The 144,179-nt window shown below is 39.1% G+C and overlaps 3 protein-coding genes across 3 annotated transcripts; 2 read left to right on the plus strand and 1 right to left on the minus strand.

Annotated features, from left to right (window-relative positions):
- Nucleotides 1-3,741: 3,741 nt before the first annotated feature.
- On the plus strand, nt 3,742-67,837 carry LOC139735001 (mitogen-activated protein kinase kinase kinase kinase 4-like; the record flags this gene model as incomplete). The annotated part of the gene is made up of 25 exons (XM_071645776.1): nt 3,742-3,795; nt 13,458-13,538; nt 15,658-15,768; nt 30,776-30,866; nt 34,037-34,222; nt 35,122-35,200; nt 37,280-37,446; nt 38,043-38,124; nt 38,964-39,190; nt 40,849-40,932; nt 46,351-46,442; nt 54,319-54,461; nt 55,061-55,116; nt 55,786-55,880; nt 56,307-56,486; nt 56,972-57,124; nt 58,339-58,588; nt 59,518-59,661; nt 60,624-60,706; nt 61,490-61,666; nt 62,324-62,473; nt 63,282-63,360; nt 64,443-64,523; nt 65,104-65,243; nt 65,746-67,837. Coding segments are annotated over 25 exons (3,063 nt in total), but the record flags the coding sequence as incomplete, so codon positions are not given.
- A 5,465-nt stretch (nt 67,838-73,302) lies between these two features.
- On the plus strand, nt 73,303-80,460 carry LOC139734964 (mannose-P-dolichol utilization defect 1 protein-like). The gene is made up of 5 exons (XM_071645741.1): nt 73,303-73,452; nt 74,589-74,654; nt 76,471-76,603; nt 77,587-77,791; nt 80,212-80,460. Exons 1-5 carry the CDS (start codon nt 73,338-73,340, stop codon nt 80,458-80,460), a joined length of 768 nt encoding a protein of 255 aa, XP_071501842.1. The 5' UTR covers nt 73,303-73,337.
- Nucleotides 80,461-111,253: 30,793 nt separating this feature from the next.
- On the minus strand, nt 111,254-127,187 carry LOC139734980 (uncharacterized). The gene is made up of 2 exons (XM_071645757.1): nt 127,030-127,187; nt 111,254-114,311 (listed from the first exon to the last, which is right to left on the minus strand). The coding sequence occupies exon 2, from the start codon at nt 114,212-114,214 to the stop codon at nt 111,254-111,256; it is 2,961 nt and encodes a 986-aa protein (XP_071501858.1). The 5' UTR covers nt 114,215-114,311; nt 127,030-127,187.
- Between the last annotated feature and the right edge of the window lie 16,992 nt (nt 127,188-144,179).

The raw sequence follows: 144,179 nt of genomic DNA on the forward strand, positions 1-144,179 counted from the left end.
TAAATTATTCTAATTGGCTAGGGCCCCACCCCACAGTCATTGACATTTGATGTAGTCTTAACTCCAGTCATTTTCATCGCTCATTTCGGCAGGATATGCACAAGTCAAAGCTATAGACCAGTGTACTGGTGTATCCAAATGTCATGTCACTATAGTTCATTGAAGTTATTTATCCACAATGAAGCAACCCCAAAGCTTATCTAAGGCTTGCCCAACATGACGACAATAGGCGTGTCTTCACCAGCCCAAAGTTTCAAAATAGCGCGCTATCTTGCGGTTACCAAACTAGTCCGATGTCAAAATAGCGCGCTATCTGTGTAGTGAAGACGCAGATAGCGCGCTATTTGATCGGGAAAATTTCCCCCAAAATCTTGGTCTAGTTCGTCAACTAGAGCGCTAATTCGTGAAATAGAGCGCTATCTTGGGTGCGTCTCCACCAGCCCGAAATTTTTTTGATCCCTCCACGCTTCTGGTTAGCCAGCTGGCAATGGAAAGCGCATGTACAAGCAGCTAGTGATTGTGTATAGTACATTACACGCACGGTGTATTCAAGGATCACATGTGTGTACTATAGGCCTACTGTTGTTGTCATCTTTAAAACCAGGGAGGTGATTTCTCTCACCTCCCTATTAAAACTCAGTGCCGTGCATGCTAGCTGGTTTTTTTTTTAAACTTCTTCTTCTGGTCCACTCTACCTTAGCTGAAGATTCTTGCAGATTGTGTGCATTTTGGATTTGTTTAAACATTGCATTTAATTTCATGTAAGATGCCTCACTGGACAGAAGAAAGAGTAGCGTTATTAATATCCCTTTGGAGAGAATTTGCTGTACTGCTCACCTCCCTGGTTGTAGAATCGTACATACGGTGATATAGGAGATTTTGAGCGGGGAAATCCACTTTCGAACCGCGAGCCAGGCAGAGTAATATTGCAAAGTGCGCATGCGTCAATTTTCGGACTAATTTCCCGAAGCAGGCTGTTCGAGCTGATGAGGACGGACATTCGCTGTATCGGGCTATTTTCTAAGACCGCAAAATGTCCCGCTAGTTTGAACTTCGGGCTGATGAAGACACGCCTAATGGAGATAAGCACAGTGAGTCCCAGATGTGTTATTGGGATAATAAGAAACAGGTGAGGTGAAGAACTGATTGTGCGTTATATGTGGACTTGGGCTGATGGCATGTACGAAGTAGGAAGAAAAATGCCCTTTCATTGCTCCGCTGCAACACATTGTCTGCAATGTCTGATTGGATGGATAATAATGTAACAATTCAATTTCGTACAGTGACTGTTTCAAATACTGTAAAACAAGGAATTTTTGCATGCGCTTTAATTTCGCGAATTTCGCGAGCGCCAAGATTCGCGAAATTAAGATGCACGCGAAAGTCCTTGTTTACACTATATGCAATGAACGTCAGTGGCACTTCGCGAAAATTTCATGCCACGAAAAAGGCTGTCGGCTCCAATTTGCGAAAAATTCATGCCGCGAATATATCATGTTTTACAGTAGTATTTGAAGATGCAACAGTGATGCTTTACATCAGCTTTCACAGAAAAAGAAAAGTTGAAAGGGACATAGTGTCATGTGTGTATGCATGGCATTGTGTGTGTACATAATCACTTATATCGCGTACCAGTTTGTGTCATAATCTTTTGTATGCTTTTATATGTGTGTATGTGTGTGTGTGTGTGTGTGTATGTGTGTAGGGATATACATGTGTAAATGTGAAGGGTGGGGGGATTCTAAAATCGGGATTCTGTTCTGTAAGAGGGTTTGCATTCAGAGACTACTAGCTATCTACATTGTAGCCAGATATGTCTTATAAGCCAAATTACCCTCATGTAGAAGGTTAATAGTCTTGGGCATGCAGTAATACTCACTGGTGATTTCGAGTGCTGCAAGTCAGAAGACGCAGCACATGTAATCAGATTGTAAGCCTTCAATTCTGCCTGTTTGCATATTTGATATACGAGTCAGCAGGAAAATGAACATAGTGTGATTAGAACTGCCTGTACCATTCTCTTTCTCGAGATAAGAATCTATTTGTTCTTCTGGCATTGAAAATAATCATCTATATAACCTCACACTGTCTCTCTCCTTTTATGTTTATTATACACACAGTAGCCCTGCATATAGAGCTATCACTAAATGAGGGTATTATATGTGTTTGTATAGCAATATCCTTGTTTGCATTGCTCTACAATTTCTGATATGACTCTCTAACTGACTAGTTTTTATAGTCTTGTGTACAAACAGCAGCAGTGATGAAATAATAGTAGCACGAGGTACTCTATATGACTTATGGAAGGTGCTGGGAGCCTCATATAGTATTTTCTATATGAGGGTTCCTCTTGCCTTCTCAAAATTTGCTGGTATATTTTGATATTTTGTTTGGCCTTATACAAGGATGAATTGACATTTTCCCAAGGTGAGAATTTGGAATATGAAATTGAAATGAAAATGATGTAATGACAAATAGAACAAAGAAGGGGTAAAAGGTTGCAAAGAGTTAATGAAAAGGAACTTGTCAGGGCATTCATAAAAAATGTGAATGATTATCATTCAGCAATAGTCATCAGTGTAATGACAAGATTCGTTATCTGGCATCCATAAAATGTTTGGCAATAAATCATCTAATGACTTACATTATAAAAATGACTCTTTGATTAGTCATCCTATCCTGCTGTTGATTTTCATTAATCTTGATTCTTTTGCCCAGCCCTTTTTAATACATTTTTTTTTTTAAATTGAGGACACCCTTCCTAATGTGTGTTTATGATGAGGTCAGCTAGTAGTTTAACATATCACATTTGACTGCTGATGCTCCAAGTTTATAGAACTCGAGTAATCATCACCCATGAAAGTATATTTTTGTCCTCATATTGTTAGAATTTCATTATGAAATTTGTCTCATGTATTGATGAAACAAATTTTGTATCTCATGCAATATTCCTATACTGTTCCATTCCATGCTGTTTAAACTCACCTGAGGAATCTTATTTGTTGAACGTATCAACCACACTGAACTAAATGCATGTATGAAAACTGTGGTCAGTTTCTTGAAGAAATGTCCCCTGTATGGTGTTACTTGCTACACCTGCAGTTGCATCTGAAGCTCTCGTTTTGTGTGTGTGTGTGTTCAGAGTCAGTTCAGTGTTTGTTGAGTGTTAGTGGAGTGTAAACTGAGTGTTAGGTGAGTTTGAGTTGAGTGTTAGGTGACTGTGAGTTGAGTGTTTGGTAAGTGTTATTGAGTGTGAATTAAGTGTTAGGTGAGTGTGAGTTGAGTGTTAACTGAGTGTTAGTCGAGTGTTAGTTGAGTATGAATTTAGTGTTAGTGGAATGTTAGCTATGACAGCAGTGAGAGGATGAGCAGTGCAGTGCTCAAAATCTCTGCGGAAACTGGAAAACGACTTGCCATTTGATGGCTCCACAAGTTTAAAGAGATCACTTGATATTCACCTGAAATGCCACTCTCTTAAATACACTTCCATGTAAATGTACTTCCAAAACATACTACTTGGAAGATGTGTGTCCACTAACAGTTTTTGTAGATACAAAATATTGCTGTTATTATGTATTAATCGAACCCCTATTTTTAGGATTTTTTTTTTTTTTGTCTGCAAAAGAAAAAAAAAATGTGCCTAATCACAATTATTATGTGTGGGTAGATGCTACTAGAATATACATTGTATGTCGATGGTGTCATGTGTAATGAAATTGTTGTTTGTTTTGTCTTGTTTCTACTCTACAGGAAGAGGAAGAAGAAATCAAACTAGAAATCAACGTGCTCAAAAAGGTAATAATCCATTTTTCTACCAGTCATCCATGAGTCAATAGGTTAATTTTCTTAGGGGGTCCTATAGTGATTCATACCATACTTGTGCACACGTTCACATAGTGTCAGTGTCATTACGAGGGACACAAGGGAATGCGAATGAGGCGTCATGCACCAAAATGCCATTCATGTAATGTCATCATATCATACCCATTAATTATGACACTGTGATTGCAGTTGATTGTTCATGCCATGAGATGGCAGCTCAGAGATTTTCAAGAGGGCGTGGTCTGTGGTTAGTCTTCGTTCAAGGGACGATGTTGCATGATTATGGTTGGGATAGTCATTGCCTGAAGAAGGTTTGTATGAAAAATGTAAATATTGAATCATCTGTGTCATAAAAGATTCTTGCTATAGTATAATTTCAAAGATTATCAATGATAGCAGTGAGATGTAAGGTTAGTAATGTACCTGTAAAAGAAATATAAATATTACGTCGTTCATTTTGGAAGGGAAGGTAGTGCATGCACAATAACAGTTAAACTTAGGGCTTCTTGAATGGGTGTTTTATCTTACTGGGTTTGATGGGTTTTTTTTTTCTAGTCTCTGAATTAGCTCTAAACTTGCATTTAGTGTGGAGTGTTTGTGCGGAGGAGATGCCAGCTCCTCATATGCCACTGAGGTGACACTGTGACCCAGAAATACAATGTACTCCAAAGCATCTTTCTCATCATGCATTCTGTAGAGAGGAAAGGAGTGTGACATTCATTACATTGTACTACTGTGGTTTGCCTATGCGGGGCAATGCCAAGACAATTGGGAGGTGAATGTACTTTTCTCATGTGGTATCTTGAGAATTTCTTGCAATGTTCTCCTCCGGAAGAGCTGGCGGGGAATCCTGCCAAGTTCTTTCTGTATCAAGGTTAAATGAGTTGGTGGAGGTGTGCCCAGCCAGGATTACCTTGGGGTCTACCTTGGGGTTGGGTATCATAAGTGTAGCAGTATGATGGTAGGAACCATTGCTACAACCAAATGGTTTTAGGAGAGGCATAAACAGATACAAATGTATAATGTATATGACCATCCTCCAATGTGCAAGTAGGGCAATATTTGCTTCTTCCACTTGTATCAAAATGAGTGATGATTTGAACATCTCAACAAAGTTGTACTTGGTGTGCTTTCATAGACCTTTTTTTTCTCCATCAATTTAATTTTCCACCAGCTGCACCCTGACTTTGGGGTCATATAAGATGTCATGGACAGTGAACTTCCTCATAAGTTTGGAATAAGATTTTGCTATAGTATAAATGGAAAAGTAGTCAGATTTCAGTAATGTTATCATTGTGAAGCTGTAGGCCAATTTTCGTGTACTTGTATTTACATTTATGCTGTCCTTGTACGTATGTAGGCACTCGTTCAGTGGATGTCGTTTTTATGTACACATTAAAAGAATTACGTGGTGATGATGCCACAAAACAAATGATTGCAGTAATTTTTATTACATGCTTGTCGCAAGTCGTATTCTAATATCACATGAAAAGAAGAATTCGTGTGCTACAGAGACATTAAGTCGCTTAAAAGCCATGTATTAACTCGACGAGATTCTGAAATTCCCACAGATTCTGTATAGAGCTAGCTTGATGGAGTAATGTAGCCGATGGGTTAAACCCTGTCTGGAACACAATTATACTTCGGTATCAGAAGCTGGCATAAACTTGAAAGGAGAGTTTGTGATTGGCAACTACATACAAAATGTACTTGCTTGAAGAAAAACAAATAATGATAGATATTATACAATGTAAAATGTATCATGAAAAGGTCCTCATGCAAACTTGTGTCTTATATCGTGAAGAAATTTAGGTATGTCATATATTATGAGATCATCAAGTGCATTCAAATTGATATCTATCCTCATTTCTATCATTATATCTCTCCATCTGCCTATCTTTTTTTTTGTATGTATGTATTACTTATAAAAATTTAGTATTAGTATTCAGCAAAATAGTGACAGACTGCAGAGTATATTTCCTTACCATGATTATTTTGTCCGTTATTTTGCGTCATCGCCATACATTATGCCCGCAGATTTCCCGATCATTTTTTTGTCGTTTTGGCTTCCCTCCACCCCACGTTCGAGGAGGCAGGGTTGGTGGGGATGCTCCCTTCGTAAGTTTGCGGAGCAGGTTATCGCGATTAGATCAGAAATGGTGCTTCCTGTCTTCTAATTTCCTGCTTTTGTCAGAGACATGTGTTTTCGCCCGAGATTACCTCCTGAAGAGAAGGAGGTAATCTTGTGGCTGGAAAGCAAATTTTGTTTTTAGGGGGTTCATTATTCCCCTCCCCTCCCCCCCCCCCCCCCCTCAAAAAAGAAAGAAAGAAGAGGGATGAAAACTCCCACAGGAAAAATTGGTGCGGTCTTGGAAAGTTTAGACTTTGCTCCCCACATTCAAGGTCTCGGTCTTTTATAGAGATGAGTTGATGTGAAAGGGAAAACATCCTAGCCAGCCAATTGGCTGCCCTTTGTTGAGGATGGCTAGTAACATTGACATCTATTTCCAAGTTCCAGTACACTGGCTGAGTCATTTAGTTGTTTGCACAATAAGTTCACTATGTGAAGCATCAACTAACCATAGAGGCAAATTAGGAATGTTGATTGCAAAAATAACAAAGGCAAAAAAAAAAAAAATCTGGTAGAAAATACTAACTGAACCCTGTTGAACTGGTAATAAGAAGTTACGGATGCATAGTTACGAGGAACTCGTCTCTAATAGCTTCTTATTAGTTACGTTCAGACGGGAGCCCTTAACCTCGAAGTTAGGAAACTTCGAGGTTAGAGCTTGTAGTTAGGGACCGTGAAGACGCACTCGTAGTTAGCAAACCTCGAGGTTTGCTCGATGTTTCGAGCCACGAGAAATCTTATGGTTAGCGCTCTAACCACGAGCCGCGGGGGGTCCCCACTCGTAGTTAAGCACCGTGTGGACACAAAAAACAACGAACTCGAAGTTAAGAGTGACCTCGCTGTAAACTCCAGCCCCCACAGTTTCCATCTGCTTCTGGGTCAACCTCCCAAACGTACACCACAAATACACTATATATACACGTGAAAAGCCTATGACGCACGACACAACAACATCATCTTTTCTTCCCATGCGCTTGATCTCTGAAACTGAACACGTCGAACTCGCTACTGTATTCTATATTCTTCTCCGACGCAAAAAAAAAAAAAAAATGTTTTCGACGAATATCTTCATAAAGGCATAAAGTCATCAGTGCAGTGCTATCCCTGCATACCATGACAGAGAAAAAGAGTACCTGTAAGAGAGTCCGACAGGGTTGGACTAAAGAATAAATAGACGCCTTGTTAGCAGTGTGGGCTGAAAATTCCGGTTTTGTGGTTTTAACATCGAGTGGGACCCACTCGTAGTTACGGGGGGGGGGGGGGGGGGGGGGGGGGGGGGGCAGAAGCTTAACCTCGATGTTTCGTAACCTCGAGGTTAAGATTCGTCGTGTGGACACGAGGTTAGGGCCTGCCGTCTGAACGTAACTATTGAAACCCCTAAATAGCCTCCTTGATTATAGGCCCTATTATATTACTACCCCTTGTTGATTTTGAGCAGAAAGTATCCAAAAATAGGGATTTTCAAGAGTTTCTCTGAAGGAGGAAACATATTTACCTGGCTTAATAGGATGGGGGGGGGGAGGGGATGATATCAATTTTAGCCTAAAATCAACTGTTATTTTTAGGAGCTTTGCACATTCATGAGGGGATTTCCTATCCACTTGAAATGGATCAGACTGGGGGAAGTAGTCTTGTCTCAAGGCTGTGAAATTCTCATAATATATCATACACAGAGGGCAAGGCCAATGCCAGGAAAATGATTTTTTTTTTTGTCTTCCTTTGCTTTATTTTTTTAGCTGGATTTATTTGGGCATTCACCCTGGGAAATGAAATGATGTGGTCCAAAAATCAACAGTTATTTCTGGGAGCTTTCTACGATACGCACAAAACACAGACATTTACACCGGAACTTCCTGTCAACTTCCAATGTGACGGGCAATGGAAGAGAAGCACAGCCTTGTTACGAAGGCTGTGGTATTTATGCCAATTTTGAGATACAGAGCGCAATTTTATTTAATGGGATTATGGAATGATAGGTCTGGTACTGATGCTTACTTTGCTTGTAAAGACTTCTTGCTGTAACATGGGTCTATTCCCCCACTCATATTTTTGCAGGGGACAGAACTGCAGTATTTCTGGCTGTATTGAATACGTGCAGTCTTAAGGAGCAGCTCTGTGTAGTCTCGCTAGGGTTTGATAAAATGAAAGTCTCCCAGTCAACTGGAGAGAGCTGATCAAATACATTAGTAGTCATCCACATGTACCAATATCTTGCTCACCTATAGATGTCTGACACTGTTTACCTCTATCAGATGGTTGTGGGAGCGCGTGGCAAACGATGGCAGTGTCTCCAGCTACCAAGGAAGCAACACTGAACAGTATGCAAAATGTCATTTCAGCGTGGTCAATTTGTAGCCCACGTGAAATGACTACTGTAGAGCAAGATATTTTTGTGGCACGAAATTTCGCGAATTGGAGCTGATGACTTTTCTCACAGCGAATTACCTCTTTGCACCATTCAATGCATATAATGTAGGACAAGAACCTTCATGTGCATTCTAATTTTGCTCATCTTGGCTCTCCTAAAATTTGCAAAATTAAAATGCATGTGAACATTCCTTGTTTTACAGTAATAGAAGTAGGAGTTTCGACATCTTCAGAGTTACAATAACTATGGAATACTATTATTCTTCAGGGAAGAATGATAATGTGACCCATTGGATCATGTGGATGACATGTCTCATTCATTGTCTGTAGAGGAGAGAACATCACTGCCAATCATAATGATGCCAAACAGTAGTCTTGCTTCCAGATGTCACTCATCTGAATCATTGTAGTGACGTCAAACAACTCTCCCCCCCCCCCCCCCCCCCCCCCCGAAGAAAAGAACAATCACCAGTTTGCAGGCATGCAGTGACATTGCTGATCAGTATTTAGGATTGATCACTCGCCTGCGTAGAGATCTATCGAAGAGATGTGTCTCTGTGATGCTCAGATATGATTGTTTAGTTTTGAATAGAGTATTGTAGGGATAGAGTGCCACAATTTGCCAAGAAAGGGGGGGGGCAGTAAGGGAGAAGAAGGGGAAGGGATAATGGATTTAGGAAGGAATCAAGGAGAAGGGGAGATGGAGTGAAAGTGAAAGGGAAGAACGAGGGAAGATGAAGGAGAGGATAAGGGAGGGGTGGGAAAAGGATATGGGTAGATGAAGGAAAGAAGGGAAAGAGGAAGGGGATGTGGTAGAACAGGTGGTATGTAGGTGAAGTGCAGATGAAGGGAAGGAGGGGAAGGAAATAGGAAGAGGATGTGGTAGAAGTGGTGGTAATGTAGAAGAGGAGATAGGGAAAGAAGGGGGAAGAGGAAGGGGATATGGTAGAGGAGGTGGTATGTAGGAGAAGGGTAGATGAAGGGAAGAAAGGGGAAGAAGAGCAGAAGGGGAGGTGGTAGGGAAAGGCAAATAGGAATGAATCAAGGAGAAGGGAAGATGGAGTGTGAGCAGAGGAGAAGAACAAGGGAAGGGTGATGGGGAGAGGAGAATGGGAATTGACTTATAGACAAAAGTTAATGGTCAATAAAGGTTTAAGGGGAAGAAGGTGGAAGTGGAGATGGAGGAGAGCTGCTAGTGGAAGGAAGATGGGAAGGGATCAAGGGAGATGGAGTGAAAGCTCCGGGGAAGATGAAGGAGAGAGCAGTAAGGGAAGGGAGGGTTAAGGGAAGGGAGGGTAGGAAGAGGAGAAGGCTTTGAAGGTAGAGGAAGAAGGGGGAAGGGAGGGGCAGGGGTGAACAATGGGACACCATGGAGGTATCTCCATGGCAACACCAAGGAAAGAGGCCAAGGAATAGGAGAGGAGGAGATTGGATGCAGGATTGGGAAGCAAAGTTTGTTTGTTTTATTTTATTTATTTATACACAGGTGAAAATGCTTGCACTCAGCCTTTTGGCTGCTTTTCAGCAGGTCTGTATGATGGGAAAAAAAAACCCCACAGTGATTCAATCAACAAAAGGTAATACATAAATGATATGGCATTTAAAGGGTGAGATGTAATGGGCATGGGAAAGAGAGAGGAGAAAAGTTTGGAAAGGGGTATGAAAGAAGGAAAAGAGGGAGGGGCTTTCTTACAGCACATTAATATTGTGGTCACTGCATAAGAATTAGTCACAGTGGTCAATTACTCTGACCACACAGAATCATATCTATAATTTACTCTTCAGAACACCTGTACCTGAGGATTGAATCTGTCCATATAAAGAAAAGTCACTCCCAACAAGAATGTTCTGTCAATATATTACTCAGCTTAATATCCTCTCTCTTGAACTAACCCTTGTAGAGAACAACGGCTTTCTTAATTAAAATGGAAGCAGCTTAGCTCATGAAAATGCCACCAAGACTAAAGATGAGAAAAGAGTGGGATCGGGCATGGATTAGTAAATGTACCCACTTACACCAAACTACCCCGAGGACACATTTTCTTGGCGTCTGATAGAGACACTTTGTTCTTTTAGATTTTAACCTTTCTGTTAAGTTCTATCAAGGGACATTGACAACATCTAGACAAATGAATTACATTCAGCTAGTCTCCTCACAGCAGACATTGTATTGTTTCCCATTAACTTGTCCAGGGACTACATATATGATGTCGCTGAACAGTATTATCAGACAAAGCGGATGAAAGTGCTGCAGAGATTAACATTGCAGACTGCCCATACTTGTGCTTATATTTCTGTCCACGAAAGCCCGTTCACACTACCAGTGAAAAATTGTGATGTTAAGATGTTGCATTTAGGTGAAGGTTGCTAGTCACCAGAACTTGCTGAGTGCAGCTTGAAACATTGCAAGAAAACAATTATTGCAGACTAGTGAACAATTTTTCTCAATTTGCATGCAACTTGTACAATATTCTGCAGTGAAAACACTAAATGCAGAAAACTTGTTATCTGTTAACATCTTATTAAAGAATAAATCACAAATTCAATAGATAGATAATGTTTTCATCTTGAGCATATTTCAGTGAAGATGATTCAAAATGCACCTTTTTATGGGCTTCGTGCTAGCATTTTGATATGTTTATGTTTACGACAGACAAAGAAATTTCATGAAGAGCGGATGAAAGTGCTGCAGAGATTAACATTGCAGACTGCCCATACTTGTGCTTATATTTCTGTCCACGAAGGCCCGTTCACACTACCAGTGAAAAATTGTGATATTAAGATATTGCATTTAGGTGAAGGTTGCTAGTCACCAGAACTTGCTGAGTGCAGCTTGAAACATTGCAAGAAAACAATTGCAGACTAGTGAACAATTTTTCTCAATTTGCATGCCACTTGTACAATATTCTGCAGTGAAAACACTAAATGCAGAAAACTTGTTATCTATTAACATCTTATTAAAGAATAAATCACAAATTCAATAAATAGATAATGTTTTCATCTTGAGCATATTTCAGTGAAGATGATTCAAAATGCACCTTTTTATGGGTTTCGTGCTAGCGTTTTGATATGTTTATGTTTACGATAGACAAAGAAATTTCATGAATGCAACTGTGCATTAAACTAAATGTGTTTTAAAAACCATGATGGGGGGGGGGGGGGGGGAGGAATGGAGCATGGACACAGCCCAGAAACATGGACCAACCATGCCAGAAACAACCATTGAAACCTGCTGTTTCAAGATACAACTTTTGACTGACACAGATAGCCTTGTGTAGCCTTGAATTGTTCTGGACTGCTTGTAGAATGTGTTGCCTTGAAATCGTGACTCACCGCCAGGTATAGACGTCATTCCAGATGGGTCCTCTGCAACCAATAAAGACGCAACTTACAGGAGGGACTTAGTAGAAATGTCAGCCGAGTAATTACGGAAAGAAGAGCACCGTCTGTTTCTAATCCCACCATCAAACCATGGGAACACTGATACTTTGCATCCATCGAGACAATACTGTATCAATTTACATCTTTAATTTCTTGCCTTTAATGGAGGGGGTTGATAGGGGTAAGAGGAAAGAGGGGCTATGAGGGCAAGATGATGAGGTGTATACTGACAACATCCAGTATTATTAAGGACAAGTTCACCTTCATAGACATGTGGATTGAATGAATGCAGCAATATCAATAGAACGGTACCAATAGAACACATCAGGAAGAGTTTCAGGAAAATCGGGCAATCCGTTTAAAAGTTATGAATTTTTGAAGTTTCTACTCAGCCACGGCTGGATGAGAAGACTACTATAGCTTGTGATGTCATATGTGTACAACGATATAAAGAAAGTATAAAGAAAATTTATCATATTTTCACTTTTCTCGCATAACAAAAGAATACTTGACTTCTCTCTTTCAGAAGGCAAGGAGAATGATATTACCCTTAACATATGTCAGTAACAAGTCCAAAAAATGTGCACTTTATTCACAAAGTAAAATTTTGTGAAATTCTCTCTTTATTTTCCTTATATCGTATACACTGTAGTAGTCTTCTCATCCAGCAGTGATTGCACAGATACTTAAAAATTCATAACTTTTGAGCGGATTGTCGGATTTTCCTCAAACTTTCACTGATATGTTCTACTAATATTGTTGCATTCACTCAATTCACATGTCTATGAAGTTGAACTTGTTCTTTAAAACTCTGGTTAGGCCATGGGGGGGGGGGGGGTAGAGGGAGGAGAGAGAAAAAGGGTGTCATTGATGATATTCTGTGCTGTGGCACTTCTAGTGCCAGCAAGCATTATAGAGGGAAAGGAAGGGGGGGGGGGTGGGGGAAGATTTGCAACATTCCATGGCACTGCCCACTGCATTTGCAGCAGGAATATTCTGAATTGATTCCAATTTGCCGACCCGACCGACGTATGCATAATGCCTCTGTCAACGCCTGGCGGCTAAATTTAGTCTCCAAATTGGCAACAGGTGGAAGGCGTGAATGTCGTTCCAAATGCTGCACTACTTTTGACTCACAGTTCCACATGCATATGATATCTGATTGTGTACACATGCAGGTCATTGCACGAAAACTAATGGCTATCAAAAGCTCAAGAGGACTTGCATGTAGTCTGGAGATAATTGATGCCCAGTGACAGATGCAAAAAATGAAAATAAAAAAAAGAAAGAATGTGTGATTCAACTTAGCCGTGTCATGACCTCTTGATCTCTTAATGTTACTAAAGTGGAGGTATGCTGCTAATTCATTGAGGTTGATGTTTGTTCTGAAGGTGAGAGATAACACTGAGCAAAGCAATTAAAGAGAAAGGTCAGGTTGCTGTATTTGTCATGTGGCTGAGCTGATCCTGCCAAAATATGATTTTGAACCATGATACCTTTGCTTCTGGATGAACTTTGGTACCTTGACACCAATTTGTGAGGTGTTAATAATGAGAAAGCTAGTGTGGCCAGGTATTTTTGTGCACCTTGTCATGATTTATAAATTCCCTTTCCACGCTGTTACCGAGGTACATACCTTATCTCTCTTTCACTGTATTTTATGACAGGATTTTCTGCCAGTATGTGTTGCATGCATAAGAAAATGTCCAATAATTAATTATCATGGCATTTTTATTTTTATTTTCCTTTTCCACAGTATTCCCATCACAGAAACATAGCCACATACTATGGAGCCTTCATCAAGAAAGGTGTCAAAGGTCATGATGATCAACTATGGGTAAGTTGTCGATTTTTCATGGGAGGGGGGTGAGGAAGATACTTTAGAGGATCTGTTATTCAGAGGCAGAGGCATAGGTTTGTGCACAATGCATGAGCAGTTAAAGATGTCTGCTAAATTCTCTTATGTGACGATAAATGCACAAAAGCAAATCTGAGACGTGCACCTCGGTGCGTTTACTTTTCAGTCGACGCAAGTCGCGTTGGCTGTTGAGACACGTTTCCAAAAAGGATTGGCAAACAGAGTCGCCTGATTGTGAAGGACAAAGGAGAATATGGAATATAATGCTAGGCATCATTTGATGTTTAATGTTCTTGCTGGCTCTTAACATATCCGCAGCAGTATCCTTGAACCATGTGCACTGTAGTTAAATTTGTTTAGCATTGTAAAGTTAATATTCAAGAATGGAGAAGCATACCTACATTTTGCTAACATAATATTACTTGAAAAAAGAAAATCAGGTGATCAATCATCAGCCAATCAGCAAATTGATGAAAAATTGCTTGTAAAAGCATTGTTTTCCGTTAATATAGCAACGTGCTGTTTTCTAGCAGGTGTAGAAATACTCAGTGGTAGTGGAATATTACACCTCATCTAGTACTTGGGTATTACGTAGACTTAATCTGTAACACTATGGTAGGGTATGTAGCCTTATATGACCTTGTTTTGTGTTTTGTGAATGAAACAATAGTCACCTCTTCAGAGAAAATGAAGATGCACCCTGTCACTCTGTTCGGAAGATAGCCCTATGAGGAGGATGGAGTTTGTGTAACCGAGCAACATCATCATCCGCTGGGAGTTATGAGAGATTGAGTGCCCGAGTTAATGTCAAAGAGGAGTTTGTTAGGGGTGAATGACATGTCGGTCATCAAATGAAATCAACATGGGGCGTACTCCCAGATGGTATGACTCCCTCTTTTATACAGACAGATAGACAGACAGACAGACATACACACACACACACACACACAAACATTAACAACAGCAATTAAAAGGGGGCGGAGGGATTCACATTTGCTCGTCGGTTGAGAGATGGTCCATTAGCTGAGAGGGGTCATAAAATGGGAAGTGGTTGCCAGGAGCACAGGGGAGATGGTTCATTGACCGCACCCCCTGATGGTCAGTTGACCATTGGGATTATGAGGATATTTGGCCAACACCTGGCGAGGATCATCTGCAATTTGACCTTCTATTGTTCTGTATTTAGTAGCTTCTTTCTTTTATTTTGTTTCTCTATGTATCTTTGTTTGTATTTCTTTACATGTGTATTTCCTTGAGTCATTTTATTTCTGTGTTTGTCCGTCTATTTCTTTTGTACCCAGTGTTTGTTTGTTTACTTTTGTATTTTGTCTATTTTTGCGCCATTACTTAAACCTCTGAAAAGACATGCTTGATATTCTCTCATCATAGGGACCAGTGGAAATTGTGCATGGTGTATGTCATTGTAAAGAAGCCATCAGTATTTTAGTATCAATGAAAATACAAACAGTTAACAAATTATGCAATAATCTGTGATGATGTACTAATTAATAGAAAGGATTTCAAGGAGATCAAAGACAATAAGTGAAATAATAAAACATAGATTAGATGATATTCAACTTGAATATGTTAAGATGCATGTACCATGTCGTCAATCCTTAGATTACCTTGCCAGCCTTGTTTGTTTACAATGTTAATGACAGTATATGATAAGTTAATGACATGTGGGTTAATGGCTGGCCTATAGGGAAAACAGTCCAGATAGTCTGTGTATTCAGACTGATGTACAATGTTGTAATGCTTCAACTGAAAAGGATAGGTTTGAGATGGATGCCTGTGTGAATTTCTGTGCTGCTGTCTGTGCTGCCCTCAATCTATGGATAACTTTATACCATCCTGCCAGGCAGCTGACGGACATGGGGTGTCACATGACAGAATTTTGTAAGCGAGGTTAAAAAGCGAGCTGAAGAGAAACTTGATGGTAGGGGAGAGAGAAGAATGCCTCACATCTTTATCTCATTTATTCCATGTTTGTTTTATCATTTCTTTCCCACCCCTCCCTTCCCTTGTGTCTCAACCTTTCTATGATGTCCCCTGCACCCAATCCTCCTCCCCCCCCCCCCCCCACACCCCTTTTCAGCTGGTGATGGAGTTCTGCGGGGCGGGATCCGTCACGGACCTCGTCAAAGCGACCAAAGGAAACGCTCTCAAGGAGGAATGGATCGCGTACATCTGCAGAGAAATTCTCAGGGTAAGCATCCATTGCTCATCACTTTACCCGCATCCCTCTCCACCATCCTATGACAGTCTGCATTCTGGATATGTTAGCCTAGCATCCAGGCTGCAGTTGCTGTTATTTTTCCTCTTCTTTCTGGCTACCCGACATATTGAAACAAAAATTATGTCAGTCTTGAAGCAAGGTTAACATATATCTGATGCCTCCCAATTAGCACCAAGGATAAAATATTTTACCTTAGACCGAATAAAATTTATGTACTGGCTGTGTTTGCACCAAAAATAAAGTAAGCGACTGTCTGGACCGTAGTCTAGCCTGGAGTATATTATGATTAAAACCAAAAAATGTGATGGTTTCGATCTGTACAATGTTGGTAGAAGCTTGTACACAGGTGCAGACAAGATCAGTCAGTTTGTGAAAAGTGCAAAAACTGGAAATGAAAGTTGAATGAAATGGCACTACATTTAGGCTTAATCTGGGTAGAAATAAAATTCATAGATATTTGTAGGTCTATGCACACTGTAGATTGAGCACTCTGATGACTGTGTGTCAGAACTGCTTACATTTATTGATGTATGTACCCTACCTGCTCTGGCAGACGGTGGGAATGTTGCTGTAGTGTTTATAACAGTATCGAGAGTTCTCATACTGTTTCTGGGAAGTGTATACACACAACTTTGGTCAAAGGAGAATTATTAAGTACGCTGAGCAGTCTCCATAAACAAAGGACACGCATTCCTCTTTGTTACTCTGCATGGATTACTGTATACACCATATATTCAGCGAGTCTAATTTTGCGCGAATCGGGACTTTCCGACATTTTCGCGAGTGGTTAAATTTGCGATTGTGGAGCACAATTTAACACTGAACAAAGAAATGTATGTGTGCATGTCACAATCATGCCGGGATCAGAGTTGATATTTTAGCACATTCTTAAATTTGCGAATAGCACCCGATTCACGATATTTGCACACAATAAAAACGTTGCGAAATATTCGGTGTGTACAGTAATGTGAAGACACCACTTTCACACTCTGTTGCTGTGTAATTGTACACTGTGGCCAGTGACACATTCATAGTGTGAACACCAGACTCTGTGCATTTAATGTCTGCTCGGAAATATTTTCACAGTAAGATAATGTGCGCACAGACTAACTTGGGCTATTTTGTATTCATACTGCAGAGCACGGCCGCATTGCGGGGTAGGATAGAAAAATGAGAAAAGAAATCAACACCCGACTGTAGATGGTGGTAGAAAGATTGATTATAGCCAGTGGGTGATATTCGGTAGTGCAGCTTGAATTCGTGCCGGCAGTCCTGAGCTGACGGAATGCCAACCTCGTTTTAGTCAGAACTTGAGGGAGAGATTCGGCTTGAAGTCGTGATATAAAAACGCCGCCAGAGTTCTCTCTGACTCGAGGAATCGATGTGTAAAGAAAAAAAAGAAATGCTAATGTGGTACATGCCGAGAAAGTAGAAGAATGTAGGGCATGGGGATGTATGATATGATGTAGAAGGTGCATGGGATGAAAATTCATCAAGCATCAACTGGGTATTTGAATTTTTTTGAGATCGAGAGAGATCAATCTGGTTTTATACCTGCTGGCAACATTAGGCTCATATCACCAACAAGAGACAGATGATTAGCCCCTGAGTCATGGCGGAGTGCCGCGGGCTCAGTCGGCCGCCCGGGAGCTCGTTAACATGGCACAGGTGTGCGAAAGCCCGTACCTGTCATGATGCTGCAGTTACCTTTGTAGGGGCGCGCGGGCTAATTCAAACAGCACGCTGCCGAGACGGCATGGCAGGCAGCGATAAAAATGCCGAATCTGACCCCGAGGTACAGACGATACACAACACCTGTCTCACCTGTGGGGGTTTACGATGGGGGTAGGGTTAAAGGGGCCAGGATTATGGAGGTTGGGGGGTGACTGATAACTATTTTTGGATGTAGCCCTATCTGTAGACATGAGTTGCTGTGATTAGTATCCCTCCAAGGGCTTAGTGGCATGCTGTCACTACGGCAAGAGAGATATGTAACTCACTGGTTTTCTGGCTTAGGGGAATGATTTCTCCATCTTGATTCTGTTGGTTGTTTCTGTTACATATTGATGCGCCCCGTGGTCCTTATGTAGAATTGTGTCCTGCTCCTCCTCGTGGAGGGATATTTCTTTTGTCCCCTTTTCCATATTTCCTATGAAATTTGAAAATGATAATTAGTAATTTCTTTACATTAGTTTTGTTAGAACAAGTTGTGAGTGTACTTGGGCTAATTGTGTAGAAAGTATGTCAGAGTTTATTTTGTAATTCTGTTACCTACAAGGTAGTGTCGATATAATACTTACAATTATGTAAAATCAGTAATTTTGCCTGTGTATCCTCTGTCTTGTTGAATGAATTGTGGTTGCTATTATTGCACATTCTATAATGAGGAAAGTAGCCAGGTATTGCGTAGCATTTGCTTAAACAGCTTGATGGTTAAAAAAAAAAAAAGAATGTGCGGGAGAAAAAATACTGCATTCATGTCACTCATCGTTGCAGGTATTACAAAAGCAGGTTCTGTATCACTTGGTATATATGGAGACACTGCATGTCTTTTGAATCCAAGGAGAAAACTTCATTAATCTTTGTGAATGTAGTTATGAAATTAAAGTAACTTTGCCGGTGATATTCCAAATGTCAGTATAGCAGCAAGGAGCTTACTCCTTGATAGCAGCTACTTTACATTGGTATTTGAAATACAAATTGTACATGTAGCTGTATATTTTAGTGCTCAGCAGGAAAGCATACATTTGGCGTTTATATGAAGTATGCTGCAAGATACGAACAAACACATGTCACATCTTGCCGGCAGCATAGCTGCGAGCACCTTGTGGTCTTGTAGTAACAGTAGGTGGGGAGGACTCGATCAAGGAAATCAATACTTGGGGTGGGGCGAGAGAGTGAGAGTGAGACGAGATGGGTCTGCCTAATTTGATGGACATGTCACCAGAATCAGATTAGTCAAGCCTTAAAGTGGGAGCACTTGGCGTATGGATGTGGGATTAAGGGGCACATGCTCGTAGAAGAGCTCAAATTGAAGTTCGAGCGGAGTAATTTTAGTCCACGGCAGAACCCACTGAGGCGAAAGAATGGTTATGGTTAGCACGTGCTTAAAGGCGTTCCCTGCGGAATGGTTTATGGGCAGACGCGGGGTTGGAGGCATTCCCAATTAGATAAGAGATCGTTGATTTGATCAATGAGTTCAACTTCACAGGGTATTTGATGGCAGGATATTGAGGGAAAGAGTATGTTTTAAGACGAGTTCATGCATCTGACATTCCTAGTTTGTGCAGGATTATTTCCAGAACGGCACGGAATGAAAGCCAAGTGCATTTTCTGATGACGAAATGAAAACCACAAGAACATTTATAATGGGGAACCCACAGCCTGCTTTCTGTATGGCTGCTTTGTTCTGTGAGCCATGCGAGGAAGCATCTGCATTTGTATGGAGCAGAATCTGCCTCAGCCTCGGTGCATCTTTAAGGTGAGCAGGCTTCATCTCCAGGAGAGAAGTTGGGGAACTTGATCCCCGACAAGTTATTGGCGTGGTTTCGCCTCTCTTGACATAGGAAGCATCGATAGGAAATGAATCTCCGGACGGACTTGAGAGAACGCTTCGCGAGAAGGAAGAGGGACTTGCCAAGAAAGAAAGAAAAGAGAAAGATGGGGGGGGGGGGGGGGGGTAGGGTAGGGGAGGAGGGGGGGGAGAGAAGAAAATTGAAAGGAAGAATGGAACTCTCTGTGTTCAGGAACAGGAAAACGTTGCATATTTGGCACAAGAGTGCTTTTTGAGCGACACCCTCAAGATGGTATGTTTCCAGTTACAGCCAACAGGTTGAAGGTATTGTTCCATCAAGATTGAATACAGAATGTGGATACTGAAGACAATGCAATGAACAAATTGTCTCTTGCTGTATGCATTTTGTACAAGTCACGTTAAAGGATAGCAATCCATCCCTTTAAATGTAAAACATAGTTTTCTTATGCCTGCAGAAACTGGCAATTTTTGCTCTAAAATGGACATGTATGCATAAGAAATGTGTGCAGTTGTGCCATGGTACCTCAAATTCAGTTGGGTAATGATGAAGATGCAAAATATTAGCCAAAAAAGGTACACCCTACAGTAATGCACAATCATAGCATATCTGATTGTGGTTGCTATAATGTTTTATAAATCTATTACAAATTGGGCCATGGCAGTGTCTGTCAAACTTCAGCTTTGTGAATGAATCGCAAGCTGCTTGTTCGGAAATACAACTGCTAGGGCAAGATTGATCATCGTGTAACATTCTACCAACTCTCTGTTATTGGGAGGGGGGGGGGAGCGCTTCAGGTATTAAAGTCAAACAATCTGGTCTAAATTATTTTTAAGTATTGATTTTGATATATTCCAAAACAACTCATCATCATGGTAAGTTACGTCATCCAGACAAGTTTCTTGGTAGACCCTTTCGATACATTGCAAGCAAATTCCAAATGTTGGAAGATGAGTAGTGAGCCCTTCTGAAAACTACGTTTTACCTTTAAAAGGAAGTACTAGTATTATCAAATAAAAGAGATGATGTCATGCGGTAAATGAGTTGCCAACTTGATTGAATGGAAGATGCAAGAGAAAAGTACATGTAACAACCATGTTGCCCATGGGCACACAACTACATCGTATGTGATTTTTGGCTCGGAGACAGTTATTTCACATGACATGCCATGCTCATTTGTTATTCGACACATCGTGAAGACTAAAATCAGGTTTTTGTCAAGCATTCTTGATGAACCTAAACGCCTCTTTTTTGGGAGAGAGTGTGGGAAAATAATTTCATTGATAATATATCTTGATCATAGTACATGTATAATATGATTTTATTTAACTAACTAAATTTAGAGATGTATTCAATGTTGTGCCATTTCTTTCTCTCACCAAAATGAGGAGTTCTTGACAAATGATGGCATTATCATTTGATTAATCATGATAATAGATGATTGAAGGAAATGGTCATAGCTTAGTGTAGATTTTGATAGAAAGATAAATTGATTTGATTTTTTTTTTTTTTTTTTTTGGGGGGGGGGGCATGGTAATATGAGAACAATTTTTTTTAATATACATCTGTCATAGTAGCATGTCAGGAATGAGAAAACACAATGTTGCACAAAGGAAACATGCTGGAACTGATTAAAGATATATGCAATAACCCCATGCATGCGGGTTAAATTCTTTGATTTTGTATTTCTATGTGTGTGTTGATCTGTGAGTTTGGTTTTATGCGCTTACACTAAATAATTACTTTGTATGGCAGGGGAACAATCTTCAATTCTCTTAATATTGCTGGAGTTTAGTCTATGGCATTAGGAGAATTAATTTGAGGTTAGTATTAACCTGAGAAATAGAATGAAAATGAGAAGGCAGCAGGTTTTGTCATAGTTAGCCATAGTGCAAATGAACCAGGATGTTGGTGGTACGAGACATACTGTTGGCAGATGCTGTATACTGCACTGCTGTATACCAGGTTCATTTATTATGTATGGGGTATTAAATTTATTTAACAGGGTACATTAAAGGCACTGTTTAATCATGTTCCCAGTTTTCAGGTCTCGGCTGCGTGGTACGTAGTGTTGTCTGGTATTGCTCAGAGTATTACTGTAAAACGAGGAATTTTCGCGTGCACTTTAATTTCACGAATTTCGCGAGCACCAAGATTCGCGAAATTAAATTGCACGCGAAAGTTCTTGTTTACACTATATGCATTGAACGCCAGTGGCACTTCGCGAAATTTTCATGCCACGAAAAAGGCTGTCAGCTCCAATTCGCGAAAATTTCATGCCGCGAATATATCATGTTTTACAGTAAGCTGTAAAAACACTGCTGTTTAAAATAAATACTAAATTCTTGTTTTTTTTTAAGTTAAAAAAAAATGTGAGTGATCGGATTTGCCATATTCGGTATTTCCCACAAACAGTAGTATTAAAATAATTCATTCTGTAAATATATTTCTTTTTCTTTTTTAGCACATTGATATTTGTTCATAGATACCTCTTTATATAATACTGACAGTACAATTCTTCAATACATAAGTGCATTAGAGTGTGTGTGTTTTATTCATGCAATTGAGCATTATTATACAGTTTAGTTTGCAAAGTTTGATAACTTCTGAAATTTAGCCTCCACAGTATTAAATGGTGTCTTTAATTCTAGCTTATTAGAGGCATGCTATGCGGCTCAAACCGTGCATGATACAACACTGAACCTGTAATTCACTAGGAGTGTGTAAAAGCATAGACTTTGTCCATGGAATGCAAATGCCAGATGCTCTCCTACCTCCAACCCCGTTGGCTCCCCAACCCCGTTTTAGAATAATGCAAGATTATGGATAATATAATTATGAGTTGTTCAATCCAGTCAGTATCATGATGGTATACAAATTTTCCTCGTTGTGCAGGTTGTAATAGTAATCACTATAAGGAACACACTATCCATGGTCTGACTTCTCTTTCTCAAGGAATCTTCAAGGAATAGTTTTTATCTGTGTGTGAAATAATAAAGAAATGTATATCCTCGCTCTTTTTTTCTCTTCATCTGATATGTTTTATATATGTAGATTTATGTATAAAGGTCTGTTGGAAAGTTTGTTCATTTCTCTGTTTTAAAGGGGCATTCTGGACGATTTTCATAATTTCACATCCTCTAGTAAATAAATCAACAGCTCCAGGTATAGATTTGTGGAATTTATTGTGGTCATTGAGTAGAGAAATCAATACTCTGATGATGACATCGGAGCCTCACATATTTCAGAAATGCAACAATGTAATCCATTACAATACCACATGCTTAACAAGTTCACTTGTGTAGAATTTATGCATGCCTTCTTCTTTTGTTCTGCTTCCTTGAACCCCTACTCATGCATTCTTGTAGTGAGGCTGCCATGTCATCAGCTTTGTTCATTGTGATTTGTTATAGATTTTGAAAACACGCCTATTCCTCATCCCAATCAATACAAATTCTGAAACTCACTACCCAGTATAACCACTTTATAGTTGTTCATATGTAAAAGTCTGAAAATCACCCGGAGGTCTCCTTTAATTGTGGATACAGAGCTCTATCTCCCTGTGATTACAGTCATTGCTGCCACCTCTAGGTACACACATGACCAAAAATATTGCAATTACCATCATCATTTATCATCCTCATCATCATTGCCTTTATAGTTATCATGGCTGAGAATGGCTGAGATATCCAAAACAAGGTAAAACATAGTGGTCCTAAAAAAGGGGGTCCCATTTTTGTTTTAAGAGGACCTCTTTGTTTTTGGATATCTCAGCCATTTCAAAACCATTTCTCATCAAATAAACTTTAAATTCCTGTTAGAATTATTATGCTCTTTTATATTTCATAAGAGGTTTCTCATCTCACAAAAAAGTTGGAAACCTGAAGGCCCATCTCAACCAAAACTATACCATTCCTTTAAGGTATATTATATAGTAATTTTATACACCTATTAGTATTGATATAGTACCTTCCAAGATTCTCAAATCAAAGAAAAGAAATACATTGATTTTTCTGTTTCATGATTAGCTGCTTGGATAGTCTTTCAACATCCTATGTATGAGTGATTATGTCTGATGGAGGAACATAACCATGCATGAATATCACTACAGTATATGAACAGAAAGTTGTCGAGACAGACGATTTGTGTGTGTGTGTGTGTGTGTGTGTGTGTGCCAGTGTACGTACATCATTGAAGGGAAACTACATGCTGTATAGAGATATCAGATTACAGCCTCTATGTCTGAGATTTCATTGTGCGCTAATTAAGCATTCTTGGAACTGCTGACAATTATGTTTTCCTCGTACATTGTAGGGGTTTTTCCCCCTCCCTCAAGAATTGAAACTAAGCTTTTTAAAATGTAAACTAGGATATTGTTTTTGAAGTTTTATGTAGTGTGCTTAATTATGCAATTTTCCAATCTTTCAAGGCAAAATAATAAATCTCCATATATTTTAGGCTTCATTGCAAAATTTTTATATGGTAGGATGTTTTGTGATACAACAGACCAACACATAATGCATCAAATGTGATAACTCGAACACTTTTTAAATCACTGCTCCCATTGGTTGCCTACACAGTATGTTCACTGTGTGTCAGTATGCTCTTTGAACTAGAGAGGTGCTCCTATTGCCTTTAAAGGAATGAAGATGGAGGGAGTTTCTGAGAATTCTTGAGCTTTGAGATGGTGATCATATGTCATAAGGACATAAATATTAATTTCTTTATCATTTGGATATTTGAGACCTTAATGCAGGCTGCATGTGACCAGAAATTTTCCCACCCCTTGGATCATCGTCTTGGAACGGGCCTTGGTTTCGCAGCTCGGCTCCCCATTATACACTCACATTGCCTTCATACCAGGCATATTTGGTTGTGGTCGATTTCTAGTCCCTTGATACTAGTCTCGCCTCCCAGACTTCTTGGCGCCCAGAGACTTGTTTCACTTCGTGTCTCGAGACGTGAAACATTTGTCAAAACTGGTCATGGACTGCACTAATCAATTTTCATTGCCCCATGGCCATTGAGTCTTTTAATTTAGTACTTTAATTGATACTTAATTCCAGAAATATATTTGAAACTGGGAGTACTTTTAAGGTAATTTTGAATGTACATTGCATTCCAAATTTGTCTTTGCTGTCAACCAACTCTCGCAAGCACTCTTACTACACCAGCATACAGCTGTAAACCACAAAAGTCTGCTGTAAATTAGGATATATGTGCGTCAAAGTTTTGACTGGATGTCAACCGTAATGGTGTCTGCTACAGATCTGATTTCATAATTATTGTAATCCATAAGCCCTATAAGGAAGAGAATTTAATTTTTTGTTAGTTTGGTTTGCTGTGTTTTGTTTTGGTTTGTTTTTAGATCATGTACTCTGCAAATTACAGCTATATTGTAATTTGTGTGAATCATACAAATTTTTGTCATTCTGACAAAATATCAAGCATTTGATTGCAAAATGAAGTGGCCTTTAAGTATATTTTGTCTACTCAAAACCCTTCTTGATCGAGCAAAGTTTTAAAGGCTCTCAGATATGTGTGATCAATGAGCGTGTTTCTACTGAGAGCACCTCACATCCCTGGCATCGCCACAAATTTTGTCCAACGCAGCACCTCGTATTTTACGACCAGTCGAGCTGTTTCTACTGAGCGATAAAATACGAGGTGATGCAAAGGTGACGTGCAAATGCGGCGATTCCGGAAGTCAGGTATTTTTTTTTTTTTTAAGTTACAGATTTGGGTCACGCGCGCACTGCCTGTTAATACGATCCGAACCGGGCCTGCTTTGCTACAACTGCTTCGGCTATTTTTTGATAAGCCATTTCTCTTCGTCTTCCCATCCAATATACCCCGAACTAACATACTGGTATCCTGCCACTGACTGATGAGAAATCTTTGGAGATCGAGGGTCCAGTTGAGATTTTCTCAAGGCTGCGACATACTAATGTGGTACTCTCGCGATTCGAGACAATATAAAATGAAATAACGCGGTGTAAAATCAAGTAAGTGATGAGGGCTTAGTAATGCAATAAGTGAGGCTGTTAATCACGCGAACAATAGATGATGAATGCCACAATTCACATGTAACGTAACATATAGGGCCTATAACACATACATAAGCGAATTGGTACAAACAAAGCATGATGCGAACACGGTCGCTGTGTGTACACACGTATTTTGTACACATGTGTCGAAGGAGTGTGTGCGATGAACCGATTGAAAAGCGTGGGGAGAAATTTTAGACGTCCGATAACACCACGAATTTCGCTACCCGGTGTGTTTCTACTGAGAATCGTCCGTCGCGTCACCACGCATCGACCACCTCAATAGATGGACGACGGAGCACCTCGCATCAGCCGGCATCGGCCACTACCCGATCTGTTTCTACTGAGGAAAAATTTGAGGTGTCACCACGCATCGGCCGGTATCGGCCGGCATCGGCCGGTATCACCACACATCGGCTGGCATCACCTCGAATTTTCGTCGCTCAGTAGAAACACGCTCAATGAAGACACATACAATATACCACTTGTCATACTTAAAAAAGAAATAAAATAAAAAATTATGCCTCCGACGATACTCGTGGCGGAGGCATTAAAAAAAATGTCCTCAATTTATGGATTGTCTTGAGTTATTTATTGCTACAGCAGATTCGGTTTCTGTAGCTAGAATTTACCTTGACGGAGTTTCGCTTGAATTTTCAATATATTTGCAAAGCTATGAGCGCCCGTACAGCTGTACATAGTAATATAATGCTTGTGATGCTTCATTTTTGTAAGTCGTGGTGGATGTTGTCTTTATGTCACGTACCACATTGTGTAACTTTCGAGAAGAAGTTTCACATAATCAAAATATGAATGAATAGAGGATTATATCTTCTGATTATCACACAGTGTACAATTAAAGGCATTATTTACCATTTACAGATGAAACAAAAACCCAGTTTTAGTGCTTTAAAATAGTTCTTAAAATGTGAGTTAGGGATAGGAACAACCAATATGAAAATGTTAATCAGTATAATTGATGTTAAGTATTGTTAGATATACAAAATGTGAACGATAGTAACTAATAAAATTATTTCTGGATTAATCCATCTACAGTTATGGTTTATAGAGAAAAATAGTGATACCTTCTTATATTTTAGGCTTTATTGCAAAATTGTTATATGGTAGGATGTTTTGTGGTACAATAGACCTACATTGTACACGTACAGTGTATGCATCAATTGTGATATCTTGAACATTTTTTAAATCACTGCACCCAAAGGTACACGGTACCTTTAAGGTATTACTTTCACAGTCATGTATGTGATGTCTGCACAAAGTCTGTGACATTTGAGAAGAAATTTTATTTAAGTGATGAACATGTTTGCAATTTATTGTTTGATCATACAGTCGTTGCATCCTTTCTGCAGCCATAGCACTTGCAGGTAATTCCGCGTTTATAGATCAATGCAGCAGTTTGTTGTGCTTTGCATAATGCAACACGAGTGGCTGAATTGCAAAGACTAAGGCTATGTCTTTGTGTGTTGGAAGCTCAACCAGGAGACTGGCATTGGTTATGCAAAATTAGGACAAGCATGTTCGGGTCAGATTTATCAACATGTCTATTAATTCAGCCAATGAAACCATGACAGGGTTTAGTACACCTTGTGACCCATTTTTGCCAGGTCTTAGAAAAATGTTGTATAGTCTTTGTTTCAAATACACGATTGATCTATTGCACTTGTAGAACATACAATTAATATGAATAGACGGTACAATGTATAAACATGACTATCTAATGCAAGAGGAATGGGTGCATTCAGCTTTGTTTTTGCTGATGAAGGTCTGGTAGAGGAGACTACAAATTGTCTTTGTTCTGGTTATTTTTAGGTGCCGAGTACACTTGTATGGTACAGACGAGAATCAAGATGACATGCCGCTAGTACATTGTAAACCTCAGCCAGTGTACAGATTGTATGCTAGTCACACAGTAAATGTGACATGAGAAACACTGTCAATTAATGCTGTCGGATATGATAATTTACAGACATGTTTCAACACATTAATCATATCTGTGGAAATTTCACCTCTGGCATTTCAACACATATAGGGCCTTTCAATGCAGATATGGTGTTTCAGTGCTTGCAGATTTGTGGATATATTCATGGCTATTTCCTTAGGACCTACAATGTGTAGTAGTAGGCTATTCAGCGAACTTGTTCGCATCACATACAAGCACTGGTACTTATTGATACAAGGGAAATCCAGTCTATGTTCATTACCTGTCATTGTGTTAGGCAAGCCTTGGGCAAGATACACATTTATGTTGAGTATGAAAGTGGTAGGCCTAATTATCTTGCGTATTAACAGGGGTGGAGCTGATGCTTACATTATAGACCGATTCAAGCGACTGTTCATGGAAGTGCGCCCTCTTAAGGCGACGCCATAACTGGGGGCCAAACAGGCTGGGTCGGCAAGCGCCCTGCGTGCGTTGCAAGGGTGCCAGCGGCAGCCAGTGCTTTTACCACCCGGCGCCAGCCGGCCAGCTAGCTATCTCTGGCGCTGGCAGCGATCGACGCATCTGGCTTTGTGACAACAAGAGTCTACTTTTTTTTTTCGCTAGCTAATTTAAAAAAAAAATAAATAAACAACTTATACCGACTATGAGCGAATGGGTAGATGACATACGGCTGTAGCCAAAACTTGAATTTCAAGGTAAATATCGGCACGATCCGTGAATGTTTGTAGACTATTTCTTTGGCGATGACTTGGGTACTCGCGTGTAAGCCCCGTAGATTCACATTTGTGGAAGAGAATAAAAACCGCTGGGGAGAATTATTGCTAGGCGCAGGCAGACGTCTTGCTAATAAGCCTAGGCTGTTGACAAGTTAACTGATATATGATTAAATACAAATAATGAATAAGAATCTTGAGCTAGATATGGCGCAATAAATTGCAAGCTATCAGTTAACTTAACCTAATTTTAGGGCAGGCTAGGCTTTACTCGGGAGTGTCGGGCCAGCAGGGTACAATCTGTCTAACGTTAATTAGATCTTGTCTAGAAATCTAGGCAAGAGTCCAGACTAGATCTAGACCTATTGACTTCTAGAACCCGTCCCTACACGACGGTTGTCGATAACTTCAGCCAAACGGAATATAAATCTAGGCGTTTCTGATCTATATAGGCCGTATATGCCTAAACTTACGAAACGACTACGTCGCCTGATGTCTACAACCAAAACTTCTACTGTTTTAGGTCTAAGTAACCTTGCATAACATCACGCTAACGCCTAATATCATAATCTACAAAAGTGATTTTTAAATCATACTTTCTTAGTATGATTATGAAACGAGTGTTTGCCACCGTCCATGATTTCATTTATAAGTATCACTTTATCAAAAGTCAAATTCAGAGTTCCAGGCCAAAATTGAATAGGCCTATGGTTAATTCAGTGCTGAACATTGAAGAAGTGCAAACAATATAAGAATTTAACGCATCTTGAAACATTTATTTAGCTGTAGTGTAGGCTGTAAAATGTTTGTCATAATAATACAGTCTAGCCAGGAAGTGTATTCTAACTTTGGCAAGTAGGACACGAAGGATTTGTAAAAAAAAAAAAAAAAAATCAGTGAATTATCAAATTCTTTGATCTTTGATCTAAACTTGTCTTCTAAGATGAACAACATATTTTACGAATATGCAGTGATAACCTAATTAAATAGAGAATCTAGTAGACATAGTTTGTTTCGAAATCTGTGCATTTTTATACCGTTGTATTTCACTTAATTGTCTTTAATTTTGCCTTGATTTATTATGCGTCAGCGGTGTCTGAATTTCACACACTGCCGTGCAGTTTCCATTTCCATTTTTCTGTTATTTGTGTACCCTATTAACTGCACGGTGTGTTTTCCTGATCCTTCCTTTGAAGCTTTCAAAGTAGATCAATATGTCTGAATCACTCAATTTGTCCAAAAGAAGGGCATTAAAAGCCGCTGAATGACTTTTCCACACAGTGAGTAAACAATCACAATTATAATATTAGCGCGGCGCCGGCGGTCGCCGGCCGCGGCGCAGCGGCCAGGCCCGGCTAACTATGCGCGATGGGTACGCTAGGCTGCTAGCTGCAAGTGCAACTCGCTGGGTAGCTAGCTCGCGGAAGCCCCCGTTGGCCCCCAGTTATGGCGACCGTTATAGCGCCGCTAGCGGCGGTAGGTGAATAGGTCATCGAAATTGAATCGGTCTATACTCAATTGATTGCACGTTACAGTGTGTGTACTGGTATATGTGTTTGTGGGTGGGGAGGGGGGGGGAAGTATGCACTTCATAGAAGTAGTGTAATCAAATATGAGTTCGTAAGTGAGTTTAATTATACATAAAGGTACCTAAGTATCTCATTTTTCTTTCATGTGTCTGTTGACGGAGTGATATTTCTGAGCCTCCAAAAGAGAAATTTGTAGTCATGAAATATGATATATATGTTTGCCATAAAGTCATGTCGGAGACACCACATCATGGTATTGGGGCGCGTTGACTCCCCCTTTTTTATGTTGCTTAAAGCTAGAACATAGTTCTCAGAAGCACTCAAAAGAGTATCTGTTACCACTTGGAATTTGCTTGCAATACATGGAAAGGGTCTACCAAGAAGCTTACCTGGCTGCCAAGATGATGAGTTGTTTTGGAGTATTTGAGATCCAAACTGCAGAGTGATTTTGATTGCAGTACACGACTATTATACTAGAATAGCCCTCCTGTTCAGCATTGTTAGAAGTTTGTTGGCCCGATTTGTCAATTATCAATAATTGTGAAAAATTACATAGCAACCACAATCGGGTAAGTTCTGAGATCATGGACTTTGTGTGAACCTTTTTCTTTAAAATATTACACATTTTTGTCATTAATTACCCTACTAAAAATCGTGTTATTCCAGCACTCTTTCACACATTTATGAATATGTGTGCATAATGGAGCTAGAATTGATAGTTCTGCAGGTATACGAGAACTATGTTTTGGCTTTAAAGGGATGGTATAGTATTGGTTGAGATGAGGAGTCAGCTTTTAACCTTTTGCGAGATACTTAGAAATCACGTTATGATATGTTAAAGAGCATGCAATTCTAAGAGGAATTCAAAGTTTACTTGGAATAAAATCGGTTTTGAATTGGCCGCGATATCCAAAAACAAAAACACTGATCGTAATAAAAAGATGGTTCCCACCTTTTATTAGGATCACTTTGTTTTGGATATTTCAGCCATTTCAAAACCAACTTTCATGAATAAACTTTGAATTCTGCATAGAATTACAATATGCTCATTCATATCTCATAACAAGTTTCTCATCATCTCAGGAAAAAATATCATCAAAAGAAGTTGGAAAACCTGAAGCCCCATCTCAACTGAAACTGTACCATCCCTTTAATCATTGTTTGTGGATTTCTTTCTGTCCCTCTTCCTTTGCAGGGTTTGAGTCATCTCCATGCCAACCATGTCATCCACAGAGACATCAAAGGTCAAAACGTCCTTCTCACAGAAGATGCAGAGGTCAAATTAGGTGAGTTGTTCGTTTGTTTTCTTCTGTTTTCTTTGCTCTTGTTTTTCTTTTTGGTAAGCCAGGGTCAAGGAGGGATATTGGGGACTTTTCGATTTCATTTCCCGGACATGGACGGCGAGATAATGATGTCATTTATAGGACCTGCGCATGCTCCAAGTTCTCTAGCATGTCCACCGCCAGAATCGAGAACGTGTCTTCCAGGGATTTCGTCATCGCTTGGCGCACCAATAGCCAACCCCCCCCTGGAGGGGACGGGGCCATGACGTCGTAACAGTACATCGTGTACGGCGTGCACTGAAAATCCAAATGGGTGATAACACCACCGACATAGCAAGTTGACTGCAGTCAGTTGGAACCGCTCTAGTACAAGAAGGGCGTCCGCGTCCACACAATTGAAAAGTTCCTATTTTGTCCAGTGACATCATCCACGAGGAGCTGCACATGTAAGAAATCCTCACACTTCCGAGCTTCGGCTGATCGCTCACGGTGGACTAAAAGTTTATGTTGGCATGAATCCGAAGCCTGGAGGAGTTTCTAGTCAGTATAGATAGTTGACTATAGCATCAGTTCAGTTTGGTTTATTTTACTCTTCCATTTGTGCACCTTGAGTGCTGATTGGCACAGAAATTCCTACAGCATTAAACAAGCTGTCCAAAGTTCCTGGTACAGAAAGAGTTAAAGACATCAGATTCAGGGTTCTATATTTATAACTTCTCTCTTTTCTAACTGCTTGCCCGGTCGGGCAATCAGATTTTCAGATTGTTGGAGGACACTTGCCTGAACATGAATTTTACTTGCCCAAAGAGAAAGTCCTAAAATATAAGAAAATGATTTCGAAAATCACTTGTAAGTCAAGGTAGGGCTGCACACTGAGCTATTTTTCTACTGGTCTGACCTGTCTGTTGGACCTGTAGGTACCCAGTTTTTCAATTTTTACTAGTCCAATCCCGAAATATTTACTGGTCCGACAGTGATTTTTACAGGTCAGGGACCATCAGACCAGTGCCAGTGTGCAGTGTTGGTCAAGGGTTTGATAAAAGACTATCATTTGAATAAACAGCACACATTGATTCACATGCTTAAACACATTGGAGTAACAAAATTGGTTCGTTGGAGACTTGATGTTGCATGGCAGTGGGGCTTTTTCATGTAAGTTTCGGAAAGTTGCTGAAATGGAATTGAAGTGCATGGCATCACTCAACAGTCATCATCTTTGGGCTTATATATTATTGACTTTGTGGGCTTGAAGGGGGGGGGGGAGTAAAAAAAAAGGTGGCTTAAAAACTTTTTGCTTGCCCAGTTCGGGCAAGCATTTTTTTCATTGTTCCAAAATACTTGTCTGACTGTAATTTTTTTTTTTCACTTGCCGTGGGCAATTGGGCAAGTGCTGTAGCTTCCTGCCAGATTACAACATGCACTCCTTTAAAAGGAGATGAATAATTTCAGACATGGATTCATTCATTTTATGTCCTGTCTTCTTCGGGCACCACACAGTTAAAGTGAATGGTGCCAGGAATTATGGATTATTTGTGGGATATCATCCACCAGAATAAACGTGCAAGTGTTGAGAAACCTGTTTTGATTTAGTCATGAGAACTGGAGATATCTCATTCAAATCTTCCGGTGTTGTATCAGAACATGACGATCGGGGAGGGGCTCTGCCGTGTCGTCTGCTTTAACCCATTGAGGACGGGCTGATTTTGCTACAACTCGCATTTCCCATAGACCCCTGCCCGAGTATACTCGGGACTCGTCTTCAACGGGGTAAACCAGCCCAACTTGGTTCTGTGATCGTATCACATGACTCTGTGGGGATTTTTAAATGCGTGTGTGTGTGTGTGTATTTTTTTTCTTCTTGAGATATTGAGTTTGACTCTTCGGAAGGCTGCATTGCTCGTGGGACTGGAGGGACTCAACGAGCGATGCATTGATATTCCGAGCCAGCCGTGGCTGTCGTCTTGGCTGGGTCTGCCATGCATCAAAGATTTGCATAATGAATTGCTAGTGCCGAGTGGCAGACTTTGATGGGGTTTTTTTTCTTTTCTTTTAAGGAAAAAAAAAAGAAGAAGGTTGAAGTAGGGGCGGAGAAGCCAAATTATGCTACTTTATTGCTCATGATGCATGCTTGATATATTTCAGTAACAACTAAGAAAGAATATTTTATCTCCTCTTTGGGCAAAGGTGTAAAGGGGGAGTTGGGTATCTCTGGTAAAGCTTTTTTTATTTTGTTTTTTTGAAGGAGGAAATTCACACAGACTATTATTTTCAAGTGACTGATGATTTTGATGACATAATGGGAAAGCTGTCTGTGAGGGGAGGATTTTCTGAAAAATTTCTGAACATACATATATTACTCACTTTTTTTTTCAGGTGATTTTTATAGTATTGTTTTTCTAGCATATCATGTGGTATGTAATTGCAAGGTCACATACCATTGTGCATTCCTGAACACGTACACATATGAATCTACATTGTACTCAAAGGTGCCCTTTTGCTGTACTCTCTGTTTTGTCATGAAGTGGCATACATAAGAAAGTGAGAGCATTCTAAAGTTCAACTCAAGCACAGTACACTGATATGAAACATATATATCTATCTATCTCGCAATCTATGTATCCATCCATCTGTCTATCTGTCTATCTATCTATCTATTTATTTGTCTATCTATCTGTCTGTCAGTCTACCTATCTATCTGTCTATCTATCTACCTATCTATCTATCTATCTAGATCTATCTATCCATCTATCTACCTATCTATGTATCTGCTGGTACCCATCTATCTATCTATCTATCTATCTATCTATCTATCTATCTATCTATCTACACTTATCTGTGTGTGGGTAAAAGTTCAAGTCAGGCATTGTACATTAACATGAAAGATTTATCTGTCTATGTGTTAATCTATTTATCAATCACTCTGTCTGGCTGGCTGTCAATGCAATCTCTATCTCTTAATCCATTGAGGACGAACTGATTTTGCTATAACACGCATTCCCCATAGACACTTGCCCGAGGATACTCAGGACTCGTCCTCAACGGGTTAAAATATGAATGATGTGATCATACACAGGGATACAAAGACATCAGAAGCACTATCTCAAGGGTACACCAATACATTGTCTCTTGTCTCATCATATCTCATTATTTTCTCATCATTTTTCTTATCGCAGTGGACTTTGGGGTCAGTGCTCAGCTGGACAAGACCATCGGCAGGAGAAACACCTTCATCGGGACGCCCTATTGGATGGCGCCGGAGGTCATCGCCTGCGACGAGAATCCCGATGCCACGTACGACAACAAGAGTGACTTGTGGTCGCTGGGTATCACCGCCCTGGAGATGGCGGAGGGACAGCCTCGTAAGATGGACTTTCGAACTTTTATGAACCATAACTGGCTGTCGGGCAAAAGCTCGGTAGTCTAGTGGATATGATACCTGTATAGTGATCAGGACGTTGTGGGTTCAAATTCCACCCGAGTGTGTATGCCCATGATTTTTTATCATGGCTACTACTCAAACTATGAATAGCCTTATCGCTGTTTTTATGTCAATGAAGGGCAATATGTCAATTAGTTGCAGTGAATTTCTACTTGTTTTTTTTTAATCTGGCTACACATGTCAAAATGATTATGATGATATTCCCGTGCCATGTAAAATATTTTATCCATGAAGGCCTTTTCTTGGGGGCCTATTTCTAAAATGAGTTTGGCAGTCTCTTTGCGTAAGTTGTGCAATTGTTGCATATTGCTCTAGGAAATGGGACCCAGAACCAAAAGAGATCCATATTAATATTTTGAATAATGTGCAGTTGCTTCCTTTATTCATTCATGTTAGAGCTTGTAATGTATCGGTGCATGCCACACCCCAAGTCATATTTTAGTGTTTTAGTGTTGAAGTTCAGAGGAGTTTTATCAACAGCACATCCATTGCGATTGGCAATGTGGGCAGAAATTATGTTTTTTTACCAGAATCACACTGCCCAGATCTCTCTGTATATGTGTTCTGTGTCCTGTAGTCATGTACTATATTCATCCTCCAACTCTGTGTATGTTACCACCGAGGCACTTTCAGACCCCCAAAACTTAAGATCGTCGTTTGAAGGTTAGTTACTGTCAGTAATTGATAGCAATTAATTTTAAATCTGCTACTGAATTAGCCTGTTGCCCACCAACTGTAGTAAGCCCTGTACAAAATCTATGGACATTTCTAAATCTCTTGTAAAATGTGTCTTTTTGTTTCTGACTTTTTCATTTACAGCTCTGTGTGACATGCACCCAATGAGGGCGCTATTTCTGATTCCCAGAAATCCGAAACCAAAGCTCAAGTCAAAGAAATGGTAAGTTGCTCGCCTTTGCAGTGACATGACAAAAGCAGTCGGCAAAGGTAGTTCATTGAGTTTGTGTGAATTTGCAGCTCTGCAGCACCTACAGAGAGTGTGAAATGACAACCCTACGAATACACACTTGTGGAACTATGTAATAAAAAGCATACATTTATCCCTATATGTGGGACTATGCAATAAAACATGGATATGCCCCTATATGTGGGACTAATGAACAAAACGTGCATTTATCTCAATATTTAGGACTCGATAAAATGTACATATATCTCCATATGTTTCAGCATGAGTTAACAACCATTAGTCCCTTCGAGTGTTTAGCTGTGCCATTTTTTCAAGAAAACGAAATTATCACCAAATAGCAGGGCCCTCTGGTAGAGCAGTGGCAACACTGAAGAGGCTACCCTGGGTAAATAAGACATTATTATTATTATTATTATCCAAAAGTGGCTCTCTCCTACGAGGCATTCCAATAACCGCAGAGTGAGACCAATTCCTTCGTTTTATTATTTCTGTTTGCTGTCCTCGCTAGGCGACTTGAAACTCATGATCCTAATAGCATTAATCATTGAATACCGCATCATACACAGTTTGATCCATCAAGGCCAAAAGGAATTACAACCACTTGGGGACTTTTTGTCGTTGAAAATACAAAGTTCAACGAGCCGGCCACTTTTGAATCCATGGTGACAGCGAGAAATAGCTATTTGAGAGTGTAGTCCACCTAGAGATGGTGTTTTGATTGTGAATCATATAGCCAAGGGTGGTGAGAACAAGTTTCGCTGTTGTTAGCCAAAGTAATGCTTCTCTCTTCTTCGTCTTCTTTGTTGACACTTAAAGATACAGGTTTCACATTGAGATGTTGAGATTTTCAAAGTTGTTGAACTTTGCTTACTGTGTAGCCTGACATGTTGAGAAATATAGGTGAAGAGACACTCAACAGAGTTTTGAAAACTAGTACTGTCAGTATCAGGATTTTTGTGAACAAATATCACCATGGGAGTGATTTTTTTCTGAATTGGTTTATTTGAATACTACCATCATTGCTTAAAAAAAAAAAGTAGGGAAAATCCTTTCATTGAGGGAAAATCCTTCCAATGAAGGAAAATTCTGTCATTCGCCATTTTTTCGCTTGTCTTCAGGTGTTTACTGATCAATTTCAGCTGCAGCTTTTCAGAGCTTCATTTTAGATGACATGAGAAACACTGCTGGCAGCATTTTGAAAAATGCAACCGAGATTTTAATTTCTTTCAGACTAGAATGTATTGCCAAACAATTCCTTTTAAAATGTCACATGGGTTTGTGAGCTCAAACAGGTAAGCAAAGCAAGGAATGTCGTTTGCTGTTTCTCCATGTACTCTGTAATCCTAATTGCTGCATTTGATGCCATACAAGACATACCCGATGTGACAAACATGCTCTTGTAATAAACAAATAAACAAACCAGCCAGCAAGTATATTTATAAGTAATAAAGTAAGGAAATATTGAGTCACAACAGGTTTGCAAATTGTGGTAGTTATCATGATTTCATATTCCATATGCAGTTTGTGTAGTCTGTCTGCGTTTTTAGTCATTTGATATTTGCTATCTACAGTATACCGTATAACTGCCATATATTTTGAGGGGTTTTATTTGCGCAAATTTTGCGAGTCAGATTCTATTTTTAGAATTTAACAACATGCAAAACATATCAACTCTGATCCCGACTTGAATGTGATGTCTACGTTTACATGTACTGGTATGCTGTACACATTACGTGAACAAGGTAAGTGATAGTAGTTTAGAAGGTGCACCTACTGTGTGAGTGGATGTATACTTTCTGGTATCTCTGTCCATTGCTGTACCCCGTGATTGCAAATTTAACCACTCGCCAAATTTTCAGGAAGGTTTAATTCATGAAGAATTAGACTTGCGGATGTATGGTGTATACAGGTTATGTAGTGATCATCATCACTAATTAGAAATATTCTATCAATCTAGAAAAAAGAAGTCAACATTTAAAAACTATAACAACTTTATCTGCACTCAAAATGTATTATCGTCACTTATTCACATGATGGTTTTTCCTCGCGCAGGAGTAAGAAATTCCAAGACTTTGTGGACAAGTGTCTAGTGAAAAACTACCAGCAGAGGCCGGACACCAACCACCTCCTGAAGCACTCCTTCATCAAGGACCTGCCCAATGAGAGACAGGTCCGCATCCAGCTCAAGGACCATATAGACAGGACCAGGAAGAAGAGAGGTGAGACTTGGGAGACATCTTGTGGTTGCCATGGAAACGAGAGATTGTTTACCATCCAGAGATGACAAGTCGATGAGGAGGGGTTGGAAAAGTGGAGCGTCATCTTATTTCCTTTTTTTTTCCTTTCCCCTCAGCCTTCTGATACAATGTCACTGGCTGTATTTGAAATCACAAGTTTGAGATTGTGAATTTCAAGTCCGAAAGGACTATGCAAAAACTTCTCCCCCTCTTTGTTTGTGTTAGTTTTGCTATTCTTACATGGCAATGCATCAATGACAGTGATTATGATTTTGAATACTTAACTAGATTTAGACACACTCATGCCTTTGAATGGAGGGTCTGAGTGCAGATGAATGAATAGCACAGTAAGTGTGAGTTGTTTGATCACTTGTTTTTCCAGAAACATGTGCTCCTGTTCCTGACATTAGCCGAAGGCTTGAACAATGGCAAAAATACAGCAGTAAGCCGCAATTGAGCTGTGAAACTCTCACTCTGTTCTTTACTTCAGCAAAGGGCAGTAGCGAAAACAAGCAGTAGTCATGAGTTTGTAGTAATGACTGACCTGAGAAACTCTTGTTCCTTTCTTTGTGTTGCAGTGGAGGACCTGAGCACAGACTTCGAGTACAGCAGTAACGAGAGCGAGGAGGAGCGAGAGATCGAGGAAGAAGGAGAACCAAGGTGAGGGCAGCAGATACCCATCTCCAAAAATGTTCGAAGAGGTGGAAGGAGATGGTGGGGGGGGGGGGGGGGGGGGAGGAGGAAGCGTTGTGGTCACATGTTCTGAGAGAACTTGTGCAAGTGTTAAAATTGCAGAGATGTCAACTGTTACTTTTTATGCAGTATATTTTCTCAAAAAATATGCCTTTTCTCTCATCAGTATACTACAGTGCTGTTTAATAGGTTTGTACCCCTGAAACTGGTTTTCTTTTGCTTCCAGTTTCGACCAAATTTGGGGAGTCAAGGATGCGGGTGAGCCTGAGGGAGAAAGTTGGCAGTCTTTGGTTCTCGTAGGACCTCCGAGAGTCCAAGAAACATTCAAGAGGGGGTTGAAAGTGGGGCAGAAGTGTACTTTAAGCCCTGATATATTTCATTTTTGCCCCACCCAATAATAAGTGTTTGACAGGTATCAACTTTGCACAGCAAATTTAACTGCAGTATGCTGTATGCACTCAACTAAACCCTCTTATGAGATGAGCTATGGCTAGAAGGTATGCCTCTACTCTAAAAGTCTCTTTCCTGCAGTGTGAATTTTAAGCCACCAGCATGATGAGACCCAGTCTTTATGGCAGCTGATCTTTTGTTTATTCATAGCAGCTTTGACCCTTGAAATACAAGAAAATCAGTGAGGGTGAAGATTCTGGACTAGTTTACATTATTGTACTCTTTTAATTTGTTTATGTGAATGGGTCAAAGTTATTTGCATCATCTACTGCTCTATGTGTGCGTGCCTTTCACATAAAGCTGTTCATCATGAGTAAAACATTCCTTTTCCATTTTTTTCTGTCGCTTGTGTCCAGCTCCATCCTGCCGGGTCCCAGCGAGTCGACGCTCCGCAGAAAGTTCCTCCGACTGCAGCAGCAGGACCAGCAGGAGGAAGGGGGTCGGCGGCGGTTGGAGGACGGCCCCACCAAGTACAAGCCCCCCAACGCTCTCTGCCCCATCCCCAGCCAGGCCCCCCAGCCTCAGGCACCCTCCAGCAGGGACCAGCAGGCCAAGGCGCAAGCCCGGCTGAGCCAAGCCGTCGGTAAGAAAGGGCAGACCCTCCGCTCCAGTAGAGGGGCGAATCTTATTACCCTCTGGTATACTTTTAACCCCTTCCTCCTCTTTTTTGTCTTTACAATCACACTTTTCCTTCCACTTTTTGTCCTTGAGACTTACAAAACTTCTAAAATCATGTAAAGAGTCATATCAAAACAAATGGTGAATGAAATACCATATTCATGGAGAACTGTGGTTAAAATTACACTTCATATTTTTATGAAACATTGTAGACATCCCAACATAATGGGGTTGGGTATTGAGACATAATTCTCAGGGTGTTGTATTCCATGTGAATTTATCCTGTGGTGTAGGTCATACTTCAACAGCCCCCACATATAATACTATCTAGAAAATAGAAATAAGTCAAAATATGGCAATTTCCGTCCATTCCAATATCCTCACATTATCTGTTCAGTTCCCTTGCCCAACTTGTCTGTTGGAACTTTTGTCCATATTTTTTGTTCGTTAACATTTCATATGCCCAGCTGCTTGCCCTATGATTTTGCTTGTTTGTTTTGTCCTGTATATCCAGATGATATCAGTATGTTTATAGCGACTTTTGGGAGTGGTTTAACACTGGTAGCATTGGTATTTATGAAAAACTATCCTAATCGAAATGAACAAAGTAGTTGCTTATTTGTGCAATTGTGCCCCATGAAGTTAATTACTTGATTTCCTGTGCATGTGGTTTTTGTTGTTGTCATAATGTCTAAATGGTTTGCATGATGGTAAAACTAGTGGGTACTGCATTAACCAGTGGTTACTGGAGCCTAATTCAACTCTATGGTAGCTTTGAAAATCAAATACCAAAATCACTGGTGACACTAAAAGATAGTGACTGCCTAGCTTCATGAATTAAAGGTTCTTCATTGGACACTATGGTGTGTATGCTACACCAACTATTAATTTCTCCAAAGACTTCACCATAGAGTAAGTGTAGTGCCACTACTGAATTGAAGTTAGATTTTTAACATTTGAACTCCCAATAGATAGTCAACAAACTCCAACTGTGTTGGAGGGAGGTATAAACTCGGAGAAATAACCAATAAATCTGCTAGATCCACATTTAGGCCAGCACTTTGGCAGCTGTACACCGAGTTTGACAAGTAACCAGGAGAAACTTTGCACAAGTCACATGATTTCAGTTTATTTTGCTCAAAGCTGGTGCTTTGTCACACAGTCAGACCTGTTTAAGCAGCCATCAGTCTATTATAAAGTGTAGTGCAGGTATGAAGTGATGGTGTTGAATTCGCCACCAACCTGTCAATAGTGGCCACCTGTTTATAAAGGCCATCTTTCACGATTTTTTTTTTTCTGGATTGGTAGCTGTTATAAGCAGGTTTGACTGTATTTAGCTAGAAAATGCTTGATAAGTTGCAGTCCGCATGATAGGCTTCATACAATTAGACACCATGGAAGAATGCTCACTTCTTGTTCTTTGTTGTATAGTTTCCTGTGCATGACTTGCCCAATGTTTGTGACACTTTTGTTCCCTTCCCCCCTTTCCTACTCCCACCCTCTTGTTCGCTGCCCTCCTTTACCCCGCCTTTCAACTTTTCTTTCCCCCCCCCCTCCCTTACTCCTCCATGCCCCGCCCATTACCCACACCCCCCTTTGTCTTGCCTACCACCCACTCCACAGAGGGTTTTACCCCTCCCTGCTCCCCGAAAGTGGGAGTCCGGGGGAAGGTGTCTAAGCCTCAGCCCGTTCAGTTGAGCGACGTGGGTAAGTTGATAGGGTCGTGTGCTACCAAACCATGTGGGTCTCACATTGTATGTCCTTTGCATGCACTGACACTCACCCAACAAACAAAGTTTCATTGATCTCCTGCCCCCCCCCCCCCCCCCATTTTTTCCCCCTAAAAATTGATGAATTGAATCACAAGGTACAGGCAAAACCAGCCTCTCAACATTTTAAATCTCCTACTGTGGTAAAAGCAGTTTCAAAAGAAGATTTACAAGGAAATAGAGAGACATTTGGTTGATGTCCCAATAAATCTTTGGATAACAAAATAACGAATAACGAAATAGAAATTAGGGCTGCAACGTTATCCACTCTATGTATTTTCATTGTTAATTTGTTCGATTATAATGAAATTTCGATATAACGAAAGAAAACTGCCAGTCCCGAGGACTTCATTAAAGCCGGAGTCCACATTAGTAATATCTTTTTCTTAAAAGGTAGAGTTTGCTAGATATTGTCATGAGTTGAGATTGAATGAAAAGTTGATCCTTTTTGTCTTGTGCCTGTGCATCCTTCTTGCAAGAAAGAAAATTGATACAAGAAGTGTATTCTTTGCAGAGGCAAGGTTGGACATTTCTTCTACAAACCCCATCATAACACAACCATCACATGTACATCAATTATATGTATTTAAACATTATCCATGTACAGCCCTGATTCCCATAAACTCCCTCTTAACCTGAAACTTGTAACTGATATTAACTTACAGATGGATATTACTAAATACTGATGTTAATGTATCATTTACCAATCTAAATATATATAGCACATGGCAACTTCTTGCATTCTTTTAATAAATTTTTGCAATCAGTTTGATATTGGCAGTGATCATTTTGAAATATCACTGTAACACACAACTCCATTGTGATTTTAATTTAATCATTGAAAGTTTCAGATTCTATGCCCTTTTGGTATGACTTAACCTAACTTCATTGTATTTATCAATTCATCTAATTGTTAATAGGTGCAATAAACACAACATTGAGAGCTTGACTTTATGAAACAAAACAAAACAAAACAAAAAGTGAAGAAAAAATGCTCTTGATTCATATATCATATCACTGTGTGCAGAATCATTCGTTGCCTAGAAAAATACTCCTCATCCATGTACATTCTAGAGAAAGTTCATGAACTGCAAAACGATTTTAAAAATGTATATTTACCGACAACATTGCTTGCTGTGGAACAGACATTATGTGTCTTGACCCATCCCTCCCAGCTTTTTCCACAGTCTGTAATTCTCTTTCCTGCACAATGCTCCCCATATCTCGGACACACTTACTACTTGTGGGCTGAATGTTGGGGTCAGGGTTCACGACTCGGCTGTGTCACAGTTTTAACAGGGCTGCCCATCTTATAAACCAAATATAATGATGTGTAAGATAAAGGGACATGTGCACAGGTACATGTAGCATTGTGCTTACAGAAATCTTACATTGCAGTCAAACCTTTTGTCATCAGCTTTGCTGTACATACACACACTTGATTGTGACTCCTTTAAGATGAACACATTGTTGAGTGAAAACCTTTCCCACACACAGCTGTTCATTACATCATTGTGTGCGTTGGATCTCCAAACGTGGTTCTGTCACATATGTGGTTTCTTTTGTGCTGACTTCACCGGTAGCACCTAGGGGAAAAAGGAAGAAAAAAAAAACTGTTCCATTTTCATTCAGCAACTGTTTGCATAGAGTCATTCTTATTTGCACTTTTTTCCCCTCACTTACATGGGGTTGGCCCTTTTTTATTAGATTCAGTCCTGAAAGTATCGTGATGGGTCACCAATTTTCACAACTTTGCCCCGAAAGGTGTCGGAGGCATTATTAGATTCATTAGCCTCACTAGGTGCAGATCATATTGACCATAGTCAAGTCAAACTGCATTTACATTATTTTCTGTAGGTTGACTTTCGATAAATTCCATGCACCAGTACGGCCTTGATATGAATACAGGTACCATGGTGTTATTCCCCGTCCTCCATACTAGTAAACCTGAATCCATCCACCCACCCCATCCCCTACCCCATTCTCCCCTCTCACCCCCCCCCCCCCCCCACCACCCCCCCCCCTTGAATGGCAAGGAGGACGTAAACCTCATGATTCTTACCTTTAATACTGAACAAATGCCCTCTTGACTTCCTACAGGTATTTCATTTTGTATCAATTCATAATCACCCTTTTTGGTTTTTGTTTTGTCTTGCTGTATTGCAACACCAGTTCAGCATGCCTATACTCACAATATGTATCTTTGTTGTACACATCGCTTCAGTCCTTCTGGTTGTCATTAAATTTCCATTAATCACAGTGTGTATATATGTATACGTATAATGTATACACATGTATATGTATATGTATATGTATATGTATATGTATATGTATATGTACATATATGTATGTGTATGTATATGTATATGTATATGTATAATTTATGTATATTTGTGTGTATATATATGTGTCTATAAATACAACTTGGCTTATGTACTGTACTTGTTGTATATGAATATGAATATGTGTACATATATTATGTATACGTTTATGTTTTGTTAGCTGTAGGAGCAATCAAGAGCTATGACCCCTTTGTAGGATTTTAAATGTTTAGATTGTAACTCAAGAAGGGCCCCACAAGAACCTCAATAGTACAAAGTTTGCATGTCTTTCAATGAACCTACTGTATGTCATCACAAACCGAATTGAAATAGGTTTTATTTTCTCTCTTCCTGTCGTTTGAAATGACATGCAACCCACAAAGTGCTTGACAGATCATACATGTATCTTATGTGTATCAGCATAGCTGGCCTAGATGCAGACAGGATTTTAAGACTACACGGTGTTTTTACTTGTACTGTATCAATGAACAAAAAAAAAAAAAAAATGTTCGTCTTAAACATCCCATGGGTGTGGTTCCTCTTTTGATGTTCTATTAAAGGAAGTATGTGATGAATGATCATTGAAAAAAAAGTGATCATGTCAACATAATGATGATAGATGAAAGAATTTTTAATAGATACTGAAACTGCAACCAGGTAATGGAATAAGTGAATAAATCTATATACCATGTACTTGTGAGAGTAATAGGTAGCAATGGAAGATACACCCACACACACAAAGATACACATACACATATGCTACATGCATACATCCACTTTTAAAGGCATAATTGACCATTTGCAGATGAAACAAAAACCCTGCATTAGTGCTCTAAAATAGTTCTAAAATGTGAGTTAGTGATAGAAACAACCACTGTAAATATTTGAATCGGTAAAATGGATGTTAAGTACAACTGTATCGTTAAATATACAAAATGTGAATAATAGTTATGATAAAAATGCTTCCAGACTAAACCGTCTACAGTTTCGGTTTATTGAGAAAAATACTGATATCTCCTTATATTTTAGGCTTTATTGCAAAAATTTTACGTGGTAGGCTGTTTTGTCATACAACACAACAGACTAACACATATGCATCAAAAGTGATATCTTGAATTTTTTTTTTTTTAATCACTGCTCCCAAAGGTAAACTGGACCTTCAAAGTGCACTGCACACATATAAACTTCCATGTGTGCATGCAGAAAATCAAGCAACATGCATGGGCTTGGTGGGATGGGGGGGGGGGGGGTATAGTATTTTGGAAGATAGAATTCATGAAAGTTATGACAAAAGTAGTACATGTTACTTCTCCAAGTGAATTTATGAGCATATAATTTCAAAAATTCATTTTAAACTTCATTCCTCTGATATAAACAATTACCGAGAAAGGGGGCACTAAGTGGTTTTATAATTTATGTCCAAATCCTAGCTGTCTGACCCCCCAAACAAAGCCACTACGGCATGTCAAAGGAAAGTCAATCCCATTTGTTATAATGATTTGGCTGCCATACATTTTTAGCTCTCCTGAACATTAGACATTTTTAGATACAATGTTTTTGTTACCGCAACAGTGATTTTTGATATATTGCTTTGATATATTTTTGATATATTGCTTTGTGCCCTGTGTACTAAAATGTTTTTACAAAATGAGACAACTATACATTTATCACTCATCAGTATCTCATAGAACTATATACCATCCATACCTTTAACTGCTGGTGGTATAATAAGCACATTGATGTACATGCTTATTCAATGACTGTCATGCGACTACCACAACTTCTAACCACTGACCATGATATTGATGTACCGTGGGCATGCATGTCTTGCTCTGACACCCGAGGTGTCTTGTTGCTGTGGGAAGCACCGTGTACCTATTAAAACACAATTTGTTTGGTTTTCACCTCCCCCCTTACTTAACAAAACCTGTTGTAACACTTGGATACCAAATATGGCACAGCACCATTATTGTGATAAGCTATAGTTATGTCAAGAGAACCATTCACAGAGATATAGAAAGATGATTAACTGTCAGAGGTTAATTTCTTGAAGACTGGCCCGGCTCGGATATACGTTGTATTAAAGGCATAATTTACCATTGTCAGATGAAACAAAAACCCAGCATTAGTGCTTTAAAATAGTTCCGAAATGTGAGTTTAGGATAGAAACAACCACTGTAAAAATTTGAATCCTTATAATCAATGTTAAGTATTGTTAAATACACAAAATGTGAACAATAGTTATAATAGTAATGTTGCCAGACTAAACTGTCTACAGTTATGGTTTAATGAGAAAAGTACTGATATCTCCTTATATTTTAGGCTTTATTGCCAAATTTTATATGGTAGGGTGTTTTGTGATACAACAGACCTACACATATGCATCAAATATGATATCTTTAAAATTTTTTTGAATCACTGTTCCCAAAGGTAAACAGGACCTTTAAAGAATCCCCTTCACAAATTGCGTACAGCTTTATCACTGATCCCTGTGTAAGTACACACACAGCCAAAGGATCTCGAGTTGAGTCGGCCGTTACCGATGAACATGCATTGTGATGCACATATTCACTGACGGGCACATATTTGGTATTCGAATGTACCGCGGTGAGCAGCGATTGAAGATAGATTAAATCTGGCCACCTATGTCTCCCCATATCGCTGTGGGGTTTCTAACCTGTTGAGGATTGGCTAATTTTGCTACAACACACATTTTCCATAGACATCTGCCCGAGCATGCTCAGGACTCATCCTCAACGGGTTAATAGTATGTTATGCAGACAAGTTTGACAATTCTTTGGTGATGAAACCTTGTCCAATACTTGCTTGCAATAAGTGAGGCAAAATCCAAATAAGGTAGCAATACATTATTTGATGGAAATGATTCTTTTGGAAGTCAAGTGTAGCCTCTTCATCCAAACAGGGAATGAAAGTGAACTGTTAAAACAACACAACTATTCATTTTGTACATGATGAAAGTAAACTCTCTAATAACAGACTGGTGTATTGTTCCTTTCTCTGCTCTGACCCAACAGCTCAGAAGCCACAGGTTGCACAGTACGGCGAGGGGAAGAAACCGTCGTCCACCAGGCCGTCCAGCTTCCAGGGACCGGCCAGAAATCCCATGGTAAGTCTGGCAGCGAGCCAGGGCAAAATTGATGCCAATTCTCTGTGGTTTCTGCGTCTGATTCAGTGTTTGTGTTGTCTTAATGAAGTAGTAAGCCGATACACTTGTATGTACTCGTACAGTACGTCTGCTATATACTCACAGAGTGTTGCCAAAAGGTGATGAATGTGGAAAAAAGGAAAATAGAATTGTCCATGTTCTTTTCAGTTTAGGAGGGTAGGAAAGGGGGGGTGTGGATCAGAGATTTGCTAGCTGATAGAATCAGTGATTATTCTGATTCTTTTAACCTTGATTTTATTATAATTCAATATGAACCTGAGTTGCATTGAAACATGAAGAATCGGCTGAAGAAATAAACCTTACTGGGGTTTGTTTATGAAGTCATAATCCTGTTGTAGAAATTTCTGTTAAGTAAACTTTAGACTAGATTTGAATTCAGCTCTTTATAAAACATGGTCAGAGTAGTGCATACTTTTTATGTGGCATTTGTTTATAGAGTGAACTATTCTTTTCTTTTCTTTTTTTTTCTGTTTATTCCTGTGACAATATTAAGAATTTGTATCAGAATGTTTTATGTTGTAAATTTTGCATTTGCTTTATAGTTAAATCTGAAATGTTCTTTTTGTTAGTGTTTTCTTTCTGTACGGTATAATTTTTGTTCCTTTTTTGTCATCTGTCTTTCACTATCAGTACTTTGCTACTTTGTTACTTTTTTTAAAGTGGATGTTACCGATTCATATTTTAGACTTTGTCTTATTGTTGACACCTTTAACTTTACCCAAACAAATGATATCACTTACCTTGACTATCAAACTGTCCCCATGGAAACGGCAGGTTAGCACACGTCAGCGACAGAAGGAGGTAAATCCGGCAGACTACAAATTTAGACATTGTGCACATTGGGACTACGAGTCCAGGCATTTTGATTCTTACTTGATATATATATATATATATATATCAGATTGTTTTTCTGCATCCATCCATGATGTAAACTACTCTTGCCACATTCTTTCCACAAATGGGCACCCATGTATCGAACAACTAATGTTTTCTGAAAGTCATTATGCACTCATAGTGCCGCCCAGTCAAATGGACACATGATCAATGTCATTCATACATGAACACTCCATGAGCAGTTTTCATTCACCATTTGTGACAGTGGCATTTAACTAGACTCGGGTATGCTTTGGCTCTAAATGATGGTGTAGATGTTAAACATTGTATCCCGTCTTTCATAGGGCGTTAGATGGTCCTGCAACCCAACTCATTACAGAGAAATGGAAAGTGAATAAAAAGAGTGAAGTTTCCGTTAGATTCTCACCAGTGATAGATTAGTGATTCATCAATAATGACTCTCATACATTGTAGAGTCATACTAGTCGTAACTAGAAGAAAGATTCAGCAATTATTCTTCAGTTTTAATAGCCCTTAATATTTCTGTGGGCTCCTTCGACTCTGAAATCTTTTTGAGATGAGAAGCACTTTGATGTCAGATATTCTATAAATTAATGTGCAGAAATCCAGCTGTGGAAATATACTTTCATGCCACTGTTTCTTGTGACCAAATTTTGCTTGCGACCATTTTGACATTCTTCCAAACACACTGGAAAGCCAAATCCCATCTTCCAACTCATCTTGTTCTAACCAGGAATACAATGATCATGTATGTAATATATATTATGAGAAATGGGCGATGAAATTACTACGGTACTCATATTTTGTTGGAAGCAGTTTCCGTTTGAAAGCCAATTGCCAAGTCTTTAGTTGATTCAGTGATTGAAGGTATTCTCATTCATTCTGCTAAACTCTCAGAGGGAAAAGGGGGAGGGGTTGAATATCAGGTGAAAGGTCACAGAAATTAAACTAAAACCTGTCAATTTTCCAGGTAAAACTTTAGCTGAAGAAGTCAAATGGGAAAGTAGGTGGTATGATAGATACAAATCAATTTTTTTTTTCTATGTGCTGAGAGGACAAATGGTCAATTCCCAAGGGCAGTATTCAAAATCAGTGAACTGCCTCTAAATGTTAATGTTGTAATTGCATGAGCAGGCCATAGCATCCCAGTCAACTGTGTACGGCAGTCAAATTGGTCTAGTTGTACTATATGGCATACGAGGACGAAAGCAAGGCTTTGTTTCTTGTACATAGTACACTCGTCATCTTCCTGCATGATATGTTCATCGTAGAAGTAGACATCATCTTGTTTCTTGAGTCTGCAGATGTCCAGAAGTCCCTACCAACGTTTGTTTATGATTTTTAAAAAAAAGAGAAAAAAAATCAAAGTCCAATTTAATCGTTCATCCGCCAGTGAGAAGTACTTCATTGCATGGCAACTCCAACCGCAAAATGGCTGCCACAATAATGGAAATGCAGTGCACTTTCTTAAATACATATGGCAAATTCATTAAGTAAATAGAAACGGATTCGTATGTCAAATTAAATTTCCAAGCAGTGTGTCATGTCATATGAGATTAGAATCTGATTTGTTTTGATTGGTGTCCAGTTCTCTGGACAGTGGCAATTTGAGAGACTAGAGAAAAAAAAACAACAACTGAATCCCATTTCATAATAATATTCAGTGGTTAAAAAAAAATACGACAATAATTGCCACTGCAACATGGTAATGGAGAATCAGTTGTGATCATTTTTGCTGTTGCCATGGTAATGGCCGTTACAACAAGTTGCAATATTCACAAATGTTTGTGTGATACTATATATATATTATACAATCTGCCCTGGACCACGACTGTACTGCAGGCAACCCAAAGTTGTGTTCACATTGTAGATTTATGTACATACATGTACAGTAGACAGTATGGATGGGGAAATTGTCTGTGTTTGTTATAGTTGATGTATTAATTGTTCGTATTTAGTATCCACAAGTTCTAATTTTCTCCTAAGATATGGCGAGATCATGACTGTTGCTTTGTCTATATGCGATTGCACCATATCTAGTGATCAGTACATTGCAGTTTGTTAGGCATTTCATGAATATTCAAACTCAATTTTAAAATTGTAGATGATAAAAAAATCCATTTGAATAAATTTTCAGTTTCAGGGGCAATTTCGTCATCAGAAAGTGTCAGTCCACAATGATTTTTTAGCTAGATTCTTTGCATGTGGTAGAAAGAGGGAAAAGTGAGCAAGGAGAAGGAGGAAAAAAAAACTTCACACCTCTTTCCAGAACAAATTACAATCTTTGATGATTATTTTAGAGACTAAGTGTTTATATCATAGTTGGAAAAACTTTAAAAATGACTGCCATGTATTGCTGGCATGCATACAAGATTTTTTTCATGCATTTGTTTTTGTGATAATGTACATGTGAACTCGCCATATCTGGAACGTCTAGTAGATTTAGCAATAATCTGTACATTATTGATATTATCAATCTTCTTTATATTTCTGATGTTTATTCCATGTGAATCTCTGTTCCATGTCGCTGCCCGGCTGTGACTGCTCACCCTTGTAGGAGGTAGAAAGAAAAATATGAAAATGATGATTGAAGAGTTTTTTGCTGGAATGTATCATCTTCATCTATTCTATCCTCTGTTTTTTTTTCTTCAGTATTCTGTTTTGTTTGTTTGTTTGTTTCTGTTTCATATGGTACGAGTGCTGTGTTTTTCATTCCATATTATCGTTTTGTGTGAAAGCTCTGTCTGAAGCACCTTATCCAGCTTTGCTTTACATGTTACATCTTCTTTTTTAGTTTCTCCGTCTTCTATTCTTTCTCTTGTATATTTCTTATTCAAACAATTTCTTCCACATTTACATACAAATCATACAAGGCAATTATTGTGTCCACCTTCAAACATTCACGACAATTAACACATGCGTCACCTGTGGACGTGTGTGTCAATTTCACATGCAAACATTGCATTTAGAGGGCCGTCACATTGTTTGGAATAAGACGCAAAAGTGGCTGTTCTCACATCGCTTTGGTTTGAAAAGTCACGAAGTTGTCATGGCAACCAGTGACCTTGAGTATTAACCCAGTTAACAGTAATTCATGCTCCATGCATACTCCAGTACATCACAATCATTACCATAGTTGTGTTTCCAATGACCGCTGCACCTCTTTTATTTTGAAAAGTTTGTTGACCTTTCCAGTAGTTAGGCTACTAGTAACCCATAGCATATGAAAAAAATGGTAGACCTTGTTGAAAGTCTATGGAGGTAGCTTAATCTAGTAAGGAACAGGGTTGTAGAGATGCCACTTCCAAGTTAGTACTGACAATCAATCTGCACAGAGATAAGCTAACAGATTGGATGGAGCTTCATAGGGTGTGGCAGGGTGTGGTAGGGTGTGGCATGGTGGGGAAGTGGCTGTTAGAGTACCCAAGTACCCATTGGAAGATTGCTACCAAACTTGTGTCAAACCATACATTGCAATCATTTACTACCATGCACTCAATGAAGAGATGGGGGTACCTTTGGAGTTGGGACAGGGCGGGGTGGGGTGGGGCAGGGCAGGGCGGGGCGGGGCGGGGCAGGGCAGGGCGGGGCAGTGCGGAGAAATACCTGAAAACTAGTTGAAGAATTACTTAATTTGTGTGAAACCATATTTTCCAATCATTACCGGCCATCACACATCCACGGAGAGGCGGGATGGACCTTCACAGGGTTGGACATGGTGTGGCAATGCAAAGAGGTTCCTAATCACTTGTTATTACTAGGAGTTTATACCACTGAATCCCGTAGAACCAACCATAGCAATCGTACACCATTGGAGGGATGGAGTGGGGTTTCACTGGGCAAGACAGGGCAGGGTGGGGTAGGGCGTGGTAGTGAGAAGAATTTGTGTAAAACCATACATTGCAATCACACGCCCTTGGAGAGATGGAGTGGAGCTTCAGTGGGCGGGGCAGGGTGGGGCAGGGTGAGGCAGGGTGGAGAAGTATTAATAGTAATACCTCTTAAATGCCATTTCCAATGATGCTACTTAGTGTGTAGGAATATCATGTGTGAAGCCTTATATGTGTGTTTCATTTCTGAACATTCATCTGCCACCTACGCAGTTGTACATTTGAGAAACACCCTTCTTATGCCTTAACCATCTTCACCAACAAATCCCAAGTATATATATGATGTGATAATATTTAAGATATGTCACAAATACCCCTCAGCATTATGAGAAAGCACACAGTAGAATGTTCAAGCATACAAGTATGTAAAATAGAAATATAACGTAGTATTAAAAGCATCACTGTGTTGACCCTACCTTCTATGTGGCCCACCAATTATTTTTCTTTCCATTCCCGTGACAACCAGCATACAGTTCAACATGATACACATTGCCTTTGGTCTCATTATGCCTTCAATTTCATGATGCCTTTAATTTCACAATTAGTTTGTCAGCCATGCACACACACTCCTCAAACACTTTAGTCGAAACAAATCTTTCCATACCCACTCGGTATTAGTTTAGATTTTTTTATTCACGTACACCATTTACTATACATGGGGCTATTAAGTAATCACTGGCTGAGGTAAAGATTGCACACAGATCTTCCCTCTGCTGCTAGTTACATCCTTTTTTATTGTTCTCCCTTCTTGCTTATGATCTATTTTATGAGGGCAAATAAGTGATATCCTTTTTTTGTCCCTGCAAATAATGTTTCTAATTTTGTCACTCTCTCTCTCATTTTTTTAAACCAATTATTGCCCAATGTGTGTTCAAATTTATCAGTCAAATATGTCATTGCTCCACAGCTTTCATTTGAGCTAATAAAGTATGAGGTTTATTTTTGTCTTAATTTGAATATTACTGCCTGTGTTAAAAGTCTAGGTTTTGTTTTCGATATATTTTTGGTCTGTACAATTACAAAAAGGGTGCAGAATAAGATTTATGAAATATTCGAGAGAAAAAAAAATTCCATAGTACAATATTTTGGTGAAGAAATCCGAATTGCTGTGGATTTGCATCTACTGTTAGTTGATTTTGTGTGACAGAATTAAACTCATCAATATTATTTTATACATATATATCTCCAAAGTAGCAGTGAATCAGCGTTTGAGACCATGCAATCTCATGATTCCCATGGCAAAGTAATCTTTGCATTCAGCTCCTAATTTTTGTGATGAGTTTTTGACCCCCTAATGCCCAGAAGACAGTTTTATTGATTAGGTTTGAGTAGCTGTAGACCACATTGATGCAGGAACATTTTGTTACGGGGCCATTTTTGTATGCCTTGGGGCACATTTTAGTCACCATAAAACACCAATAAAAAAGGTCTATTATGTATATGCATGGGCAAGAGTTTACTTTTGGGGGAAAATGGTGGTGTTTGACACATTTCATTTTCTATAATTTAATTTTTAGAAGATAAGAGGTATACATGTATATGCATGGGCAAAAGTTTACTTTGGGAAAACATAGTAGAGTTTGAAACACTTTAATATTTGTTTCTATTTCCTGTAATATTGGTGCTGGAGTGTTTCTGATTTACTTGAAGTGCCCTACTTTGGTTTTTCAGTGTCTTGACTAAACTTGCTACAAACTATAAGAGGTTTTTTTTTGCATTGATTTATCTGATTCTTCTCTGAGTGCATTTTGACCATTGCATCTTATGGTTGTGGGTTTTGCTTTTTCTCTGTAAGTGTCTCCCTGTTCTCTTCCTGCTTCGAAATTTAAATGCCGGTATCACAAATCATTTTATTCCACCAATACTGAGGAAGAAAAAATAAAACAGACAGCCCCGAGTCCTAAATATATGCATCTAATGCTCTGATATTCTGTTTCCGATTATTGAAATCATACCATCATTTTTTTTTTAAATCCATATTCTTGCCTGTGTTTAATGCTCTTTGTTGTCTCTATAGTTCTGTGAAATGAATAAACAAATTTCAAGTACGGTACTCTTGAAAGTAAGAGATTGCTAAGCTAACTAATTATATGGTACTCCCGTACGAAACCAGTTTTTGTGACTTGGGAATTAATGTATTTTGATCTATCAGAAGGAAAAATATACTAGGTCACAAATTACATTCACATCATGCTAGTAATTTTTTCAGCAGCAAAGATAATAAGACTTACACATTAAAGCCCATGTCACCATCTTCCGTCTGTTGTGTACGCAAAGTGCGACAACCAATATGAAGTGTAGTCGCATTTATTTCCTGGTCTTCCCAGCCTGATCAAGAAAGCACATGCTACCACCATTCTGAAGAGAGCGAGATCACTCTTACCACCGCCCACGCAACCATTCTACCCTTCATTTTATACATCAGTAGATAATTCTTCGTACTTTCACACTCATGAGCTTTCGATTCTCACAAAAAAAAGGGCTATCACTCCACAAACTGTCACTTCACAAATTCCTGACACATTGACGTAGAATGTACATTACATAAGTCTCTCTGGTTGTAGCTCACGTCTTTTCCATTAATTCATGCAGAGTGCTTTATGTCACCTTTGGCGAACTTTTTGAGTACTTGATTAAAAATAAGGGGAGGGTGGGAAATGATCACAGAAGAATTTGGATTCTTCTCAGTATTACAAACTTTTCTTGGTTTACCATGATTTTAATTCCTTTTGAATAAACAAAACACTTTTAGTGCTTGCATTGTTTATTAACATTATCAAAATGTCAGTCTTCCCCACTAGATAGAAGAATAAAGGAGAAAGGCTCAGATTGTATCAAACTCTCCAGAAGATCTTTCACGTTGAAGTTTTCCAGAGAACAGATTTGTTAATTGAGTGTGCAAATTTGAAATTGAACAGATTGTCAACTATAAGTGAACTTGAGAGACAAATGGCGGAGATTATTTGGCCCATCTTTACAGAAGTCCTTTTCTTTTCGTGTTGTTTTCTTTTTTTATAATGCATAAGTGATGCGAAAGTAAAGAGTCAAACTTTCCCCGTCCCCTTTTTCAGGACCTAGTTGCACTTGCTGCCCAGCTGAGCGCCATCGCTGGCGAAAAGGTGGACGAGGACGACGATGACGATGAGGAGGAAGAGGTGGCCGGAGTGGGCGGAGGCGACGGAACGATTCCCGCATCAGATGCTCCCAAACCTCTGTGAGATGATTCCTCCTTTGATTGATTGGTTGTCATGGCAATAGGCCAGGGTGTGGTCAATCCCCACAGTTATTCTTCCTATGCATTAAAAAAAAAGATGTTGAGACATCTTGTTTACACTTTGTGATTCATTCAGATATTTTGTTATTTTGCTCTGGTAGGAGAAGAGGAAAATTAGAAAAAAATGGAAATAAGAAAAAAAAAAAGATGATATGCCTTTATGTAGTCAATCTATATTAAACATGGAATTCGCACAGGATGTAGTGGAATTGAACCGACTGGAAAGCTAATTTTCTGGTGGTTCTCTGTTTGAAATGTGCTCAGAAAACTGATCCAGGATGACCAAAAGGCCAACCCGATCCTTGCCTGCATGCACAAGATACACATACTTGAATTAAGCAGCAGCGACTTGTCTTGAGTGACTGTCCAATAACCCATCAACCGGACTACTAGCATTTCAAACCATCTGACACAGAATTAAATGATGTGGTTAGTCTCTAGTATATGTGGTCATATTTGATGTAAACTTTTGTTTGTCTCTGATGTTTCATTCGTTGTTTGTTCATTTGTTGTTGTTTTTTGTTCCTTTTGATATGCAGACCAGGAACACCGTCTTACAATGCGGACACGTTAGAGACATTTGTTATCAAAGAAGGTGAGTTAGCTGAAATGAAATGTAATGAAAATGAAGACAGCAAAAGTTATTAGAGTCATGATACTGATGATGATAATAATAATGATGATACTGTACGAGCTGAAATTTTTGCGGTGGTTTTATTTTCGTGAACCGCCTTTGAAGTGCGAAAATAACAACACACGAAAATAATAGCGGTGAATAAGTAAGTTCAGTTAGACCCTCGCAACCGCGAAATTAACAACACGTGAAAATGTCCTCCAAGTAGCAATTCGCGGAAATGTCGGTACGCGAAAATTTCAGCTCGTACAGTAGTGATAACAATAACAACAATAACAATAATAGTATTGACAAATGTGATAACATCAAATGTGATGATACCAATAATGATAGTGATAGTAATTATGCTTAAAGTAATGTCGATAGTATTGGTGATAAATGATATAATGTAGTTATAATAGTGTTTACTATCTTCATATGATGCACAATACCTTTAGCAACATGTCAAAGTACTGTCTCGGAGTAAGAGAATAGAGAAGCTGGTACAAGTATGGCATTGCAGTATGTTCATCTATAAGCCCTAGTGCACCTGTGTATGCCTGAACATCTCATAACTCTGTAGTCTGATCATACATTGTAGTTTAGGCAAGTTGAGATTAGCACGTTTTTGAATTTGTCTTTGGGTTTCAGACCCTAATGCTAGCAACGACAGCGTGGAAAGCACAGAGAGTACGACAAGTTTCGTTCCAGGGAAGAACGCCAAGCCAGGCCCCAGCAGAACGCAGGTAAAGTCCGACCTGCCATGTACACAGTTCAGTCTGAAGAGGGCGCCCTTTTCTCTAGGATTTGGAGCTGTCACCTACTTACTCCATGCGAATGCTCATTGATGTTCTTTCTTCGATTTATGTACTAGTCTGCATCCATACGCAAATGATGTAAAACTGTAATGAATTATGTCACGGCTGTTTCTTTTGGAATCTTCTTTTAAATCTGCTCTTTGCTCTTTTTTCTCTCATCTTCTTTCAAAAGAAGAAATGTCATTCAAGACTACATGATAATGTAATCAGTACTTGTCTTGAAGAATGAGTGTACAATGTATATTAAATCAACATATTTGTCCGGAGAGAATAGTGAGGCAGTAGACTCTCAAAATCCATGAAACTTTACACCCTTTTCAATCACATATTTTTTTTTCCCCCTTTCTTTTCCAGCTTGACATGGCACCAAGCAGACAGGTGCGGGGTGTGGTCCAGCCCTCGGGGCGCAGTACGCCCCCTCAGCAGCGGCCCCGATCCGGCCACGGCTCGCCCCGGGACTCACCCCACGCCCAGAGGAAAGACGACGGCCTTTCCCAAGCCAACAACAGAGGGAGCCCCATCGTCAGCAGACGGGTAAGACGATGACCTTTCACCTTTGAAGTGAAAGTTTACACCAAGTTCGAATTGGCTCGTAAATAAAGAAGAATAAAGTCATACACACAGAATGGTTAAGGCTTAATCAAATTTGGACCTAAGATAGGAAAGTTATAGAATTTTGTTATTTGACATGTTATCATGAAACTGTACTAGTACAGGTAGCAGGCAACAACCACATAACTGATTTTTTGAAAATGGTTACATTTGCTGAAACATGGATCAAAAGCATTATTTATTCAATGTGATGCTCATCTGTGAACCAACCAGTGGGAGAGTTTTGAGTTGACATGGTCTTCACCTCAGCTAATTGGCATGGCTGGCTACAAGCAGTATCACCAGTCAATGAAAACAAGGGACACTCTGAAACCCATGACGTAACCATGGTCCTCCCCTTCCTTACCCCCTCCCCCCTCCTTATCCTCTCCATCTTCTTCCTCCTCTTTCACGTGTCCTGCCTATAGATTCCCAAGGAGCCGGTCAGGCCGGGTAGCCTGGAGATCAACACGGGGCCAGGAAGCAGCGACGTTCTCCCAGACCTGCTTCCCCAGCAGCAGAGTCCCATTGGGGCCTCCTCCAGGAGTCAGGGCCCGCAGGACAAAGCGTCGTCCAATGAGGTAGGGCCAGTGAATTCCCCTCTACTCTCGCCAACATCATAAATCCCAGAGGTGTCATAATATTCTAGGTGTACAGGAAGTGTAGGAGTAATGGCGCGTTAACACCGAGCACGGTACGGGCAACAGTCTGGGGTTTTTGCTGTGGTGCGCCAAAAAGAACCATTTCTGGTTCTGTTTAAAAAAAAAAAAAATCTGTAATTCGGTACAAAATCACCCTAAATGTTATTCTTATATCAGAATCAAAAGCAACAAAATCAACAGTAGATGATTAATTTTGTAACAAAATCACTAGCGGGGAAGTGATGTTGTAACAGAACCAGACATGGTTCCTTTTGGCAAAAAGCTGGCCCGTTGCCCGTACCGTTCTTGGTGTAAAACTCAAGTTTGTGTGATTTATGTGTTAATGTTGTCATGATGCTAATCAGATCTAAAATATGCTCTGGCATGTGTAATAATAGTTTGAGACAAAAGTATCACTCCTCTTGAACTGGCACTGGTAATGTGGACACACTGAAAATGGAATTAGTATTCTTAACAGAGCTGGTCTCTGGTGACAGAGATATTATGAGTAGATAATTAATGTCACAGGCTTTCAAAACCCAGGACGATCATACAGCATTTAACTTAAGTCATCGGTTTGTGCGCGCTTTGAACAAATATCCCACATGTATCTGTCAATAATTGCTGTTTCCATAAAAGCAGCTGGAAAACAGTCAGTCAGCTGCCAATTATTTCAGTTGTCACAATGTAAGTGATATTTCTCTAGGTGATCCATTTGCTGTTTTTCTCTGTCAGTATTACAAAAATGGCAGGCTTGATCCGCATTGTTGATATCTTCTTTGTAAAGACCAAGAGAGAATTTTTAAAAAGAGGTGAGGCATTGGGTGTTTGTTCCAACCTCATTATGTTACTGCCATTAACTTTTAGAAGTGCCACTTTAGCATTTTAAGCTGCAGGTGAAGGGTTCAAGACCCAGACTTTTTTTTTTTCTCTTTCATTTGATGTTCTTTATCACTTGGTGTTGAACCACTGCTCAAGCATGTGATAGTGTGCATGGATAGTAGCCGTGAAAGGAAAGTCTATATAAACTTTATTCTCTTATGAAAACAAATTTTCTGATTATTCTAACCTGCAGTAATCCTAAACCTCCTCATGAAATGGGTGTCATACGTTACTTAAATTGTGTCATGCTTCCCTCTGTCTCGTCTTAGCAGTACCGGCAGGCAATCATGGCATCCAACGGCAGCGGCGGCTCAAAGACGCCGATGCACAAGCAGCCGTCCTTCTCCGCGTTCGGCTTCGGGGCGAGCCCCACGAACGCGAGCACGTCGCAACACCCCCGCCGCGGGTCGAACATCTCGGTCAACGTGAAGCCGACGACGCCCGAGAGTCTCAACGACATGCCGGAGATCCGGAAATACAGGAAGAAGTTCAACTCAGAGATCCTGTGTGCTTCGCTCTGGGGTGAGGGCGCTCTCTTGGAAAGAGAAAAATAAAAAAATCATATATCCCACTGTTTTAATAAAGTCATTTCTTATTTTCTTTAGCAGTTTAATGTTCATGTAGCTGTATCTGGATGGCCTTCATGTACAATCAGTATTAAATGAGTTTGTGGTACATTCAAAGTGGTATCAAGAGCTGCAGTAATTGGTCCGATGTATTATTAAAGAGATATATTCAGACAATTTTTATCACTCAAATTGAGCTAAATCATTGTCCTTTCTTTCGAACAGAAAGCCATATGTCTTACAGTTTTATAAGAATCAGGTTTGTTTGCAAGTTCGTCCATGTAGAGTGAGATACAGTCTATTACTAGAGGAGAAACTAGGATTTACTCATATTGACAGTGAGATTGTAGAGGCCTGTTTAGAAAAAAAACTTACACTGTACATCACAAGGGCAATAGAAGTTGAGGTATCTTTATCATATGACACTGTACATTAGATTTCTTGTCAAACAGGCTTTCTCACATTAATAATTCAGCTCTTTTATTTTTCCTTTGGGTAATATCTACTTGAGGCATTGACACATAGGTTCTTGAGTGTGTTTTTAAGAGATATTGAGACGTTGTTAACTGATCTTTTATTGGCATTTATGTGGTCAAACGTGACAGGATAATGGTACTGTTAAACTAGAGATAGTCACAGCATGAAACTGTCACAAGTTGGAGCCGATGTCCTCTTTCGCGGCATAAAACCTCCGCAATCACCGCTGGCATTCGATGCATTGTGTAGACAAACATTTTTGCTTGCACTTTACTTTCATGAATCTTGGCTCCTCGTGAAATTTGTGAAAGTTTCACGCACGCAAAAATTTCTGGCTTTTCAGTAATGTCCTGTCATGATAAATGACATTTATCATCTATGCCTCATCTCCTCTGCTGCCCTCTACAGGTGTGAACTTGTTAATAGGAACCGACAGTGGCCTGATGTTATTAGACCGGTCGGGAGAGGGGAAGGTTTATCCCCTCATCTCAAGAAAACGCTTCCAGCAGATGGATGTCCTGGAGAGCCAAAACATTCTTGTCTGTATAGCGGGTAAGTGTGTGAAATAAACAAACATAGAGAGATATGTAAACAAATAATCAAACAACATTGATGCAGGTTATAGAGGAATTAAAGAAAGCTAACATTGTTACATAATGTTCATTAGTGACAATATTTTGAGTGGGTTTATTTATTTGTTTTATTTTATCAATTTAATCATGGGATAAGATGCCCTCAATCAGCCATGTAAGGCTGTTTTTCAGAGAGGTAATGAATACAACGCTACATCAGCAACAAGAACTGAACTCAAACAAAACATGGCATAACAATAAACAAATTAATCACATCTAATCAACAACAGAAGCAGGCATAGCATACTGTATATGCCATATATTTCGCGTGTCTAAATTTTCGCGAATCGGGAATTCTTGACGATTTCGCGAGTGGAGAAATTTGCAATCGTGGAGTCCTGTACTGAATGGAGAAATGTACAGGCATATGTCACATCAACATCGGGATCAGAGTCAATATTTTCGCGTGTCTTTTATTTCGTGAATAGCACCTGACTCGCGAAATTCGCGAAAATAAAAACCTCGCAAAATATTTGGCGTATACAGTTAATATAATACATTATGAGACATATAACAGGAACTAGGGTAAAAAAAAAAGACACAAAATATACACAAAAATTCACTGCACACAAAATGCAACAAAAGATGGTGAAAGACACATTGACTTCCTTTTGAAGTTTCTATGGGAAAGTTTATGCAAAATAGCAGAATTACTTACACTGTAGTTGTTGAGAGGTTGTTGCCTCCCTTAAAATAATCATGCTCTCATTTGAAAGCATCAAACAAAGTATGGCAATTTTATGAGAAAAAAAAAAAGAAGAAAGTATGTGTTGGTAGTTTAAGCATTCATGCCAACATTGTTCATATGTATCCACAATGCAATTCTTTCAGTTTTTTTTTTTATCGCCCTGACTTTTGATTTGTATTTTACTGTTTGTGCAGGCAAGAAGAACAAACTAAGAACGTACTTCCTATCATGGTTGAAGCAAAAGATCGTCCGAGGAGAGGGGGAGGCCCAGGCCAACGTAAGTCTCTCATTAAAGCTGCCATTTATTGGCACTTTCATGTCAAAAATTACTTCTGGGAAAATAATTCCCTCAGTGTATATGTATGCATGTATTGAAACATTGGGTACTGAATCACGTTCATTTCATTATTTCTTTGTAATAATACAATGTATATGCACAGTGCCTCCTGCCTAGAGAATTGTTGTTCACTGCAAATGTCACAAGGGTGTATAATGATGGATTCATATTTACTGATTCTGCAAACTCGTACATGGCTGCCAACAAATAACATAAACATCTGAAGTGCAGATAAGTGGCAATTACTAGTACATAGTGGCCATTGGTATGCAGCTATTATTCAATTAAGTACTAGTGCTTGCAAATAAAGATAAAATAAGTTGTATATGCATAGACATGGTTTTGAAATGCTTGAGATACATCATCAAATTATTGCTGTTGAAAAGCACACACTGTTACTGAGGTTTTGTTATGGTCATAACATATTTGGGGAATATTGAATGTTATTTTATTAAACTATCCATGTCAGCAATCTTTGTTGTGTTTTGGGTTTGATCTGTTTTGATTTGTTTTCTTTTGTTTTGTTTTTGATTTTTGTATCTGGACAATCTAAACTTCTGTACACAAACTTTGATTCTTTGTTTTCTAGCTATGATTTGATTATTGTTATCACTATAATTATTGTTATCAATAGTTATGCTATTATTGTTGGTATTATTATTACTATCATCATCATCATCATCATCATCATCATCACCATCTCCTTTCATTTCTGTCTCCTAGCAACAGACCATGGACAAGAGAAAGAGTGGATTCCTGTCAGTGGGCGACCTGGAAGGCTGCATCCACTACAAGATCATCAAATACGAGAAGATCAAGTTCCTCGTCATCGCCCTCAAGGACAGCATTGAGATCTACGCCTGGGCCCCCAAGCCCTACCACAAGTTCATGGCATTCAAGGTGCGTGTCAGTGCCATCTTAGCTTTGTGTCTTCAAAAAGTAGAACTTGTATACTTCACACTGAACTTTTGTTATGCGTTGTTGTGTCACTGTAAATTTGGATCAATAACTTTAGGGGGAAAGGGTTGCAAAAGCTGAATTATTAGCCAAAAAAGGTGATTCTTATGATATTACTATATACAGACTAATGAAGAAAGATGTGAATTGATGACATTATCACCTCTGTCATTAATTATGACCATTATCAGTATCTGATAAAATCATGTTAATCTTGACAATTCTGTATTTTTTTTTTTGTTCATGTTCAATTCTGATGATGCATCTATTATTCTATTTCGTTTGATTTTACTGTAGTTATTCAAGTCAACCTGTAACATGATATGGAATTGTACTTTAAGGCATGAACCCCTGTAACATTTTTTTGGGAACCGCCAGAAATGTGAATGATTTGGTGAAATAATCATTCAAAAAGAGATGTCGGGAGACGTGAATAAAGTTGGTATGGAAAAGAAACTATTTTCCTGTGGGATTGATATCTAAAGTCATTTCTATAGGTCATGTCTTTCAATCACTTGTGCAAATGATATTCCCACATACCCAATAAAAGTTGTGATCAAGAGTGTGTCATTGGTCATTTGTTTTCTTGTCCACTTGCAGTCTTTCCCCAACTTGGTTCATCGACCTCTGATCGTTGACCTGACTGTGGAGGACAACCAGAGGCTAAAGGTCATCTATGGTTCGGTCAATGGATTCCATGCCATCGACCTCGACTCAGCGTCTGTTCAGGATATCTACACACCTCCTCAGGTACTATAAAGCAGGAATTTCTCATAAAGCATGCTGTCTGGAAAGGAGAATTCCATTATAGCATTTTTTGTGAAGTTCATAGCATAGAAACACAAAACATTACTTGCGGGACGAAGGAAATGTCAATTGATCTCTTATTGAAAATAACACAAAATTGAAGTGTGTATGAAACCAGTTTACTAGTACACTGTATATCAAAGATATGATTGGCATGGTAAATTGCACTACTATCGTTTTCAAAAGTAGATAGTGGCTGTTTTGACATCTTCTTGGTAATTGTAATGTTAAACAATCTGCCCTTCTGTCAGAAAGAATTGCTTGGTGAATTGTGGATTACACATGATATGTCTATGATTATAGAAGGCTTATGTTCCACCCCTCTCTGCCCCCATAAAAAAAGAAAACAATATCATTGTTTTGCAGTTGTACACAGTGCTTTATCAGTGCCATGAGACACCATGCTACATACAGTCATTGTTCAGTTTTCATAATCCTGAAAATCAAATTTAAATCACACATGCTATTTTTTTTTTTTTGTGGGGGGTGGGGGGGAGGGGGGGGGGGCAAGGGAAATGTCACATTTAATCATTTGAAAATTTTAGGGGATGATTGTGTACACTTGCCTCAGAAAATAATGAGATCGATGGGCACAGATGACTATCAAACCCAATCCAAACCTACAGACGTCAATGCAAAGTTACCCTTAAATTAACTAAATTGCATCTCTATGACACTGATTGATAATGCGCTATGCAGCGATAATGAATGCTTACTTTGAGTGTGTGTGAATCTTTTTTCATTCGATAAGGAGCTGGGTACCATTACACCGTACTGCATCGTCATCCTCCCAAACTCTCAGGGCAAATACCTCCTGCTCTGCTTCAACAGTGAGTATCCCTTATTAAGAGATTTCTAAAAAACACCTGTGCTCTGTAAAAGTGGAAATTTTTGTGTGAGTTATTTTTCACACGCTTGACCATAAGATGAATTTCACTCGTTTATACATGTACTTTCGCGAAATCAAGATATGAAATATTGTTACATAGAACAAGCAAAAAGATTGCATGTTTTTATTTTTTCGCTACAATGTAGTTTCATGTCCTGCAAAATGTGCAAAAATTTCCACCTTTTCAGTATGTAACCACTGCCTAGACGTCTGTTTTTCAAAACATTGATTAAACTCATCAGTTTGATATCATGGAGTCCCTGTAAGAGACTGTTGAGGGCAAGGAAAAGGAATCAATGTACTGGAGTAACTTGAAATGAACCAGAATGCAGACTGTGGAGATAACAATGTTGAGGTGGAATGGTTTCTGTAAAACCAAACATTTTTGTGTGCATGAAACTTTTGCAAATTTCGTGAAGAGCCAAGATTCGCAGAAGTAAAATGAATGCAAAAGCTTGGTTTACACAATGCCCTAAATGCCAGGAGCGATTCACAAAAGTTTTCTGCAGCAAAAAAAGTGTCATGCTGCGAGTGTTTCTGGTTTTGCAGTAAGATACAGCAAAATGGAGAGTGGCGTAAGAGGGTTCATTCAGATACCAGTGGAAGAGCTTTCCCCTAGTTTGCCCTCAACTTCACTTGTCAGTCATACTTACATGCTCCACAATCCATACTCATGTCAAATAGATGGGCATTGTTGTCTAAGCTTAAAAAAGTGAGAAATTATGTGGATGCGTCGTGAAATGTGTCTACTGTGGCAAGGGTGCCTGGGACCCATTGCATAAAAGTTACTATTATGGTAACTTTGCCATCCAATGGTAACTTCCATGGAATTCTTGATTTTGATTGGCTGTTGAGTATTGTTGCCATGGTAGTTACCATTGGATGGCAAAGTTACCGTAATAGTAACTTTTATGCAATGGGCCCCAGGTCTTTTTACAGCAGGATTAGTTTGTGCTGTCGATCCTCGTGAATTTGCTTTGATAACACATCAATGGGTTTCCCTCCATCTCCTCTTCTTCCCAGACGAAGGTGTCTTCGTGGATACCAAGGGGGTCCCCTTCAAGGATGTCATCCTCCAATGGGGAGAGCTGCCTGCCTCCGTCGGTAAGACCATTAGATGCTCCTTCTGTATCCTGTGACCTCATTCAAATCTCGCGCCTTGCGTGAACTGGTCATTATTCTGCTGGATATGAGATACACTGAAAGAAGGGATTGTTGATAAGCCTTGTCCGCATTATGACTATCCAACATAACAATGTTGGAATATCAGAGCATGGGTATTTGTTCGCAGTTCATCATGTCACTCCTCAGAAAGATAAAAATTCAAACTTGTTAATGATGGAAGGGGAAACAATACAATAGATTTCCAGTGAATTTATTCAGACCCTGATAAAATTGTAACCGTCATTCTCGGTACAAAAGGAGAGCATATTCTCAAGTGAAATGGGGTTAGTTTTGCATTTCTCTTTTCGAGACTCTGAGGTGTATTATCTTATAATATCCTACACAATGTTGGAGACATTATTTGTCAACCATGCAAAATTCCGCAACCTTTGCAAAAAGGATATGTACCTTGTAACCTTTAGATTGCTCATGTGTGTCGCCATCATGCTAAATGAATCTCCGTATGCGTGCTGGTTCTTGGTTCATCCATCCCTCTGTCCATCTTTCTCTGTCCACACAGCCTACATCAGCACCGGTCAGATCATGGGCTGGGGAAACAAGGCCATTGAGATCCGGTCAGCGGAGACGGGTCACCTGGATGGGGTCTTCATGCACAAACGCAGCCAGCAGCTTCGCTTCCTTTGCGAGCGAAATGACAAGGTGAGCTTCATCGTCCCTCATAAGATTTTCTACATTTTATCGGAACATATTAGGACAGGAAGAGGAACAGAAAGTCAGGATAGCTGTGAAGTGAGCAAAGACTCCCAGACCGCAAGATTTTTTGCCAATCTCAAAGTAGATTTCTCTGTGTGAAGCTGTTCTTCTGAATTTTAACGTGAAGCTGTTCTTCTGAATTTTAACATAAACTTGCTTGTATGTAAAATGTCACAGCAATTGTAATGTCAACAGTAGCAATTCAGAGAAAGAAGCTATTGTTTGACATCAAGGTACATTTGTAAATGGGGCTTTTTTCAAGGAATGATTTTCATCAAGCTGTGATTTTCATCGTCATCATCTTGATATCTGCACCATGTTCAACCATAATCCATGTTCCAGAGCACTTTGAAGTATAGCTGATTAAGGCTGCCTTGACCTACAAAAGGTTAAGTGATTGGCTGTTGAGCAAACTGTTATTTTTTCCCACTCTCTCCTGATTTCATAGGTGTTCTTTGCATCAATTCGGCCGTCCAACTCACAAGTCTACTTCTTAACGCTACGAGCAGGCCTCGGCAACTGGTAGTCAACAGCGGGAAGAAGGCTGTCCATTGGTCCTGCGAGCCCAGGACTGAAGTTTCACCTCCAGATGAATGGAAGCTCCCGCACTAGCTAGGCATCTCCACAGCAAGTGGAATGTACCATTCAGCCATGTAGGTGACATAGTGAGGCTTTCACACATTAAGCAAGAGCAGTGGAACTGTCCTCCATTTGGTGAATGCAGATACGGTGAATCAACTTCAAATGTTTAAAAGTCATCAGTTCTGCTCCACCCATAAGGTAATGGAATGTTCCGTTGCTATGCATATGTTGTGCATTAAGCAGCGGAGCTGTCCACTGAAATGAGGGGAGATGTAGCATAGAGGGACTGTTTTTTTTCCCCCTGTAACTGTCTTGCCCTGCAATGTCAAGAATTTGCTTGGCTATTAAAGGAGATTGCTCCCAAACCATCAGAGAACATCTCTGATTTTAAGTGAAGACGTGAAATATTCACACTTCTCTCTCTTTTAACATTTTGTAACTGATCCTCAATGTTTTAACAATAAGGAGTATGCTTAAAGGAATTGTTCAGCTGTGGAAAATGTCTGATCTTGCTGGACATCTAAAGGTGATGCTAACCAAGCAAGTCATCCATTAAGTATCAGTATCTTGTTTGGGTACTCCTCCTGTGTATCATACCTCACCCACTTCTGATGTGTACTACTATGCCCACAACTGTATGTGCATGTTATATGTCTGAAAGTTCCACTTTCTAGATAATGTGAAAGTGTATGCTCCATTAACTACTGTCGTGTATATCATGTTCATACGAGAAATGATATTTTGTAAGCTTTGAAGTGGTTCCCAGTGAGTACATAATATCAGTGTCGGGGAAAAGCTAGCTTGAATTCTTTCATGGAAAGAAGTCAGAAGTTCGGTATAGATGAGATCCCGAAGCAGTTTGAGCAATACAGGGTGTTGAAATGAGTGTACAAAAACTTTGTATGGACTGTAAAAGTGGAAGTGTTTTGAGAGACTGCGTTTTTGCACTCCGCCTAAAGAGCCACAATTCTCATGTTTCTAATTTTACTGACTGTTCTACACATTAGTGTAAATTCTGATTGTCCACATGTTAAATTTGGATATGCATGTGCATACGAATATTCTCATGTATCTTCAATGCATAGTCGTTTGCTCTGGTATGGCCATGGATGGAACATGTAAAACTTTCCACACTGCAAAATATTCAAAGCTTTCCGTAATTTGTGTGTGCCTCCATGTTCATGGGGTATGCTGCATATGCACATGTGATATGTGGAGCAAATTCTTATAGCCCGTGACGAGTCAAAACATTGAAGAGAGTAACTAGATATGTAATAATATAGTATTTTGCATTGTGTTTGAAGTAAAATTTACAGAGAGTTGTAATTGTGGATGTGGTGAGATGGTACCAGCATTTAATAATCCCGATTGCGAGATATTTGCCCTCTTGCAAGTCATTGTTTTTATGTTTGTAGAGAATGCGTGCGACAGGATATTTTACGAGAAATGGTGCTGATAAAATTCATGCGAGATGAAAATGTGATATGTTTGTGATTGCATGCACTGCAATTTTTTGGCCTTAATTTGATGCAGTTGCTGTATTAAGCGATGTAGACACTTTTTTTTTCTTTCTGTCTTTTTTTCTTTTTTCTTTGAAAGCCAGATATGTGTTGCTAGACTTCTTAAACATCACCTGGAACTTCTACCTGTCAGTATGTTCTACTGTCTGTCAGTATGTCCATCTCTCATCTTTCATCACGATGCCCCCCTGAAATTTTCTGCCCATGCTGTAATTATGACATTGCACTGTTGAGAGACATATGAAAATGTTATTCCAAACTCTGCAAGCATTGCACGAAGACGTTGGTAGCTGTTGGTCCTTTGTTGAGGGTAACTACCTTATCTACAGTGTAAATACGTCACCACTGGCTGTCAATGATGAGCACAAGTGTGCATCTCACCTGCTTCATTTCCTCCCTATCCTCTGCCTCCAACTCTTCCACCTCATCCTCATCCTCATCCTCCTTCTCTTACCCCCCCCCCCCCTTCCCCTTCACCCCCTTCCTCCATTTCATCCTCTCTCTGTACAAGTTGTAGTTCCAGTTTATGGGTAGTCAATGACACTAGTCCAGTGGAGGAGAAAACCTGGGCCCCATGTCATAAAAGATGTTAGGATATAGCAGGTCTTGCTAGAATATCAACTTCCCCTAGCAAGAGCCAATCGGGAAGTAGGATTCTTGTCATTACCACGACAATTACATGAAATGGGCGCTCATCTATCTAACCTGCATCTAGCATGGGACTGGAATGATGTTGACCTGTGGGTGTGTCCACTCCCCGGTATCAAAAGCTGCCAAGCTGGTGCAGATGGGTGTGGTTAGAATGGATGTTGATAGCTCGAGTGATGATGGTCAGTGATGGTGAGTGTTATCTAGGAGAACTCCAGTTAGGAGGTTTGTCACAAAAGTACAGCCCTGAGTGTTTGTGCGTGCATACCCAGCCTGGTCACAGGCATCGTGTTATTGTATATGAAATATTGTTAAAGAAAGATTTAACCCGTTCTGAACGGGAGCCTGGTGGCCTGCGTATTAAGTTTATGGGCATTTCAGAATTCAGTATGAAATGGGTTAAGAAGTTGTATGAATTTCTTGTGATTGAGCATTTCATCCCACGAAGAAACTAGTGCTTATTCGAATCAGTGAAATGAAACAAATTGGTGTGAAAGTGGGCATGCAACCAGTACGGAGGCTGTGACTACTAGAATGATAATGAATTACCGGCCATCAAGTCACATGGTCACTCTAAATCAGCAACCTAGGTCACATGACTTCAAAGAGTATGAAAAAGTTCAAAGTAATAAAAGTGTATAATGCAACTGGCAATTCAAGGTTGTGCAAGAAAACAGCTTCACTATTAGCGTTTCTGTGGCAGTTCATCCTTTTATTGGTGTCTGCTGTATAGGAGCATACGAGTGGTGGTATGCTACAAGTGTGTGTATATTTCGTTGATCAGGGCAACCAAAAGCTGCTAGGCTCCTGTGTACAGACTTTTTTTTTTCCTTTTTTGTTTTTGTTTTTGTTTAGCTAACAAGGAGATTCTGGTGTGGAAAATTCTTTGATACACAATGCTGTAAGATTTGTGTTCCAAGTGTCTTGGATATTGTGGCAAAGGTGTTAAAAGTGGAGAAGGAAGAATAGAAATGTCATGAAAGCTGATGCTTCAAACTTATACCAAGTCTTCCAACACCAAACAATACAATCTCATCACCTAGAAACATTTTTTTTTTTGCTTTAATGTGTGTGTTGCAAAGTAAAATATGGAGACACATTTTAGACATCTGAAAAGACAGCAACATCACCTGTTTACCTGATGTGTATTATTTCTGCTGTGGGGAGTGAATTTGACTTCAATTGTGTAAATCATGTGTTCTTTAAAAGTACTTCTTTTTTTTCCCCCATTGAGAGGTAGACTTGTCTAGTGATGAATGTTTTCTTGTGTTACCTCTCTTTTTATTTGTTAATTTATTTCCTGATTATCTTTTGTCTAGTGTGGGAGACATATTTGACATATCTTTCATCAAATTTTGTCACCCTGCAAACTCTATCTTTTGATGAAATGTGAATTGGGGTTAAAACATCCACACTGTGTGAAGTTGATCAGATTGAAATTTGTTTTGGCCATAGAGACAAGGAAACTGAGAAGCTGTTCTGGCTCTGTGGGTAAGGCCAGGAACTCTCAATCACAAGGTCCCAGGTTCAAATCCCCTGGCCATAGCAGTTGTGCCCCAAGGGGGGGGGGGGGGGGGGGAGAGATATGTGGAGGTAAGGGTTTGACGGCACACTTACAACATGCACTACTACACAAGATGCAATACAAAACACACAAAAAGAGGGTAAATATTATGTGCCAAGAGGTAGCTCCGTACTGTGGTCTGTTTCTATTGCTGATTTGTTCAAAAAGGTGCTTATAATGTGTTACAATTTCATCCTTTTTGTATCCAATGGTGTTAATTATCTGACAATGCTTCAGACATTACAAAATTTGTCAGTGCATATACACATTGTGAACACACAAGTGTTCTCAGCACACACAATCCGTGTTTCCCATCCTACATACACAAAAGCTTTTCGAAAGTAGTTCTCTGAAAAAAAAAATGGTACAATGATTATGATGATGATGCAAGATTGGATATAACTTCCACAGTTTTGTCTACCTGGTTATAGGGTCAAGCTGACTTGTCTGTATATTTGTGAGTACTCGAATCTTTGGCACATCTTTGGTGTGTCTTCATCGTTTTACGAAGCTGCTTAGAATCTCTTGGTGATATCTGATGTTGTTTCCACACCCTTTCCTGCATTGTCGGTTTTCGTTCCAACTAATGCTGCACATGCTGTGTATACAAATAACTGCAGTGTTTCCTATGTGTGGGACTATTGGAGGTGAATGGAGGGGAATTTACCTTCATGAGCTGTAGCTTTGGTGGTGTAGATCTAGGTGTGTGTGTGTCTCATCTTTGCCAATACAGACATTACAAGCAGCCAGTGAAAATATTGATACTCGTAAGCAATTGTTATACTCTTCTTTTTGTGTGCATTAAAGTGGCTGCTGAAATACTGGGAGGTTGTCTGCGGGAAGACAAGATGTTTCTTACCAATGTAATGGAGCCACACTAATGTAGTTCATATCATATTTTATGGTTTTTTTTTAATCTATACATTGTGTTTGCTTGTTAATGTTCCGTTGTCTTCATATAAAACTATTAATGCCTTAAAACTTGAGTGGTGATTATTTTTTAAGATTGACAACTTGATTTCTTTGTTGGGGCAATATGCATTTGTTTTGTTTTTTTAATGTCACATGTTATTTTTTATCAGACGAATGATGATGCTGTACCAAAACTCATGTATGCTATTTGTTTTCACAATGTGTTTTATCAACTTTTTAGGACATAAGACTTGGCTGTGTAAGACATATTCATAAGTAAACATGTACAGACTTTACTTTAGCTGTAAAAGTACGACATTTGTCGCTCATATTTATGTCTCTGTTCTACTACTACTACTACTAGTTGTGACCACTGACGTTTGATTCACCCACTATTCTAGATGCTTATATTTCTTGTTAAGAATGTGACATATGTTGTAGTATTTTCTGGTGTACAAAACGGACTAAGCTGAGAAGTGTACATAGAGTTTGACTTTGAGTTAAATCGGAGAAGTTTATGCCCACTCTTTTTGTGGCGTGGGCAGTGGCTGTACAAAAGAACATGGTAAGACCTGTATATACAGTTTGAAGGCTTGTGTGTTATTGTAATTATCTATGTAAGTATGCAGAAAGGAAAAAAAAATGTGCATCAATAAGTCATGATAAATGAGACACACTCATTGTTACCTGCAGGACTATTGTATGTAAAACAGGATAGGCATATTAAACACATCTGGCATTTATACAAGAAATGTGACCTTTTTTCTCCTCCTTTTACATCCCGAGTGCTGCTAAATGCTGCGATGTACATGTGGGTGCATGTGCATGGTTAATTGTGGTTTGTATGTGCCTGTGTGTATGTGTTTGTGTGCTGTGGTTGGTGTAGGAACAGAAAGCTGGCGTGGTCCGTGGGACAGCTTGGTGAGGTCATAGGTCACCAAGTATTCAAATTGGTGGATTTAAGTGTGTGCTGATGGCATTGTGCAATAAGAAGTGTCCGTAAGGCTGCGTTCACATAGAAGTATACTATTCGGGTATTCGGGCTCACTTTTCAAGGGCACGCGAATAGCTTGAATCGAACGATAGGATTTCCTCACACCGGTTCACATAAGAGGGCACTATTCGAAAGTACGAATAGCTGCGAAAAGTATAGCAAAGTGGGAATCGAGCTTGTTCGATTTTCTTGCAGCGTATACCGTCTCTCGTTTACGAAATAATGACACTTTTGGTCTGGATTTGCCCTTTAGCAAAAATAAGCATGTAGACTGACATTCTGATGCAGTTTAGAAATTGTTAATAAGATTTGCTGGGATGTAGGAGGAAGAAATCCTCACTGCATGGGATGGTGAGTTGACGGTGCAATAGCGAATAGCGAATACCGAATACTTCTATGTGAACGCAGCCTCATGCATTCCCTACATTAAAGCTTGTCTTTAAAGGGGAGTGAAACAAATATTCATGTGGATTGGGTGAATGCAGCAATATAACAGTAGAGTACATCAGTGAAGTTGAGAGGAAAATCAGACAATCCGTTGGAAAAGTTATGAATTTTTAAAGTTTCAATGCAGCCATGGTTGGATGAGAAGACTACAATAACAGTTAGTGACATATTATATAATATATAATATCATATATGATTACATGTATATATGATTATCAAATAGTATATATGCATATACATACATATATATCATTATTATGTATATCATATATAATATATGAAGAACAATATCAGGAAAAAAGAAAAATTCAACAAAATTTCGTTTTTATGAAAAGTATACATATTCCATTATAACTTGTTACCAACATCTAGGGTAGTATTATTCCCCTTCCTTTCTGAAAGAGACAAGTGAAGTGCTCTTTCATTATGATAGAAAAGTGAAAATATGTGGAATTTCCTTCATGTTTTATCATTCTAATGAGGACGTACAATAGTTAAAGATTGACGTTTATGGGTAGAGCAAGAATTGAGCTTTATTGGTACCCTTTTGCCTGAACTTACACAATTTTTTTACCAGACGAACAGAGATTGTTTTTACAATGTCTCGCAGCTCAAGCATATTTCATTTTCATATTTCAATTTAAGATATGTTTATACACTGTTTATCTCACCTCCCTGATAAATCCACTACAGTAAAGTGTGTGCTGTACATTTAGATCTTCATTGATAGATGCATGCATGCTCAAAAATGATATTGAAAAAGAATACCATTATGCTTTCACAGGATGAATATCAGAGACTCCAACTCTCCCGTTTTCGACGGGAGATCTCCCGCCGAAAACCCATTTTTGCAGAATCTCCCGTTCTCCCGTTTGAGATTTAATTTCTCCCGCCCTGGCTCTGTGTCTCCCGTTGGAAAGGATTTCTTACTTATTGCTATTGTATGTTGAAAAAATAAGCCTTAGATAGCACCAGAGAACATCTATAACCCTAGGAATTTCGCGCTTCGCACACATCAACTTGGAGTCTCCCGTTTGCTAGGGGTTTCAGGCGGGAGAATCTCCGATCAGAAGGTGCTTTGGGTTGGAGTCTCTGGAATATGATAATTTACGAGGCATTGCAGAGGTTACAAAGACAATGTTGATTTGCCCCCCCCCCCCCCCCCCCCCCATGTCCTCTGCATAGCATACTAGTACACACAGTTTTCAGCAGACGTGGAGAAACGCATCGCATCGACATCGCATCGCACGCGCGCGAAGGACGTGTCACATTCGAAAAGTTCCTTGAACCTGTACAGTGCAGATATCCAAGCAAGAGCTACAGAAAGTCGTTTGGTAGTCACCATTTGCATTGCACAGGATATCAAATCAGTGATGGATGCCGACAACGTACAGATCGAACGAACGGGTTTATTCCCGTGGCTAGTAATGTTGCTCTTACCAGAGCAGTGCTACGTTACATTTTTCGAGGATTTCGATTTCTTGGATGGTGAGTGTACGGTGGTCTACAGTGGTTTTCCGAACATACGGGTAGCGGTTAGCGCCGTAGTGACGGTCCCATACGTAGATATCGATGTAACCTACATTAATTGTACGTTTCTTCTTGAGACATGCATTCCGTGGCCAGCTGCGCGGCGCGGCGCGCGGCGTGGAGAAGTCCGGCTCCGACCTGTTCACGAAGCTCCGAAGGTCGGAGGTATCCCCAAAAGCCACTTCGAAATTCAAGCTTCATTACTGTCCTCAACAAGTGAATATTGCCAAGAATTAATGAAATTAAATGAAATTAAAATTAGGTAGGGTTACAATACTCTAACACTACAGTACAGCCCGTGTACCATCCCAGTAATTTTATAGCTTCCCACGAAAGTCTGCAACATTATTTCTTCAAGGTTCAAGGTTCGAGAATGTAGAGTCTAGGCAAAGCCAAAATTTAAATATCCGTTCCGACTGAAGTCTGAGGATGATGTTGCTCACCATGAAGTGTGGTAGTAGAACTTATTCATTAATCACAGGAAGTTCATTATGTAAGTGAAGTGCAGAGGTCTTCTAATCATTAATTAGATGAAGCTGTCTTGACCTGTCATGATTTCATAGCGCTCGGACATTTTTCCAGAGACTTTGTTGCAGAGGTTGAAGTCGTGGTCTGGTTTGGTCTTGGTTGTGGGCTTGATTTAGATATGGCTGAATCATGTGAATGATGGCATAGGTTTTACTGTCATTAAATAGATTTTCCAATCAATATGGTTGTCTGTACCATGCATGAAGCCAAAGGAACTGTAGCACAAAGCAACAGCAGAATAGTTCAAGCAAAGAAAACTGAAATAATGCAATGCAGAATAATTCAGGAAATAACTACAGAATATCCCACCACATACATAGGTGCATCAAGAAACTCTTGGTGCACGTCAACTGGTCTAGATCTCTGCTTGATAGTGCAGTAACATGGTATATTTCGTCATTGCATTGGTAAAAAGAAAAATCATCTTTGAAGATGAAACTCGTACACGATGTACAGTGTACAATGTATTACTCATGCATTTGAATTTTATCAATTGGATTTACTTCTTTTGCGTGATTTTCAATATGTTCTCACTTTACCTCATTCATTTCTGATCCTGTCTGAAGTACCCTGCCTGAAGATCGCTCTGAGTAAAGGCCTTGGACTTGGAATTATCCTTGGATCTGTTATGGGTAAGGAGACCAAAAAGAATGCCTAAAGAATTAGTGGTTTGAAAAGTCCAAAATTACTGAAAAACTTTTATCATTTGTTCTTGCTGGCTCTTCATTGAGAAGAACGAGTCGTTTTGTTTCTTTGTTCCTTTGTTTCTTTGTTTGTTTGTTTGTTTGTTTGTTTGTTTGTTTGACACAATGCATAACCTGCAAGATTTACGTCTAAGCTGTGCTCAAACAACTTTGCTCTCATTACAGCGTGGAAACTCTGCAAGTGTATGCGCAAAATCTTGATTCTTGAAAATTACATGTGTATTGTATACATTTGTATTTGTAATGTCTCATTATTAGTGATTTTTTCCAGACAGGACAGCAAAGCGAGATTCAGTTCCACTTAAAATTTATTCTTTTCTGTAATCTCAATTTGCATCCCTTTAAATGCTGAGCCATGTCCTAGTACACTGTAGAGGCCTTTTTGTGTGCCAACATGTAGGCCTACAATGTAAGCAGAAGATGGCAAGTTTATGTTGATCTAGATGACGAATCTGAAAATTGATCTGAAGGAAGAATAGGGAATAGAACTCTTTGAAGATAGCATGTTCTTGAAATAGGTCTGTCTGTACAAGAATTAAAAAATCAAGGAGAAAGCTAGAATGAAAGGAAGAGTATTTTCATCAAGTCTATCAGGTACACATTGCATATTGTGTGCGAACATTTTCCTTGCCTAAAATCAGCTGGTATGCCAGCTTGAACTGAGGCTCTGATCGTAACTGATTGGAAAACATGCTGGTAGGGAATATCTGTCTTATCTTTGTCAATGCTTAATAAACACCTTCAAGGCTGTGCTGTGCAGTGTACACACAGAAGCCTGCATACCAGCAGAATTTAAAGAGCAGATTGTGCATTTGAGGTCGGATGCTGTTTGGGCCAGTATTGTGATACAATGGAATTGGGGAAATGGCTACAGACTACCGCTTTTTAACCCGTTGAGGACGGGCTGATTTTGCTACAACACGCATTTCCCATAGACACATGCCCATATATACTCGGGACTCGTCCTCAACGGGTTAAGATGAAATTCTGCTTTCCTCATAGGAAGTACAAAATAATATAGCAGGTCATAGAGTTACACATGCTTGATGCAAAATTCTTCTACAAAATAATGTGTGTGTTTGTTTTTTAATTGTTAACAACATTTTCTGGATATTCTTTTATAGGACAAATAGCAAAATATACCACAATGGACATTTTCAATACCTTATGATACAGGTTTAACTATGACATCATCTTTTTAGGACCAGTCCATAATACTGTATGTTCAGAATGATGGTGAAATGAGTGTAGGCCTGTTAATCAACTCATCATAATTTAATTTCTTGCAATATGGTATCCAGAGAAATGGCATAAACCTTTTCTGATGCTGTGATTTTGATGTCCTTGTAATGAATGAGAATAAATCATGTATTCCCATATATCATAGATAAAACAGGTTTTGGTTGCTGTTCTAGGACATCAAGTTGTCCACTGTTCAAAGGGGTATGGAGAAGATGCAATAGTTAACTTAAAAAGAGTGAACATAATATATGGTGTGCTCTCAAGTATTATGCATTGCCAGGTCTGTACAGTTTACACCGTGATTTGGATATTCTGCGCAACAGATGTTATTATTTGTTTGTTTGTGTGTTTGATGTATTTTAGTTATAAATGGAAGTTGAAAACATGTTTACTCAAATGAATGTGCATGAGAAGTAACAATGGACTGGTATGTAATCAAACATATTTCAAGCCAAGAGTTCATACCAATTTGGCTTTGAATCATGTCAACTTTATTTAACAGTGAAGCTGCCTCAGATTGTCAAGATACTCGTATCCAAAAGTGGTGAAGGACTTAGTGTTGTGGCCGTCATTTTGGAGCTGGTGGCAATTTCAGCATCGTGGGCATATGCATTCAGAAACGATTATCCCTTCTCGTGAGTATCTGATGCTGTTTCTTGATACACGTTTAAGAAAAGTTGCTTGGAGAAAAAGAAAGTAAAAATTGGTGAGGTTGGCAGTAAATAGTACACATGCACTTTGTACATGATGTTTTGCGATATTCACAGATGTTTATGATAAAGAAAATAGTACAGTACTGTTATAGGATGCATGACGGTCCTTCATAGATTTCAAGCAGATTTCAAATTGATTTCATAAATCAAAAGCTAGTGTTCACTATATATCCAGCTTATGTAAAAGAGGAAAATCTACATATTGCGTGTTTTTTACATTGAACATCAAGTCCCAAATTCACATTTTTAAAGCATGTTTTGTTTTATTACTTTACTCATGACAGCTGAAGGAATTTTTTATTCTCAAAACAACTCAACTCAGCACCTCATCAGAATCCTAGAGAATTCATTATTCTCAATGCTTATGTTGGTAAGATGATTAGTAAAGAACACCTGCACAAGTGATGTCCTAGTTCCATATGTAGCTTTGTTACGGGACACTACTTGTGTGATTAATGTGTTTAATCAGACAAAGTAATAAGGAAAAAAACTCTGTCCCTTTTAGATGGGACGTAACACGGAGGTCTCATGTGCAAGAGAGTTACAACTCACACACTTAAAAGATCCTGTGTAATTTGTTCCTAGCAAAGAGCAAGGTGCAAATGTGATGTCGTCTGCCCCAAACACACCTAGGATAATTGGTGGGAGATGCCTTCTTACTTTTTATTTCGGTACTTCATGGGAACAAAATTGTTACATGAATAAATCATTTGAAAACTAACAACAGAAAATGGAGACAACTCGTAGAGCTACAACTGCACACACAGTACTCAATCTCTTGTGATATAAATGGTCATTGCATGATAGCAACCATCATATTTTGCAATGTTAGCTACATCTGTAGATGAATGTAGATTGATGTTGATTCTTTGTCATTGCTCTGTTTTGATCCCTTTCTCTCACAGGGCATGGGGTGAGGCCCTTTTCTTAGCTGTGCAGACAACTACCATCGCCTTTCTATGCCTGCAGTTCGCCGGCCAGCAGGCGGCGGCGCTCTCATTTTTTGTCACCTACATCGGCATCATGTACACCCTCCTGTCAGGCCTGGTTCCAATGAATGCAGTGGCCATGCTTCAAACGGCAAACATGCCCATCATTATCATTAGCAAGGTAAAGAGCAATGCATTTCCCACTTTCTTTCTCTGGCATTCATGAAGACCAGTTGCAAATTCAGAACTCATTCATTTCATTTCATTTATTTTCACTTAATAAAACATGCATACTTACATAAAAATGTGACAAATATATGACAAATATAACATGAAAAAATGACAAAACAAACAAACAAGCAAACAAACGACTAAAGTTATCAAGTGAAGGGGTTAATGAGAAGGCGCTGGGCCTTATTTAAAACTAGCCCCGGGAAAGTAAATACAGTGTATTGTCTCTTCTTTCTACAAACTATAACCAGTAACTGACAAAAAAAATTCGGCACACGCACGCACTTTCACATGCATACACACATACACAAACAAAACATACACAAGCACATTAACAATACACAAGATGCCATTTTCACAAACATACCCCTATCATTCTACTCTAATTTAGAATGATATTGAGTATTTCCAGAATACCTTTCAAGTAAAATATGCTTGAAAGCTTTCTTAAAAGTCTTTTTACTGTCTTCTTACATTTCACATCAGAGTGTATAGAAATCCAGATTTGGGGGCCTTGAAAAAATATTGACTTTTTGTAAGAGGATGTACGAATCAGAGGCAATTAAAAATTTTTACAATTTCTTGTGCCATAATTATGATTCCTGTGTGATAATCAAAAAAAAAATTGAAAATTCTGATGCAGTAGAAGAGAACAATATGTTGATGTCATCATCCGTTGGTCAAAGGTTGCTGTGCACACTCATGCACTAGTGCAGACAATTGCTTAGCTTTCTTTTTTATGTAGATACGTTTTATTGACATTTTATGCTGATCTTGGTATTTATGTGATGAATTAGAGTAGTGCAAGTACATGTGTTAAAGGGATTGTATAGTTTTGGTTGAGACCTAATTTCAGGTTTCTAACATTTTTTGGTGAGAAACCACTTATGAAATATGAAAGAGCATGTAATTCTATGAGGAATTCAACTTTTATTTGATCAAAATTGGTTTTGAAATGGCTGAGATATCCAAAAAAGAGCGATTCTAATAAAGTGTGGGACCCACACTTTATTATGATCGCTTTGTTTTACTTTGTTTTTGGATGTTTCAGCCATTCCAAACCCGATTTTCATCAAATAAACTTTGAATTCCTCTTAAAATGGTATGCTCTGTACTATATCATTTGTGTTTTCTTGGTATCTCGCGAAAAGTTAGAAGCCCAATTCTCATCCCCACCAATACTGTACCATCCCTTTAATGGGCTGACAAGTATGTGCGTATTAAAGTCCTCCAGATTCAGTAGTTTGCGAAATGAAAAGAAAATAAAGAACAAGCAAACACACACATGCAGAAGCCCACTTTTATATCCTAATTAGGATGTGCAGCTTACTATAATGTTATATTAGCACTGTCATCAGAGAACTCTGCTTTTAGTTGCATATTTAGGAATATTATATGACTTTTAAGCCATTGTCAGTGTCAACTAGGTTTATTTTCGACATAAAAAAATTCACTTCGACTTCAATCTCAATATATTTCTGCAACTTTTTTCTTCAACAGTACAATATACAAACAATGATTTTTAAAAACGAAAAAGACTCTTTTTCCTTAAAATTTTATCTAGTGTTCATAGTAGTTATCTCAACTCTGAACCAAAATACAATTTTTTTTGCATTTGAGATATGTTCAGTGGTTTCTTTTAAACGTACATCAGTATGTTCTAAAGATCTGCAGATGTTAGGAGCCCTGCTCACTATTTCTATGTTTATCACCCCCTCCCCCCTTTACTACTTTTGGAAAGCAAGTTAAAGAAAATATACAGTGCACTCCTGTTACAACGAACACGGTTATAACGAAATTTTGTTATAACGAAGTAAATCTTCTGGTCCCAAAATTATCACCATTAAAGTCTATGGTACAAAATTTGCTTATAACGAACACGCTTATAGCGAAATTTCCGTTATAACGAAGTCTTTTCCAAGCGCCACAGACAAAGAAAAACAAAAGAAATGTGCTCCGTTAAAAGGAAATGCGAATTGCTTTCGAAAATACGTAGCAGAACAAGCATTTATAGCGTCTCTGCATGGGTGAACGCTTCACACCACTGTGTGTTCGCTCCTTGTGTCACACACAGTTTCTGAGGGGAACTTGCGTTTATTATTGTAATACAGTTATCCCATCACATTTCACATAGCTTTCCAGTGTATGATGAGTATTCAGCAAACATAATATGATATATATACGTGGTTCCTTGTTTTCGTTATATATTGTATTTGTTTGTTTATAACGAAATTTCGTTATAACGAAAGAAAACTGCCGGTCCCGAGCATTTCGTTATAACGGGAGTGCACTGTAACAGAACCAAACAAATGCAACCCAATTGTGGCCACATTTCACCCCTTGTACCCTGCACTTCCAATCCTCTGGCAGCTGATGCAGGCCTCGGTCAACTTCCGCAACGGCCACACGGGCCAGCTGTCCTTCATCACCGTCCTCCTGCTGACCGCCGGCAGCCTGGCGCGCATCTTCACTAGCATCCAGGAGACCAACGACCCCATCCTGGTTTGGACCTACATCGTCTCCTCCTCCTGCAACAGCCTCATCCTGGCCCAGCTCCTCTGGTACTGGGGCGCCACCGCCGACTACCTCCAGAGGCAGGGTGCCAAGAAAGCTGAGTAGACGCCGGTGGTCGGTCCCCGTTGGCGACGGGGAAAGCGAAGAAACCAGAAAGGGGAAGGATTATCACAAATATAATGAAATGTGGGTTCTGTGCATGCAGAATTGAAAGTAGAACACATCAGTGAAGTTGACGAAAATGGGATGATTCGTTCAAAACTTATGGGTATTTAAAGTTTCGGTTAAATGCATGTACAATCACAAGAAGGCTAAAACGGTTGTGATGTTACAGAGGTGGAACAATATAAAATGCATTCAAAGGGAATTCCACATATTTCAATATTTCTAGCATGATGACAGTGCCCTTGACTTACCTCCTTTATGAGACGGGGGAATTACTAATAGTAATACACCCTTAACGTGTCAGAAATGAGTTGGGAGAATGGGTACTTTTTGTTAAAGGGAAATTTTGTGGAATTCTTACATTTTCATGAGATCGATCCACTACTCTGACATCACAAATCGTTGTAGCCTTCTCACCCAGCAATGACAGAATATGATGGCACATTCCTCTTTAACACACAGCAGAGACTGTGGTGCTAGCATCCTTCTGGTACTCAGGCGACAGACAGTTTAAAGGTACAATATAGTTCTCAAAAGGGATCAAAATTTATCTTCTACCATTTTTGAATTTGCTTGCAACTTATAGAACGGACCTACAAAGAAACTTGTCTGGTGATGCAGCTAGCCAGACTGATGAGTTGTTCTAGAGTATTCTGATCAATTGTGTAGAATATTAGAAGTTGATGTACCCTACTCTTATCTATGAAAAGCCCCTCCCATACACTACTGAGTAGGTAGAATGTTATGTAATGATGGAACATGTCCCAGCAATCCTATTTCCGCAAAAGCTACATGCAGTTTACTCTTGCGTGTAAGATCAGTGGACATTATATAACGCCAGAAGAGATCCTTGTCATTTGATTGGTTGTTTGACATTGATTATTCGGCCCATTTCACTATGACGTCATCATCCATGCAATTGTGGCTCCATTTACCGTGCAATTTTGGATCCATACGATTTGCTCCATTGCACGCTCGCTGAGAACCCGGCACACTGCGCGTGTTAAACGCGCTTGCGTTTGCAGTGTGTGTATGCAACAGCGTGCTAGCGTAAAGTGCTCAGAGAGCACTCTCGCGATCTCAGATTCTCTCTTGTTTCTAAATTAATAAAACATCAAATGACAAGGATCTATTTTAGGCGTTATATAAAGCAAATAATAAATATTTTTCATTCGTGCAATGGACAGAATATTTCATGAGGTGAAAGATGAAACTGATCCATTCAACTCGGCTGCGCCTCGTTGAATGGATCATTTCATCTTTCACCTCATGAAATATTCTGTCCATTGCACTCATAAAACATTCATTATTTGTATACTGCTATGGTTTGATCTGTTGATTATCGACAATCAACAATAAAACACTACGTAGCAACCATGATGGGGCATGTTCCCAAATTCCAGTACTGTCAGCGTACCTTTTTTTTTGCTAACATTCTGCATTTTGTGATGTTTCAAAACTGAAATTGAAATTGTATCATTACATCATTATTTCTTCTGCATACGTGTCAATTTTAGAGCAAAAATCAACAGTTTCTGTAGACATATGAGAATCATATTTTACCTTTAAAACAGTAGCACTGAGAGGGGTACTCATGATACAGGTGAACCTTGATATAATGAAGACCTTTACCCCATGACAATTCTCCCCGTGGCATGGCTATTTGATTTCCATAATAATTCATTGACAATGCCAGCTCTATGTGCCATACACAAAGAGCATCAAGCATTATCTCTATCTCAAAATTATCATAGTTTTCTCAGCAATTATTACATGTTGAGAAAAGAAACATCAACTGGTAAGTGCTGAAAATGTGTTTCTGTTGTGAAGTGGCAATGTTGTACATGTGGTCATAATAAAAAGGGAATAATTAGATGCAATTATTGCATACCACTATATGTTTTGCGCATGCCTGGTGCACAGGAAAACTCCACTTTGCCAGATGTATTCAAGTAAACACCAAATATGTGACCCCTGACCTCTGCGTGTTGCACGGAGGTTTATAAGATCACCTCATTCATTTGCCTGTAGCATCTGGCCAGCATACATGTACAGATGCAACCACTAGCAACAAAATGTTTGCATTTATATGCAGTAGGGAGAATTACCTTCATTATATCACAGGTTTTTCATTGCATCAGGGTACAAAATTAAAGACATATGAGTTTGGACCTGCAAAATCACTTTTTAATAGGAGAATTTTGTTATATCCAACCTCTTTGAAACAAGGTTTTGCTGTATCAATTTCTGTAGTGTGAATTTGACGATGTGAAATTGGTAATGTCAAATTGCAACATTAAGATTTGTTGTCAGGTGAAATGGTGGGTAGGGAAAGGATAGACATTTTTTTTTTTTTTTTTTACTGTTAGGAGGATTTCAAGTGAAACGAATGCACTCTTGTGATGCAAGAGAATGTCTAAATAAATGTGATGTTTATGTCCTCTTAACTGTCCTTTAGGGGGAAAAAATGGTTTAGCTCAGAAAATCAATTAGAGAAATGAATGACAAAATAACATCAGAAGGCAGAATCTGTGTATTCAAGTCTGTGAGCGCTTTTCACAGAGTTTAAAACCTTTTTACCATAATTTGCATTTATGGAGGGGAAAAAAAATTACAATATGTTAAATAGAGCACATTCAGCATACACTGATACAGACCTTCAGTCCACAAACATCTTTATACATGTACCGGATGTTTTGATGATTGTTGTTGCAGTATTCGGGTACAACGTATTTCAATATTGTGAATACGGATACAATATATCAACAAAATGACGGCCTAATTCAGATTCCAATAGAGCATTTTGTTGTCATCATAACTGAAACATACTAAGGTCATTGCACTTGGAGGTATAATGCTGTCTTGAAAGATAAGTGGAGTATGTCGGTGAATAAATGGCCATCCTCCCTTACAAATACTGTATATGTCAGATATTTCATAAGGTTTTAATTTTCGCGAATTTCGCGAGTCATGTGCCATTTGCAAATTTGAAAATGCGTAAAAATACCAACCCTGATCCTAACATGATTGTGATGTGCACACATATACATTTCTCCGTTCTGTACTGTACTCCACAATCGCGAATGAAAACACCTGCGAAATTGTCAGTTAGTCCCGATTTGCAAAAAAACAAACAAATTAGACTTGCATATTATATGGCATGTACAGTAAAAAGAAAATAAAGTAGCAAAAGGGAGAAAGCAACGTCCTTGTTCTTGGGACATAATACAAATGTAGTTGTATTCCTGGTTTCCAAGTACTTGAGCTTAACTGCAATGTACCTAAGAGTGATGCATAAAAACAGCCATTATTGGTGAACAAACCAAATTAACAGGCCAGTCCTCAGATGTTTCATCTCAGGTACGGTTGATCAAAACACTGGGGTGCTGTAGCAAGTGACAGGTATCTCATTTCTTGTATATACATGCATAACGTATTTCATTTAGTCATTGTCATTGATATGCATAATGAATGCTGTGCAGTTACCCTTTTCCCATGGCTACTAGTACTTACATGAAATGGATTTTGTAAACAATTCCAAAGTAGAAATCAATCAACAAAACCAAATCTAGTCAAATGCAAATTTATGGACATACATGTACAAGTACTTTGTCCAGAAAAGACTTTTTTAATCTGTTTTCGCAAATATGTGTTCGAGTTTGTTTCAATTTTACAAAATGAAGCAAAAAAAAAAATCAGACTTCCCTTATGTTTCCAAGGTTTATGTATGATCTGAAATCTGTTGACTAGTCTATAGCTTACTTGTGTCCTGATACAAAATGGATTTATTTCCTCATGGCCACTAAGCTTCAGGAAGGGATCTACTGCTTTATGACTAAGTAAGTATTAGAGTGAAAGCATGCAGTCTTCTCTGAAGGGCCTTGCAATGAGGCTAGTGTGTCTTGTCTATGAGGTTGCTACAGCTGCCGCCAACAGACTCAAACGGGTTACCTCAAAACCGAGAGTCTGAGATTATGTGCACTGAGCTGCAGCAACTTGGTAATATCACTCGTGTATCTATATTTTCTGTCTTGAGCTTCGGGATATGTTATGCATGCAGGGTTTGTTTATGTTATCGTTGATTAAGTGCTGGTTTGAGGGAGCAGTCATTTACATTGGAGTTGGTGTCAAATATGGGCTAAAGCGAAAACATTGGGAATTTGATACCATGTAAGAAAGTATTTGTGATGATCTGTTACAAAGTTTCATTTGTAGCCACAATCGTATATTTGAAATGGTGTTATTGGTTGATGACTGTAAAATTCAGATGCAGTAGAAATATGATAAGCACATGTTCTGGCTCCAAGACACTCCCTGTACCATTTTTCCACTGAATAGTTTGTATTTGACAGAAAACTTGCTATGTAATGTTAAATAGTATAGTGAAAGAGTGGTAAGGTTTGTTATTTCATGATGAATTAACAAATATTTTGGCATTGGAATGAGATTTATCTCTGTAGTCTTGATTGTTAGAACACCCAATAGCTGTTGGTATTATGCAGTGTTATAAGGGTTTTTGACGGACTGGGAATTATTTGTTATTTCTTATCAGATCAATGAAAATCAAGATCTTCCAGTTGGCTTTTCCTAAAATAAACACACACACATACATAAACAAATAATAGGGGCAAATATGACTGGCAAAATCTTATGCTGATATCATCTTCTATCAAAAAAAAAAAATCTAAATTTAGGAGTACCTTGTGATGTATTGCAAGACATTTTTAGGAATGTGCAGGGATGGTCAACCTCAATGTAACTTAGTTAATTAAACCATTTACTCTGTCAGTGTTTTTATGTATTCTCTCAGTTTCATGTGTGCATTCCTGTTCTGATTTTATGAGTACCACTTTCACTTCCCAAATGTTCAAGTATGATTTGAATTGATATAAAATGATTACAGTGCTGCAAAAGAAAGAAAAATTTATTTCAAAGTAAAACAACTTGATACATCAAAATGCTTCCACTTACCAATCTTTGTATGGCATATTCACATATGTGGTACTTAAGTACTAACATCTCAATTGTACAATGTAAATGCTTGGTTTTGGGTTTTGCCGATAGTATGTAGTACAGGGTATTCTCTGTTATGTTTCTTGCTTATTCTTGGATTTGGTCGACAGCCTGTACAGTCCAATACTGTGTATGCCAAATATTTCGCGAGGTTTTTATTTTCACGAATTTCGCGAGTCGGGTGCTATTCGCAAAATTAAAGACACGCGAAAATATTGATTATGATCCCGATGTGGATGTGACGTACGCATGTACATTTTCCGTTCAGTACAGGACTCCACAATCGCGAGTGGTTAAATTCACGAAATTGTTGGGAATTCCCAATTCGGGAAAATTTAGACTCGCGAAATGTATGCCGTTTACAGTATTCTTGATCGCTTACTATTATCCAAAGGCATCTTGCTCTTGGATCTTTGCTTCAGCAACAAATGAAGGATTAGATCACAGTGTCATTTCAGAACCATTTTTAAAGCAAGTCCATCAAGGGGGGCATTTCATCAAGCATTTTGGTCGGATATTTTTCTGACAAACTGTTACAAGCTACGGAAATCCTTACATCTGATTGGCTGACAACTTTGTTGGACAAAATGCTTCATGAAATGCCCCCCAGATAGAGCAAAATAAGACCTTTCAAATGATACATGTTGTGTAACAAGGAATATTTTTGAATATATTATGACAGATATCCTATTTTTTTATTTTATTTCATTTTAGCCTCTTAAATTGCAGATATCTCAAATTGACAAAAATGGAGATCAGTCCTTTTTGCAATCAAACTCATCAAAGGCTGGACATGGTTATCCTACAACTTTTTAGTTTGTGGACTTATTTTTTTTTTCTAAACCATTAATAATGCAAGTGCTCATATTTGATTGGAATATCGTCATACCCAGGGATAGTCGTGACTTGTTTTGTGAACGTGAGTAATCTGCTTCTGTTTAATAGATTGGATTTACCTTCAGGTGTGAAATACACAGGCAGAATATGAAAACAATTTGTTAATTCCCTTCCTGTCTGTTTAACACATCATTAGAGGTGTATGCAGGTACCTTGCCATTGTTAATCAGATTAACTTTCCATGGATTACTCATGTGAGTGATTGAAATAAACTGGTCGAACTGACATCGATTTGTCGCTCATGCCTTTATTTTCATGGAATGTCTCATCCATTAGTGCACCTACAGGTGACTCCTGCTGTGACGAAGTCCTCGGGACAGGCAGTTTCCTTTTATTACATGGTGTATCAAAATTTCATTACAACCCAACAGTAAAGTACTGTATGCAGATGTATAGATGATAATTTTAGGGCCTGAATTTTTAATTCTTTGTAATTAGAATTTCATTTTAACTGTGTTTGTTATTACAGGAGTATACTGTATTTTACATGATGCAATTTGAATTCAGTGTGTCCTATAGAATATTATGCTGTGATGTACTAGGTGTTACAAAAAACATTTTCCCACTTTTCATCCTCAATAGTTCAACAATTATATATCAGATAACACTGACATTCATATGAGCAATAGCTGAATAGTGTACAATTTTGTTGGAGGTAATTCAAAAATGAAAGCTTAATTCAGTTTCATTAAATTCAAGAGTTATTTTTTAAGTTAGGGTTCAGATTTGTTCTATTTTCAACCCTCTGTACAAAACTTTAACTGTGTACAGGCCGGGGTCAATTGGTGTGTATGGGAGTGTGTGGTTAAAACCCAGACAATGGCCCTGAACAATGGCCAGGGTTTGAATGCTCTATTCATGAGAAATTCCACTATCACAGCTAGTCTTTATTCATCCTGAAATGTAGTGTATGCAAGCACATAAAAACATGTGCTTACTTTTTTTCATGTGCATGCATTTCACCTTTACCACGCATGCGTGAATTCAGACTAGCAGTGCCCAGGGCAATCCATCATGAATTATTGATAAAGGATTCATGTGCCTTGGAGCAAGATACCAGAATCCTAGTCAGCAGAGAGCTCTGAGAAGGTGGTATTCGTGGTATTCATGTCTATTGATCAGGGTCATTGTAAGCACACACTCACATACACATCATTAGTTCCTGTGTAAAGTTCAATTTTGTACAGAGGATTCAAATTTGACCAAAATCTAGAACACCTAACTTTAGAATTAGTCATGGATTTAATGAAACTGATTCATGCTTTCATATCCAAATCACCTTCAACTAAATTTTACACTATTCAGCTATTACTCGTATCAATGACAGCGTTATCTGATATATAGTTTTCAAACTATTAAGGGTCAAAAGTGGGAATTGTTTTTGTAACACCTAGCATGTTGAATGTTTGTTCACACTTTGACTTCTAGCATTTGCGTTTGTGTCACTTTGATTGGTTTATCTTTTGAAAAAATCTTCATCAATGAATAGAGAAAATACAAAAGTGTAGTAGCCAAAAAAAAAAGACGAAAAAGATGAATGAAGGCATGCCACGCCGCAAAATCAAAACTAGCTCTAACCAACTGAACAAAGCATCAATAATTGATTTATGATTTTGAAGGACACATCAGAACATAATATGTTTAGTCAGTGACAATATATCCCCTTCATGTCAAAAGTTGTAATGTCCTCTGTGGATTCGCACACGAATAAATAGGGAATACCATTCTTCGAGAAATACATCGATCACCGTTAGATATGAAAACACTGTCTAGTATGGTGTGTCCAATTTGAAACGGGGGGGGGGGGGATGGGGGGCTTTTGCAGCCAAACACTTGTGATTTCTTGTTCCTACCCCCCCCCCCCCGTTTGAGTCCACACACACACACGCACACACACACGCACACGCACACACGCACACATACATATTCTGCGGCCACTGTATTCCCTGGGTGTTCGATACAATACACCGTGTCACACTAAAGTAACAGATTTTTTGCTCTTGTGAAACGCATCTGTTTGTGAATTCTGTATAATGTCGAGCTTGTGCTTTGGAACAAATAGAAGCAAGCTCATGTATTAGATTCTTAAGGTACATGTAATACAGTGTGGATTTTTCAGATATAATGCAGATGCAACCGTAGTCATTAAATGAAAACTGTGCCTATTGAAGGGAATACGTGAAGGGGTTGAAGAAAATGAGTGTACAGTAGATAATCGGTCGGTTAAGCCTGAAGCACACTGAAATTAATTAGGAGGACGCCCCCTGTTGTGACTTTGACCCTCCGACGAAAATATTTACATTAGCTCTCTGTAAACACCGGAAGTCATCAAATTCCCTCCTCTTGACATTGGCGTACAGTGAAAGTACAGCGTTAAATAAATGAATACACGCATCAGTAGGCCCTACACATTATAGGCTCCTACGTGATTTTATTCATTATGCGCGTGTGCTCGCTCCCACCTGCATCTTAAATTATGCTGTAGATGTAACAAAAAACATTTCCCACTTTTGATCCTTTATAGTTCGAAAACTATGTAATCATCAGAAAACACTGTCATTGATATGAGTAATAGATGAATAGTGTACAATTTAGTTGGAGGTGATTGGAATATGAAAGCAAAAATCAGTTTCATCAAATATATTATTTATGTCAAAGTTAGGCACAAGATTTAGATCAAATTATATTGAACCCTCTCCGTGGGTGCCAGCCATTTTCTGTATAAAACTTGAGCTTTACACAGGAAGCACTGATGTGTATGTGAGTGTGTGCTTACAATCGCCCTGAACAATGGACATGAACACTACCTTTTCAGAGCTCTCTGCTGACAAAGGCTTCTGGTCTGTGCTCCAAGGTACATTAATTTAATGCTTTATTAGTAATTTATGATGGATTGCCCTGGGCATTACTAGTCTGAATTCATGGTAAAGAGTAAAATGCATGCACATGAAGAAAGTAAGCACATGTTAGCACGTGCTTGCATACACTACATTTCAGGATGAATCGAGACTAGCTGTGATAGTGGAATTCGTCATAAATAGATAATGAAGCATTCAAACCAGGACCATTGTATGGGTGTCAACCACACACTTCCATACACACCAATTAACCCCTGCGCAAAGTTGACGTTTTGTACAGAGGGTTGAAAATAGAGCAAAATATGAGCCCTAACTTAAAAAATAAATTAATCTTGAATTTAATGAAACTAATTTATGCTTTCATTTTCAAATTACATCCAACAAAATTGTACGCTATTCAGCTATTGCTCCTATCAATGTCAGTGATATCTGATAAGTACCTAGTTTTTGGAACTATTAAGGATGAAAAGTGGGATATGTTTTTTGTAACACCTACAGCATCATTCAATGTTGCGTACGACGAACCAAAAAAAAAAAAAAATATATATATATATATATATATATCGGAGTATTCCTCGCAGAATTTTGTTTTGTAACTGATTTAAGCGTTTGCTACAATACCCGTATGTACATGTACATATCCTCATTATGTAATTGCGTGGGTGGATGAATGAATGGATGCGACCGTGAGCACTATACAAATCCCATGCACAGTGTTTGTTTGGCAAAACTTATAGAAGACCCGAAAGCGCCAAAATGGCGCCACAACAAACTCTATCTCACTCTGTTCTAGAGCCATGATATCTCAAACTGGAAAATTACAAAGTGACGAAGTCGACAAGTCGTGAAAAGCCCAAAGCCATGTTGACATTGAGCATTAGCAGAGCCTGAAGCTAGAAGGTCTCTATCCATGCATTATTTGTAAGCCTTTAATCCTTCATGAATGAGTGTATCTCAGTGATTGGTTCCCAAGGTCCCATGACAAACAAACCTCTATAATTGCACATTTCAAGTCCGAATGCAATTTGATTTTATGTATACTGTATAGTTACCCTCACCATCCCTCAAAACAGAGAGGAAGAAATAAGTAGACATGAACAAAGGCTTGAACTCGGCCTACATATAGTTTACATACAATATATATAGCCACATGTATCATTACTGTACAACGGTAGAAAAAAAGGACCGAAAAGATTGTCATACCGTATCGTCTGCAACATTTATCATCATTACACAACGAAAAACATTTTCATCATTACAGCACGAAATGCTGATACATCGAGACGGCGTGGTTTTGAAGAGATTCGCCCCCATGTTTTCTATTTTTTTCTGGATTGATGCGCTTAGAAACATCGGTATTAAGCGCTATGCAGGTTATCATTATCTTTAGGTGAAATGCAGGAGTTATACTGTCCCGAGATTGAGCACAGATGGACACATGATAAAGGAAATATTCATTTGTTTGTTTCTTTCTTTCTTTCCTTCTTTCTTTGTTTGTTTGTTTTGTTTGTTTGTTTGTTCATTTCGCTCTGAGAAGATGGCTGGATAGCCCATATTCAGCTACGATAAGCTGGTCTTCCATGGGGTCCAGTTGGATGTGAGGTGGGACCACTTCACCGGGTTACACACCCTGCTCTTTGCGATGAATGAATGAAGCGGGATCTTTTACGTGCATGATTTTGTCACTCTCCCATACACGAGACCTCATTTTTATATCCAAGGGACAGAGTGTTTTGCATCTTGAAACCGGGCCCTTAGGATCGTGAGGCAGATGCGCTACCGACTGAGCCAACTCGCCGCTCTGACAAATTCATATTCGGCTCTGATTGTGTCAACTTCTTGCCATTCGTGGAGGCATCTTTACACCATCCTATGACCGCCGATGGAGTCTCTCGGAGACTCCGGCCGCAACTTCGTGAGTAGCGTCAAAATCTTTGGCAAGCCAAGAAATAGTCGGAAGTATCTTGCGATGTTTCATCAATTTTCATAATAAAGATTTACACATTATATACTAGGTGTTACAAAAAAACATTTCCCTCTTTTGATCCGTAATAAATAGTTCGAAAACTGTACATCAGATAACACTGTCATTGATAAGAGTAATAGCTGAATAGTGTAAAATTTAGTTGGAGGTGATTTGAATATGAGAGCATGAATCAGTTTCATTAAATCCATGATTAATTTCAAAGTTAAGTTCCAGATTTTGGTCAAATTTGAACCCTCTGTACAAAATTGAACTTTACACAGGAACCAATGATTGTGTATGTGAGTGTGTACATACAATGACCCTGAACAATAGATATGAATACCACGAATACCACCTTTTCAGAGCTCTGCTGACTAGGCTTCTGGTCTCTTGGTCCAAGGCACATCGATGCTTTTTCAATAGTTCATGAAGGCTTGCCCTGGGCACTGCTAGTCTGAATTCATGGTACAGGGTAAAATGCATGCACATGAAAAAAAAAAAGTAAACACATGTTTTCATGTGCTTGCATACTCTACATTTCAAGATGAATAAAGACTAGCTGTGATAGTGGAATTTCTCATGGATATGTAATAGAGCATTCAAACCCTGGCCATTGTTCAGAACCATTATCTGGGTGTTAACCACACACTCCCATACACGCCAATTGATCCGTGTGCAAAATTAAAGTGTTTTTTTTTTACAGAGGGTTGAAAATAGAGCAAAATCTGAAACCTTACATAGAAATAAATCTTCAATTTAACGAAACTGATTTATGCTTTCATTTTGAAATTAAATCCAACAAAATTGTACACTATTCAGCTATTGCTCATATCAATGTCAGTGTTATCTGATATATAGTTTTTGAACTATTAAGGATCAAAAGTGGGAAATGTTTGAGTTTTTTGTAACACATAATCATGAGAATCCTGATCACTTGACAAAGGGCAGGGTACCCGAAAGTCTGTGCTTTGTAAATAAACTGTTGATATTGACAGCACGATACATCAAATTCTGGAATTCTGTTCTCAATATCATCTGACCAGCTCGTGGATTGTGAATTATATATCAATGTAGCATGTCATAATATATTATGTCATCCATTTAGGTAGTTTTGAAAGGCCTTCTCTACTGTTCACGCATAAGCTCTCCAGGCCATCAGAAAAGCTTCTGAAATTAGAAGCTCGCGCTATCAAATCCTGCTTGAGCCGGATTTTAATTGTTCAATCTCATGACTACATGGCACTCAACCGAAGCCTTTTTACTTATTGCCTTTTTAGTAGTTTCGGCAATTGCCTCAAAATTCGCTAAATTCCGCCAATGTTGCATGAAGTTGTTCGGTTCTATAAAATGTTTATAAGTGTAGGTCTTACACGTCAGGGAGCCGCCGAACGTTTTCTAGTTTGTGTGTGTAGGTGAAGGGTCAGCGGAAGCTGCAAGCCTGGGAGTCAAAGGTCAATGGTACCCTCTCCCCCTCCCTATCCTTCTGAGGGGATGGAACCCTAGTGCCATGGGTTTTGTTTGGATTATTTATTATTTTTGTCATTTTTTTATTCGATTTGATTAATGACCCAAAGTGTGTGTGCGCGTTTGTGTGAGTGTGACTTTGTGCGCGCGCACGCGCGCGCGTGTGTGTGTGCGTTTGTGTGTGGATGGAGAAGCAGCCCCCACCCCACCTGCCATTCCGCCGCCCCTGTAACACATAACGTTTGTGTATAAGTGTATTCACATACGCATACACACCCACTATACGAGCTACGTGCATTTCATTTCAAGGTTGAAACTTATCATTTCCCTGCTGTTGTTGCGTTATTGCGTTTCAGTGTTACTTTGACCCCTTGATGACCCCAGGACGAACAAAATCATATTGCTGCATACAATGTCCGCTATTCACCAGAGTTATGAATTAAGAGAAGAAATAATAAACAGAAAACGCATAGCTGACCGAGTCGGGCAATGGAATAAGAGTGTATAGGGCGCGTTTACATCGAGCACTGCAACGGCAAGCGTCATAATTTTTGCTATTTATGTGGTGCGCCAAAAAGAATCTTGTCTAATTCTGTTAAGAAAAATAGTAATTCGGCACAAAATCATCCAAAATGTTATTTTTATGTCAAAATCATCAGCAACAAAAGTCACCAGTAGAAGATTAATTCTTTAAACAAAATTTATTAGCGCTGAAGTGAATTATTGTAACAGAACCAGACATGGTTCCTTTTGACGCACCATAGCAAAAGACCCGGTCCGTTCGCTGGCCGTACCGTGCTCGGTGTAAATGTACCATAATAAAGACCAAGATGTTAACCGCCACAGAGCCAACGAGTCCTAGAAGAGTCAACGGAATTCGTCCTTGAGCATGGGCGTCACCAGGGGGGGTGCGTTGGGTGCGAACGCACCCCCCTTCAGATCCTAAAAAAAAAAAAAAAAAAAAAAAAAAAAAAAAAAAAAAACAAACTTCAGTCAGCGAGCGACCTCAACGCCGGACGCTAAATAATTGTTATTTTCTATCTTTTTTTTTTTTTTTTACATTTTGCACCAGGGACAAAAAAAAAAAAAAGATCGTGAGCAAAAACAATTCGCACCCCTGGTTCTGGCAGCACTGATTTTATACATATCTACTAGTTTTCTATACAGTGTTTACTATTTATCGACCGTACTGCACATCCGTACGATACGGAGCACGTACACGTTTACATGTACGTGTGCTACTTACAAGTACATATAGGGTCTATGCATACGTTACTTCTGACCAATCCATATTGCCAGCCCAAGAGCATGCCTTAGCCTCATTAAAAAAAAATGGAGGGGCAAGCATATCATTTTGCCCATCCCCCCCCCCTCAATAATTCCAGAGACGAGAAGATTCTTACCCTTTTTTTTTTTTGACAGAAAGACAAAAAGTTACCCCCATGAAAATATTGGAGGGGCAAGCATATTTTAATTTTGCCCCCCCCCCCCCCATAATTAATAATTCCCGGAATGAGAAGATTTTCTTGCTTTTGAAAGAAAACAAAAATGTTGCCCCCATAAAAATATTGGAAGGCAAGCGCACCATTTGCCCCATACCACATAATCATAATTCCCGCGATGAAAAGATTTTCTTGCTTTTTTGTTAGAAATTTCACCCAAAAGCAGTGGCGTAACTACGGAGGGGGTGGGGGTGCCCCCCCCCCCCCCCAATCCGCTGGTAAAAAAAAAAAAGACTTACCAAAATAGTAAGTCAAGGGTTAGTAAACTGCTTTTGAATGAAAGGGTGATCAAGAAATAAGATATTTTTCTATGATTTCTTTTAACCATAATTAAATAGGTTTATAGTGTGAAACATTGTTCAAAGAGCCCGGACCCGACAAAAGATTGTGATTCAGCGTGATTCCTGGTTGGCATTCTGCATAAATAAGCAGGATGTGCGCAGTGTACCCAGAACATCCCAACGGCATAAAGAGTCGCTACAATGTTGCGTAATGTGACGTAGAATGTACACCTTTGTACCTTATCAACGCTTCGTTATATCAAAGCTAGATCATTGATTTTGCAGTGTTGCTTTACATACTAGGTGTTTCAAAAAACATTTCCCACTTTTGATCATTAATAGTTCAAAAACTATTCATTCGATAAAACTGTCATTGATATGAGTAATAGCTGGATAGTGTACAATTTGGTTGAAGGTAATTTGCACGTGAAAGCATAAATCAGTTTCATTAAATCTAAGATTGATTTTGAAGCAAGGTTTCACATTTTGGTCAAATTTTAACCCTCTGTACAAAAATTGAACTTCGCACAGGAACCAATGATGTGTATGTGAGTGTGTGCTGACAACGGCCCTGAACAATGGACATGCCTGAACCACCTGTTGACTAGGCGTCAGTCTGGCACTCCCTGGCACATGAATGCTTAATCAATAATTCATGTGGATTGCCCTGGGCACTGCTAGTCTGAATTCATGCACGGTAAAGTGCTTGCAAACACCACATTTCATTCCAGCTGGCAATCATTTTCAAATTTTGCTTCTGACATATCACTAAATTTGGGATATAAATAAGCATAAATGATCTAAAGTTCCTCATTTTAATACAACTGTCTACTAATCAAATAGTCTGACAAATTTTTCGCTTTTTCGATAAAAAGAGATCATTTTTGGTAAAGAGTTCAGCAGCATTTATCATTGGGGCGATTTGTTTCAGAGTAGATTTATTCAAGGCTCCATATACACAAGTGTATACTCTAATTGATTTTCTTTACTTCCTGTCACCACGTTTACAATAGAACAGAAGGTATTCATTGTAATTTTGGTTTTCAGAAGTAGGGAGAGCACTGACGCGACTCAACGACAGTATCGACAGGCGTTTGACTTTACACAGATACTGCCAGAGGCTGAATAAAGATTAGCTGTGATAGTGGTATTTCTCATGAATGAATAATGAAGCATTCAAACCCTGGTCATTGTTCAGGACCATTGTCAGGGTGTTAACCACACACTCCTATACACACCCATTGACCCCTGTGCAAAGTGAAATTTTGTACAGAGGGTTGAAAATAGAGCAAAGTCTGGAACCTAACTGTGAAATTAATCATGGATTTCATGAAACTTATTTATGCTTTCATATCTAAACCACCTTCAACCAAATTGTACACTATTCAGCTATCATTCATATCAATGACAGTGTTATCTGATATATAGTTTTTGAATTATTAAGAATCAAAAGTGGGAAATGTTTTTTGAAACACCTAGTACTAGTCTATATAAAAATGTCTTGCATTGTCAATAAAAAGACTTTACCTGGGCTAATTCCTAACTTTTCCATGTATATAATACACACACACAAACAAACACGCACAGTTAGGGGATGCTCTAAAGTGCAGATTTTGGACATCCTTCCCCCGCTTGGTCACTTCGACGCCACCTCGCTGGTCATACCTCCCCCAGTCATGAACATAATCCGACACCCTTGACTACCAGTAGCGGATCCAGGGGGAGGGGTGCACTGGGCGTCCCCCCCCCCCCCCTCTTAATTTCCAAAGCAACAAAATATAGCTTCAACGGCAGTTTTTGGACTGTAAAATGTCAAAATTTTCAAGCTCGCTCGCTCCGCTCGCTCGCATTTAGTCGTAATGCCATTCTCCTGAAGTTGCTGCCAGTAATTGTCGGCAGTTGCGCCCGGTGCGCCCCCCCTCTTAATTTTCAAAGCGAAGAAATACAGTTACAAACGGCAGTTTGGGGACTGTAAAATGTCACAACTTTCAAGCTCGCTCGCTCCGCTCGCTCGCATTTAAATTCTCCTGATATTGCTTTATGCCAGTAATTCCAGCAGTTGCGCCGGTGCGCCCCCTTGATTTCGAAAGCAAAAAAGATATAGCTTCAAACGGCAGTTTTTGGATTGTAAAATGTCAAAATTTTCAAGCTCGCTCGCATTTAATCTTTATGCCATTCTTCTGATGTTGCTGCCAGTAATTGTCAGCAGTTGCGCCCGGTGCGCCCCCCCCCCCTTAATTTCCAAAGCGAAAAAATATAGCTACAAACGGCAGTTTTTTTACTGTAAAATGTCAAAATTTTCAAGCTCGCTCTCTTCGCTCGCTCGCATTGAATCGTTATGCAATTCACCTGATGTTGCTGCCAGTAATTGCCAGCAGTTCCGCCAGGTGCCCCCCTTATTTTCCAAAGCGAAAAAAATATGGCTAAATATGGCTAGTTTTTGGACTGTAAAATGTAAAATTTTCAAGCTCGCTCGTTTCTCTCGCTATATATAGCATATAATTATTATGCTCTCCTAATATTGCTGCCAGTAATTGCCAGCAGTTGCGCCCGATGCGCGCCCCCCCCCCCCCTTAAATTCCAAAGCGAAAAATATAGCTATACAAACGGCAGGGTTTTTTTTTTTACTGTAAAATGTCAAAATTTTCAAGCTCGCTCGCTCCGCTCGCTCTCATTATTGTTGTGCAATTCTCCTGATTTTGCTGCCAGTAATTTCCGGCAATTGCCCGATGTGCCCCCCCCCTTTATTTCCAAAGCGAAAAAATATGGGTCCAAATGGCAGTTTTGGGACTGTAAAATGTCACAAATTTCAAGCTCGCTCTCTTCGGTCCGCTCACATTAAGTTATGCCATTCACCTGATGTTGCTGCCAGTAATTGCCAGCAGTTTCGCCCGGTGCGCCCCCCCCCCCCCCTCAGTTTCCAAAGCACAAAAAAAAAATATGGCTACAAACGGCAGTTTTTGGACTGTAAAATGTCAAAATTTTCAAGCTCGCTCGCATGCAGTCGTTATGCCATTCTCCTGATATTGCTGCCAGTAATTTGTCGTTTCACACCGTCATTCCATAATCCATTTATAGAGGGGACAACCCCCTCCCACAACCGCCCTTGCTCGTTCCGCTTGCTCGGTCTCGGTCGCGTTCTTGACATCAGTGTAAGAATTATTACTAGAAGTTTATTTAAATCATACCATTTATAGGCAAATTGTTCAATAACAATTTACTTCAAGATATACTGATACCTTACCTGAATCAAGTGGGACTGTTTCAAGTCGATAAAACACGAAAAGAATTTGCATCAAATTGCACTATTTACAACATCAAAATGCAAAAAGTGCTCACCGTGAGAGGAGGACACTCCCTCCCACATCCTCCCCCTCGCTCACTCCTCTCGCTCTTGCTTAGCCGCGTTCTTGATATTCAGTGTAAATATTAAAACAGGAAGTTTATTTGGATGATACTATCTTATAGGCAAATTGATCAATAATAACCTACATCAAAATATACTGCTACCTTAAACAAGTAGGACTGTTTCAAGTCGATAAAACAAGCAAAACATGCATCAAATTGCACCATTTACAACATCAAAATGCAATTTCAGTTCTAACCGTGGGAGGGGCACTTCCACACCCTCCCCCCCCCCCCCCCGTCCTTGCTCCATCCCTCGCATACTAACACCCCCCCCCCCCCCCCACCCAAGATGAAATCCTAGCTACGCCGGTGCCCTTTCCCCACTTGGTTTCTCTCAAAAAACAGTAAAAGTCTAGGGATTGAGAGCTTCCTATATTCCAAATGTCTGTCCAAAAAATCTCGTTACATTTAGTGTCAAAACGCACCCCCCTTGATAAAAAGCTGGTGACGCCCCTGTTGAGAGAAAATATCTTTCTGCGTCCTCGTCAGCCAGTGTTGTCTTGATCCTTGCATTCATCATTTAATCATATCTGCTGCCGGTTTTTGTTTCTGCTTGTTTTGTTAAAGCAATTAATTTCCTCTTGTAAACTCGTGGTAGCCAGCGGTCTAGTCTGCCATGCGCCTTGGATGTATCATTATTGTATTTCGACCGAGCCTGGTGTCCTTTAACAGAAAACCAATTAATCGATGCGAACTGGCTATACTAAAGCCTCTTTTTTTCCCCTCTCTCAATTTCAACGCTGCGGAAATAATCCATTGTAATCATTCGGTGCGCACCCATCTTTCCGTGTTTGGGGAAATATGAGGCAATGTAATCACACAGCTCATTTCTCACGTATATGGATATAGGGCTATACTGATGGAGAATGAAAACAGAGAGGGGGGGTAGTATGGGTGACAAAAAGAAAATGTTGGTACATGACGCATGATAGATTGGAGATGGGAATGGGAATTATAGTGGCAGAAAGGATGAAAACAAGAAAACATCATTTTTTTAAAAGCATTATACACAAAGTGTATAACAGAGGTCAACATGAAGATATAAAATTAAACAAGAATACAGATATAAATAAATACAATATATTATAGATGGACAGATAGGAAAATAGGTTTATGTAATAGTTGGAAATTAATAAGATAAATAGCTAAATCGACAAACAGATGGATAAAAAGCAAAGGGAATGGAGTGAGTAAGAAAGAGTGATGAGAAAGGGAGAGTGAGAGAAAGAAATTGATAATTATATATAGGAAAAGATAGAAAGTAAAGTAGACAAAGAAATGAATTGATAGTTAATATTGATAGGTGACAGGCAAATAGATATATTACTTAGAAGGTTAGTGAAGAGATAATAACTAATAGAAACATATATAGAGTGGTGGGATTAGAGAGTTTAGAGTATAGAGAAAGGAGAATGAAGAAAGAAAGACACATAGACAGATAGACGAATAGATATTGATAGGTAGATAGATAGGTAAATACATATAGATAGATAAATAGATGGATAGAGATATTGATAGATAGTATAGGTAAAAAGATAGAAAGGTAGATACATAGATTGACAGATAGGTAGATAGATATGTAGATAGGTATGTAGATAGATAGATGGATAGACAGACAGATGGGTAGATAGGTAGGTACATGGATATTATATAGATAGGTATAGATAGATAGATATAGACAGATAGGTAGATATATTGATAGATAGGTATAGGTAGATATTATATAGATATAGTTGGACATAGGCAGATAGCAGCTAGCTAGCTAGATAGACATAGATAGATCGATAGATAGATTAATATATAGATTGATAGATAGGTAGATAGATATACCCCATAATAGATAGATAGATGGCTAGACAGATAGATAGATAAATAAATAAATGAATAGCAGACGGATAGATAGATAGATAGATAGATAGGTTGGAAGAAAAAGAGAGTGAAAGAGATACAGAGCCATTCCAGCGGCTAAATGCGTGAAACAGTAAAATGCAGTAAATAAAAATAGGAGCGTCTATCGTCGCCAGGGGCAACCAATAGCACGTGTGCAAACCGGCCTTCGAGATCTATTCGTGACATATCGAATGTAAGTCACCCTTGTAGAGACAATTTGATAAGTTCTGTACTAGATTAATCAATGTGGTAGACACGCAACCATTGTTTCTCTTCATTGCAATTCGCCGCGCTCACGATCGACGCAGTTTTCTATGCTCGCTCATACTTTATGGATGTTTTTTTTTATTTATATTTACTTTGTCTGTTTGTTTGCTTGTCTGTTGTTTGTTTGTCTGTTTGCCAATAAGCTGAGGTCGATCTTAGCGAATAGATGTGGACATGGGTTGAGCATATTTCTTTGTTGTACAGTATATTATAGAACATTCTCTTCTTTCGTACCCATACTGTAGTCTGTTATACATGTTTATCACATGTAAATTTATTACTTGTAAGCTTTTCCGCTACCAAACTTTGTTTCGCGAAAATTATATCTTTGCAAAATTTTGTCGAGTTGATCTTGCCACTGATATTTTGTACATAACTTGTTTTCATATCTTGTAATATGCTTTTATTTGAACTCACAGACCAAAATCCAGTGGTTGACTCACAAACTTGAAACTTGAAACGTATACACGTCTGGTATATGCTGGTGGCGATATATACGTTCTTACCAACATCTACGTATGACTGAATTTGATCTGGTCTAAAATAATAAAGTCAGGCGTAAAGGTTCCAACTTTTGGAGCTTTGTCATCCCTGATTTCCTGCTTTAGGGGCAGTGCTGAAGGGTCTCGACAGAACAAAAAATATACATATTCTGATCCTGCAGTCGTGAACAATCTGGCGTATTCAATCACAGAAAAAAAAAACTTGGGGGGGATTTCAAATTTGCTCTCAGCCAATCAGATGCAAGGATTTCAATAGCTAGTAACAGTTTGTCAGAAAAAAAAAATCTGACAGAACGTTTCATGAAATGCCCCAGGTATCGAGACATTCGACCTTTTTGCACTATTATCATGTTCCGTTGAAAAGCCTTCTCCTAGATGTCGTCTGCAAGACATCGAAGTTAATAACATTGATATAAATTATCTGGTCTCCATGGAGACCAGAGACAATTATATGTCCCATTCTCAGTCGATTTCTATCATCATTCTTTATCAAATTTCTGTCGCATGACCGAAGCTTGCCAACCACATGACAATATTTACTATGACATATCAAAACATGACTTACTAGACCAACAAATCTGACCAATTTACTATGTCTCAAATCTTTTATCTTGACACATTAGGTCTGCATCCCCGCGTTTTACGAATTTAACTTATCGCTGGTGGAGATAATATGGGAAACAAAGGAAGATAATTATATGATAATACTCTCTATTCAATTGAGATATACAGACAAGCTCCCACTGACACTGCTGAACTCAATCATTGCCCCTTAGATATCCCGCAATGTATATTGATAATAGGCAGAGCAAAGTGGACTTAATTTCTCGCACGCCATCACGATAGGTTTACAAATACCGCAGCGAACTGCCTAATTCTGCTCTGGCTGTTTGTTCTGGTAATTATATTCCGCGGTATAAATAGGAACTGTCTGGTATTCTATAAACTGAGTTGATACCACATTGAAGATACTTTATTTATCACGTGAATGATGTTTGCTCTTCGATATCGAGATCGGCATTCGTTCGAGTCTGTAGTAGCTTTATAGCTTTGGTCTGTATAGAGTACTTCTTGTGCGTCTTATAACGATATCAATGTGAGACAATTGCGACAGTTGCAGGTATTTTTTTTCTAACAAAATAGTCATTCTCATTCGTGGCACGATCACATCACACAAGTTAGTGTTAGGCACATTAATTTTATTGCATTAAAGTGTATAACTGACCGATGACATAATGATAATGGTAAGATTGGCGTTTTATAAATGTTGTAACTGTTCATGTCTTATGACTAACCAGAAAGAGAATTATCATCAAGTCTTGATACAGGCACTTTCTAAAATGGTCATACTTATGAGTAGAGTATAGGGATTTTAAAGTATAAGTTACGATATCCTTTGTATAAAGGAGACATACAAGGTGAACACCAGCAAGTTACGCTCCAACTATAGCTGTAAAAGATATCAAGTTATGTCATGGATCAATCATTTATGCAAACACATGGAGTCAGCCATCATGGATAATGTTCATTGAAATGAAACACGCAAAACAGCAACTTGAGAGCAACAGGCAAAATATGACTTGTTTTGTGATATGAAATTGAAATACGATTTTTGATGTTTTTAACACTTTCTCTGTCACAGACGTTAGACACTGTGTACAATGCTATGGGGTTTTCTGGACCAATCAGCACTCAGAGCAAACAAAGGGTTAAAGTACATCGGCAAACTTACGACACTTGGGCTTCATGCTCGCAACTCCTTGTCGTTACTACATACACTGTTACAATCATTATTGTTACCAATTCGAAAAGAGAAAATGAAAATTATATGGTGTATTTCATCGACATTTTCGCCGTGTCTATGAACACTTATCATTATTGTTACGTATAATATTACTCAATTAATATAGGAATAAGGGGGAGGGACTTTGAGTGTACAGGTATGACCAAAGTCAACTTGCTCGCATAGGTTTGAACCCGCCCTTTTCCGACCCAGCTTCTAAGAGCATGGTGATCAACACTCGCTTACCACCCCAAAAAGAGCAACAACATCAGCAACAGACTTGATAGTAGACTATTTTGTGATATACCAAAGCACAATTTAGAACGGCCCTGGATATTGGGGTAAAACGCGATAGCGTTGCACAGCTCTAACTCAATGCATCCTTCTCATCATTACCATACATACCACCAGTAGTGATCAAAATATACATGTACATTCCTTTCGAGGACAAGGTACGGAGAAGTACTGTAGTAAGAAGGAGTTTTGTTCATTACCATGATTATAATATGGTGAGTGTCAAAATCCTTCACCTATATCATGCCTACTTGTTAGAATCACCAGCTGAAAATAATCGAAGACCTTGCATGTTTTATTACCGAGGGTATGATAATAAAGTCATTGTCGGAAGCGGAACTCTCGCGCTTTCCAAGGAGAGAACAGAAACAGGATCGACTTTCACAGAAGATACCCTCATCGACTTACCACTTTCAGACTAGAGAGTTCTCGTACATCCATACGACGTAAGGTTGGATATAGGATAACCTGGTGTGTCTGAAAGAGTCTATTTTCTGGAAACGCTCGAGCAGGCTAAGCATGTGTACAAGAAGACGCAATATGTTGTTCTGACAAATGGGGCGTTACAAGCAAGTATTGTTGACTTTTTGAGACGCATATGCGTTCTAAACTTCGGGATTACTTGAACCATTAAGTGCACTTCCACTTTTTGCATATATATACCAACTGGAAACCGGACAGCATCGTAACATTCGGACGTATTTTTCTTTCTTTAGACATTATTTTTATACCATGATTTCTAATTTGGCAGAGAGAATGATAAATATTCAATGAAATGACTCCATCACTGTAGGAGAAGAGACATGGCAACTGTTTTGATTTGTTACCAGAGTCATTGTCGCTATATTCACTTCTCGATTAATGCTACACAAGAGTCATGATTGACTACTAGTATATTGTACATTCAGCCTTTCAGTTTACCGCTTAACCATTTCAGCTATGAGCCAGCACGAATTTGAGTGCAAAGAGATGTTATAGCGCAGTGCGATATTGTATTACGGGTCCTGTCACGGCCGTACGCAGAATATACACTCTTACGCCATAAACGACATCTATTACAATGAATATTCCCAGTACACTTGTTTCTTTGAAATAACATTTTATCACATTTATGGTTCATTTCGACTGCATAATACATTTCAAACCGTATGATTTTGTATCAGAAAAAGGTAATTTACATATCCAGGGGGCAACCACCCTTGCTTCCCCTCCCATTTCTACGTCATATACCTGTTTATGAACACCCCCTCCCCCCCCCCCCAAAAAAAAAAAAAAATACAACTTGAAACTCGAACACTGGCTGATTACTCGATAAAGGAAAGCAAAGTGAAAATGGAATAGAACCAATCATTGTTTGAGTGTCGTTAACTGCAAAACACGGTCAGTGAGTTATAGGTATAGGTCAGGCTATGACGTCACGGCTGATAAGTGGTGTTCATCTGAATTAATTTACCTATTCTAACTCGAAATTGTCATCCCGAGCCAGCAGGGCAACACCAACGACACCTAAAAACAAATCAAAAACAAAAACAAAAAACCCTACACAAAGAATACATAACAAGAACGAATCTTCTTGCCTTATCATACGAAATATACTTTTCGTCACGAGTAGGAAGGAATATCATTTCCATGCGTCATGAATATATTTTGATCTTAATTGCTCAAAAATTTGTCAGTATCAACCTTGAAGTACAAATATAATGCGGTACAATGTTCTTATATAATGGCTCCACGAAAATGGACATGATAACTGCGTACAATGTAACCTTATATAAACGATCACCTCCCGGTGCTTTGTTTATACGAAAGTAAAGGCATCATATACTTTTACAATAACATTCACGAGTACAAACGTATGCAGATTGTCGCACACACGTCATACACACACACTTCTCAACAAAGAAGGCAAACGTCACAATACTGGTGTTTATACACTTGCTTCACGTGCGCGAAGCATGGACGGCAACATTTCGGAAAAGATAACATATTATAGTACATACTACGAACGCTCTGGACAAAATATATATCATCACACAAATTGGCGATGGTCCTTCGCCTCAAAGTACCTGGAAATTACGAATTATAGATTAACCAGATAATTATGCGGGCCGATTCAAATCCTGGCCCCATATCAACTCAGCGCCCGTAGCATATGCCAAGTCATTTCATTACGGGGACGGGACAGCGCAGATTAAATGATAAATTTTGGATGAGACATGTTCGCGTTCAAAACTAACAGGACAATAATCTCAACAATCACGGGGTTGCCATCATGATTAACCCGTTCGGCAATCATAGCCGTTGATGAGAGAAATTTTAAAGACGCACACTGAAAGTCATGAGCTTCCGGTGTGCACTATGCAAGGATTTCAATTCAATTTTCAATTTCAAGTTCAATTTCAATTCATTTCATCGGATATCGAGCACAAAACGTAGGAGCGAAGGATGCAATCTTAATATATTTTTCTAGATAATCTTTCTGCCATAGTTGGTCGCCGATTTAGGTCATGAATTCATGCCTTTCGTCTCCTCCAAGTTATCTGTTTCTCGTATGCATTATCTGAACGTGGATACTTTTTTTTTTTCAAATTGCTCACTAACATGAACCGACAAAAGCATGTTTGTTTTTTTTTAATGCTGAAAACAAATTGTATTGAATTGAATTGAAATAATCTGACAATTTTAAAGCTAATTTTATACTTAATCAACTGCGGCATGGCTCCATAAAATACAAATTTTGCCCAAAATTGTTGTAGCAATGGTTTTTTAATTGAAATTGATAAAAAATGTAACGGTTTCTGCATCGATAACACAAATCACATGTACATATTTCTGCTACTATAAACATCACCATGTCTTCAATGAATCGACACAGTTCCTTCGATGTCGTTTGGTCTGTGCGAGTAACACTTATATAGGACGGCTAAAGCACTGCAAGCAGGGTTGTGAGACACCTCAGAGGCACAGAACTTGTTTATGTCTTCTGCGATAATCACATAAAGAGCGAATTGACCAATGTAGTTGTAATGATTAGTACACATCTGTACAATCATTGTATTTAAACATAACTGGTCTAGTTACTAAGACTAGCCACACTAGCCACCAGCTGGTCACTCCTTGACCATCTCGACACGTTGCATGTAAATCTACATCATCAGCAAAATGTATCTTGACCACGTTGCCAAAAAGTTGATACTGGCAGTTCCATTAAAGTCAGTCACTGAATGCACACCTTGCTCTCCACTGTCTCATTATTCTCTGGTCAACACTACATGGTGTCAGGAGTAAACTACGCATAATTCCTTTATCATGGATGGAATGAAGCCCCCAGAGCCGTTTTCCTTGCAAGGAAATATCACAGAGAACTGGAGAAAGTGGAGGCAGAGATTCAATCTGTACGTTAAAGCCAGTGGACTCGATAAGAAGGACGCTGAGGTACAGACATGTACACTTCTTCATGTAATTGGTGAGGATGCTCTGGAAATATACAATACGTTCACATTTCCAGCTCCAGTGCGCTCAACAGATGCGTCGCCAAGTGCAAGTGGGAGCCAAGATGCTAGCTCATCCAGCCCTTCTATGAAGCAAATATTGGAGAAGTTCACAGAGCATTTCGAACCTCAATCGAACGTCACGTATGAACGTCACGTGTTCAACACTCGATTCCAGATGGGAGGTGAAACGATTGAACATTTTGTGACGGACCTAAAGAAAAAAGCAAAGTCGTGCAGCTTCGGAGACCTCAACGACAGTCTAATTAAAGACAGAATCGTGGTAGGGATCAGAGATGATTCGACGCGGGCACGTCTGCTGCGAGAGAGAGACCTTACATTGCAAAAGGCGATTGACATATGTAAGGCATCGGAACTCACTGCGCACCACATGACCGAACTAAAGCCAAACTCCGCCGCAGACATACATGCCATATCATCGAAATCGAAAACAACTAAGCCATGTCCCCGATGTGGAAGCAGACATCCACCACGCAAGTGTCCTGCCTACGGAAAAACGTGTCACGGGTGCGGAAAGCCGAACCATTTCAGTTCAGTGTGCCGAGCTCCACCAACGAGAGGTGAAACAGCTGGACGAACATCGAAAAAGGGCAAGCGAGGTGACAGAGCCAGACACCAACCGGTCCACGACATCCGAACCGACGACGAGAGCGATGTCGATGGATCATCCTCGGATGACAGTCTCCACATCGATGCCGTTGGACATGAGAAGCGCAAAAAGGAATGGTATGTAAATCTTGTGTTTCTTTCTGGGATAAACAGGCAGAGTTCTCAGGCAAATGACAAATCGAGCACAAAAAATGCCAAATTCAAAATAGACACAGGAGCTCAATGCAACATACTCTCGATGGAATGCTACAAAGCATTGGGTAAGCCAAAACTGGCAAAATCAAAATCAAAGCTGGTCTCATACACTGGCCACTCCATCAAAACGGAAGGAAAATGCATTCTCACTTGTGTTCGAAAAGAAAAGTATCACAACGTAGAGTTTGAAGTAGTAGATGGAGATGTGCCTTGCATCATTGGACTAGAGTCATCTTCAATCCTAGGACTCGTCAAAAAAGTCGACACTGTCAAACCAGATGATTGTTTCAGCCAGTATGATGATGTATTTCATGGCCTAGGTTGCATTGGTTCCCAACAACATTTAGAGGTAGATGAAAATGTCAAACCTGTTGTCCATCCACCCAGAAAAATCCCTGTCGCACTCAAGCAAAAAGTGAAAGATGAACTGAAAAGAATGGAAGATATGGGTGTTATTGAGAAACAAACAGAGCCTACAGGCTGGGTTAGTTCGATGGTAGTAGTAGCGAAAAAGAACAAAGACAAAGTAAGAATCTGCCTAGACCCCCGAGACTTGAACAAAGCTCTAAAACGACCGCACTACCCAATGAAGACAATCGACGACATTACTGACAAACTAGCTGGTGCGAAGGTTTTCAGTACTCTAGATGCTAACTCTGGTTTTTGGCAAATTCCGCTAGATGAGGAAAGTTCAAAACTCCTCACTTTCAACACTCCCTACGGTAGGTACAAATTCACTAGACTACCTTTTGGAATAAATTCAGCAAGTGAAATATTCCAGAGAATCATGACGGACATATTTTCCGACTTAGAGGGAGTCGAAGTGTTGGTCGATGACATTCTCATTCATGGCCCCTCCAAAGACATACACGATGCTAGACTTAGAGAAGTGCTGGAGCGGTGCAGAGTGAAAAACGTACGCCTCAACAAAGAAAAGTGTCACATCAGGCAAGACAAAGTGACGTACATGGGACACATCATATCACATGATGGCCTAAAGCCTGATCCAAAAAAGATTGAGGCAATCCAAAACATGCCTACTCCACATGACAAAAAGGGAGTACAACAATTTCTTGGTATGGTCAACTATCTAGGGAAATTTATTCCCAACATGTCAGAAAAATCAGCAGCACTCAGACAACTGCTAGAAAAAGACGTAGCGTGGCATTGGAATGACGAACAAGATCAGAGTTTCAAATCTCTAAAACAAGCTGTGATCAATGCCCCAGTACTGACATACTATGATGTCCAAAAAACGGTCAAATTGAGCGTAGACGCCTCGCAGGCAGGCACGGGTGCCGTATTACTGCAAGAAGGACACCCAGTTGCATTTGCATCGAAAGCGTTCACAGATGCGCAAACCCGCTATGCGCAAATCGAGAAAGAGCTCGCTGCAATCGTTTTCGGCTGCAAAAAGTTTCACCAGTACATTTTTGGACGCGCTGTGCAGGTAGAGACTGACTATAAACCTCTCGAGGCTATTTTCAAGAAGCCGCTGCATGCCTCACCACCCAGACTGCAGAAAATGCTGCTGAATCTTCAAAAATATGATCTCCATGTCACATATGAGAAGGGAACAAACCTTTTCATTGCAGACTGCCTCAGTAGAAATTTTCTATCAGAAATGAGCGATGATGTAGATATTGAAGAGATCCCAATATGCATCGTAAACCAACTTCCTATTGCAGACGTAAGACTAGATGAGATTCGAGAGGAATCAAAGAAAGACCCGGTAATGCAAAAACTAAGGGCAACCATCATGGCCGGGTGGCCCATGAACAAAAAAGATGTCGACATTGAAATTCGACAATACTGGGAGTATCGTGAGTTGCTATCTGTTGAAAACGACCTGCTGTGCAAAGATGCGCGACTCATTATCCCAAAAGCGCTCCGCAAAAAGATGACCGAAAAGGTACATAGTCATGCCCACCAAGGCATAGAAAAAACCAAGAAAATGGCGCGAGACATTATGTTCTGGCCTGGCATGTCATCACAAATTGCGGACACAGTTGCAACATGCGAAATATGCAACATGCACAGACAAGAAAATGCTAGTGAGCCCATGCTTGGTCACACAAAACCAGACCATCCGTGGCAAAAGGTCGGCGCTGACATCTTCGAGCTAAATGGAAAGTCCTATTTAGTTTTAGTCGACTACTACTCTAGCTTCTTTGAAACATGCGAGCTTAGGAATATGACCACGTCATCTGTCATTCGGCACTGCAGAGTTCATTTTGCCAGATACGGCATTCCACTCGAACTTGTCTCAGACAATGGGCCTTGTTTTGCTTCAGAAGAATTTGCTCAGTTTGCTACTGAATACAACTTCAGGCATGTCACAAGTTCCCCAGGCTACCCAAAGTCGAACGGAAAGGCCGAAAGCGCTGTAAAAATCGCTAAAAACATCATGCGCAAGTCAGATGATATTCATTTGGCTCTTCTGCAGTATCGCAACACGCCAATCGAAGGCTTGAATGCATCCCCAGCTCAGCTTTTCATGGGTAGGCGTACGAGAACAACTCTTCCCACGAATGACAAATTGCTCAAACCCAAAACACAGAAGAATGTAGCACAGAAACTAAAGCAACGACAACAGAAACAAAAGAAGTTCTACGATAGAAACACAAAATCCCTTCCCCAACTTCTTACCGGAGACACAGTAAGAATGAGAAACCCAAAGAATCCAAAAACATGGCAAAAAGCTACTGTTGTAAATGTATGTAAAGAGCCACGCTCATACATAGTGCAAACAGGAACAGCACAATACAGGCGCAATCGCAAAGATCTCATAAGAACCAAAGAGAGTCTGAATCCTTCATACCAAGACTACGACTACTGTGACGGCAATGACTCCACCCCCAAGACCCATAGCCTACCTCAGCAGACCCCGACAGTGGACAATACCCGACGAACACTGCCCACTGACAACTACATCACAAAGTATGGCAGGCAAGTTAGGCCCCCTATCAGGTACACCACAAGCCAATAAGAATATTACTGATTACCCTGACCCGATCTCCTTCATTTGGGAAAGAAAGGAGAAGATGCATTGTTCATTGTTGATTCCATGAATATCAACTATTACAACTAATACTATGTTGCATTGAACACTGTTCAAAATATGTGATTAATTCAACTAATTGTTTTTATTTTACGTTGCCCATTCAAAATTAAAACTGTGAGATGCACAATCTTACTCACTGAATGATTATGTTTTATCATTATGTCTGCTAGGTACAGCATTCATATACATGCCTGTGTAACCAAAATCTGGAAAGATTCATAAGTATTACATTCCATTTTATAAGCCATGTCAATTTCCAAATTAAAAGGTTTCACATATTATGCTGGACTCATGAACTATAGGTGCCTTGGAATGTGAACATACATTGCACCATCAAGATCAGTCTTTTCTGATCTTTTAAATGATGATCATGTTTATATTAATGTACATTTATTCTCTGATCAGTCAGTGAACTGATGTTCATTATGCTTTATGCTACACAATGTTATTCCTTGTTTGATGTTATTACCAAAATGAATCAAGTATTCATTTACGTACAGTTAACTTTACAGGTTATACTTAACATGATTTCATGTTATGTGCCTGTGCCTGTAAATCAGCACGAGGCATTTTGAAATAACATTAATATTTGATAACTTAAAAGAAGTATTTGAGAGTTGAATTTTGGGGACAGAATTTTTCAGCAAGTTATTGCATTTATTGGAATTAAATCATATCATAAATCCAACTAATGGATTTGATCAATGTGATGATTTAACGAAGTATTTTAAATGTAATTTTAGATGTACGTAATCAGATTTGAAAAGGGGGATGTAATGATTAGTACACATCTGTACAATCATTGTATTTAAACATAACTGGTCTAGTTACTAAGACTAGCCACACTAGCCACCAGCTGGTCACTCCTTGACCATCTCGACACGTTGCATGTAAATCTACATCATCAGCAAAATGTATCTTGACCACGTTGCCAAAAAGTTGATACTGGCAGTTCCATTAAAGTCAGTCACTGAATGCACACCTTGCTCTCCACTGTCTCATTATTCTCTGGTCAACACTACAGTAGTCTTCGACAGTCATTCAGGACCAAACTAAATGGATGTGGTTTAACGTTTCACTACTTGCGTATGCATGACACAACAGCAAGCAATCAGTTGTTACAGGGGCTGCAAATGCGACACTTGTGCGGTTGCCATTCTTATGTTTGCGATTTCAGTCTCTTTTGTCTTTCTCAACATCATCTTGACACGTGACCATCTCTTCTCATTATGATATATTCTCTCCCTTTGGTTCTTGTTTCCGTTTCGCTTTCTTTTTGCGTCTGGGCTTTTCGAAAGACGGCGCATCCATTCGACCCGACGATTGTTCTCTGGGTTTTTCCGGCTTGTCGTCGTCGGCGACCTTGAGCTTCGCCGCTTGGATCTTCAAGTACTGCGGGTCTGAGCATACATTGGGACGGATTATTCGACCGGACCTGGTCTCGTAGACCGGTTGGTCTTCCTTCTTGATCTTGACCTTCTTGCTGGCCTTGCCGCTGAGCGACGCCTTCTCGTCGGCCTCCTCCTGCAGCCGTATCATGTCGGGTGGAGGTCTGATCCAAGCTCCGCGCTTCATGGACGATTCGGTAGGGGCCAGCGACGCCGCGTCGCCATCGCTGAACCTGCTCTTGTTCGACCGCACCGACTTCGTGCTCTTCGTCGTCGTTGGTCTCAAGGACTCCTCCCCCAGCGATGTCGGACTGGCCTTCCTCTTGGTAGAAGTGTCACTGCTTCTCAACGACGCGGATGACTTCTCGGTGCTATGAGTCTTCACCGATTGCCTTGACTCATTAACACGTCCAGATGGTTCGGATTTTACCTGTTCCGTAGATTCTTTTGTGCTTACGGATTGCGCAACATTTCGTCCAGTTTCTGCATCTCTTCGCGGGGTTTCAGAAACTTTGTCCATACGTTTTTCGTCTTTCGGAGAAGCGGTTTTTCTTCCCTCCTCCTTGCTAACCTCTTTGTGTGTTTCCGACTCCTCGACTCTCCTCGTCGATTTTGATGAGGACGCAGAGCTTTCTTTCTTCTGACCTTTTGCCTCCGCCGTTTCTTGTCTGGTCACCGACTTTGCAGTGGAGATTCTGCTGGATTCTTCTCGCGATTCTTGATCACTTTTAGCTGCCACCTGTTGTACTTCAGGAACACGTGAAGCTACGATCACCTCTTCCTTCACTATTTGTCGCGATTGGTTAGTCTGCTCATGTTGCTTTACGTCCTCCTCACTCGATCTTCTAGATTCCCTGGATTCTTTGGAAGAGTTAGACGTAACGCTGTCCTGTTTTCGGGATTTACTGGCCGTTGATTGCATGGTGGAGATGTTCGAAGATTCTTCTTTTCTCGCTTCTTTAATTTCTGTAGACTCTCTAGACGAGTTTGATTTCGTATCGTTCTGTGAGTCCTTTGAAGCTTTTGCCGCAGTCCTGTCGTTATCTTGTCTTTGTGAGTCCGTAGAAGCCTTTGACGTAGTCCCGTCATTAACTTCTCTCTGTGAGTCCCTAGAAGCCTTTGACGTAGTCCCGTCATTATCTTGTCTTTGTGAGTCCCTAGAAGCCTTTGACGTTGTCCCGTCATTATCTTGTCTCTGTGAGTCCCTAGAAGCCTTTGACGTAGTCCCGTCATTATCTTGCCTCTGTGAGTTCCTAGAAGCTTTTGCCGCAGTCCTGTCGTTATCTTGTCTCTGTGATTCCCTGGAAGCCTTTGACGTAGTCCCGTCATTAACTTCTCTCTGTGAGTCCCTAGAAGCCTTTGACGTAGTCCCGTCATTATCTTGTCTTTGTGAGTCCCTAGAAGCCTTTGACGTTGTCCCGTCATTATCTTGTCTCTGTGAGTCCCTAGAAGCCTTTGACGTAGTCCCGTCATTATCTTGCCTCTGTGAGTTCCTAGAAGCCTTTGACGTAGTCCCGTCATTATCTTGTCTCTGTGATTCCCTAGAAGCCTTTGACGTAGTCCCGTCATTATCTTGTCTTTGTGAGTCCCTAGAAGCCTTTGACGTTGTCCCGTCATTATCTTGTCTCTGTGAGTCCCTAGAAGCCTTTGACGTTGTCCCGTCATTATCTTGTCTTTGTGATTCCTTTGAAACCTTCGATGTAGTCCTGTCACTATCTTCGGCACGAAATGGTGGTGCCTCGTCCTGAGTGGACGATCTTGAGGCTTTGGCTGCCGAGGAAGATCGCCTCTCCTCCTTTTTTCCGTCATCCACGATTTCTTCACCTCCAGACCTGCGACGAACGGATTTCCGGCGTTCCTGGCCTTCGACATCTACTTTAAAAAACAGCTGAGTTTCATTCATTGTCTTGTCACTTTTTTCTTCCTTGTCTGGATCTGCAGGAGTATTCTTGACTTCTGCAGGAGTACTCTTGACTTTTGGAGGTGGTTCAACATTCTCCTTCTGGGGTTTGTCTTTCTTTTGCGGCTCCGCGCCGGACTTACGATCTTCAGCCTTGGGTGCTGCTTTCTTTCCGTTCTTCTGGTCGGGTTTTTTCTTTTTCTTCTGTTTGTTTTTCCACTGCATTGCTGAGCGCTGCACAATGTTTGCTTCTAGGGAATTCTCGCGATAGCTTTTAAACAGGCTATCCCAAGTAGCCTTCTCTTGCTTCTTCTCTTGGCACTCCTCCGGTAGGTTTTGCTTTAGGTAGGATGGGATCTCCTCATGATGCGCCCCACCCTCACGGACGAGCAGCTCGCAGATTTCGGTGCTCTGCTGCTTGGCGGCAACAAACAACGGTGTGTGGTCCTGGAAGTTTTTCATGTCGCAGTTGATCTTGCTCTTAAAGTCATCCGACAGCAGAACCTGCACGGCGGCCACGTTGTCGATCATGACCGCATGCATGAGTGCCGTGTTGCCTTTCTCGTCCTGCCGGTTGGCGTCGACGTTGCCGGTGCCCATAATCATGGCGACCATGTCCTCTTTCTCGTCTTCCATACACGCCGTCATCAGCGCTGTCCGGCCATGCCGCTCCGTCAGGTTGACATCGGCTCCCTTGTCGATCAGGAGTTGGCCGATGGCCGTCCGCTTGGCCTTATCGCTAACGAAGCACGCCCTCAGGATCGGTGTTCGCTGCAGGGAGTCCTGGATGTTGACGCCAACGCCGTCTTCCTCAATGAGTCGACGTACAGCATCCACGTCCTCATTCCCGATGGCACGAATGAGACCGCGCTCCTTCGCGTTGAGAGCTTTGTCCGCCATTCTCTCCTAGCTGTCCTCAGCTGTTCCCTTTTGGTTCCTGCTGATGAATGCTATCACGGCGGTGAGGTAAATATCACTCTACCAGCCGACCGAGAATCTGGAAGAAGAAAGTAAAAGTCAAGAGAGAGAAACAATGATAAAGTACAGAGGAAATTTGATTCAACCTTTCTTGGCATTGCATAGTTGATTTTTTTTTCTGCGAGAAGGAGTTAAAATCTGTTCCACAATGTATCGATTATTCGCAAGACTTTATTCGAAAAATGTCAAAAAAACTCGAGTGCTCGAGGTGTATAAATAAAATTCTGGAGAGATATGTCTCTTGTGAAATGTCACTAAGTTTTGTTACAAAATAGTTGTCAAACAATTGATATGAATATGTGATAGCGTTTGAACAAATAAACTGGAATCCTCAAGATTTTGTGTAAAAACTATACGGCAATAAGGCAATTTGCGAGACGATGACATCATGAACCCACTAATTTGCATATTCATTATACATTGACTGTTCAAGAAGTAGTGTTTTTATGAAAATAAGCGAAACTTCGCATTTCCATAACTTATTTCATTTTTATATGATTTTGATCAAACTCTTGCTGTTGTGCTCATAAATTGTACTCTTTCTTATCAGATTAACTTTAAACTGGTCTGACATATCCCTTTAATAATTGTCTTACTACTGTAACCTCAGCCATGAACGGATAGGTCTATATTGAGGTAAAAATAACAGGCGGTTTTTTTTTTCTATTGTGATCAACATCATGATGATATGAGGGCAAAGTGGATATGACTCTTCATTTTCAACTGGAGGACCCGAGTTCGAATTCAGTGTTTTTAACCATCACCATGTCCCTCACGACCCAGGTGTATGAAGGGGTACCTGGCAATGCTAGGGTAATGATAATGACAGGGCCCTCTAGTGCAGTGTCAGTACTGAAGAGGCTACCCTGGATAGCGAAGACCATTAGTATCATTATATTATCATTATCATGATGACGATTATGATGATCCGGAATCAGGCTTTTGTCTTTTCAAGTGTTCACGCACAGTTCTTCGATGTCAGTGGTCATCCATCCCTGGCGAATGTTTGCGCTCTCGAAGTGCTTCTAGCTATCATGATGATGTAAAATAATCCATCCGTAGCACAACATGACTTTTATCATCCATGTTATTTCAAACAAAATGCGCGCGCAGACGCATACAAGGATTCCGAAATTACGAACTATTAGGGAGAGCCAGCGGAAATCTAATCTATTAGCATGATCACGCTGATCTAAAGAGTGATATTTTTACCTTCTCATCCCAGTTTCAGGTTACTCTGCGCACCAATTTCATCGAGACGGACCACGCATGAGCGCGCCCAGATAGTGACAAGTAGGAAACCAATTACAGTAACAACGTGACTATACAGTAGCCAAACAGTACCAGGGATGAATTCACAAGATTAAAAAGCAAGGTTGAACGCAGTTCGAATGGCGTAGGCCTTTATACCAGCAATCGGAGGAGCCATGTTATTGGCGTTGTTGGAAAGTGCAAGAATACATCCCTGTTTATTTATGCCCCATTTTTCTTGATTAAATTGTTCTGTTAAAGCTATAATGAGCTCCTGTATGAAATTCCTGATACACTAACCACAGCAGAGAACAAGCGCATGTCCCAATGAGCCGTGAGCAAAGAACTGACGTACACACATTCATACACACACACACACACACACACACACGCACACACCCACACAGGCAAACAGTATTAAACATTAATCTTGACTGTAAATTTGAGGAATAGATGTGCTCTGTCTAAAATGACCTTTTGTACCTCGAATGATCATAAAACTACCTTCCATGAATCTTCCATGAGTAACCATGGCAACATTGCCTTTGAGAAATCCCCATAAAATGCAGTATCATCTGCTTACCTGCATTACGTTTCATTTCCATCTATATCAGTCTTTTTCTTGGGAGCTATGACAAGTCTGATAATGAACTCGAGAAGAGATGCCTTTTGACATTACTGACAGAGTCACAAAGCTGTTAGTAGGGCCAGGAAGTGACGTCACAATGGTATATTCTAATTAGCGCCGGATCTCGTACTCGACTGTGTCTTGTCATGGTTGACTATATGGGTGCTCAAGATTACGGATAGCAAAGTGTGACCTTTACAATGAAATAGGTCGATATTCTTTGCCAAAGGCAACCTTACATTATCAATTATCGTCTGCCATATCCAGCAGTATTCCTGGATGGTAAAAACAACTTGGTCTTCAAGAAACCGACTTCCCGATAGTTTCAAGTTTGTGCATTCCCGCGTCTCTTGGGATATCCCCAGCAACCAAAATTCTCTTCAGCGACACTGGTTTACAACTGAGAAATGCAAACAAAATCCAGCTGTAGGGATGACCGAGCAAGAAAACAGGTGAAATCAATTCTTAAAGCTCTCATTTTACTCGTTTAACTGAAATGAGGTGTCAATGCTAAAATACACCTGCCATTAATTTGATATCGATAGCAGCCCTGATTTGAAAAAGCAAAAAAAAAAAAACCAAAACAACAACAACAAAGACAAAATGACAAAAAAAAAGAAAGACATTAGGTGATGATAGGGTCAAAAATATGGAATATCATTATTGCCCTATTATTGTACGAGAGTCTCGGTTTTAAATCGGAGGTCATGAGGTCTATATGCTGTCAAGAGCCTACGTCCTTGGATAGAATGTTTTACCCACTATACTATGTCCCTCTCGACCCAGGCGTATAAATGGCCACCTGGCACCAGTAATAATGGCAGGACTCTTCAGTATATAACAGTGGCAAAAGTGAAGAGGCTACCCTGGATAATTAAGACCGTATGATCATTATTATCATTATTATGGTTGTTATTATTATCATTATTATTATCACTATCATCATCATCATTACTATTGTCTGTATGATCACAAGACACTCGCTGCTGTTGCAGAAAGTTCATGTTATATTAGTATAATACTGTACCTTTATAAACTATACTTTTAAAAATCTACATAGTGACAAGTACAAAGGTTTCGACCGTTTATGACACCGACATAACTTTGTCTAATTTCCTGGATCGCTCGCGATCCATACTCTCCTTTTACGTTTGTGTGTGTGTGTGTGGGGGGGGGGGGGGGGTTGGTGGAAATGTGGACAAATGAATTTGGACAAACAAGTAATGATAAAGGAAAATTCATAGGTAGAATACAAGGATGCCCTCATCTCTTTCACGCATTTATGCATGATCTTTTTTTTCTGCTTTGGCAAGTACTGGGAGTGGAGTGCCTGCCACATTGAGTATGGTGTTTTATGTGTTTTGTGTAATCATTACCATCATTATTATATCTAACATGATTTTTTTTTATTCATTATTATCCTCATTACCAGTACTGATAGAACAATTAGAAAATGAAGTATGCAGCACATGGAAAGTTAATTCCCGTGAACGTCTGTTATCTGCAGTTTATTTTTGCTGCCTTGAAACGCTCGCGTGAAATGAGATGACCAATACAAATGAACTTAAAAGCCACTGCTATAGCACACTTCAATTTAGTGACACCTCATGTGATCACCTAATGATAGCTGGCCTTGTATGTTTTCGTCCCTACCTGTTTAACATGACGATGATATATGTATAATACACACAGTCACAGCTGCATCGCATACTACAGTGGCTTTGACATGAGCTAATTCATTAACCTAATCCTTCAGGCACGTTAGCAACTAATACCACTAAAAGATGGCAGTCGCGTGTGTTTCTATATACGGATCTCTATTCAGGCCATTATTATGATTACACTCATATACCCGCATCCCACTAAAGTAGATGAAGAGTGTATATCTCAAGAACACGTTACATTTTCTTCTATTGTTTCGCACGGTTAAACTTCCGGTCCCTCTTTGTCCGGCAATGACTTACATAAATTCTAAAGCATTACAATCCGAGGAGCTGGAAACTCGAGTTCCTTGGAAAACGTATTGTCTCAACGAAATATCACGGACATTATAGATCTCGAAAATGCCAGTACATTTACCTATACACTCTAACAAAGATACATTCAACTTTGCTAAGATACATTCAACTTTGCACCTTTACGTGTGACACAGTGTACCTTACGGGTGCAACTTTGCACCTTTCAGATCAGTGACCCAACTTTGCAGCTTTGAAGGTGCTCGTTGGTCTTAAAGGTACAAAGTTGCACCCGTAAAGCTGCCACTGTGTCATACGTAAAGGTGTAAAGTTCAACCCATTTTTCTGAGAGTGGACTACTGTATAACATGGTGTAATTTGGCTCCATGTGCAGCCATGTAAATAACGACCACCGCCGTCAAATGTAATTGAGATATCTATGACGGAGAAAGTCCCGTTTGATTTTGACAGTACGTTTCCTTTCCCTTTATTTTCGAAGGCAACGTAGCGACATAATCAGCGAGATGTGTATTGAGTAGTGTTCTCTCTTAAAGGACAAGTTCACCTTCATAGACATGTGGATTGAATGAATGCAGCAATATCAATAGAACATATCAGCAAGAGTTTTAAGAATCAGACAATCCGTTTAAAAGCAGTGAATTTTTGAAATTTCTGCTCAGTCGCTGCTGGATGAGAAGACTACTATAGCTTGTGATGTCATGTGTTTACAACGATATAAAGAAAATATAAGGAAAATTCAACATATTTTAATTTTTCTCGCATAATAAAAGAACACTTGACTTCCCTCCTTCAGAAGGCAAGGGGGAATGATAATACCCTTAACATACGTCAGTGACGAGTCGAGGAAATGTGCACTTTTGTTTTCAAAACGTAAAATTTTGTGAAATTCTCTATATATTTTCCTTATAGCGTTGTACGCAGGTGACATCATACACTGTAGTAGTCTTCTCATCCAGCAGTGACTGTGCAGAAACGTTTAAAATTCATAACTTTTGAACGGATTGTCCCATTTCCCCCAAACTTTCACTGATCAATGTGTTCTACTAATATTGCTGCATTTACTCAAGCCACATGTATTATGAAGGTGGACTTGTCCTTTAACAGAAATTGTTCGCGTTTTAGGCATACAAGTGTATTACGATACCTTCCAAATTTCTGCTATAAATGCAAATTATGTATAGTTGCCGACTTAAGACAGATGTAGGGTGCCTAACTATTTCATAACATAACTTTTATCGGAAGCAGTGTTTACTAATATTTCCAGTGTGAAATTCACGTCTGTTTTTCCTTTTCTCTCACCCACTCTCTCACTAAAATACTAGATGAGCGCCGTCTTGATCACTCAGCCGTGACCAGCCACTTTAAATTTCCCATAGCGTACCATTTACATCATTCTACTCTCTGATATTAAATTTGAGGTATATAATGCTTTTTACATTCACTCGGTGTCAGTCGAATTTTCACGAAATGATATTTTTCCGCCTCCATGCGTTCACTAAAAGTAATGCTTATGCTCCTATAATATGCCAAGGCATGGTTATAACATACATTACTATACGTGATGATGATGATGATAATAATATGATAATGATAATAATAATAATAATAACAATAACAATAATAAAAGTGATAGCATCATTGAGGGTAGTAACAATAGTGGCATAATTCATTCCAGTGTAATCACTGCAGATTCCTCATAGAGAATAATAACAATGCACCCGACCTGTCGATTTACACATTTTCTATTTCATTTCATTTATTTCCACAACTTGCACAACTGTTAAAAAAGAATGAACAATTATACAGGACAATATGTCAATCATATGCAATACAGGGTGTGGAGGAAGAAGCAAAGGCCATTGACCTGTCAAGGCTTCTCCCTAATAAAAGGTAACAATGATGACATAATACAAAAAGAACAAAACAAAACAAAACAAATCAAAACAAGACAAAACGAAAACTACTTATATATATATTAGCATAAAGGGGATTATTGCAGGAACGCAGTATTGCACGTATATGATTTTACAATATATTCTTTATGTTTTCTCTTAAATGCAGACATAGAGACACACTGCTTAGTATCATTTTGGAGACTATTCCACATCTTAGGGCGTATAATTGTATTATCTTATTGCCCCTGGGTCATTCGGGTCAACAGCTTATTGATGGGGACAGTTCTAGGGCAATTACCTCCTGGACAATTATTACCCCAGACCCTTCCCCTGACCCTGACCCTGACTCTAGCCCTGACCCTAGCCCTAATCGTAAATGTGTGCATAAAAAATCGTAATAAGGTTACAAATGAAATTAAAAAGGTTAGAAATGAATTTCATAAAAGGAAGTTTAAAACTGCAACAGGAAATATTAGACAAACGTGGAAAGTGATAAATGATTGTTTACGTTAATGTTCAAATACACGTAATAAACTTATGCCGCAATCAGTTCAGTATAATGACCAGGTTTTATGTGATCCGAATAAAATATCAGATGCTTTTAATGATTATTTTATTAACATTGGACCAAATCTTGCCTCACAATTTGACCCAATTTGACAATGCTGCAAATGATCAACGTTATATTCAATATGTGAAGAAAAACACCACATCTGCTTTTTGTACTCCAATAACTCCTGGTGAAATTATTGATATTGTATGTAAATTCAAGAATAGAAAGAGTCCTGGATTTGATGATATAGATATAAAAATTTGTTAAAAAGGTTATACATATCACATGTTTTCCACTTTGTTTCTTATTCAAGTGGAATTGTTCCTGATAAACCTAAAATTGCAAAGGTTATTCCTATTCATAAAGGTGGACATATAGGATGAATTATCAAATTATCGCCCGGTATCCGTTCTACCTGTATTTTTGAAAATTCTTGAGAAGTGTATTCACAGCCGATTACAGAGATTTTTAGACAAGTGCAATATTATAAATAGTAGTCAATATGGTTTTAGATCTGGCCATTCGACATCCACAGCTTTGGCTGATTTTATAAACAAAATAGCATCAGTTTTTGATAGTAATGAGATAATGGTTGGTTTGTTTTTAGATCTAACCAAAGCATTTGATGTTTTAGACCATTCTATTTTACTGAGTAAGTTACATGTTTATGGAATTCGTGGTGTTATATGGACTTGGTTTAAAAGCTACTTAGTTAATCGTCAACAATATGTGAAGTTTGGAAATGTTGGTTCTCAAATGCAAACTGTTAAATGTGGTGTGCCTCAGGGCTCCATTCTTGGCCTGCTTTTATTTATATTGTATGTGAATGATATTATTAATGTGTCATATAAGTCGAAATTAATTCTCTTGCTGATGATACCAGTGTGTTTATGTCTTTTAAAGATACTATTAATATGCAATATAAATTTGTTTTAGAGTTTGATAAATTGGTAAATTGGTTTTGTATTAATAAATTGGTTTTGAATTATAAAAAGACATATTTTATGGTTATTACAAATCGACATGTGAATACAGATAATACTGAAATTAAAGTTGGAAGTTCTAATATTACAAGGGTTTCTTCCGTAAAGTTTTTAGGGATTATCATTGACGACAAATTATCTTGGAATGTTCACAATGGTGTTATTTGCAATAAGATCGCAAAGTGTTTGGGTGCTTGTTTGTTTGTTTGATTTATTTTCTTCCAACACAATTTCATACATAAATTAAGATTATTTTCAGTAATATCACATGGAATATCAGTAAGCAGATGTCTTGAATAGGATGAAAAAGTTTCCACAAGAAATTTTGTTAATTGTATATAATTCTTTGATTGTACCACATTTAAATTATTGTTTATCTGCTTGGGGAAATTCAAGTGAGAAAAATATGAACAGGTTTTTTAAACTCCAAAAAAGGGCTGTCAGAATCATTTGTCATTCACCTTATTGTGCACATACAAGACCTTTGTTTTTAAACTTGAAGTTTTTTAATACTTATGATATGTATAAATTTCAAGTTGCAATTTTTATGTATTCTTGCCAAAAATAATTCATTACCAAAGTCTCTTCTGGAGTGTTTTAAACTGAATAAAAGTGTTCACAGTTATTATACATGAAATGTAAGTAATTTTCATCTGCCACAAATTAGAACATCTGTGTATAAGAGATCTGTATTTTTCTCAGGTGCGCTTATTTGGAATCATTTGCCAGAAACTATGCAGAACAGTGAAAGTTTAAACTGTTTTAAAAGGAGATATAAACAACATTTGTCGAATAATGTGTACTAATTTTCATGGGAAATTATATCATTTATATCATTGGAACATTGTTCGTGTGTATGATCAGGTATTCTGTACATTGTAATTTCATACAGGTGTAGTGTTATGTGATTACTGCGTGTGAGTGTGTGTGTGTGTGTGTGTGTGTGTGTATGTATTGTGTTTAGTGTATAATTGTTATGATTATCTCTTTTGTACAAGTGTCATGATCTTTGTATTGTCTTATTTTACGATGTATCTTTGTATGTTTTATGCCAAGTGTTAAATAAAAGAACTTGAACTTGAATCCTAATCTTGAACTTGAATCCTAATCCTGAATTTAATTCTAACTCTAACTCAAAATCTAACCCTCTGTTATAGACTATAACCCCAACCCTAATATTTACTCTAAACTTATCACTAACTTTATAGCCGGGGGTTAATAGGGACATCTTCTCAAAGGATTGTATGCACGCGTCAGATTTATTTTCATGAAACTTTCATCCACACTATGTAAACATGTGCACACCTCTTTTTGATATTGCACAGAGACTATAGATATTAGGTATCTTTAAAAAAGAAAACACACACACACACATACATACACACATACGCACACACCGAGACTGTCTGCATTTATGAGAGCTTTTAATTAGTTGTGCGAGTATAATCCAAGGAGGTTCTGCATAGTATTTGGAAGAAGAAGATAATACACAATTTTTGGATCGTCCCTCATTAGCCCTTGACAATTAATGCATTGCGATAGAAAAGCTGCGCAATGAACCGAACGTAACATATTGCAGGATAGAAGTGCTTCCTTTGTATGTGTATCCATGAGTAAATGCTTCCATAGTAACTCACACTATTGATTGTGACGCGTCGTGCATTATACCACTAGTGCAATTTGCCTTTTGTTTCCAAGAATGTTGTTTAAAATGCGCCTGAAAAAAAAAAAAAGTGGAGGGGGTTGCGTGTCCCGACACTGTTTCACCTTAAAGGGGATGGCTAGTAACTGATCGGTGGGAATCAGTGGGAATGCTGGAGGATGATTGTTCCAATCCTTGTGGGATTCATTTAAGAGTACATTACATATCTATTGCTGTGTGAAAATTATTTGCTTCAGAACGGTCTCATATTCAAGTAATGTGCAGTTTAATGCCCTGTCATTATGTACAGGCATGCTAACCTGGAAACATTAAACTGCACATTACTTGAATATGAGACCGTTAATGACCCCTTTAATGTAGATGAGTTGACGTCTGTCATGTGTTGCTGCCCTATTACTCACTGACATGAATTATTTGGCGGGAGCCATGAAAAGTAGCAAGTCACTTTGTGTGAAATATCGATCTCTAATATGCATTGTAATATATGACAGTATCCTTGGTTTCGGACACAAATTATGCACTGTCTGCTGCGTGAGGTTTGCGCGCGATTTCAGGGAATACTGAAATATGCAGACACGACATTTCTCCCCCCCCCCCCCCTCTCTCTCTCTCTCTCTCCATTGGGATAGACGAAATACAGAGATATAAAAAATGGAGTCATATGCCTTAAACCAAAGGAGAATAAAACCCCAAATACATGTTGATTGAGTGAATGGAACAATGTTAGTAGAATACATCATTGAAAGTTTGAGGAAATCGGTCATAATCCGTTCAAAATTTCTAAATTTTTGAAGTTATGGTGGTGAGACTGCTGGATCAGGAGACTACTATGAATACGGATCATGACACAGAGTCACATTATATGCACTACCATACAAAGAAAATGTTAGAAAATTAAACATCTTTACACTTTTCTTGCATAATAAAAAAGCACCAGTTTTACCTCTTTCAGAAAGCAGGGGAAAAAATATTACCCTCGACATGAATGTCAGCAGAAGTCCAGGGAATGTTTGTTTTTCACATGAAATCATATTTTGCGATATTTTCTTTATATTTTCTTTATATCATAGTGTGATCTGTAGTAGTCTTTCAAAAATTCATCACTTTTGAACGGAATGTCCGATTTTCATCAAACTTTCACTGATCAGTGATGTGTTCTGCGAATATTGCTGCATGCACTCAATCCACAAGTTTATTTGGGGTTAATTCCCCTTTGTATTATTGTTCCACAAGTAAAAACGGTTTCTTATATTAGAATGGAAAGTGTGCCTTCAGACAGACAAAAGTTTTCTATAGAAGGCGCAGAACTATACAGTTACCAAGCACCATCGACGCCATGAAGAAATGTCCGCTATTGTCTAATACTTTCATTCTGTTCATCTGTGGGTTTTTTTAATGAAACTGAAGGATTTATTCAAACAATAGTTAGAGTGTTGATACGTTGTGTTGATGAGAATCACTTTTTTTTTACCAATCATTAAGAAAGTTAGCATTGTCATCTGCACTGTATTTGTCACGATTATTGCTATGATTACTACGGACAACAACTTAAATCATCTCCATTTAACAAAACGATGATGAAGCGAAGTAAGTGGAATGAAATGAGATGGAAGTATTGTCTTTTTTCCTCTTCTGAAATACAACTGGAACCTCGGATTATTGTCTCCTTTACCAGTTTACGATACAAATATTGTTTTGCGCTCTACGCGCGAAATGTCACATGGTTGAAGTCTTATAAAACTGTTTTCTTTGGTTGTCTGTTCTCTCCCTCTCCCTCTCCCTCTCTCACCTATACATGAACAAGATTCTTCTCTTTTGTAAACCATAGACTATATAACTATTTTTGTACCTCTACAGAGACGGGAGAGGCCAAGAGAGTTTGACAAAACCGTACAAGTTATTTACCAAACAAATATCGTCAACATAGTCAAAAATTGAATAAAGATGAATAAAAATAAGATAAAAAAACGTTCAGATTCAAACTTGCTCTTGAAGTCAGAGCAGCACTAGCAACAAATGAGGTTTTGAGAGCGGTGATACTTCAGAGGAAGGTGATGAACATCAAAGGAGAGAATGACCCCCCCCCCCCCATTTTGATTCTTCTCTTTGGTAAACCATACAACATTTTTGTACCTCTACAGAGACGGAAGAGCCCAAGAGAGTTTGATGAAGCAGTACAAGATGTTTCTGAAGATTAGCTTGGTTTTTTTTTTTTCTCGGAGAAACCAAAACAAGGAACATAAACAAGATCATTTTTGCTAAACCACTGATGATTAATATGTGCTATACCTCTCCAAAACACAATGGTTTATTAAATTGTTTGTTTGGTTTTTTTTTTTTTGGTTGTTTGTTTATATTTTGGGGCATACAGCAACTGCATTTTAAATTTGACGTCATTTGAAGGACGAAAAATGACACCCAAGTGGAAATTAGACCGTCAGTTATCTTTCGGGTCTGGTCACATTTTTTTTTTTTCGATTTTCATCGCTTACCATGATGCATCGCAAATGATCAACAACAACAACAACAAAAAAACACGAATGATTCGCTTTCTCTGTTGTTTACATTCCAGTGCCTTTCTTCTGTGACCTAATGTTTAACTTCTGTGGATATTCGTTTTTGAAATTTTAGCTCTTTCTAACTGTATAATGTCCGAGTTTGTTTGGTCTCTGATTCACTATACCCGTTGCCATTCTTACCTCCTCTCAGACGTTACAAGTGAGATAACTCTTTCTCCCAATTTTTGGCACACTTGGCGATGTCATTTTAGCCAACACACGTTCTCTCTTTCTTTTTGGGCATATGTTTTCCTCCTATGGTTGAATTTCTGAATTTGTAATTACTTGTAAATGTCCTCACGTTATTTGGTCTACTAGTCGATATTAGCACAATTAATACACCATGAGCTCGAGTAAAAACTTTAAAAATCCCAAAACCTTATAATGGTCGTTTACAATCTTTATTTCGGTTGCAGAATTACCCAAAGCCTCTACATCGCAGAATTTATAACTGACAACACGTTTAAGAAGCTCAATGTTAATTTTCTCCCTCGAAACTTTTTTTTTTCTGGTCATGCCTACAGTCTTAGGATACGCAGTGAAATCTGGATTTGCCAATATAATGAAGACAGGATGCTAATCTTTGCACTAAAATCATCCCATGATTTGATGGGGTGAGGCGTTGCTGGGTTGCTCTGCGTCTCAGAGTGATGCTGAAATAATGAGGGAGACACTAACATTATTTAATTCTATACACGCATCACATCACATCCGAAATTTGTGCCAATGGAGTCCAACACTCTACGGGAAGGATAATAAGATTATAAGATAGAATCCTTATAAAGGTGTAAATGTAATATGCAAATGCCTGCCGAAATTATTACTAATCTCAACACTGCCCCTGTAACATCCCATCTACGACTCATTACCGCAATTCAAAGTGATAAAAAATACATTGTACAAATAAAGATGTACCAGTGTAAATCCTGTTCCGGGAAGGTCTTTCAGAGATGTAAAAAAGGAAGAAAATCTGCAGTGTTGAAAACTAATGACTATATTCACATAACGACAAAAAGACAATGGTTTAGGCATATCTAAGAATCCTCTAATATCTCATTTCGTCGCGCTCCAGTAGAACCACAGAAAATGCAGTTGATGTGTAGATCCTCTATTACCGGACTAATTTTTCAAATGATAAGAAACTGCAATTCAATCTGAACAACATAACCATAATTGTTGTCGTTTTTTCAATCAAAACTGTGCATTTTAAAAATCGTTACGCATACTTACTGTCTGCGAGTGCCATCATGCGTCAACAGCGGAACGTACGCTTCGTTTTACCAGGAAAAAGCAATTCCGGAGTTGATGAGCGAGGCCAATCGAGTCGGCTCAGGCGTTATTGCCAACAGCATCGTAGCAGGTCCGAACAGTGCGGAACGTCACCCGCGGACTGAAGTATAGAATGACGGTGAGCGCGGGATAACGCCGCACGCCGTTTTGGAACTCAGTGGTTGTGTGGCGCCGCAGTTGACTCTCGCTGGTAAACAGGTTGGTATCTGTGTGCGCGCCTAGCGCCTGCGCTCAAACTCGTCTGCGGAGCACTACTGCGGAGGTACAGTATAAAGATGTTAATGTGTGGATGTGTGTGTGGGAGCTTGTGTGCTCAGCAACTTATCAACTAAGAATTCTTGATGAGCGGGCGGCGAGAGACACATAATTCATTTGGCGGGTATTATATTTGTCCCTAGCAACGTCCCTCGCGTTTTATTTTTAATTCCTCTCTCCGTTTCAGTTGCAGTGCATGAAATGTCAGGATATCATAACGGCGGTATTTTAATGAGTATCGATGGTTCTCGCCATTACTTTGTTATGATGTATGGGCGGTAAACAGAGACTCGCCATGTGAGAAATAAATTGTTTTAAAAAAATACTTCATGTTCATTTTCATAAAGCAAATGCTGCTACACGAAAAGAATCATGTACTAGCTGTGTTGATTCGAATGGTGGTCCGCTTCTTTGAAAATCATTTCTATTTTTCATAGTTATAGCATAGATTCACTGTTGTGCGTATAGATAGTGGTCACAGTGCAGTAAGAAGTAATAGAGGAAAATCATAATGATACAAGTCGAAAGGATGATGATAATGTGATAATGAATTTGCATCAGCATTTTTGCCTTACACACATCAAGGAAAGGGTCATCTAGATATACCTTTTCTTTTTCCTATTTGGTCGTTTGTGAGTTTGATAAACATCCTGGTGATATGTGAGAGATATATTGCATTTGTTTTTTAAATGCATGTGTACATGATACTCTATGTTTTTACTTATTCAAGTTAAAGTTTAGTACTGTTTCTCTGCAAATTCACAATAGTTTAATACATCAGGAAACACGGGGGATGATGACTAAAAAGCATGAAATGCTTGACCTTTTTACCTCATAATATACCTGAAAGTACGTTAAAAATTTTGAATTGTAAAGAACAGCAGTAGTTGACATTGTAGCTGTAAAGATAGACTTGTTGTTTCGCATTGCATATTACCTGCCTATATTACACTCATAAAGTGTGACACACGGACACACGGACACACACACACACACACACACACACACACTCTCTCTCTCTCTCTCTCTCTCTCTCATTATACTAATGTTGTTCGTTCCTTATTGTTCATTGCAAATACATAGATTAAGTGATTGATAGTTTGATTGATTTTCATTATGCATTTCCATTATCTGTATGTATGATAATTATTTAACTATTATTTGTCTGTCACTGTATTTTCAATCTATCAGTCTCTCGAATTCCTCATGCCTATTCCATTAAATATCATACTATTTCTGTCTGTTATTTTGCCAGCTCAAAGAAATCCATTAGTTTACCAATTTTTGTAGAATAAAAAAGGAATAAAAGTAAAATTGATGCACTACGAATGACGCTTGCAATCGGAGCTCCAAAATGTTGAACACACATTATTGACTAAACCTCCCAAAATTGCAGGCTATATACGAGGGACAAGTGTGATGCTAAATATTTGCGCACTGTTTTTGGGGACTGGACCCCGACTCCGCACTTTCGCATCCATCAACCTGTCGATGCAGGGCGCAAATACAAAGCCTCGAAAATTGATCGAATTAGTTGTCTTCGCCCATCCCCCCCCCCCTCCATATCAATTTATCTCCATGATAGTCTGTCTCTCGATATAGCTACCCCATCCCCTCTCTCCCTCTCTCTCTCTTCCTCTCTCCTTTCTCCTCCAATCCTATTCACCTTCCTCTCTTTTTCGCTTCCCCTCCCCTTTCTGATTGCACTGAAAACTAAAATTGGTCCGGCTGACTAATGAAATACTTTCCCATGCAGGCTGCGCCCCTCTTGACTAGCATGCAAGTTGGTCAGCAATGCTTGACTAAAGTGAAAGCTAGTCAGTCCTGCTTGACTAACCTGTTGGACTAGCTGCGATACTACTCCGCTTTGCAAGACTAACCGGGAAGACTAGCCTGACATTAGTCATGCATGCTGGACTATGCGCTTGTAAATTGCGATGGACTAACTTAAAAGGCGACGGACTAACCGCTGGACTAGCGATATGTTGGTCCAAATCGTCCTCATTTTGACTTGCATTTCCTCGTAAATCATGCTGCGCTAACGAGTTTTTTTTAAAACTATAAATAGTCCAGCGGGATCGACTGACATGCATTCCTCGTCGTTTAATTCGTCAAAATCATATAAAATGTATCTACGAAGTCTTTTATTTTCATCCTTTACCTTCTTTAATGGCCGTCAATTATGTCATCAATGTTTCTTTTGCATCTTTTTCATCGTTGAACTTTTTTGGGGGGAGGGGGATGGGGGATTAATTTCCTCCTTCGAAGTTCATCCCCCTTCCTCTGAATTATCACCGCTTTCAAAACCGCATTTGTTGCTAGTGCTGCTCTGACTTCAAGAGCAAGCTTGAATCTGAAAGCTGTGAAAATCTTTAAGGTTCAACGTATAAGTCCTTTCTTTACGTGCGGTCATAGCTCACCCTTGTTCACCGACTAACCTTCAGCGATAAGCATTGGATAAAACACGGCGAAGTTTAGACATTTTAATCGTAAATTCAAATTTTGCTTCAAAACTCGTTATCACTCTGGTCGTAACTTAACATTTTGCTTAAAAAAGAAGAAGAAAAGAAAAACCTCATGAAACGGAACCAAGCACCGCACGCTTCCATAATTATTCTCCACTTTCTGAGGTTTGACTTAATTTACAAGTTGATATAGCATTCCCCTGCCGCCTCTATTGTATTCGAGATAAAATCCACGCAAAAAACACAACAGCAACAACAACAAACAAACCTATATAGCCTTCTGTCGATGTATAATTGTTTTGCGGGAGATAATCCCCGAGTTTGAAGGCAAAAGGTAGCATCTGGATGACTGTTCTCACTCTAGCTCTCTATAATTAATGTGATATGCTTTCGCTTTTCATTGCCAACTAGAAGGTCCAAACAATTGCTGTTGCGGTTTTGCTATGTTTAGCGTAGCAAACGGATGATGGAGTTGGTTGTTGTTTTCTTTTAGTTTCTACTTCATGCATTCAGTTACTTTAAAAAGAAAGGACAGCAGTTGCTGTAGAGCGTGGCTTCCCGAGTTACTTACTTTGGTGTAAAGAGGAAGATTCGTCATTATCGTTGGCATCAGCATCATAAAACTTTCTACTATGATGTATCGGCCAGAATAGCAAACGTTACACGTAAGAAGTATGAAAAATTTTCATGCCTATTAAACGTTGATAAAGAAAAGTGACTAAGACGCTCAGGTGAATATAAAAGACTAAGTTTTCTTTTCCATCCGCCGCATTTTAAGTCATTTCATATCCTTCATATTTCTCCAATAAAGACACAGGGAAAATAAGAAATCAAATGCACTAAAGTTCGATAAATGGAATGGGCACTGACGCAAGTGGTAAACGATTGAATAATAATGAGGGTAGGTTTACTAAAGCAATTAACGATTAAAAACAGAGTGATTGGTGTTATATAATGGCAAGCTTTTTAAGTGCATGTGTCATGATTAAATCATCGATGATATAAAAATATGAAGATCGCATAATATGACCTAAAGGCAAATAACAGATTATGGTATACTTAAGGAAAAAGTACGTAATCATTAATCACAAGTTCCACGGGTCACAGAGTGACATTATTAACAATAAACTCTCTGCACAGACATGTAAGCATACAATTATATTATGCCCTCACTTACCGTTGTGTTATTGCCAAAAAAAAAAATATGGTGACAGCCGAATATCTGTATTGAAAGCTCAGATCAACGCAAGCATGACAAAGCAGTTCACTAAACAAAACTGGGGGGGGGGGGGGGTGTTTGGGTGTGTGCACGGGCGTTTGTGTGTGTGTGTGTGTGTGTGTCTTTAACCTTCTGCCAAGATTGCTAGAGTAGACACGGAAGGATGAAATCCTCTCTTGTCGAGTAGAAGAGTATGAATTAAACTACATATGTGTCTCACGGAATAGCACGTATAAATTATATCACCACTTGTGACGACAGCGACACATGAATATCTAGGTCCTCACCATTTTTTTTTTCTTCTTTTGCAAGTTGTGGTGAGGGGAAAAAAAATCGATACGAGACAACCGGGTTTCGAAACAATGGTTCGGAGGATGATTTATGTCTCGCCCGCAAGCGTCCGACCTTTGGAAAGTTAGTGTTGATTAAACTAATCTCGCTCATATAATTTGAACATCGGAGTGGGACTTATTGCTAAATATCAACTGATTTCCGGAAAACAAATATATACATATATGTAGATAGAGATAGATAGATAGATAGAGATAGATAGATAGATAAATAGATAGATTGAAAGAGATAGATAGATAGATAGATAGATAGATAGATAGGTAGATAGATAGATAGAGATAAACAGATAGATAGATTGTGATATCAGTTGACGGGAAACGAAGAAATCATTTTTCAGGAGATACCTGATTTTTTTCGACTTCATTCCAAAACAAAATTCGATGTGATTTCAGTAGGAACACTATTCTTGTTCATCAGGCCACAATTTACATTTTCTGTTATCTCTCCGCAGCTTTTCACAATTCACATCCTCCGTAATTATTATAATGACAGCATTTGTCAGCTTTGACGTTCAAGTCCTAGATCAAATTGATAAATTGAAAACGGGTATCATCACAAAAAAGAAAAGTGCTCACGGCCTTGGCAATATAGAGATGCAACGAGCACTAATAAAAACATCGCCTAGTCGGCATCGTGTGGACAAAAGTTCCCAGGTTGGCTGCATGTTCCGCTTTGTATTGAAACGGCCACAAATACATTCAGCGCTGTCTCGGCCGAAATTGAGCACTTTATATGTCCTGATGTATTCGGAGATAATTAGATGGTACGCCCGAGCTCTTCATTGACAATACACTTGATTGATGGGAATAGTTATACGGTTATTTTCGTCACGACCTCCCGTGAACACCATGCAGTGCGATTAAAAATATGTTTATTTGACAACGTCCACTTGAAATGTTGCGTTGGATTTCGAATACCCCTCGTTCGGGGGCTGTTAAAAAAAAAAGGAATAGAAAAGAAAAGGAACGGAATTGGGGGAAACGATGCTATTGATTGTGAACACAAGTTACTTGCTGTGGATTCGATATTAATTGCAGTGAGATTAGTCAATAGATACACCGTGAGATGAAGTTTACCTCAACTGGAAACAAAATGAAATGAAATCGACACTAAGAGTTCGGCTATCAGATTATTTGACTGTGGAGTAAAGTGCCTAACATTCATCCCAGTTTAAAGGGGATGGCTAGTAACTGATCAGTGGGAATCAGTGGGAATGCTGGGGGTGATTGTTCCAATCCTTGTGGGATTCATTTAAGAGTACATTATATATCTATTGTAGTGTAAAAATCATTTGCTTCAGAAATGGTCTCATATTCGAGTAATGTGCAGTTCAATGTTTCCAGGTTAGTATGCCTGTACAGTGACGGTACATTAATTAAACTGCACATTACTTGAATATGAGACAATTCTGAAGCAAATAATTTTTTACACAACAATAGATATATAATGTACTCTTAAATGAATCCCAGAAGGACTGGAACAATCATCCTCCAGCATTCCCACTGATTCCCAGTGATCAGTAACTAGCCATCCACTTTAACAGGGACTATTTTATGTGATAACTTTGCCGGCTCTCTGATCATCATGTGATATTCATGGCTATATGCATCAATAAAAGCTGCTCACGACCTTGCAAACCAATGCCATTTTGATCTCTCGAAGTGTTTGAAGTGTATGTAGTAACACTGCAAAAAAGTCCGGTGTTAATAGTAAACACCGAGCTGGTGTTAAATTTTCGGTGCTCATTTATGGTGTTAGATTAACACTTCCGGGTGTCATTTCCAAATATAAAAATGTTTTTTGAAGAGTTTCTTAGTAACTGCACTTTTTGTTGATTTTTAATTTAAACAAGACGATCAAGAATTTTACATTAAAATACTAGATTTTTGAAAAAATGTGAAAATAAATTTACACCACAGTAACACCAGCTGGTGTGGTCTCTTATTGAAGCTGGACGGGTGTTAAACCATTGATATTAACACCAACAAATATCAAGTCAACACCATATGGTGTCATTTTTGAATTAACACCAGTACAGTGTCAAAACAATACCAGGTACAGTGTCAAATTAACACCACGAAGTGTCAGGTGAACACTTTTCAACACCATCACAGCGCATTTTCTACACCTGTGGGTGTGGTCCTCTATTGAAGTTTGATCGGTGTTAGATTTAACACCCATGGTGTTATATCTAACACTGATGTTTTTACAGTGAAGAGTCCTGCCTGTCTACGAAGTGTGTCATATTCAATTTGTTAATTGCACCGCCAGACTTTACTCTTGCAACAAGTCTGATAAGATTCAGTGTGGGGGATGGTTCTCCATACAGTAACCACGCGGCAAAATATAGACCTTGATTATGTGATGGAAAGAAATCCATAAATCTGGAGAGACGGAGAACAGCAAAGGAAATAACTGATGGTTATGGAGCACGATCGTACAATATCTCAAGAAAAAAAATTGTCACGTGTTACCATTTCAACCAACCACAAGTTACGTTATCAATTACAATAATCTCCCTGATACTCTTCATGTTAAGCATGTTAACATTGCTCGTTTACTCTAAGAAGAGTCTACGGCCTACCATGCAAATTATTCTAATGGAATCAGTTCCTCATTATCATGCTCTGTTTTGTTTTGCTCTTCTTGTTGTCGATGTTACTAAAGGAGAAGGTTGGTTCTGATAAATGCGATTGAAAACATAACTATTTGTTCTCATGTTATTCATTATGTTTAACATACTTATTGAACGTGAAGACTTCGGCCTCACCTAATATTATGTCAAGTTGTACTCGACCACTTAAAAAATTTGATCGCAAAACGTATTTACTCCATTCTTCTTAATGTGAGATATTGTGACTTAAACAGCTCACAAAGACAACGATTGAACAAAAATATGGGATATATTTACTCATAACTTTATGAATATTGCTTGTTTGATAACAAATGAGGTATCACTGGAAAGGTTTAAATTTGCTGTATCTCATGGAATTACTTTAAATTGTTTAAAAAACGGCGCTTAAGTCGTTTCACGATCAAACTCTTCGCTTCGTGCCGCTTCTTTGTGACATCCACTACGCCCATTATATTATGCACCTAATCGCCGTGCAATCATCTTCATAAGATATGAACAGAGAAACGCAAGAGCAAGCTGGCACATTAGAACAGAAACAGTGGTTGATTGGATAATTATGACCGCATAAGAATATAATTGTCAAATCAAAGATTATAAAATGAGTTTTTATTTCATCCGCACTAAAATGAATATTCATGGGCTGATCCTCCTCCCCCTCCCGAAGGCAAATTCGTAGAATATTTTCATCTTAATTGAAGTGCATTATAAACAACAGCAACAACACAAAACTCAAAGACAAAAAAATGTCGCAACCGTGGTAACCTCTTCAAACAGAGAGATCGTCTGCAACAGATATGGCCAAACAACGAGAGAGAGAGAGAGAGAGAGAGGGAGGGGGGGGGGGGAGAATAAAAAAAACCCGGAACAAGTAAAACGCAATGAATCATACCCTGGCTGCCAATATTACACAAAAACCCAAAGTCCTTTTCCTGCTGACGTCGTCTATATCATTAATATATTATATTATGTATTCGTAATGAGGATTTTATTTCACTTGTTGATTCTAGTGAAAGAACGAAAGAAAGAGATCAGTAATGTAGTATTATAACGTCCAACAACTTTTAATGGGTGCAACAAATTTTCAACGCGTCTTCGTCAGGCGTGCCGAGTTGAAAATTCGGTGCAACCATCAACATTATAATTTATATATGCTGGCGTCGTTTTATTATATAGGTATATAGGCCTATACAAGCATCCATAATATTCATGGTTTGGTATTATATATATATAATATATGTTCTATTTATTCCTTGTATTGGCAGTACTAGAAAATTAGTAACAATAATGTCACAATGGCCAGCGAAAATTCGGATATTAAATTAAATTCAAGGCAATTCGCATTTAATGCATTCCTCTATTGTGACATTATTATTGATTAGATGTATGTGTATGTGTGTGTGTGTGTGTGAGTGTGTAGATATAGATGAATATGTACCAGCATTACATGAGTAGAAATTAAAAATGACCCAACAAAAGGTGACGTCATCGCATCCTAATTGTTACCGTACGTAGTATGGGGAGGTAACCTTACTTACAGACTATTACTGTTACATTATAGCTTTCCCGCCCCTAATATCTTGCACTCATCAGTTCATTACAAAATCTGATTTTAATCGAGAGAAAATATAAACTAGATACACACATAGTACTCAAACACACACACACACACTGCTATGATTTTACATTAATTGATTAGGAGTGGTGATAGGGACTGTCTCGACAAAACGCATATAAGATTACCGCTGCCACAGAGCAACCATTGTAAATGAGGTCTTTGTGATAGCTATGGCAGCTGCCAAAGTAGAACCATTAATGCTACGGACGTTGCTATTTATAACAGCCTTGGAGTAAAACTATAGCCATGACGGCTGAACATGCAGATAGCTCCTATATCACCGAGAATACGTACATCAATGTCAGAGTGAAAGTACTTCGTATCCATCCCGCCCACCCCCCCCCCCCTTTTTTTTTTCAATTCATATGAATTTGTTTGGAATACGTGACTATACTGGAGTACGTAGGCAAAGTTTCCCATGTTGATATGCAGTGGTGCTGTGACAAGCGCACGTCGCAATGTCTAATATTGCTGCTGTCCCGTCCTCCCGGTTGATGGAACACGTCGATTTTTCGGCCCACGCATGTCCAACAGTTCATGGCTGTTCGTCTTACATTGCTCTGGGTGCTCCTGTGTAATGGTGTACCACTCAATAAAGAATTAGATTAAGGCCAAGCGTTTGTTGTACAGTTCGGAGAAAGCTTAATAATAGGTTAAAGGGTTATATAACTTTAGTGTCGGGTTAGCACCGCCGATTGTCATTACGTCCGGGGCAAAGGTCGAATTAACCTTAAAGTATCAATGATTCGTGACCACAATGGAAGGAATGCTCTCTAATTTCATGTTGTTGCTATCTTCTTCTTTTTTCTATAAATGATATAGAAAATTCGAGGCCTCAAGAGTAGTCTCTTAAAGCCGGCAGCCACTGTTGTTCCCGGCGCAGTCTATCAACAGATTTTGTTTGTTCTGTTTTGTTGCATTTTTTTTAGGTCGAAGTTAGTTTAGTTAATATCGAATACTAGTAATAATTGCTCACATTAATTATGCGGCAACCGAGACGGTTAGCAATTATGGTGCACATTTAGAGCTATTCCTTTATAAGAAAGGATTACTGCTGTTCCTTAGCTAAGTGAAGGACATTTTAATATTCGAGTTGCTGTTCACATGGCATGACATCTTCCAACTGGCTTTGATGCATTCATAATAGTAAGCAACAATTAAAGGACAGTCACGTTGTGCAGTCCCTGTACGATTTAATCCCATGTTTTTCCGTCCATGGTGACAGACACCCATCCCATCAATTATTTAGATTTGACATTGCACCGAAAACTGTCACGCCCGATAAAAACGACATCGCAGTAGACGATGTAGGGCCTACTTCGGTATACGAGCATGATGAAGAAGAGGGGAAACTCACGCCTTCGTAATTGTTCAGACTTCAGGCTGTGTCCCATTTTTGATCGAACCGAACTACACAACGGCACGCGCGTCCCAGCGTACAAAACAATCACCATCACGGGGATAGGTCTGCAGAAAAATTTATCTATCGATTAAACGTGACAAGGAGGAGCAATTAAAACCTCACAGAATAGGAGAAGTCATCACAACGTAAAAATCCTGCTCGAAGTTTTAATGAACGCGTAGAGACAACAGTCCAATGAAAGGTTCAAAATTATAGCGTTGCTTTGTTGTTATTTTTTTTTTGGGGGGGGGGGGGGTCAGCGAAAAATCACATATCCTTCCACGCCATTTAGCTGTTGGGCGAAGGTCTACGGCTGACTTAATGCATTATGTGACGTCAGAAGTTGTTTAAGGGCAAAACCATAACTTGATTTATATCAATGGATGGTTTAAGTGAGGGGGGGGGGGAGATAGGGAGACCCCATGGGGCTTATGAATGTATTACGAATAATGTGTACACACCCGTTATTGGTTTATTTCAGGGCAGACAGTATGCATCCGGCCTTGGTAATGAATTTATGCGGCGCAAAGATGCACCGATGCCGAATAGTTCGGGGTGGTGCACACACGACGAACGTGCTCGAATCCCTCCAAGGCCGTGGGTATTTACCAAGCAAACAGTGCTGGTCCGACCTGACTACGGAGCGCTGTCTGCGGGTCTGACGCGCGCCCCTGACTCGTTGACGAAACCCAAATATTTTTCAGCAGATGAGTCAACTTTGAATTAATTGTCGTCTGCGACATCGATTTATATCTACGAGAGATGCTCTTCACGTCTTTGGCGCAGACAGTAGATCTGATGTTTACTTTCAAGGATCATCACTATCTAACCGCTCAAAATGTTTTACAAAACTTCATATAAAAATATCCAGACAAACTTGACAAATCATAAATTAGTTCTTTACAATAAACTTTACAGATATTATGTAATGCGTCTTTTGTAAAATTAATGAAACGTGTCTGATTATAGCATTCATAATGGTTATATATAATTTCTTGAATGGTCTGCTCTTTGATAAGAAATAGAATAGATTAAGAACATTTCCCTGGACTTGTGTATGGGAGCCCCTCCACCAGATGATAATTGTGTTCGCACCGTGAAGTCTATCCGACTGACATGGGCCAGAGAACTTTTTGTTAAGCTTTAAGATCTCGTAGTAAAGCTGCTGCTGAACGCGGAACCTTACCGCCTTTTCGTCCTGTATATGAGCAGGACGCTTAGGTGGGTGTCAAGAAGTCGCTTTCATGCATTTTCGTCCTGAACAAGGTGCCTTGACGAGTTTCAACACCTTCGCCTTTTCATCCTGAAAAGAGGGCGCCTATAATGTGAGATTCGGCAAGTCGCATGTATCGAGGCGTCATCCCACGAGACCGACACCCACGAGTCATACAGCCCATGAGTTCGACATAACAACACGGGGCTTAATGGTGTCGGTCTCGTGGCCTTGTGTGCTCATTGTCGAACTCATTGGCTGTGTGACTCGTGGGCTATATCATAACTCGTGGGCTGTATGACTCATGGGATGTACGACTCGTGGGCTGTATAACTCGTTGGCTGTGTGACTCATTGGCTGTATGACCCGTGGGCTGTATGACTCATGGGTTGTATGATTCGTGGACTGTATGACTCGTGGGTGTCGAACTCGTGACATTGATCCGTTTTCGCCGCACGTCTGAGCTTCTGCATAGGGAACTCGTAGCAGGTAACGCCCTTAAAAACACTCTTCTTTTTTGGAACGCCAACATCGCAGAAGTGTGGGGTAGGGGGAAGACGGACAGCACCATAATCTTATACCGTCTGGTTAGAGGTGTCTACAAATCCCCAGTGCTGTTGGTTCAAGGTATCGAGTGGTCATCCCTTTACCCTCAAAGAAAAAAAAACACACCAAAGAACTATGCAATCGTGAAACAAGGAAAACAAAACAAGAAAAACAAAACAAGAAAATATACAGGAAAAAATAAACCAAAACACAAAGCAAAGCAAACTGAATAACAAATCAAAGCATTCTGACGACGTGCAAAAAAATTGTCCACATATGTAAGCATCATATCTCCCTATTATACCCCCCCCCCCCCCTCCAAAAAAAAAAAAGCTGAATTTCCATGAAACCATCCATATTTGATGAAGCTGCAATATTAAAACATCAGTTGAGGACATCGTGTTTTTTTTTCTGATGTGTAAAATTGTATGCGTTTTCATCGCTCTTTTGTTCTAATCATGCAGCTATAACCTTCAATTGCAGATTATAACTATACTTTTTTCTGTCTCCCTTGCGCGCTTGTGGGTGTCTGATTACGCCATATTGCATTCAAGCAGCCTTTGAGAGAAGCCGATTTCAGCACTATAAACTTTAATAAAACATTCGAGATTGACTGGCTTAGGGTGCACTTCGACTAGTTTTCACTCCATATATTCAGGTTGGCTTTACAGATTTTAAAAGGACGTTTACACCAAATAGGATATTATGTGTGGATTGAGTGAATGTAGCAAAATCAGAAACACACATCATAAGAGTGAAGATAGTGAAAAATCGATTCGTTCAGATGTTATGAATTTTTTGACGTTCCAATGTCGCCAAAACTAAAAGAGTTCATGATATCACAGTATATAGGACAACACTATAAAGAAAATGTAAAGAGAATTTAACAAAACTTAATCTCTTTATGAAAAGAACACATTCCTCCAAAACTATAACAGTTCATGATGGCACAGTAAGACAACATTACAAAGATATAGAGAGAATTTAACCAAACTTAATTTTTCATGCAGGTTGAAAATTACACATTTCTTTGACTTGATACCAACATTTTATTTCCCTTGCCTTCTGAAGGAGGTACATGTATCATAAGTCAAGGGCTGACAACATCAAGGGCGGATGCAGGAATTCTATAAAGGGGTGAGCAAAAATATTTCTGGTGCCACTTCCGGGTTTAGTCAGATGACAAAAATAATGGGGGGGTGGGGGGGAGGGGGCTCTCGTGCAGTTTCTTGTACCACTTCCGGGTTTCATCGGCTGACAAGCAAAAGAAGAAGAAAAATAAAAAGCTTCACTACAATACAAAATAAAGAGGGGCGCAAGCGCCCCTTTTCATTTTTTCTCTTCATTTCTTTTGTTTTAAGAAAAATCAAAGAGGGCGCGCGCCCGGTGCGTCCCACTGGCGCCCCCCCCCCCCCCCCCCCCCGATCCGCCACTGAACATCGTATTCAATGAATCTGCACAATCGGCAGATTAGTCAAGGACATCTATTCTGCGATGTGCGACATTGTTCGCATTTTCACTATTATATTGCATATGGCTCTTTTTTTTTTCCAATCAGCAAATGACCCTCAATGCATAATATAGTTTCTCGTATGCATTTGCCATACTGGTGTTTGACTGCGCCAAGTATGGAAGTGCAGTACACCCAGCGAGAGGAGCCGATTCGATGAATATTTGATAAAATATCGGGATTGACTAGATCAAAGTGCAATTCATCACGATGTCCAAGCTAGCTTTGTTGAAAAGAGTACATAAAATCAGATGATCAAATGAGAGTAGTTTTATCAAGAATCGATATAAATTACGGAATTTTTATGATGTTTCAAATATTTTCAAAAATCAGCAATATTTCTATATCCGCTTTCAATGAATGAAGTAAATTCAGATATGGAATAAGGTGAATCTAAGTATGGAACAGAATTGAACTACAATTTTCATTTATAGTTGTCTGTGAATCTAGATGTATTCCTATATATATTATGTTATTTTATGTTGAAAGCAAGATTTCATTAAAGCAGAGGGGTAAGGATGTGTTATGAGAGATTTTCATTTTTTACAAATTATCTATATTTCCAAAAAAAAATAAAATACGTACCCTTTTTTTAAAATCAAACAAGCGTAATACAATATGTACGTTATTATAATTATGTTATATGAAATGTACGGTACGTTCGTCCTTTGTCATTTACAAAAAACGGGAGAAATTTTCATGAAAACGAACCAGTACTATATGATTATGTTAAACCACAGGTGTGTGGTTGTTTGGACGCAAGGAGCTAGAGGCGCGAGAAGAGAAGCAATGGAGACGCTGCTACGTGTAAAGAATGCAGAAAGCACAAAGCTGCTTGTGATTCATTACAGGATGGCGGCCCCCTCGTCTGATACCCTCTCAAATTGGCGGGAAAAAGATCAAGACCTCTCCGTGTGATCGTGACAGGTGGTATCGATCAATCGATATACCAAAGAGGGCAAGACGTCATTAATAATATCATGCTATCGATCACCGACATATCCCCCTCTGTCGAAACACACATATACACGCACACACACACACACACAAAAACACACACACACACACACGAATAAATACATAAGCCTATTCATACACGCACACACAAAGTATCACATAAAATTACTTTCAACCACTACACGCGGGTTGATCAGTGTGTTTTATCGTATTTGCAGACGACAATGAATTCGTGTTTCTATGGCCACGCGCGCATGCCCCAAATACCTTTGAAATAATAGCGATACCAATACCAAACAAATCTGCATTAAGACTTTGTCCCAAAGATGATCAAAACATTATCCCTTCCCATCGATTGAAAATGTCAACAGTAATAGCTGGAGCAACATATGTTTGTGCAGTAATAATATATATCTGTACAAAAAGAGCAGATGTACAGAGATGACATTGAAATAATTATAGGATTTTCAACAATCATAGGACAGCAGGAGTCGGATGTATAGACAGAAATAACATACATCCGAAGAGATTTCACCCCTATAAAATCTATTTGCATACACCGCTCTGCAGTGATGTATTAATATTAGCGTGAAATTTCAACCGTGAACGCTGACGGAACAGATGTTAAAAAGTAAATATATCTTTTTCTTTTTCTTTTCAGATCATTGACACAAAGCAAAATTTGTCACTTTTAGGAGCAACCCGATACATGTGGTGGCATCGAAGGCAAATTTCAAGATTACATTAGTCTCATGATTAGTCAGTTTTGTTTTGTTTTTTTTAAATTTGTGGAACAAAACAAAGCAGCATCTGCGTTACCTGATTCTGTGAAACTTGAAAGGATATGCACAGAACAACAACAACAACAACAACAAAAAAAAACCTTCTCCCACACACCCCCTCCCCCATTCAAAATAGCGCGACTTTTGAAGGGAAAGGTTTTGAGCGAAATAATTTGTCTCTGGGGTACTTCTACAACATTGACAAGTTTCTGTGTGACAAAGAGAATGATTTGTAATGTGATGCATGAGTGAGCTTACATTAAAGACAAAATGGTCACTGTTCGGTAATCACAAGAGTCATTTGGGGGATTTTTAAACTCCTGCTGGACAGAACACAGTGTCCCAGGTCGCTTGAGTAAACGTAAAGCCAAATATCGTATTGCTTGAAAATGTTCTTGAGTTAATATGGAAATGCAGGTCATCTTACCTTCTATTTACAGATGGAAATGAACACAACAATAATCGACCCTGTAAAAAGGTAATTTGAAATTCTAACTTTCTTTTAATCACACACATCGATCACAGAGTGACGAATCTGAAATTCAGCTACGCTTTGGTACAGTGGCGTAAATGTATGACTAGAATCCGTATCCTGTCCATAGGTCTGTATAGAAGCAATGTTCATGTGGGAGGGAGTTAATCAATCAATGTTATGTAATCATCCATTCCTTGAGGCATCCACAATTTCGATCGTCACGTAGTGAAACTCATCTGTCGTCGATGCCGTGCGTGACAGCTGTCGGCTCTCCAGAGACGTCGGCGTCTGGAAGATGACGTCGCGGAAGATATTGTCGACGGAAGTCGCGGTTGGGTGACGACCACCGTCGCGCGAGTTCTTCGACGATGGCTTCGACGTCAAGGCCGTGAATGGCGTCTGTTTTCTTTTCCGACTCTTCTCCTCCGACGCCTTCCTCGACGATGCTCTTGGAGTCCTGCTGGTCGAACTAGGATTCGTCGGTTTCGGAAAGGACCTAGAGTAGACCATCGACTCCACTTTGAGGTAGAGGCAATCGAGCGTCGCCTGTTGAAGCTGACAAAATTAGCGGAGAATTGTTCGTAGCTCATATATAGAATTTTATCCACAGTTAGTTGTTTGAGCAGCTGTCGGTATTGGACTTCATGGTCCAATACGTGGGCCCATTAATGAAACATTCCAAATTTCTCATCATCACGTGAATTGTCTTTAGACAATTAGAATTAGAATTAGATGTACCACCACCTGTCCCTTGTGCATCCATTTTGCCTTTTTTTTTAATCTAATGCTAATCGATTGACCTCTATCTGCCAAGTCTGTGTCCTATCTTAATGATATTACTTACTTAGTCGTCTTTTGATTGGTACGCTCATTTACTTATATCTACCTACACATTATCTAACTATCGGCATACCTTGCTCTTTTCTGTGATCATCTTTCCTTCTATTCCCTCGTCTATTTACGAATCTATCTCTGATCTACAATTGAGCATCTGCGGTAAATTAAGCATTTTCAATTGCAATGAAAGTAAGCAGGTCGATGAAAACACAATGCCTTCCTGTAATAATTTCCTTTATGCTAATATACGTACATATCAGTAGTTTTCGTTTTGTCTTGTTTTGATTTGTTTTGTTCTTCTTTTTTTTTTTGTATTGTGTCATAATTGTTGCTGTTTACTAGGGAGAAGCCTTGACAGGTCAATGGCCTTTGCTTCTTCCTCCACACCCTGTATTGTATATTATGATTGACATGTTGTCCTGTATTGTTCATTCTTTTTTTAACCAGTTGTGCAAGTTGTGGAAATAAATGAAATGAAATGAAATGAAATGAAAATGAAATGAACAAGAAAGGATTGTTTGAGTTTGACTACTCGAGCATAGCTCTTCGCTAAGAAATCGCTGAAGCGTAAAAAGTGATTGTAACAAGAGGTATCTCTTTCCTCTCCCCCCCCCCCCTTTCCCTTTCTCCATCTACCTTCCTATTATATATTTTGGTGACCCGAACATCGCCATAGTTAGAAGTTTTTTTTTTTGTGCACATAATGCATCAATGAAATTCTCTGAAATTCTACTCACATCAAGGAAAGGTGCTCAACATTCTAATGGAATTACAAGTTTAGCGATTGATGCCGAATTTTGTGGCTTTCGCGGCGTGAAACGCCAACGG

This window comes from Diadema antillarum, unplaced genomic scaffold (genome assembly GCF_040938485.1).
Source record: "Diadema antillarum isolate AM-2024a unplaced genomic scaffold, OU_Dant_1.0 seq00000561_RagTag, whole genome shotgun sequence".
Classification (NCBI taxonomy): domain Eukaryota; kingdom Metazoa; phylum Echinodermata; class Echinoidea; order Diadematoida; family Diadematidae; genus Diadema; species Diadema antillarum.

Coding starts and splice junctions, on each gene's coding strand:
- LOC139734980 (XM_071645757.1), bottom strand. CDS start 114,214: ATGGCGGACAAAGCTCTCAACGCGAAGGAGCGCGGTCTCATTCGTGCC.
- LOC139734964 (XM_071645741.1), top strand. CDS start 73,338: ATGGATGCCGACAACGTACAGATCGAACGAACGGGTTTATTCCCGTGG. Junction 73,453..74,588: donor GGATTTCGATTTCTTGGATG/GTGAGTGTACGG, acceptor TCCTGTCTGAAG/TACCCTGCCTGAAGATCGCT. Junction 77,792..80,211: donor CCATCATTATCATTAGCAAG/GTAAAGAGCAAT, acceptor ATCCTCTGGCAG/CTGATGCAGGCCTCGGTCAA.